Source organism: Gymnodraco acuticeps, unplaced genomic scaffold (assembly GCF_902827175.1).
Source record: "Gymnodraco acuticeps unplaced genomic scaffold, fGymAcu1.1, whole genome shotgun sequence".
Lineage (NCBI taxonomy): Eukaryota > Metazoa > Chordata > Actinopteri > Perciformes > Bathydraconidae > Gymnodraco > Gymnodraco acuticeps.
The window spans coordinates 760,289-904,467 of record NW_022990461.1 but is presented as its reverse complement, the minus strand read 5'-3'; the positions used below and the strand labels follow the sequence as shown (position 1 = coordinate 904,467).

Here is a 144,179-nt window from a genome sequence, read left to right as displayed (position 1 = left end):
GAATACTTTTCACAATCTATTCGGGAAGATAAGATCAACCAAAAGTACCACACTCTTAGATTAGTCAGTCATGTTATCGCCATTATAGTAGTCTTATCACACAATTAAATACTTAATTGTCATGTTTCTTCACAATAATTATGTTTATAACATCCCTGGTTTGTCTTTTGACACATAGAGATAGTGTGTGCAGGTTATGAAACAATGCTGCAGGGTATAGCCAAAGTTATGGCTTAATTAGGAACTTTATTAGCCTCTTGACTGAAAACACATGAGGAGGTAACTTCAAATAGGGTTTTATTGGACAACAACTTAATGCTAAATTTCTCCCAGACATAATAATTGGTTATGGATGTCTAATCAAGAGGAACTACTAGTGCAACTATGGACAGTTTCAATTTAAATGAATTCCAAATGGCTTTAAGTGATCAATTTTGGGCATGAGCTCCATAATCTCTTACAAAACCCATCTAACCTCACCAATCTGATTCAGGTAATGGTAAACACGATGAATAGATGTTGGCATCATTGTCCTGAAAGAGGAGAGCTCTCGGTGATGCTAACTGAAGAGGAATGGTGACCAGTGATTGCTGTCTGTATTGGATTGTGCAGTGGTCTGTGCTACTCTGTGCATCTGATCATCAGATCAAGGGGTGCTGGGGAACTCCAGTTCGAAACTCCAGTTCGAAACCCGCTCCTGCCGCCACTGCGTCAGGCCGTTGTGTCCTTGGGCAAGACACTTCACCCGGATTTGCTCCTGTGGGTATTGTCCACAGTACATGTATGATATCAATGTGTACTTGTAAAAGCGCCTCGATGACTTCGAGGCGTGAAGATGGATGGTGTGGCGCAGTGCGCTGTGCAATGATCATCAGATCAAGGGTTGAAACCCACCGCTGCTGCGTCTGTAAAGCCGTTGTGTCCTTGGGCAAGACACTTCACCTGAACTTGCTCCTGTGGGTATTGTCCACCGTGACCATTGCATGTATAAAAAATATGTGTAATGTGTATTTGTAAAGCGCTTTGAGCATCTGGAAAAGCGCTATAATAAATGTAAGGAATAATTATTAATTATTATTATTATAGGATGACTAACTCTAAGGCAAAGCCAGTCTGAGCACTCATGGTAGCCACCTCCATCTATTGTTTTGGTTTTCTTTAATGAGAAGCGGCAAATCAGTTGCATAACAGGGTCACAGGTGGCAAAAGAAAGCCAGGTGGAGTGGAGGCCACAGCTGAAACAAGTACATTGGGACCTTAACATTGGCATGTTAACCAATACCTACTCAAATCTGCTGTACCTGAATGTTAATGGCGTGTCTTGTTATAACCTAAATTGGAGTTATTTCAGATGCAGCTCATGCTGTTTTGCCAATAAGAGTTAACTCATCGGGGATCCTGTATTGGCAAATATTGCTCTTACAATCTTGCTAAAGCGTAAGACTTAGATTAAATGATTTAAACTAGGATGGATTTGCCACTTACACGCTGGTATAATAGAAATAAGAGAAAGACATAAGGAAGAGTGAATGTAGAAGTCTTCCTGTTTGAACAGCCTCACTCTGAAAACACTGCTTTTGTTTAAACACGTAACTTACCTAGACTTTGGAACTTCATTAGCATTTTCTGACCTACAAATGAGTTGGGGTTCATTTTGTATTGATGTTATAGCTGAATGACTGTATACAGGCAGAAGGTTTATTCTGTGGGAAGGGAAATAAACAATCTGCTTCAAGCCAAGGAAGTCAGCAGACAGAGATCGTAATCTCTGTTTTAATCTTTATGGGAGGAGAACATCATGTCAACACCAAGGAAAACAAACTGTATTAGAGCCATGACCTGCAAAATAAATTATTTAATACATCATGTTATGTTTAAATTTACTACAGTATATTTGTATACGCTCAATAATGTGTAAAACTGCAGGGATGAGATTTCGACATACAGTATGAGGGTGTGTATGCATATGTTGGTGTGTCGGTCATGTGCATACAGTACAGTACGTATAACTTAAAGAATGGAGAACTCATCACTGTACTTTGGGGACGCTTCTTTTGTATTAGCTCAAGGGGACGGCCCACAGACAATAGAGCAGTGAGTTTATCTGAATACCTTGCATTTTTATAAGGTTATGACAATCCATTTATTTATCATTTTGACATCTGGAATCCATTCAGTTATTGCAGGGAGAAACAGGGAGAGCGCTACAACGGGGCAAAGCCCTCACCCCTCTCACTCACTTTCTCTCTTTTTTACAGTCCTATCTAGTCATAGTTCTGTTCCTCTGGGCTGCCTCGGTGTCGGTCTGTTGCGTCCAAGGGGCTCAGTTCTAAAATGCACACAAATTGGATAATAAAACTCAAGCAGAGGAGACAATAAATAAATGACGATGTGCAAAGGAAGAACATTCCCTGCTGTAAGCCTGTGTGTGCAGTGTGTACAGTATGTGGCTATGGGCAGAAGTCAGTTAAGTATGTGTTTTCCTAGTTGTACTTGACTTGATGAAGTGGTGGCACAGTTGAGTTATGAGAACAGTTGACATCAGAGAAATAATGACATTTAAAAAGTTGGAAATATAAACTTCATATGCTTTCTTTTTTTTTTCTTCCTGTACCCTACCTTTCAGCTTCAACGTAATTTGCATTTGTCAAGGTCACAAACCTCTGTCCTTCCTCTCCCTCTCCCACAATCCTCTTTTTTTCAATTTCTCCTTAGCTCCGTTTCAGTTGCCCCTCCCTTTCCCATAACCCTGTGCTGCTTCCTGGGACCTCAGCATGACCCCCTCTACATTACTACATTGCTTAGACTTTTCTCTCTTTAGGCCTGCATCCTTGTGTTGTGTGTCTGTTTGAGTCAAACTGAAAACAACAGTGATCATATTGCAGGAAATGTCAGTTATTTATTCTCTCTGCTGAAATGTTTGGAGTGTGAAAGTTTTGAGTTATGCTATTTCGGAATCTGTGGCTGTGCAATAAAGAAAGTGTTAGAGGATAGGTTGTGTAGATGTTGTCTAAGCAAATGTGATTTTCTTGGCCTGACTGTACAATGATATGCCTATTTGGGACTTAGCATGCCTCTGAGTTAAGAGTGTTTATGTCTTTCGGCCTTCTCAAATTGAGGTTGTATGGTGTGGCTTGTGGACATTGTACTGTATATTTGTGAAATATCCTTCCAACTCCTTTCTGTCTCCTCTTCATTATTTTTACAGAAGGGACACAGTTTTACGACTTCTCCTCTTCTGTTGTGTGTCCAGCCGGTGGAGTGGGTTCAGCTAATATAATTAAAATGCCACAATAGACTGGCATGTTTTACTACTGGAGCAGTTCCTACTGGGCGAGGTAGACATAGTGTACTCACTAACCTCTCTGCTTGCGTATTGGCACGGCATCAAACTCATACGTAGCAGGAGAGGAGGATGAGAAATTGAGGGACAGACATGCTGAGGAGGGGAAAAGGAAGTGTGGATGTGAAAACAATGGATAGAAATAGAGAAGAACTGATAGATGGATGAAGGAAGGCAAGAAATAAGGGATGTAGGTCAGTGGCAGCAGGAGCAGTGGCTTTAGGTGAGCCCTCTGTCTTCAGGCTTACTGTAATTGCCTCTATGTTTGAAGTCCTCACCGTTGCGTGTCTGGGTGCCAGCCAATAGTGATCTGTGTGGTCTGCGTGTGTTTGAGAGGGTTGTGTTTGCCTCTCATTTCTGTATCTCAGTTTGACACAAATTTCTGACACACCACACCAGCAAACACAGGACAATACCCTAAAGAATGTGTCTTCCTCGATGCCAGCAATTGCGCACACAAACACAACACCGGCCAAAATATGACTTGTAAAACAAAACGGTCAACGATGCGTCCTTTAGGACGAACCCAGTATTCAAGAGGCAATTTTATCTTGTGTCATAAAATTGCTCTTGGAAGACACCTCCGCTATGAAATGAAGTGCTTGTTGTTTCTCAGAACGAGCTATGTGTTGCTTATCATGGTGTCGCAATACTGGAACAGTTTCTGCCTGATTCAACAATCTGGTTCCTAATGGACTTTGTATTTCAATTTCAGCTTTTAAACATAACATTAAAAGACAGTTACAGTATAAACACTTTACGGCACCTAACCAGTTGCATAACAGGCTAGCTAAAGAAAGTCATACAGTTGAGGTGGTAACGTGTGAGTAGACTTTAAACAAATAAATCATACCATATCAGTTACACACACTTACTCACTGATGTAGTTCAGTGCACATTTTAACACTCTTCAAAGGAAGAGAAAATACACTTGCAAACCTCTGCTTTGATCCAAACATGCAGCTTGTACTGTAGCCGTGGTGACACAGGATTATTGCCTTTATAGACCATCACACTATTTCTGTTTGCCACAGACAGCTCACACTCCATACACAACACATTCACACACTGAACACACATCAACACTCACACAACATGATCACATCTGACTAACAGAGCTGGACCTCTCTCTGCTCAACTATTTTTAGGGACATTGTTATCCTTTTTCCTCTGGGAAACTTTATAAATGTCAAGATTGTGATTGTGCAAGATTTTGTCTGAATTTGAACTGACATTTGTGTAATGCAATATATACCTGTAAGTCTGTATTTAGGGCCAATAGCGTGCGTTGGCAAACTTCCCTGTAGAGTTTTAGTGTGAATGTGTGTACCAGTTTAGGTTTGCAGTGTGTGGTATTTACCATCAGAGTGAGATTCTGAACAAGAGGTCTGGTTTGAATCCAACTTTTAGCCTTACTCCAGGTTTGTTGTCTAACCCAAATGATGTGTAAGTGAGTTTAAAATGAAAATGAATGACAGGCCCGGGAGGAGAGAGGGAAAGCTAACAAAACCATCTCTGTACAAACAACAAAAAGTACAGAACACTACTGTGGAGAGGGTGTTGTGTGTGTGGCTCTGATCTGTGCTCAGTGTGTGTATGTGGTAACCTGAAACCACAGGGAAAACGTTCCTAGAATTCCGGGTGGGTTTGGTGTCGTGGCTCGCTCACTGGAGCCCCCCGAGTGGTGCTGGGAATGCGGCCTCCGCACGGAAGAGCTTGAGAATGAAGGGAAAGTACCCGTGTGTGTGTTTGAGCCGAACAGCTAAGCATCTCAACACCAACAAGTAATGGAATAGTTTGTTTCTTAAAGTGTTGGTGATCTGACAGAGCATAAATATACATTTTAAAAGGCATTTGATTGTTACATAGAGACACAAACATTATCTTTATTGATGGCAACAACCTGTTTAATATAACGCATCCACCCATGTCTATAGGAAAAAACGGTGTCTTTAATTAAACAATAAAACAAATAGATATAACACATACTGTAAATGTTAATATTTCTCTAAACTTTCACCAGCACTATAACTATATAATCCTTTTAGATCCCAAGTCTGGCACAATTACAAGTGCTTTGTAATTCATTAGAACAGGATAGGACTTCAGAACATTAAATGCCAGGAAGGAAATTATCTTGTAAAAAGTTATACTGTCAGTGGCTCTGCACTCTAGGGACAGATTTGCTCAGCTGAGGTCCAACCCTCTTAACACAAACCCAGACTTCTCAGATTCAGCTTACTGACTGATTTATGATGATATGTCCACTTTCCAACCTGTGGCTGATTGACAGATAAGCCTGATCATGACAAACATGATAGTAATGACTGGGACTTTTGCCAAGAAAGCCATTTTGACCATGTGTTTGTCAATGCCACCATCTGTCCGACTTCATTTGGATAATAGCTGCCCAACCTTTGCCCTCCTTCCCTCTGCCTGCAGCACACTCACTCTTCACTCCTTGACCTTAACAGAAGTTTGCACAACATTGCGGTATATAATCCTATATATGTTATTCTGGTGTCAAGCAGCTGTACTTAGAGCTGCCTCCATATCTCTCTATCTACAATATGCTCTCATATGTCAATCTTACTGAGTGCCTGGGGATCATTTCTGCTTGTGGGAGAGTGCATGTGGGGGGTATGCAGATATTCTGATTGCATTTAAGCTTAACAAATGTCCTGCGTGATTGTCTGAGTGAGCTGTGTGTGCGCATGTGTTCTTGGATGGGTGTGAGTTGTGCTCCCGCATGCCCTTTGCAGCAGCAGAGAGTCTGATCCCTGACCTCTTCACTCAACACCCTCGCAAGCCCTCTCCTCTCTCTATGCGGGTATGTCTGAGTATGTGGATGCCTGTGTATGTTTGTTACTGTGAGTCAAATGTACTTTATGTTTGAGTTGAAACTGGACTGTTTGCACTGAGTACTTTCTGCTTACACAGGTGCTGTATACAGTGCTGTCCAGATGTGTCATTATGCCTCCTTCTCCCTGTGTTTGACCATGTTTATGATACCCTTCATACACACTGAGCCATTCTATAGTTGCAACACCAGCCTGAACATAAAGAAAATATGTAAGTACATAAAATCACGACATATGATATGATATATTTAGCTTTATCCACGGTGAACCCCTTGACTGGTTGTTAGTTTACACTGGAGCTGTCAACCTTAAGCACTAGATCACGCCATGCTGGCCCGGATCAGACAGACAGACAAACAGGTGGTCGTACCACACCAGAGGATCATGGTCCACTCCACCCGTCTGTGCTCTGGGGCATAGTTTACTCCCCTGGCTCTGCCCCTGCCTGCCCTTGTCTGCCTTCCACACACCAACTGCCCCTCCACCTCCCCACAGACCTCTAACCTCAGTTATTCATGCCCTCCTCGGCATGTGGCTGGAAGGGGGGGATATATTCATCGTTATAGGTCTTGTAACTTGTTCCTTCCTCTCTTTCTGTTTGTATAATTCCCTCCTCCATTCACATGTTTCACAATGCTCTGACGTTGATGGTTCCTGTGTCAGTTATCCATTTTCATGAGCAGATTTGTACCTGGGAGCAGTTTTGCTCTGTCTCTCCCCTTTTTCTCTAATTTTAACATATGTCTTTCATCCCTTTGTAACAAATACATACACACTATCCTTCAAATCAGTAAGTTGTCTGGTGAAATTGAAATTGTTTAAAAAGTGGCTAATGCTGCCACCTACTGGGGAATCACTGTAAATAAGGGATCCTGACATAACGTCACTATTGGACGAGTTGGGAGTGAGAATGTGTTGCTTAATCAATTTATTTAATTATCTATTTGCACAAGAAGAAATAAGGTTTCAAAATGTATTGGAGAAATAAGTGCACTACAGTTAAATACATGCAATACAGTTGTATGCACTCTATTTCATGACTGGATGTAGATGGACATTTTATAATTTTTCTTGGCCTGTTAGAGCTATAATTGTTGAAGACATATTCTGGGTTAGGGTTAGTTCTAGTTAGTTAATTCTGAAAACAATATAAGCTATATTAGTACTGAACAATATGTAGTATATATATATATATATATATATATATGTGTACTAAATCTTTTCATGATAGCAAAATACATCACCATATTACAGACACGTTTAAATAATAGAACTGTGTGTTCTAAATAAATGCAAGCCATGGGTTCACTGTCAGACACAATCATTGCCAACTGTCAGAACAAGATCATGTTAAAGATCAACCCGTGCAGTTAGATCTGTGAATTCAAACAGAAAAGGCTTTTTATGCATCTTTGTTAGAATGAGTAGAAATTGCATGTGAGTTTGAGAAGCCCTGTGCTAAAGAGTGAAATAGTTGTCTTTGTCGGGAACAGATGCTGGTCTGTATGTCATTTGTGGGTTTGGCGGAGGCGGACATGACTTGTTCTTGTTCCTCCAATCTAATGGAGCTTCGTGGTCTTTTCCCAGAAGTCTGTGTGGTCTGTTGAGTCAGCCTGCAGCACGTCTGCTGGTCCTTCAGAACAGGCGACACGGAGAGGTGGGGAACAGTTACACCCAGTGACAGACACAGTCGGGACAGTTAGGCCTGGGAATGTCCTCAAAGCAAATTTAGGGCCAATTACAGCTGTAATCCATGTAACTGCCACCTATTATTATAGCATACATTACATATAAACCTGTAAGCGCTACACTGTATGTTTTTGTCTGTCTGTAGCACTAGAGACCCACAAATTAAAGCTCTTCATTTTGTAATTTGTTCTACTTTGTTGTAACCAAGTATTCTGGATGATTTGTAGTTTTGGCGGATCATCGTGGGTTGTGGCTCTCCCTCACTTCCTAAGAGGAAAATGCATTTAATTATAATAACATTAAAGTTGTATATTACAATTTGAGTGGTTTGAACTTCATGTCTTGGTGTATTGTGGGCTCAACCTACCATCAAAGTCACAATACACTTCACACAAAGGACTTTGCCACCTCTTGGAAAAGGACACGTCTAATTTGTGTTGCAGTGATCAACAGTTTCTGCAGTTTTAAAACATGTTCAGCAGAGCAATCGTCTTCACTGTATGATGAGGTTGGAAATTGCATTGTTTTGTGACAAAATATTAGCCGCTGTCTGACTACATCAGTGTTTTAAAAATATATGCTTTAAGTTGAGGTGAAAGGCATTCAGTTAAGTGTAACTCAAATTGCCCACCCTTAGCTATTTAAATTGCACAAATTGTGCTTAAAAATGTCGAAAACCCAAGAATGAGAAATGTTAAGAAATGTTGTTTAAAGCATATCATTCTGAAGTCATTTTCAGACGTATTTCATTCTTGAAATTCATGCTCAGAATGGCCCTATGCTATTGACTCGCCTTACACACAATTGGCCACACGGGGGCAGTGTGGAATCATATTTTTCTCCCCTGTGAAACCGATAACTAAGTCTGAAGGTACTGTCCTTGCAGTATAACAACATCTAGTCAAATTACAGTCATTTATATTTTGTATAAATGCTCACAAATCATTATGTCAGTGTTTGGAAGGAGAACTAAGTACAGAGAGTACATGTTGGATCTGGTGTCGAGAGTCGGAGAGTAGGGCTGCTCAATTAATCGTATTTTAATCGCAATTACGATTTTGGCATGCAACAATTATGAAATATATATATTTTTTTTTTATTGGTTTTTCAGTTGAATTATACTTAAAGTTCAGGGTAATCAACTGTTAAAAACATACTGTTCCAATTTTTTTTTTCAATAAATGGATGTTTTCAAAGTAAATGGATAATCATTTGTAATCATCGTGATATCAATTATTGACCCAAATAATCGAGATTATGATTTTTGCCATAATCGAGCCGCCCTATCGGAGAGTATACATTACACTGTGATGGAACTTCTGATTTGCTAATGTCAGGTTTTGTTTACACAGCCAAAGAGATGAGAAGTACGGGAGCTTGTGTGTGTGTGAGGTTGTGTGTGTGTGTGTGTGTGTGTGTGTGTGTGTGTGTTGTGTGTGTGTGTGTGTGTGTGTGTGTGTGTGGTGTGTGTGTGTGTCTGTCTGACAGAGGATGTGAGGAAGAAAGTGGTTCTAAGAGCAGTATGTTGGCAAGAGAGAGTCACTTACACCAAATTAATTCAGCTCTTTGCAGTTGCTGTGATAGTTAGATACATCGATACTTGTTCATTAGCTCTGAGGAGCTTGGCTGTGTGTAAGCCTCTAATGGGCTAATGATGAGTCAAACTAGATATCGTAGATGTCACCTAGCCTGCAGACGGAATTAGAAATGGAAGGGTAGAATAGCCCTTATGATGAGTATTGAACGCATCTTGTCTGTGATTACCTGTGTATGCCCATGCTAGGTTAATTACTACACCTAGTCATAGATAATTGTCCCAACTCAGTTTTTCTCCATTTAACCTCATTGCACTCCCTCTTGATCAGTCTCTATTCCAGTTCTCTAACTATCCTCAGCATTGGCCCAGGTCAAAGTGACCTAGAGAGCATACCATGTCAGGGCCAGACTTGGGTTCAGCCCACAAGACAGAGTGCTTTTTTAATTAGTCTACAGCTGGGCTTGTTTGCTACCACAAACAGCATCCAAATGAAAGATGTAAGTCTTGATATATCCAGGAAGTGTAAACTTGGCCAACTGTGCACACAACCAAACCTGCTAAAACGCGCTAAATGAAAAGACTGTTTCCCTTTGGAAAGTTTCCTTTTTTTGTGTAAATATTTGGCATTTAGAATTTTGGAAATGCCAATTCCCGAGCCAGTTTCTAGCCGTGGGACACATCTCTACCATAACTGTTTACAGGCTCAAAGCGCACCAAGGTCAGCTTTCAACTCCATCGACCCAATGATCTGACAAAACAAATCCAGTCAACAGCTACCACACTACCATGCTAATTACTCAAACAAACAAAGTGAGATGGAAACTTTCAGACCATCATATGGAGCTCTGGTCACTGAAAAAAGGAAATGTGCATGTGACAAAGGAAAGGACATTTAACGAGAGTGATATCATTCTCAGTGAAAGAGATATGTGTTGGCTGTTATGGGTAAATTAACAACAGGAAACATGAGAAATATTGATTGGATACTTGACATGACCCAATAAAAGCCGTAAAAGTAAATTTCATAGCATTTAAAAAAAGGACATAGAAAACAAACATGCAGCATGAAGGGAGCCATTCATAAGCGCAGTAACACATTTTATTGCACTGTAGAGGACAGGGTTTCAGTGCGTAATAGCCATGAGTAATTTGAGCCGTTGGACCTTCAACCATATAGCTGTTACAGTGCAACCACTCAATAAACCAGCCTGGTCTTGGTAAAATCACCCTGGGACCTCTTAAGAAGTGGCAATGCAGTTCAGACCAACATAGTGGTGTGTAATTCCATCCCAACCACACAGCCATAAACAGCCATATTTCACTGGTCCACACGCCACTAAGACAGATATTCAGCCGGCTCAGCACAGGTGTCGTGCCTCAGGTGAAGTCCGAGACAAAAACTGTAAAGATTCATTAATGTAAACGTCCAGGACAAAAATGTTTCATCTTGGCTGAAATGACAAAACCCTCCAGTTATTGTAACTGGAGTTAGAAACAGCCTGTGGACTGTTTGTGTTTGAGTATGGAGCCCAAACATTAATAATAAAAGGATATGTCTTCTGCTCTTACCGCAATTACTGTAGGTCAGTGGTTCCCAACTGGACAGAACCAACATGGAGGTCTCCAAATAATTAACAGTATATAGAGAGTAAATAAACAAATGCTACCCTTAATTAATGGATTCTTATTCTGATCTGTTTCTTGTTTTTGTGAATTTCTTTGAAGTAAAAATCACTTTTGTTGAACTGTTCCTAACTGCCACATGTATTTAGAGCTATGAAAAGGCATTGCATGTGCATTGCTCTGTTTTAAGGGGTCACATATCCAAAAAGCTAGGAACTAATGCTTTAAGTATCAAACTTCACTTTAAGTTAAAATAAAATCTTCGCATTGGCTTTCCCACCTAAGGACACACTTTGATGAACTTAAAATGGAATGATTGTCGGCTAAACAAGTTTAAAGAGTCCCATCATCTTATGATTAGTCATGCAGACATTTGCCAAACGTGGGGAGAAGCTAGTATGAAATCATCAAAACCGTTTCAGATGAACTTCAAAACAAGAGTGATGAGATTGCTGGGTTCAACAGCTGATTGTTTTTGATCTTGTTTGGAGTTGCTGTGCCTGTGCAGCTCTTTATATGTCTGACCCTTCCTGACTCATAACCTGATACAGAAGCTTGCCAGGCTGTAAAGAAGCATGACAGAGGGCCCACTGGGCTACAGGATAGGTCTGCAGCATCCTTTACTCTGCACTCAAAGAGAGTAGCTGGGAACTTCACACCATTTTCCCAAGTCATCTTAAGTTATGTGCCTGAATCTGCAGTCAAAAGTGTTTACGTTATGCAGTGGAAGACATAAATCAACCAGAACAGTTACAGATAGGTAGACTGGCCTTTTTCAAGTTTTTCTAGCAGTGGAACCTTGGATAACTTTTTATCAAAGTCATCCTTGTTATCCACAGTATCATAGTGATTCACAGTGTTACTGGGACAATACTGGCCATATAACTTTTTATTTTCCAAATCTTCAAGCTTCCAGCTGGAACTAGGTAGAGTTGAGGTCATAACATAGGAGGGGACAGATAAAGAGAGGAAAAGCTCAGAGCTGTAGTGAATAAAGAATGGGTAAACTTAAGCCAAGACTGTGTGCCATGAGTACTACTGATACAGTACATCCAAGTGACTGCAGCTGGTGGCGTTCATGTGTTACGTGTTCATGTGGGCACCGGCTGGGTTACAAATTACAGCAGTCAGAAGAAAGACAAAGAAAGCAGGATGTAAGGTGGTGTGTGGTACTGGGCAGAGAAATCAAGAGGAAGAAAGAGATGACGTGAACCGAAGACATGGCCTTTGATAGTTTGTTTAAGAACGCAAAATACAAGATGGAGGGAAAAAAGAAAGGCACAGAGAGAAAGCACAATGTTTGAACTTGCCTGCCCTGCAGATGCCCTCTCCTGATTTGCTCGCTGTTTCTCTTTGCACATGTTATGATCTGAGTATTTCCTCTCTAATAAAGTTGTCTTTGAAGCCGAGCAAGCTTCAGTACACTGCCGTGTGGATGACTTCTATCAGAACAGCCAGTGCTTAATTTTGTAAATATTTATTTTGCTTTTAATATTTTTTAATGCTTTTTTTTTTTTACTGTGTTTATCATCAGGAACCTACGATAGAATCAGACCTACCACATGGATTTGTAGGAAGTCTTAGTGTGCTGTGTAGTTCTCATTGCATAGAGGACACAGGATTGCAAAACATTTGCACATGTTCATGTTTACTGTCCGAGCAACAGCATGTGCACACATGTCATGTTGATTAAATGTTTGCGAAGTGGCTTTTGACCAGTTGCCTGTTCATGAGCTTAGTGTTATTACAGTAAATGGCTGCTAATGGCAAACAGTGGAGTGTGAGAACAGCCTGGCCTTTCAGAACAAAACCTTCTGTTGAGAGTTTTTCAACATGTCCAAGCCCTGCTCGTAAAGTTAGCTGGCTACAAACATCTTGTCAACCCCTCCCTCACTCTCACTGCTGGTATCACCCGTGACTCCAGGTCCTCTAGTTCCTGGAAAAAAAGTTGTTATTCTATATTTCACAATGTCCAAAAACAGTGCTAAATGTTAGGTTAAGTAATATGTTTTCATCTTATGTCACTATCAGCAACAGACAAGTCAAGAATAGTTATTAGAATATATATAAAATATATATATGTTCTATCAATGTAGGTAATACAGTATGTGATATAACTATCGCAGGTTAGACTCTTTGGCTACTCTATTAGTGTGTGAAACCAAAGAGCTACAGCACCCTTTTGTTGTCTACATTGCATATTGCAACAAAAATGTTTTGATAATTGTGTTGGAACAGATTAAAAAGTTCAAAAGCGTCATGGTGAAACTACTTGATTGTAAAATGATCTATGTGAGAAGCAGCAAAAACAGAAAAAAAAACTGATTTCCCAATAACCTCCAAGCGTAAAAGACGACATCTTTAAAAACGTTGGCTTCATGGTTTGAACCAAGGTGTATTAATCACAGGACTCAAAACATGTTTAACCTTGTATATCCCCACCAGCCGTGGGGGTGGGGAGAGGCTTTATTAATCATGATGAACAAACAATTTGCTGTTTACCCTCAAAGCAATACTACCAGATCTAATTCAATACCCTTCTCAGCTGATTTAGTACCACCCACAGCCACAGAAATACACACACTCATTGAGATGAAAGCGATCTCCTCTCAATCATTACTCATTGACACCTCTCCCTTCCTCAGCTTGCTTTGAGTTTGCCTGATGTTTGTTTCAGAAGAGTCATTTATTTAAATCATTTTACATGTGGAAATGTGACAAAGATACAATCAAGTTTCATGATTAATAGTTAGGACATGCAGATTACGTTTTTGTCCAATTAATCAAATATAAATATTTTATATTGTACAGAGACACACTTTTGCCTCTGTAGCACGATTGTGTAAGGATGTAGAACTTACAGTACTGTCTCTAAGGGTTTATTGTATGTTGCCGCCTCATAATGTCACTAACATTCAGGGTCTTTAAGGATAAATTAGGCCCCGATAGTTCAGTAATAACATGGTGCCAATGAGAAATGACATTAGTGTTTGTCAGAGTGATCTTAATAGCTTTAGGGATAATACTGGTCTTACAGTATATTTTTACATAATTTAGGGACATTATTGCCAGGGTTCTTGCAGATAATTGAAAAGTCCTAAAAGGCATTGAATTAATGAATATAAATATAAGGCCATTTGTATTGAAATGTCTTAAATCTGCCTTTAATAGCCTGAAACAATGCTCAAACATGAGAAGTATAATTTTATGAATCTTTTCAGTGTAAGATTGTTCTCAAATTTCATGGCAATAAAAAGTCATTTAAAAGTCTTAACTCTAACTTTGCCCAAGGCTGTAGGAACCCCTGATCATATATTGATGCACTTCATTTGTGCATCGATGTTATAAACTTCAGTATTTTATGAAATGTCCCGCTTTTGATGCTTATTGATTCAAATTACAGAAGCAAAGATGCAGATAAACACTGTACTTACAATTCCTTGCACAAAATGTCAAGCTCCAAGCAGGCCTTGTAATCTTATTTTGCTTTTTAATCCTGGTGTGAATTTTAAAGTGTATTGTAAAAAACGGCCTCAGAGAACATCCATTTATCTTGTCATCAGGATTCTGGCAAAGATCTCTGCAGACAGCTTGTGGTATGAATTCAGTTAGAACATTTACAATGCAACTGGCCTACGTGCTGCATGTTTATTTTATAGTGTCTATTTGTCATCTCTAGTTATCCTTGTAATGTATATTAAACCTTGGGAGGTTAAAAACAGCCTGGAACAGGTTGAGTAGAATAAGAAATATTCAGTCTAGTTTCTATAGGGACATGTGTCTGTCCTTAGAGCGTTGAGGGATGTGTGGGTAAATGCTAAGATGCACTATTACTGTAGTTAAAGAGAATCAGACACATAATGTACATATATACACAAAATATCTGGCTAATTGAATCCCTGGTGATTGTTGTGGGTTCTTTAAAGCTCCCAGCCAGACCTCAGTGATCCATCAACAACTAAGCACAGATGAAAGACGACCAGAATGTACGCGCCCTCAATTCAACCGCGGCCAACCTTCTTTCAAATCAAATCAAGTTTTATTTATATAGCACATTTAAAAGCGATTTTTGGTCGAGTACATGTAATAAAAACACATTACTACAATCACAATAAAAGACAATAATTGACAACAGAAATATAAAAAACAAAAACACAGGTAATAGTCAGGTGTCATACTCCGCTCTGACTAGATGGCCAGAGAGAAGAAGTGTGTCTTTAGTGTTGATTTAAAACCCCCTAGGGTCTGGGCCAACCCCACATGGAGGGGCAGAGTGTTCCAGAGCCTAGGGCCAGCAGCTGCGAAGGCTCGGTGCCCTCGGGTTTTGAGCCTGGTCTTGGGCACTATCAGCAGCAGCTGATCAGCCGACCTTAAAGCTCTGGCTGGGGTGTAGCGCTGGAGGAGTTTGGCTATATAGGCAGGTGCCAGCCCATTTAGGGCTTTGAAAACAAATAAAAGGATTTTAAAATCAATTCTGAACCGAATTGGAAGCCAGTGTAGTGAGGCCAGAATTGGGGTGATGTGGTCACATCCTTGACATGTTGTTATGCATGATATAGCCTAGCTTTGTTTACGCTGAAATGTTCAGGATGTAACATGCACTTTGTTTCTGTTACCTTCCTGTACACATTGACGATGAATATTTGATTTATGTTTTCTGCCTTACAACCCATGAGCATTCCTACAGGCCTTCAGAAAGATCAAGACAGTTCAGTTTGGGGTCAGCATCTGGGAGTGGAGGTCACAGCGAGTCTGTGCTCCAGGTGGAGAATAAAGAATAAGACGAGAACAGACAAAGCTGCCTTGAGGACATTGCATCAATTGGGCATTCACAGGGGAATTAATCAATCGAAAGGAGTCAGAGAGCCATGAGTCAGAAGACGTACATGTGTAGGTAGTCAGTTTGAATGTTTATTAATGCTGAATGTTTGAGACCCACTGAGAAAAAACACTGAGTGTGGTTATTTATTTATTAGACAGACAACAGAGATATATCATTAGCGTGCTGCAGTCTTTTTTGCATTTGTGTACAAGCTTCTGCTCACATTCACACTCCAGTGGCGGTTCTAGAGCAATTTTACTGGGGGGGCTGGGGCCAGTAATTTCATGAATTGATATTTCTTTTTGTAAGATTATTTGTTTTAGTCAATTTAAGTTACAGTCCTTTGTTCCAGTAGTTTTTTTCATTCAGAGTATTTGTTTTAGTAACTTCAAGTGACAATTGAATTACAAAACATAAAGAGTATTTGCTTTTATATAAGGTAATGCACAGTTTAATCTCCACTGTACATCCGGGTCTCTGATTTCATTTAGTTCCAATAAATCGTAATACTGTAACCTTTTTTTTGGAGGGGGGCCACGGTCCCTGGTCAGTGTTACGGGGGCACTGGCCCCTGTCACACTCTAATTCATTGGAACATAAGGCTATGAGGACTATTTTGAAACACGTTATTGCCATTGGCAGGATTGTTATCGTAACATCTGATGTCTGCTCCAGATCCTTCCAGAAAAGTACAGCATTGATTGTCTGTCTATAAGGCCATGTGGGCTCTGGGATGTCTAGCTGTGTCAGATGTCACTTCCCCTACATGATATCAAACATACACTGCAATGAAACGGTCCAGGCCTAACATACTGCCAAACTCGCCCTGACACTTCCCTTTCATTAGCATCCCATCTGATGAGCTCATTTCCGCGCCAACACTGTTATCCCAAGCCAAGCCTGGAGACAGACACGCATATGCTCCCTAACATACAGGCACACACTTTCAACCACTGCTTAGGGAGCCATTTGATCCGTCTATTTATCATTTATGTCAGAGGGGGGAAGTGGAAAGTCCAAAAGCTATTGATTGTTTTCATCTCGACAAGAGCAGATTCAGAGTCACTGGCAATGAAGTGCTTCAATTGTTGTCAAAGCAGCCAGTAGTTCGCTTGTGAGTGAAGCTGGAGGTGGGGGTGGTGGAATCCACTTTGCAAATACACTGAAAAAAAAACAAGCAATTGAAGGAGGAAAAGGATATAAACAAGAAGGGGAAGTAAAGTAATGCGGAGGGTTAAGCGAGAAATGTTTGCATTTTTATGGGCTCAATCTTTAAAGCGCTGTTTCAGCAAGTTGAGAGAGCGTAGACCTCATTGATACTTTGCTTAGATCACAGGCCGGAGATTCTCAAGTTCAGCACTTTTATGATTGCTTCCCTTCATATACACATGCATATATACAAGTGTGTGCATGCCAGCCACATACAAATACACGCACACACCCATAAACACATCCATATAAAAACACCATCACACATAATCACTTTATCAGCCTTGTACTGCCTGTGGTAGCATCAATTGATTTGCTGCCAGTACACATCATTCTTCTCCAATTCTGTTAAATCCCCCATGCATGGGAGATTAGCATCATAAGATCCTGAAATTAATTGTAATAGTAGTTTATTTAGGGTGGGTGAACAAATAACACTTTATGTATCTAGGCCAGGGCAAAGCTTTAATGTTATGTTTATCTGACACTCATTATTTGGGGTTTAGGGCTTTAGGTAGTAATATGATTGATCACCGATAAAAAATGGACGAAGTTAATACATTTCACAGGCTGATGGTGTTTAAATTCAGGGAGTTTCAGTATTTCAGATGAGCCTGGAGCCAGAGCGCTATGAGATAATGTGTATCTCTATAGCAGTATTAATGTAAAAAAAAAAGAGTTAAACAGCCTCTCTGTAATATTAATGTACTCTCTCAGTAAAGCATGGATGAACTTTTTAATTCTAGAGTGTCTCAATATTTCTCTTTGACAGGCTGTTGTCCCGTCATTTCCCTTAAATTAGAAACAGGACGTTTTTCTGATGTTCTTAGTCATGAGACATGAGTCACTCTTTTACCATTCAAGAGTTGTCATTGTAAACATACCGGTTGCTATGATGAGTGTCTTATTGTAGGTTATAAACACAACAGGTCTTTAACCTTTCTTCAACTTAATCTGTTTAATTATTTTTTTGACTCATTTCCAGTTAACCTGCTAGTCACTCTATTTAATGAGTAACTGTTGATAAATGGTGTTACTCTTCAACAACCTTAAACAGAGCGAACAGTATGAAGAAGAAATTAATAAAATAACCAAATTAATTAATGCTGTACTAAACACAGAGGTAGATCTGCCGCCACTGTATCCTCAAATGCCCGTTCAAAACAATAAACAGCGATGTAATCCATTCCACGGCTCTACACGACTAGAAATGTTGAATCAATTCGTTCTGGAGCCTTAACTGTGCTTTGATGTGTCATGAATCATGATACTTGGTTATTTCAGCCAAAACTACTTTTATGTATATTATACTCAAATAAAACACTTCCCTTTTACATCAGGCAGCTGCGAGGAGTTTTAGCCTTCCTGACATCAGCTCAACAACAGTTCCGACAAAATCAACAGCTCTAATCCCTGCCGAGCTGCGGGCCCACGGAGCATGCCAGGGATTAAAGAGTCCAGCTCACCACGTCTCTCTATTTCATTTTTACATGGCTGTGCCTGGTCTTATTTTCATTTCAATATTTTAATCACAGAAGAACAGCAAAGCCGCATTAAGTGACTTTTAACCACATTTGATGCAATAATTATTGCATAATGGGGCTTTTTTATGTTTTTGTGCAAAATTCTTTGGGCTTGGCCAAATGAGGCCCTAATGGTTTTTAGTTTATGTTGTAGAAATGCTGCGGTACAGCTGGCAGACTTCCGAATGCTGACATTAAGGACATCATAATGAACTCAACTGTAAACAAAACAGAAACATTGGTTTGGTCTTTCGTTCATTTGACGGGGAAATAAAATAAACATCTCAGCTTATTTTTTAAGCATAACTGAGTGAAGTCCAAGATTTATTTTCCACTGTAATCTTTCATAAAGTGTATTTACACATTCATACAAACAACATCAAATAAACCTAAAAGAATATATGCAGTGCAATACGTAAACAAGCCGAATTAAGATAAATAACGAACATGGCTGGTGTCTTGTTGAGCTACCACTTATATTCAGTCTGACTACAACTAACTTTCTCTTTCTTTTTTATTATAGCTATACTGGAAGAGTTGTAGGAAACGGTCTGCACGCCCAGAGGCAAAACCCAGAGGTCAAAGTTCGCAGCCCGAACCCTACACTGGCTGAGGTCAAGGAGAGGTTAGAGCTCTTCAACCAGGTAAGATGATCAGCATGAAGAAATCTCTCATCAGTTATAAAGTCATAGCATTCACCTAAACAAATGTGTTTCTTCTTCCATATGTCACAAATAATATCTGAATGCTAAAGGGCTCACTGCAATTACTACACATGTACAAACAAGTAGAGATCATGTGTTACTGATTAGCCTTATAGACCCTGTTCCCTGTTGCCTTGTTTAAAGTGGATAGCAAGATTCAGTAAAATGCAGGCATCAAAAGTCATTACAGGTTCAGATGGTTAATAATAATGGCCGTTTTAAGTGTATATTTGCAAAAGAACAATTGTTCTCTATTATTAAAATGGTCTTCACACTGAAACAGGTCAATAGTTGTCAGTAGTCCGAAATGCTTGTGTCTATGTAACGATCTAATATCACTTTATCATATCAAATATAGGCTCATTTATGCTACACACAAATACAAAAACAACAGTCATTAACTGTACAGGCTTAGTTGTATAGAGCAGTTAAGCAATAATCATTTTAATAACAATAAAATGTTTCTTTGTTTTTAACATATTGGAGAAACATCTCTTGATATGAGTCAACTATGGGATTATGTAACCAACGACTCTACAAACTGAATTGAATGAATTGTTGTCTAATTAAAACGCCACAGACAATATAACCCTTGAAGTTCTAAAATGTCCTTGCCATTTTTCTCAGATCTAAAGACTTGTTTTGAGCGCAGAGGCAGATATCAAAGACGAATGAAAAGGATAAAGGGAGAAATGGAGACAGTGACAAAGAAAAAGTGAATTACTGTGGAAAGCAAAAAAAAGAAAGATAAGAGGCGGGAGCAAAAGGAATGAGTGACAGATAGGCAGAGATGACACAGGCAGCTTCAAAGTGACACTGTTTGTCATGTAGATGTGGTTTAGGGCTGAAAAGGCCCAAGAAGAAAAGGGCCATTTCACAAAGTCCCTAGAGGCCATTTGAGGAGACAAACGGACTAGGATTTGGTTCCACTCTGCCTGCCTGCCCTTTGTAGCCCTGAAAATAATGTTCACATATAGAAGACCAGCCATCTATCACTCTCTATCTCTATATCACTCTTTCTTCCCCTGTTTTTACCCTTTCAGCACTTTTTTGCCTGTCGAAGATTATAGTACAAATAGCAAACTTCTCTGCAATCTGTCATCTTTCTCTGTTAATCTGTTTCTGCTTTCACTACTCTGCCAATTCTTTATCGTTTTCTGCAAACATCCCCTTTCCTTCATCTCACATCCATACATTTATTTTCCTTCTCGGTTCACTTATATCTTGTATCTCATATATCTCTTAGCCTGCCTGTCCACCTGTCTGCCACAGACAGCTTAAGATCATTTCTATCCCACCACAACATCCCATTGTTCACGGTGGCTGTCAAGTACCCTGTTGTCATGGTAACTTTGCAGAGTTGAGCGGGTGTCCTGTTGACAGTGTTGAAAAGTGCACCTTGAATCCAGACCAGGCGGCAGGGCTCGGCTGAGCTTTATGTTTGTGCCAGATAAGAGCAAGGGATCACAGAGTGTTAAACTGCATAATGTCACAGGCTTTCCAAGGTACATCCAGAATAGTGAAACAACCACTAAAATATATTTCACCATGTTGGTGCTCACACACTTGCATAAACACAAGGAACTTAACATAGTTAAAGTATATGCATATTAAAGGTCACCTATTATGCAAAATCCACTTTTTCATGTCTTTTATACATAAACATGTGTCCCCTCTGTGTAAAGAGATTCTGAAAGTTTCAGGAAAAAAGATTCTCTCACTTTTTGTCCTGATCCATTTATATAAAAACCTATACAAATATCAACTACTGTATTTTATGTATATTTTACACAATTACTTTATACTGTCTTTGTCTTTTTAACCCGCTTGTTATTGTGCACCTCTCATGAAATAACTGGCCCCAGCCCCCCCAGTAAAATTGCTATAGAACCGCCACTGGAGTGTGAATGTGAGCAGAAGCTTGTACACGAATGCAAAAAAGACTGCAGCACGCTAATGATTTTTGGCTTGTGTAACCATTAACCAAGGTAACCCCCCCCCCCCCCCCCTTATCACCTGAATCTCCTCCTAGAGCACCTGTGTGTTCTTTTTAACCAAACATATGTCCAAGGGGCGTGGGGAGTGGCTCCTTAGCATCAGAAGTTGCAAGACATTAACTTAAAGTCTATTTAATGTCTATACATTTACACTTCTATTTTCTGACTCCCACCTGTGCATATTAATAATCCTTGTTGCTATCCAACGGGATTCATGTAGATGAAAGTGGCCTTGATTATAATTAGTTCCTCTGCCAACAGCTGTAATAGGCTAATATCATTTCAGGTTTAAAAGCCTATGACATGCTTAAAGGCACCCTAATTTTATCACAGCACAACCCCACATTTATTTCCCACCTCGCTGTTCTTTGAACTACATTTTAACTGACTAGTGATTAAAGTAAAAATGACATTCTCTCTCTTAAAATAGCAGATCATCACCATCCAGTCCAAACTGCCTTAAAACAAGAAGAGACCAGACAAATATCAGCATAATGATATCACCTGTCTGCTTTTTCCAGCACACAAGGTCGCCACTTGTCCCCCGCTCCCTTTACCCTTGCTGCAGAGCCCTCAACAGATGTTTAGAGACATGGCCATTTAATAAGAATCTTCCAGGTGGGCGAGTCACAAAACAAGATCCTATTCAGATTGATTTTGGCAAGCCCATCTGGATCCATCTCCAAAGTACAAACTCCACTGGACACCTTGGTGCCTTTTAGGCTGTTAAATGGAGTTCAATCATGAGTACGTTTTTTTATACTTGAAAAGCATTGTTAAGTTATACTGTTTGCTTTTGTTTTGCCTTTGTAGTTTGACACTGAATCAGCTCATTGATTGTGGACCAGCCTGTGTGAAACTTATATTAGCTTAAACAAATATAGACAAATGGATGACAAAGCACTAGCGATTAGCAGACACTGTGTGGATGGTTTAGAGTTCTTTTTAGCTTTATAAACCACAAGTCCTCAGTGATCAATCCCTCAGCGTTAGAATGCTGCACCTCTGTTCTCTCTGAGTCTTTAGAAATATAATTAAGGGTAGTTTAGGGGAGCTGAGAGTACGGAGCATTGCCAGCAAATACACAAAGTCGTGGCTGTCTATTTGGAGCACAGAAATCTCATCTGCCATTTTGGTAACAGTCAAGTGCTTGGCATCGACCAGCAACACCTGCAAACTTTTTGTTGATATTTAACAAAATGATAAAGTATTACTGATTAAATCTTTGAATGAGTGTAATTCTTCAAACATCTGATCAGAAGTTATTTAACAGAAGGACATTACCAAAGCCTGGTTGTCTCACACAGCGTATAAAAACCTGACCCTGACAAAAAACAACAACAAACAAAAAGCTTTTACAGAAAGTAAAATGATACATTTGATTAGATGTCTCCCATTGAATAATTTAACACACTTTTCAACAGCTGTTAGATTTGATTATTTGTTTTTGTCCTTGTAAAAAACACTTTTAGTTTCAGACATTGACAGTGAGGATTATTGAGAAGGTAGTCCTTTAAAGTCGTGAATACTGTAACAAAGTATGTATTTAGAGTAAAACATTTTGAATGTTTCGTACCAGTGATGGAAGTTAAATTATTCATTGCTGTATTTGTGTTGTTTCATCCCTTCTGCTAGTTTGGGTTGTTATTTTAACTGAAAGTAATATCCTTCAAAATAGACACACTGGACTGACTTTAAATTGCATGTTTATTCTCCTTTTTTATTTAAAAGGTATTACAGGGTTTTCAATGAATTCCTAATCTGAGCTCTTCCAAGTGTGAATAACCTCCATTTCGGGGATTAGTGAGGTTAAGACGTGTGTATTTTCACCTAGTAGAGAATAGTAGACCCGGAGCACTGTGGCACTAAGAGCATTGGGAAACTGCTGCTGATGTATCACACACTCTGACCCCTCATCTACCACGGCATTCTCCTCTTAAAGCAGTGTGTTGGTATTCATTATAATATTTGAGTCACACACAAACCCACAACAGTTCCAAGGTGGAAGATAACAGAGAAAACCTACAGTACACACTCAACATAACTCCATGTACAATCCAATACATAAATGCTGGAAATAACTCTCAAATGCACACAGGACAAGTCAAATCTCTTGACCTCCTATAAAATGCTCCATTAAGTGAGTAGGCCCAAGTTATTGTTCTCCCCTGTGTATCTCTGAATATCCTCTTTCCCACTCTCTTGCTGTCTGCCCGTAAATATTGCTAATGCGGACAATAAATGTTTCAAAGTAGATTCTTGCTTCTCGGCCATGAGTCCAGCTGTTTTTGGGCGGGGATCTTTTTCACAATGGTCTATCTGTTTCCATGCGAGCACTCAGGGCCAGGTCATTTGTCAGTTTGTCAATTTGCACTTGGTTAAATGCAACATTAGTGGCGACACACTGTGTGGGGAAAAAAACACATTTTCACACTTTATTCCTGTATTTAGTATTTGGCGGATACGCAGATGGTAGAAATGGTGAAAGCTGCGGTGGATGGAGAGTTGGAAAGACTCCAGCGTTAAAGTCCAGCAAAGACAGGCCAGTTGTGTGTGTGATTGATGAGATCGACTTCTGCTTTGCTGCCTGGTTTGGCCAGTGGCCCGGCAAGGTTCCACATCAGAGAGACCTTACCACACACTCTGCATCTGAGGATCCAGTCGATCCTCAGATATATCTGCAGGGACTCAGAATGAATGAACGAGTTAGGAAGTTTAGTAATTAGCAAGTTTGTGCATCCTCTCAAGAAGACCCTTAACATTATCAAAGACACACTTGTTATTTAACTCCTTGAAAGCATCTAATAATGAAAAAACTATGTATTTATTTTCCACTTCAATATGCCTTCACAGTATAATATATTGTAGGTGTTATGCCTTTAGCAGTCTGTAAGTGTGTGAGCTTGAAAGAGTTACTGGAGTCGAGGGATGAAGAAAGCTCGGGCTGAGCTGGCGGCCCGTCACAGGGAGGGGAGAGATTCTTTCCACTTGAAGAAGATGATGGAGCTGGCCTTCACAGGAGCTCTGCTGCTCCTTGCTGCTCCTTGCTGCTGCTGCTCCTTGCTGCTGCAGCTGCTGCTGCTGCTGCTGCTGCGGCTGCTGCTGCTGTGGCAACGCTACAGCAACAAGTCTCGCTGCCCAGGGCTCTCCGTTAGCTTGGCAACCAAACTTCGTGAACCCAGACTCTAATCTAGGCAGAACATGTTACCATCATAATTAGATGCAAGGCGAATATAAATCCAGTGAACTCAACTGTAACAGTTTTTCCACTTTGGGACATATACTCTCCCTATGTGTTTCAGTTCCATGCAGACAGTGATTCTTCTCATGTGGAGAAAGTACGTGACCCATTTCTGTTATTGGCACAAGTTTATGAAAATCCCTCTTTCCAATGTGACGTGGTGTGCATTTGTTAAAAATAAGTAAAACACAGTGTTCCAAAGATTATCTGTAGGACGGATTATAGGCTCATGTGTCTTCACATATTTAGTAAATATTAGTTAAGCAAGGAGGGGGATTATGTTTTTAGTTTTTTCCCTTGAAAACAGTTTCATATCCTATGGCTGATGGTACATGAAACTGTTTTCAACAAGCAAGGTGGACTCAGGGGAGTGTCTAATTAATCATTGAATGAAGTCTTACCACAATTGTAAACCCTACGTCTTGGACTTGCACATCTCTGCAACGTTTTCATCTTAACATGAAGTCTGCACCGGCTCAGTGCAGGCTTGCTTCTCAACTGCTTTTCAAGGGTGTAACTGCAGCCTGAAGCGATGTTTGTTCGTGTTTTTTGCATTTCTTTTGGCATTACACACATAAACATGAGGTTGATATTGAATAAATAGGGACTGAATAAATATATTTATCTCCTTTCGCAACCTACAGTAGGCGGGGAATGTCTCTCTCTCTACACCACCGCCCAGCACTTTTGAGCCCTCCACCAGAGGCATCGGGTTGATGGAAAAATATACCAGGACTACTGGACTGGGGTTTGAGGCTTACCTACTGTAGGCTTGCAAATCTGGAAAGGAATCATTGCTAATTCTTGGCAGAAACTAGATTGCAAACTGAAGCATTAGTTAATCAATTGCTTCCCTTAACGGCCTGTTAAAGGAGTTAGGAGTTAGTTATTTTAATATTTAATTATGGTATATAAAAACAGTCAATACAACAGATTTCTAGAAAATCTAGTATCCCCCCAACAAGTATTGGTCCTTGAGCATGCAAAGATAAATATCAGTTTGATGGGTCCAGTAGTATGTACAAACGACTAACTGTGAACAGACAGAAAGAAGAAACACAGTGACCAAACAAACACCCACCTCCCCAGAGTTTATTTGGGGCAGGGGGCTCTGTAAACCTTTTGTGATGCGGCCTTATGTAGCCCAACATGGATAGAAAGCAGCAGAATCCTTCAAACCTGTTGACCCCCACATCGTTCACTGAAAATACTTTTCAGCAGCTAGGTAGCTGTTGGAACATGTTTCCAGAAAACCACTGATGTCATTCAAACGGTCATACGTTTTTTTAACATTTCCATGATTTGCCAAACAAAAGCCAAAGTTGATTCACTCGTTCACACGTTACACAAACACAATCTGTCCCAGTCAGATTCTGACAGGAGCAGGGTGTGACAGCCCAATGCTATAGCGGTTCGTCGTGATTGACTCATGAGGGTTACACGAGGTCATTGCCAAAAAGTGTCAACAACTGTTAGCAAGAACATCGACTTGTACTAGCTTGCAGCGCAGGGGCGTGGGGCTCTGTCTTTGTTTAAAAAATGTTCAACAACCAGAATTACTCAGAACTCTTGGGAAATGTCATTTTTTATTTTCACAAGTAGAAGCAGTTTTTCAGATTTCACAACATTTGGCGGAAAGTTAGATAATTGGCCTACGAAGAACTGATTTGTTTTGGTTGCAGAAAAGACAACCATGTGGCCTGTTCAAAAATAAAAACGATCCTGTTCGATAAACTAGTTGGTCTGTTCTCCTACTCTAAATGATGTCCAACATGCATTGTGCAATTGCAAACAAACTTAGCCATTTTGTTATTTTACTCTGAGCGTTCTGGCAAACTTTTACATAAACATATGATTATTACAAGTAGCAGAGTGAAACCTGAGTCTGGCTTACATTCTTTTTCAAGAAGTTGAATTTGGTCCTAGCATACAGTACTGCATATTAATAGTTTTTTTTATTTGCTTGAGCTGTTTTCTAGGATAACTGTATGAGGTCAGCAGATTTTTGTTTGCTTGGTGGTATTGAGAGTTAAACCTTATCTTTTCATTGCCTTAAAAGCGATATAGATTTCACATCTAAAAGTCAACGAGACAAAATATGTGCTGTAAGCTTTGGAATAAAGGTTTTTCTGGCTTCAACTTTAACCATGGAAAAAGACAACAGTAGAAAAGTACTTGGCTCACTTTTTTTACATCTTTGATTTTCACATTTATTTTTGAATGAATTTCATTTTCCTTGTTGTTAATGGCAAGGGAGGCTATTGCTGTAGTCTAGACTCTGACATCTACCACTGGTGTCCAGTCCAAAACATTATTTATCTTCCAGTCAAAGTCTATCAAACAATTGAGAACTGTTGGAAATGGTTTGGCCACAACATGCGCCATTAATCCACTCAAACAATACCTATCTATTCCAGAAGTTAACTTTGTTTGCAGCCTGTATGTATACCGACACAATTACACATTAAGTACATGCTTAATCTGTTGCTCAGTTGATATTTGCTTTTACACATAATCATTATAAGCCTTCACAGTATATGACAGAATGGACATCATTTGAATTAAAAAAGTTGGATGGACTTCTGCAGACATTACACAGATTTGCCACCGTCATTTTTTCCTTGAGTCTCCTCCGGGTTTTCCTATTCCTCTCCTTCTCTCTGTCCACATATGGAGTTTTCACCACAATTGCCCTCAATGAAGTGATTCAGTTTCAACGTTTCAGTGAAGAAAAATAACACATGTCTCGATGTGGGCATACAAAGGTTCTGATTTATAATCCTGTTCCACTAGTTTGACAGCAGCATGCACATAATACACCGAAACAGACACACACACACTCTCTCTTTCAGCCTTTTCTATATTCCAAACTTCCTCAGGAGGTAAGGAAGGAATTCAGCCCCTGATGCTCTTATACCTGCCCCATCATCCTCTGTCTGAGGAATGCTTTAGAAGAGAAAGAAAGAGGAAAATGAGTTGGCAGGGTGAGAGAAGAAATTATATTCTAAGCATTACCTCATTTGTCTTTAGATGCCAGAGTAATTTCGAAGCAAGCCTCGAGCATAAAAACTTATTTTGTTGTCATCATCTCCCCGTTAGCCCCTTCACCTGTTTGCACGACTCTCTCACTATAACTATTACTCCCATTTTTCTCTGTTTATTTCCCGCCGTCTTTCTTTCTTGTCAGTGTGTCATTATCTGTTTGTTTTACTTGGCACATGCGTTGCAAATATTAGAATTTGAAGGCAAGTTGCAACACTCTTGATTCAGGGCTAATACTGTTCGTTCTGAATTAAAATCTCTGAAGGCAAGGCACTTTATACTCTGGTGTCCATACATGTAATCATGTGACCTTGAAATATTTACAACAAAAATGTTTAAATTAGCCAAATTGTCAAACGTTTGAGTCCGACCATTATCAGACACACTTTAGATCAGTGCTTCTCAACATTTTTTCAGTAATGTACCCGCTTTGAAACATTTTCTCAGCCGAGTACCCCCTGACCGACCCGGGACATTTTTTATAAAAAAAGCCTATATACATAATTACAATATAGTGATGTTCCATCAGTGTGTGATTTATTAACTCCTTCATGCATGCATTACAACAAACTATGGACTTTTTCATCTTTGTGCATGAAAAAAATGAGTTTTTCAATTGAAGTAATATATATGACAAAAAAAAAAAAAAAAAAAACAATGAACAAAATGATATATTATGAAACTATAAAATACAATACACACATTTGACATGTTTATATGAGAACCCCCTTGGTGGTTCTAGAAATATTTTATATAAAATTGTGTTTTCTATGTCACTTATTGTACTAAGATTATTTTTGTAATCATGCATGGTATTTTTTTTTTTAAATCTCACGTACCCCCTGCAGTACCCCAACGTACCCCTAGGGGAAATCAGTTTGGAAGAGGTAGACGTGACAGTCTGATCGACTGTCGAATGTTTTTACCAAAAGCATGTCTTTCTTTCTCTTTTCTTTCTATCAATAGACTCATCTGAATCTAACACAGCAGCCTCGTGAAAGTCATTGTGTTATATGTCAGAGAGAGAAGGCAATTTAAATAGTACAGCCACTTTCTTCAGTGTACCATGTGTGATAGATCATGAGTACACATTTTTGAAAGTTTCTTAGGCTTTTGACTACAATAATAGACCATACTGTGTTGTCTCAAATTCACTCTCTTGTTCATGTAAGTGTCCTGAGTCCTTTTATGCTAGAACATATTGTTTTCAGTTATAATATTATGTTTATCTAAAATGAACTTGCACATCTTATAGCAGCATATAATGTGTGTTCTGCTTCTACTGTACTCCACAGGATACTGCTTAAAACACTCATTCAAACTCAGCAATTGTCAATCACAAAGTAGATAGAGGGAGAGAAAACTCACTGCATATTATTAATTCAACACTCTTTGTTACTCATATTGGAACATGGCGTATCTCTCTTCCTGTAGTTACTAGGACAAATTATATATTTACTTCTTCACTATGCTGCTGGAATACGACAATTAAGGTGACATTTCAACAGAAAGAAGTGACACGAAGAGTTTCTGTTCTGCCGTTCCGACATTGTCAAAACAAGCCAACAAACTGCATTGGACGGCAGCCAATCAACAATTCTTAAGCAGCCTGACGGTGGTTTCCACAGTGACGACGCCTTAATTGATTTAGTCTCTAATTAAAAGTCTTTAAGGGCCAAGCAGCATTGTGTTAAACGTCCCCTGAACGGAACGGTTATTAGCTTAACACCCAAATGGTTATCTTAAGGATGTCGGTACAAACATTGTGCTGTTCAGCAGAGCATTTCCACCTTAGAATGTGCACTGCATTTATGTAAGTTCTTTACTGTTCATTCTTTATTCAAATACTATATCTCGGGAACACCTGAAGGGATTTCTTTTTTATTTGGCACAAATATCCACTGTACTGAAAGATGAACTGTTTAATATTTGAAAAAAGGTCCAAGGTCAAGGTTTCTGTGACTTCACATTTGCACATTTCTCATAAATGTGATATTTCAGTAACGTCATGAGGGAGTTTCCTTAAGATTGGCAAAGACATTGACTTGCACTCAAGGATTAACTGATAACAATCAGGTGGTCAAAGGTCAGTGCGACCTCACATATATCCAATACTCATGAACAAGATATCTCAGGAACTAGGGCTGCACGGTATTGAAAAAAACTGACATCGCGATTTTTTCCACCCCTGCGGTATATATTGCGGTTTTTTAAACCCCAAACCCCAAAGTCCCGGCGGGTACTTTACTTTTTTTTTTCACGACAGTGTCTCAGGGGATCGTAATATTTAAGAACCTATTAATGTGTTATACGAGATTAACGGAAATAATCTCAGCTAACTGACGATACAAACCATTTTTACCAAAACAAAACACAAGTCTCATAAGAAGCATCTAAATGACCCTTGAGCGAAAAATGCTAACGCACTTTGGCACAGAACTCAAGATAAAAGTACCCTTATTATTGCTTTTCGTAGCTGCACTTACAAGATATCCGATTAAAGCTGAGGTTCCACAGATTATTTAGGTATATAGTATCATCACTGAGTGATCTGAACTCGGACAGGGGAAGCAAACACAGACATCACAACACGTACCTTTACGTAGCTTCTAGGGGAGATGTCTCACCATAATGCCATTGAACACGTCTTTTGATCAGATTGACAGCTACGGTGAGACTATCTCCCGTAAAAGGTACGTGTTGTGATGTCTGTGTTTGCTTCCCCTGTTACGAGATCGGATCGCTTAGATACTATACTTAAATAATCTGTGGAGTCTCAGCTTTAATCGGATATATTGTATGTGCAGTTTCGATAAGTAATAAGGGTATCTTTATTTTTGAATTATTTGCTAAAGTGCGTTAGCATTTTTAAAAAAAAATGAATATAACCGCACGTCTCTGCGGTGTGAATACCGCGCATGCGCATACCGCGGTTATCGCCATGACACGGTATATCGTTCAGCCCTATCAGGAACCCATAGAGGGGATTTCCTCAACTTTATAAGCATCAACTTAATTTAAGGATAAACTGAAAAAAAATGTGTCAAAGATAATTCAACTTAAAACTCAAGCACTCATCAATATTTCACACAAATATTAAATAGTATAAGGTTATTGAGCAATGATAATTTGGACAGCAAAACTGTAACAAGACTGGTTGGTTAGCCAAAACACACAACAGTGATGCGTGATCTTATTTTTCACATCAAGCAATGTACTTATTCCTGTAATGCGAAGCAGTAGAATAATGTCATTAAAGTGGTACTACAATTCCCAGTAGCACACAGCTAAAGCAGAAAATATGATTTTTAGTGTGCTTCCTGCAGCCAATGCATCGCCTAAGCAAAGTTTCACATTTCAGCCTCAAATCAGGCAGGACACATAAAGTGCCTGTCAACAAGATGTAATGTGAGCCAATCTATAACTATAAAATGCAATACTGGAACCAGCATGTAATGTGGTTCACCTTGTTTCAAAGTAATCCTCTTGTACATTACTGACCATCTATGAAAACTAAGCCATCCAGCTTTTCTCTATTGCTTTCATTTTTTGCGGTGAGCATAAATGATATGTTTTAGCTGCTTCCACTAAAGATCCCACTCCAGTTTCATGGAGCCTGGCGGTCTGTTATGGTTTCACATGACTCATTTCACTTGTAGCCCTCATTTCACTCACTCAGGCCTGAGTGAGAGGGGGGGACGCATTAACATTAAGTACAAATGTAATGCACGGCAGATGTAATGAATTAAAATATCGTGTCCCCTTCCACTCTCCCTTGCAGTCAATGTTAATCCATAATCTGGTAAATATTGCAGAAAGCAAACATATATTATTACTCATAATGATGTTCACACTGAAACAGGGTAACTGTTGACATTTATACAGGAATTTGTGTGAGGGTTACTCATTATTTTCCTCATTAATTCTTCCTGCTAGTTTAAGGCCTTGACTTTCTGTTCATCTATTCTTAAGTTTTACATAAATGATGTAGCGGGGTAGGAAGGTTTAAAGTGAAATATCTCATCAACAACTGAATGAATTGCTATGAAACTTTGTACAATATTCTTGGTTCCCAGAGGATCCATTTTGATGGATTTAGTATTAGGTAACTGGCAGGGTAAAGTCTGTTTGACGTTTGGTCAGAATTAATTGGACATTTGCGTTCTCAAATACAGCTCTTCTGGGTAATCTCTAGATCAATTCAGGGTTGCAGTGCATGTGTCAGAGGACCTTAGTCTTGTTTCATTATTATACCCTACATTGAGCTTTGCATTGTCAGTTGACTTATAGTTATCAGAATGTTGTCTTTACATGTTTCTTTTGGGGTGTTGAAGGCTCAGTAGACAACTGGTTAAAGGTCACCTTTGCTGTCAGGTGTGTTGAGTGACACACAAGAGTCTGGTGTTAATGGCAAGGTTATTAGTCACCTTCATCACCACAAACACCCCCCCATTCCTCCTACCACCTCTGAACATGTCTCTAATGGTTGATCCTCCATATGAAGGTCAGCTGTGAACCGAGATTGAGCCTGCTCATGAATTTGTATTAGTGTCCATGTGTGCATTTATGCATATGCAACCCTTAAGGATGGTCCAAAACAAAAAGAGATAATTATGTGTGTCTATAGTTCGTCATGTTCAACAAATATTGTATTCACGCCACTTACTAACTCCTTATACTCCAAAGGATCATTTGTTGTGGTGTCAGGAGAGCTTCTTGTTAGACATGGTGTGATGGAACAGAGACCACCTTGATGATGGTTGACAGCAGGAAGGTTGTTATTAGTTGGCCCCATGCTGGAAGGGGGGGAACATCATAAGGAGCGGTGTTTTATACTCCAGTCAGGGAAAGGAACTGTGTCCTCCTAGTACCATGTGAGATGGTTTCTATAGGTCGACATGTTGATTACAGTTAGATAAAGTACAAATACAGATGATGTTTCTAATGACCATATTAGATGACTAGTGTAACTATTTAAAGAACAAATATATATAACAGAAAAACATGGTGTAAGAGTAAATTGAGCTCTATCCAAATAGAAATACATGTTGCTGTATAAAGGAAATAGCACAAAGCTAAAAAAAAAAAAGGTTTTGTTTTTCAAGGCTTTTTCTCTACAATGCTCCTCTTCATTTTTATTGTAATGAAATGTAACACGCCAGCTTCCCAGACAGGTTCCTTACTCTACAACACCCACACCACTATTTGATTATCCCAGGATTCTATATATCATCTGTTGGGCCCTTGCTAACATTTACAGGTATTGACACGTCGGAGCAGAACAAGGGGGCGCGGGGACATGAATATTTTAGTGGGAAAAACTGCTGCTAGTAAGTGATAAACTTTGTATTATTGTTTGTTGTCCAGGAGACCCAGGAGAAGTTTCCTAAACTGGGCCAGATGGAGGCCTGGGATGAGTTGGGCAGTGGGGAAACAGAAGAGGGCAGCACCACAGACTGTGACGATGAAGATGGCTGTCAGGCCTCAGGAGACGGTCAAGAACATACTTGTAAGTAATATATGTCCATGACTGCGTGCACAAAGACTCACACAAGCCATTTTGTCCTGTGACGTTCTTTGAATATGTGTGACAATTTTGGCGTCTGTATTTACAAATAGAAGTAGGCACAACCAGACTTTGGAGCTTAACTTTAACTTTTACTGTGCTCTACCTTCAATCGCCTGATTTAGCCAAGGAGAAATCAAGACATTATAATTCCTCATTTTTCTTTTGCTCTATAAGCTTTAGACTCTTTTCCACAATGCTCTCTTTCATTCATCTTATATATGTATATGGCAAGGGATATTCACTTTAAAACACATTTCACACTCTGTCTTCCTCGCCTATTGTGTCTCCTTGATGCTACAATTTGGTGGGGAGGAGGTTTCCTCAAAATCTGCGAAAAAAAGCCGGTTTGGTTTAATATCCACACACACACACACACACACACACACACACACACACACACACACACACACACACACACACACACACACACACACACACACACAGAGAACTACAAATACAAACACGCACACACAATGTAGTGAGGAGGTGTTGGGGCTTTTGTTAGCTTTGATTAGAATCATTTGATCTCCTGCAGTACCTTCTTGCTAACCATCCCTAAGTATCATGTTGTTTCTCGCCTACAAAGTTAAACAAAGGAGTTGTTTTGAAGCTTTTTCTTACAACCATTGAGGAGTAAAAAGGAACATGGAGGGGAAAATACTCTCTTAAACAAGTACACTGAGATGCACACAAGCAAGTTTTACACTTACTTGTTAACTTGTCTTACTATGTTACACTCATAGTTGCCTTATGATGGTTTTCACATTATTATAGACACATCATTATAGATGCCAAAATGAGCACAACAGATCCTTGAAAAAGATAAAACAGACATTCATTCAGTCATTACACAAACAATCAATTGATCTCTTTTAAATAACTTTAGTCACAGCAAAATCACATTTTGCCACATCATTAAAATTGCATGTTGGCACATTTGACACTACTGACACTAATGACATTATCATTTGGCCTTTACATTTTCAACACTCAAATGAACATTTTACAAGTTCTAATCCTGTGTTAAAGTTGCAATCCTCATGATTTTAATCCTTGTTGATAAAGAATCTGTAGGGCGCTTCATGTGTTCAGAATTCTGTGCTTTTTTTGTATTGGTGTGTATTGCGGCAATAGTGACTCAAAAACATGTACCGTAACAAACACAGAAAAATACTTCATATGTGGTTCCTACAGTGTGTATCCACTATAGCAAAACTTAACACATAATTTTATCAAGGACACACCCAGTTTGTAAAACTGAAAATATAAATATTGCAAACTCTTGGGGCATAGGCTCAATCATCATTGTATTAAATCCTTCAAAGATAGATGATAGGTAACTTAAGTAAAACTCCCGTTCTGAGGCGGTGGGTCACAGTGGGATGTTGGGAGGCATAGCGTCTTCTGCAGCTCCCTTCTTCTGTTTCTGTCAATAGCTCTGGATGGTATTGGCTGGTGTGCTGTCAAAACTACGGCCTAGTTTTACCAAAGGATAGCGAGAAGGGTATCCACACCACAATGCAGCTTATATACCAATCAATAGCCATTACATTGCGAGTTAAACACAGCTCTGAACAGGTCCTCTCTGCTTTGCTCCTTGTTGTTGATGTGGATAAAACATGCCAGCCTTTCAGCAGTATTCCAACAGCAGGGGATAATCAATCAAAACCACTGTCAGACATGTACAGGACAAAACCCTTTAGTCTCTGCTCAAAGTAGAAATCAATATCCTGGTGAGTCCTGTTGCCTGCACAGATGTTCCTAAGCCTTTAAAATAATATGTGTCATCCAGATACAAAATCATGGTTCTTGAAAAGATGGGATTTGCTTATTGGTAACTATAACAAATTACAGCAACGGTCTTGTTTTAGACAACAGGCAGTCACAACACTTATCCTGTGATGCATGAACAGCTCATATCTGTAATTTTCACCAGCCTGCCTATTGGACTTGGGTGTATTGTTATGCAATTTCCAAAGCTTTGAAGTGGATAGCGACTGTTGTTCTTCAGTTACTGTTGTACTCACACGTGTCAAGCTCTTTGAAATTACAAGCTTGGGGGAAAAAAATATTTTTTACATGTTTATTTACAACAATTTTGAAAGAAGAGCTCACCATCAGGCCTTTTTTTGACATTGCCGTTCTTGGCATTTTTATGTGTTTTCATGACATCTGCCCACCCACTGAAGTGATGTTCAAAATGGATGACATTCCAATGCACATTCAATGGCAATTATATGATATCAAAGGGAATAATATAATTCCGTCATCATAATTTTCACTAACAACATTTGATCATGTTCGGTTGCTTTTAACCGCTTAGAGTATTTATTAAACTGTAGGTTAAATAAAATGTATTATTTGTATTATTATTATTTAATGACTTTACAAATATTAGACAAACTGTTACATAAATACATCAACTTTAACACGTTTCAAAGGACTAAATTAGTTTTTCTGATGATGAAAATAATGATAGTGTTATAGGAGGCACATCTTAGCTTCCATCTATCTGCAGACTTGTTTACCCCTATGTAGCTCTGGCAGAGCTCCCGAGGTCCGTGTTAAAAGGGTACATGACCGCCCGCTATTATGCTGAGAGATAATTCATTACCAAGCTAATGAAGTGCGCTAATCTGCAGAGAACAGACTCACTGTCTCTGTCATCACTCAGATGTGATGGAATTCCTGCAAGTCTCACTAAGGTGATATACCTATAGCTTCCTTCATACTGAATGCATGTTTCAAGATTCAAGATTCCAGGCTTTTATTGTCATTTGTACACAGCTACAGTGTAGTATGACAATGAAAATGGTTGGTCAAAGGCTCCTCCAACAGTGCAACACAATAAAACAGACATAAAAAGGCAGAGTTGGAGAGGAGCAAAAGACACAGCAGCCATCATCACCGGTGCCATTTTTTTGTGTGTAATTATTATTAAAACTTTATTACAGACTCAGGGTCCAGATAAAAGACAAGACATTACATATAATAAATTACATACACAGCATAAAAAGAATTCATAGTTTAAGAATAATTTAAATCAGTGTCCTACAAAGAGACAACTATACCAATGTCTCCACAGCTGCGATTGGTAGCGTGTAGTACTAAACCTTATGTTCGATAAGGCCAAGAGGATTTCATTATCAGAGTCATTAAGCCGGCAAATACATTTATACATAAGATTTCTTAAAACAGCTTGTAGAGTATTGACTCCTGCAGCCACAAACATTTCACTTGCACTAGACCATCGAGGTCTCTTCAGCAATATTCTCATGGCATCATTATAAGCTACTTGAAGTTTCCGTAAACTTGCTTTTCTGTAGTTTGACCACAAATGTGCCGTATAGAGCGGTGTGCAATATGCTCTGAACAGAGACATCTTCACTCCATCTGTACATGCACCAAACTTACGTAAGAGAATGTTTGCTTGTGCATACATCATGCGGCATTGCCTATAAATATCTTCATCATCTGTCATTTGTTCTGTAATAAAGTGTCCAAGATATTTTAATTTATTACAGACACTAAGATTAATATCAGACAATTTAAAATCAGGAAATTTCAGACATTTATCCTCTTTGGTTCTAAAGATCATGACAGAACTCTTACTGGTGTTGTATTTGATGTCATGCTCCACACCATACACAGAACAAACAGCAAGAAGCTGCTGAAGACCAGCGCTAGATGGACTCAGCACAACAAGATCATCTGCATACATAATATGGTTCACTAGAGTACTACCAATCATGCATCCAGTATTACAGGCTTTCAGTCGCTCGGACAGATCATCAATATAGAGGTTAAAAATAACTGGGGACATAATTCCACCTTGTCTGACACCATTGCTAACCCCAAATGGGGCTGAGACCCTATTGCCCCATTTGACTTGCATAGTCTGGTGGCCATACCAGTAGACCAGAATTCTCACAATGTATTTGGGCACCCCTCTTTGACTCAGTTTAACAAATAACTTCCTATGATTAACACGATCAAAGGCTTTAGAAGCATCAATGAAACACATAAGAACTGAGGAGTTATTACCTCTATATTTGTTGACAATTTCCTTTAAGGCGTATATATACAAGTCAGTGCCATGTTTAGCCTTAAAGCCATGGTTATCTGTTGAGTTAATAAAGTCATCTAATCTGTCCAGCAGAATTCTTTCTAGGACTTTTGACAGTATGCTGGCTAGTGCTATGGGCCTATAGTTGTCTAGGCTTCCCACTTTACCAGCTTTGTCCTTAATAACTGGCACCAACAGAACAGACAACATTGAGTCTGGTAACAAGCCATGACTCATAAAGGCAGTAAAGCAGATAGAAAGAAGAGGAGCTATCTTTACACTAGCATATTTAAGATGTTCAGCAGAAATATGATCTACACCACTGGCTTTGTTGTCCGACAGCTTGTTTATAGCTTGGCACACCTCATGTGGCATTATCACCATTGACTCATTGTTATCAATATCATCTACCCTATACAGTTCACTTTGGACACAGTTGAATAAGGTACTATAATGCTGTCGCCATAACTCCACAATGTTGTCTGTTCCAGATGTTCTGTCAACAGTGCATGGTAGAGATATTTTGCATTTATTATTAGCCCTCACTTCTTTCCAAAAATCCATAACATTGTTACTTAGCAGCTTCTTAGCCATGGAATCGGCCCTCATGGCTTGCTCATTTTTACAGATGAAGCGAATAGCATACTTGTATCTTGCATTAGTAAGCTTCTTGTACTCAAATACAGACCCTAAGAATGCAGATGCTTCTACAAGTGGGCAACTATGAAAACACAGCACAATGTTAATATTTGAAACTGTAAGGAAGGCTTAGTAAATTATTGATGGACAAAAAACCTAAAAGACAAGAGTGGGAAAGTATAAATATTTGTACATACTTCAATTAGCTATATGCTTCTAAAAGAAAGTGCAGTCTGATTGCAGGATGTCATGCCAGTTTGATCTTTATTATGATCCTGCTCCTCTTGCCTGGAGACATGGTGTACTTTGTGTGCCAACTAAATAAGGCCTAGTCATGTACCAACTGCCGTAATCACAGCCATGAACAGGTTAATGAATCAGTTAATCTTTAATGAACCATATCATCTCTCTGCCCTGCAGCTACTTACTGTATGAGAGCATTTTCTGTGGTACATTTTGTGGCGTGACTCTGGCTTATTAACTGTATTAGCCGGGGAACACTTAAGGCTGATCCTTCCAAAGGAGCTATTCATTTGTTGCTAGCTCATTAACGTATTAATCTCTGACAGAACCACAGTGGCACATTAGACCACTATCTCTCCATTAGGGAGAGGGAGCAGACTCCAAATGTCTGTGCATCAAAAGGTAGAACAGTACTTCATTTGTCTGTCTGCTTCTGTGAGTTGAGCTGTCTTCTCTCTGGCAGAGTAGGCGCAGTCTTTCTCTTCTGGCCTTTTGTGCAAATCTGGAATAACAGATGGAGCAGAAGCGATGTTATTTTTTAGGATATTGAAAGTGAATATAGAGTGAAAGTTTGCATTTCACTTTGATTCAATATTAGCTGGAGTTTAGGCTATAACGTGGGAGATTTAAAAGCATCCCCACTGCTGGAACCTCTGTATTGTATTCCTGTATGGTAGTGCTGCTGTTGAGGTAATCTGCCTGACAAAGGTGTGAGAAGCCAAAAAAACAAAATGAGGAGAAAGCAGGTTATCCGTCTCAGAGGGGAAGGAGAAGTAAATGCATCTATAAACACTTCCTGTGATTGAGGACGGAGGGATGTGCTGTGAAGAAGTGTGAAGCGCAGAGCCATGATATTACAATTCTCTTTTGGTAACAATTGCAATCTTTCAGAAACACTAGTGAGATCATCAAATAAGTGATACACCCCGGCATTGCTCACACACTCTGCACTTCAGTGGCTAAACCTCTCTATTAAAATGAAGCCATTGACAATGATCATTTTGCATTTGCCATCTTAAATTGACAAGATGGAAAGACCTAATAGTGAATCAGTGTGCTTCTGTTATTCTTGAGCAGAAGGAAAACTAAAACAACTGTACTTGTCTCTTCTTGCACACCTCAAGGAAACAGCTAGATGTGTTTTTGTGTTTGTGTGTGTGTCTGTGTGTGCACGTGCGTGCGTTCATCGTGTGAACCTGACCCCTAGGGAAGTAAACTCTAAGCAATATTTCAATCAACACCTGCTAGTTAATTTGTCCTTTAAAAAAAGTGTAATGTAAGTTGTTAATAGTGGTTAACTAGGGGTGTGCACACCTACTCACACACACACACACACACACATTCAAAGACATTGAGAGGTGGGTCGGTCTGGCATGAGAAGGCTCCAATCAGCAGATTTTGAATCTAAAGCTGAAGGGCACCGGAACGAAATCTGGGCTCCCAATCAATCAATGTTCAGTTTACATGTAGCTATCCACAGTTGTATAACACATTTTATAGATCTTGTTTCTACCATTCCAACGTTCAAAACACTGCATACAGGAATACGTATTGATGAACCTGACCTTGATACAACTTTCATATATCTGCCTGTTTTTGGTTTGTTGGTGTGATTGTACCTGAATGTCAAAAGCACTGAGAGAACTATTCTCCAAAGCCGAAAAGGCCATAAAGGTGTGCGGCAGCTGTTCACCCTGGCAGAGGAAGCACATTCCTGAAATGGACGGCTGCTTGGGCAGGATATGGCCAACCTACACCGGTGTTAGCGGGATTACACTGGACCTGCCCCAAGCCCACTACAGCCTGCTGTTGCCCTGGACACATTACACCTGCCTTTCATGTTAGAAAACTCCTAAAATTGAAAAAAAGAGTGGAGATTAAGGGTGATGTCATGCAAGTTCAGGTCTGAGAGAGGACACCAGGTCATAGCTAAAGGTCAAAGGAAATGGTTTGAGACAGTTACAACACTGGAGGGGTAATACCATGTTGCTTACCATACGATGTGTGGCTGCTGAACCAGATGTGACATAGAACTACAGCTAATTTGAGAATAAAATGTTAACAGATTCAGAGAATGCGATTGCGACATACAAACCTATGATCGAATCTACCGTGAGAGACGGGGGTTAGAAGGGTGGGTGGGGGATTTGGTGCTTGTGTACTCTACCAGGTTGGGTAGACCCAATCCCAACCCCTTGATCTTCCCATCCCAGGTCCTGGACTGAGCCGGGGCCCTTTGGGAGTGGCGTGCGTAGAGGCCGCCTGGCCAGCAGATGTATTGGCTGTGTCCCGTTGCGGATATTACCAGAAGGACTGCCATTTCCCCTTTGCCTTTCATCTGGAGCTCAAGGGGCTGATAGAGAGCACCCCAGGGCAGAGTAGGGTTGGAAAAGAAGGAACAAGAGGATCAGAGAAGGCTTTGCTATGCAGGAAGATGGTCTGGTTAACGGATGGATGTGGGAGGAGTCATACTTTCACTCAAATATGCAGAGTCATCTATTTGTTCTATCTGACATTATATATGTATTGAATATGCACCAATAAATTACATTTGTAGGCAACTAAAACAACCTCAATTTTGAACAGTCCTTTTTTATACAGTCTTCCTCATTTCTTTTCAGGGATCTACTTGTTCTTCCTAGCTAGCTTGCCCTGTGGTTTTTATGGCACTTTGAGAGCAAATGTGCTTGAATGGCTCCCTAGGCAAGCGGTCATCAGAGGAGAATGGTTCTCATTAGCCAGCATCATCATTTCCTTTTTAAGTATCAGTGAGGCCTTTTATGATTGAACCTCTCCAGCACACCTTTGGATGTTTGGAAACACCAAAGATCTCTGGTATGGCAACAGGTTATAAAGTAAAGGAAGTGGTAGGAGTTACTACCTCGGAAGTTAGTAAAAATTATACATGGACTTCAGTATTTTGTATGGTTGCTATGAAGTTTACCAGCCCAGGAACAAGGAATGTTAGTGACTCAGGGCTCTGATACGGTAGCCACATAAAAGTCTTGACTACAGTACCACAGAAGGAGCTGTTATTCACCAATATAACAAGAAATCGTTACACAATTTGCAGGTTTCCAAGCAGTAAATGGCATTTTAAAGATGGTGTCCAGACTCATAAAGTGTTTTTTATTGAAAGCTACAAATTCAATGGATATTACTTGAATTTTATTGTGTGCAGAATACCTTTGCATACCACCCTTTCACCCCGGCCCCCAGTCAGGCTAGGACCAAACCTTTAGGCTGCCAAATGGTCAAGATTTAATCAGAACTCAGTGAATTTTTTTAAATTTTTTTTTTCTGGATATACTGGATACACACTAAAAGCCACAGATAAGGTGACTTAGTGATGGAACTTGTTTATTTGGGCTGCTTTATTAATGTCCATACCTGGACTTCTCTGCTTGGGGTTGTGATGGTGATTGGAGGGGGGGGGGGGCATGTTGTGTGAATGTTCCCCCTGTCTTGCCTGGAGCCTACTCCTGGCTGCTAGCACAGAAACTGACATTCCTGCTGTAACACAAAACTGAGCAAATAAAGGCAGACATTCCACTGATATTGAAAAATACAGTAGAAGGATAAGCAGAGATGAGTCTGATCCTCTTTGTCTCAGATCAGCCTGGTATGCAGGGGGAAATACAGACTAGGCGAGGGAAGAAGGAATGAAAGCAAGAAAACGACTCTGGGTTGGATTTTCCCACTGAGGCAGCTCCTTCTATCTTAAACTCAAACTTTTGTTTTAAAGAACAACCACGATCAGAGTATCTGTTTCAGATAGCAGAAGTGCATTAGCATTGCATGAGTGGTCAGATAATGGAGGTTGGTAGCAATGAGCCAATTTTTGTATTGACTATCTGTTGTGCTGGTCTATGTGCGGCTTATATGTGCTTGCATCAAAGGGCTGCACATGCAAGACAAGTCACTTCATTAAAAGCGTGTGCTATTGACCAGCAGTGAGAGCGACAAAGCCCTTCTCCCTTGTCCATAATTGATGTGGCAATTAAAGCTGAACCTGGAACAGCCTGTCGGGCCCCAGGGTTGCGAGGGGGCTGACCTCTCACTGCTTCAGCTGATTACTGATCAGACAAGAAGGCACACTGACAGTGTAGTTAGTGCACAGTTCAGAGTAATTTGATTCTTAAACTGCAGTCAGTTATGCAACCAAGAGTTTACATCAAAGTATTCGACTCACCCCCACAAAATCAAACATTTATATCATCACAACTTCTTTTTTCTATCCAAGACACATTTCTGACTTTGAAGTTAAAAGGCAAGTATCACTTGGATATCACTTTAAATCATTGGAGGCTAGTCACGTGCCGCAACACAAGACTGTATCCTGTTCTCTACCTTTGACTTTTCTGCCAACAAAGTGCCAGTATCACAGTATACCAGCGTATAAAGGTGAAGGGTATCATACATGTATTGTATTTCATTTAATATACAATATTTATGCTAATATGTAAACTGACAAGCTCTAGCTGTATAACCTAGTTGCATCCTTTTTTATCCCGTTTATAATTGTGTTTATTGTTGTGTTTTCTTTCCTTTAAGGGTCATTGTACAGTATCTGATAATACTAATATTTGTCTTTAATTTGTATTCTCTGAGACGCTTATAATATTATAGTGATCTCATACCATTACAACCTTATAGTGGATACAGCACTACTCCTTGGTGACAATGAGCAGGTTAAAAACACTGCTTTCTGTTCTTAAGGCCCTTTGAGCCCTAAGTGTCACTTGAACATCAACAGCTTCTCAAGGGTTGACTGTCATTGAGTGCTCAGTACTCAAGGAAAAACAACACACACAATTATAGAGAGAAACAATGTGAGAAATTGTCAGCATGAGACTTGAGACTTCTGCACTGCTTGGATGATTTCAATAGGCAGCAGGGAGGGATCCATGTGTGAAATGTTATGTCGGGAGACACACACGATGACAGCATCTCTTGACTGCACTTCCTCTTGACTATAATGGATGGCGATGAGGTGTGAGCATGCATGTGTGCGAGAGCAAAGGAGCAAAAGAATATGAATGTGAGTTTATCTCTGCATCCTTCACGCTTGTTTGTCTACAAGGACAACCTGACACCTGCCAATGCAATGAGGCATCTGCCATTGAGTGCATGCAGGTGTTGGTGTGTGTGAGTGTGAGTGATATCATCCAAAATCAGTGTTCTAGGGGAGACTATGGTGTGACTTTTATATGTGTGTGGGGTTGTACTGGGCCTTCAGCTTCTCTCTTGCATAAAGGGAACTTTCTCCTCAGGATGCCCCTCCATCTTGAGAATGTGTCACATTGACTGGTGGAGGTCACTGTCCTCCCAGGGCCTCTTTTGCCTATTTGTTTCTGTGTGTATGTGTTTGTGTATAGGGGAGTAAATCTTAATCTTGCCAAGGAGCTTAATAGTCTAGTGTAGCCAAGAATCGCGCTGGGCAGATTCCATTGCACTGATCCCTGCTCTGGAGTTGCCATGCTGCCGTGCCCGTTGCTAGGTTAGCTGGAGTAAGACGTGTTCTCCACTGGTGCCCCTGTATGTTTGCCCCTTTAGCCCCTTGAGTGGCCTTCAAGCCCTATACACTGTACTGTAGGTTGCCTGTGAACCAGAGGGACGGTTCCCAGAGAAGTGAGTGCGTGTGTGTAACTTAGAATACAGAGTTGGTAGATTAGTTTGACGGGGCAAGGAGCCCCTGCCTGACATGGCACCACATAGTGGGTGAGACAAAAACAGCGCAAAGATGGATGGCTAGTAATGAACTGTGTGAATACATCTTCCCCTTCTCTCCACCCTCTAACCTTATCCCTCTTTGTGAGAAAGTGTGTGTGAAAAGAGATAAGGAAAGATGCAAGTGCTAGGGAAGGTGAGTGTGTATGTGTGTGTGTGAGACAGTAAAACAAACCTTTAAAAACATAGTGATCCACAGAGTGTTAGCATTCTCCAGCTGAACCTAACAACGCCAAGACAGCCGTGATCCATGGCCACCAGGAGCAGCATCACTCTTTTATCGGTGTCTAAAGGTCTAATCGGAGGCAGACTAATAGCTTTGTGTAATAGTAATGCTAGCTTTACCCAAGAGAGAAAAGAGAATACCTCTTAGTGTGTGGAAATCTTCATGCATTCAAGTATATTGTTATGTGAACATGATGCTAAAGTTGCAATCAAGTAATATGAGTCTTGAGAACTGAATAGATGTTTGTTTTTAAGTCCTCTATCTGTCTGTATTGTTTAACGTCATTTTGTTGAACCCCAAATGAGGGCCAGCACAGAGCTTATCTACACACTTTGTCCCAAGTGTATGAAATAACTCGGGTAATATCTACAATCATTAAACTATATTGAAATGTGTTCCTATGATAAAATGGGGTTGTGGAACACTGTGCTGTATATGTTTCAATTTGTTCTCATCACTTAGGTAACAGAGAGCCTTTAACTATCAAGGGATAAATGGCAGGTAGCAAATATCTAGCAACGCTTACACATCAGGTTGGATCAGAGGAGAATACCCTGTCCTTGCAAATGACAGAGACTAATGGTACAAATCATTTTACTGCATTCAAGAAACGATGAGCTGGTGCCCACGCTTCAACGACATATAGACAATTGCATAAAGACCTTTTTTTTTCCCAGCAAATATGGATTGATTTGGCAACTTAACAGTGTCGTTATTCATCTGCTTGGCCTAGCTGTCACAGGAGAGGAAAAGATGCTCATTCTCAAGTCTTAAATGTATGCTGGACACACACAGATGATAAAGATGGGTGACATGCCAATCGCATATTGTCTCACTTCTAAATGTAGACACAATGTCTGTCATTATATGGGCATAGACCATGATGATGTGTACATATTTGAGCCCTACGCGCATGCTTACATTTCTGTCTGCCTGTGTGAGTGTTAAAATAAAACATGTGTCAAAGGTTTTCCCACTTAATGAAACATTGCTGTGAGGCAGGTCCAGTGGCCTTGTCAAAACGCAAGCCCATGAGCAGCTTTACACCCCCCCTGTGTCCGTCTCACATCAAGCGCTGAAGACCCTGAAGGTCAAGGAAGAGAGAGGGGAAGGTGGTGAGAATGAGAGTGAGGAAGAACAAGTTACTGACCTCCTCCACGCTCCCTCAATGTGCCATAAATCAAACATCCACCTTCTGACCGTCTCCATAACTGTTCAAAGCAGACTGGGTGGTGAAAACTGACACAGGGGCTAAAAGCAAATGATAAACAACTGTTCTATTTGCATGTAGGTGGTTCAGTTACTCTAGACAACAGTAGGTTAGAGTGTAATTAGACTGAGATGTAACAACACAAGCAAGGGCAGATTCAGAGAAATAGAAAGAAAACGAACACAGTTGAATTGAAGAGAACGTATATTTAGGTCTGTCATGGTTATAAGTCAGTGTTGAGCCTTGAAAGAACGTCCTTGTTATCTTGTTAGAATATAGTGTGACAACTTGCTAATCCCCAGTATACAGTAGCGCCATTCCTTGCTGGATTACAGCTTGGCAGCTTGTGTTCGGTCCCAGGAAACACAAACACAGCCATGCACAACACACATGGACCTAAAGCAACTCATTGGATGTGTCCCTCAATAAACTCATTGCCCTGTTACCTGCTGCCATCCCAAATAGAGTGTATTCGTGTGGTTATATGCGTTGTGTGAATTTGTCCGGTCCGTGTCTGTATTCCCGTCTACAGTAGGTATGACGTGCTGAGTATAAGGGAGATGACATCTTATCAGTTGAAGACAGAGGAATTATTGTTTGAGAACCGTTTGCATAGGTTTCAGGGGTTAATCTGTGTGGCAGCAGTGGCTTTGTGCTTGCTAACCCATTGAAACACAAAATAGTTAAGAGCAGGAATGAGAGAAGGACGGAGACGAAGAGAGAGGGAGGACTAGCAGCAATAAACTGACATGTTTGCCCAAAGAACCATCATGCAAATGTCTGTCCCTCAATTTTTCCAAAGAATGATGGCCAAGGGGTTTGTTATTCCTCCCACTCACCTTCCAACCCTTATTCCTCCCTTCCTCTCTCCCTCCCCCCCCTTTCCATCCCTCCTTCCTCTTGGCTAAAGCCTGAGGTCCACCTCTTCTTCAGTGCCGTGGCCAGGCTTGTTAGAAGCAGCTGTTGTTGCTCCTTGGCCAGAGGGAAATGGAGGCTCTTCCAAACACACAATCTACCCATCTGGAGGAGCATTAGTGACTGAGGACTCTATGAATCATTTCTCACACACTTAGCCAATGAAAAGGTCAGCAAGGTGGCAGAAGACAGAACACCCCTCTTTAACAAGCTATAGGTTGGGATTCAGCTGTGTTCCTTACTTGCACTGTATGTGTATGAAGGTACCACAGTCATTATATATCAGTGTTGGATGTTCAGATGTGTGACATGATCCCCCATCCTCTTCCTCGCCATGGCCATGTCTCTAATGAGAAATTAAAGCTAGCACAACCCACAATGTATTATATTATAGGATCCACATACACATATTGACACATATGTACACACTTCTTCCCCTTAGCACTCAAATTCTGTTGGTTTCCATCACCATGTTTTCTTCTGCCACTGTTTGTTGTCTATTATAAAGCTTTTTACCAATCAAATCACATTTGTCTTGTACTGCTGGGGAAAATATGTCATTGACTGTTGTTATATTGGAAGAAGCATCTCTACGTGCCATCGCATCGCATCGGGATGATTTATACCATCTGTCTTGATACGAGTGACGATGGATCATCATACTCGTACTGAAAAGCCAAACTGACTGTTTCCCTCTTCCAACCCTCTCCGTCATCTCTCCCTCCTTCCCTCCCTCTGTTTGTCGCTCTTTCTTGTTCTCCCTTTTCTTTCCTCCATCATATTTGGGGGATTTACACATGAGCCAGCTTATGAAGCCCAGCTTATCTGCTAACATTGTCTCATTATGACAACAACATGACATTCCTTTATCCTCCTGTCCTCATGGTTTTTCATTTAATTGTACTTTTAGTTTTTGCTTGCTTTTAGGAACATAACTAACATACAATACTGCTTTTACCAAGTTTGTACTGCTTCTGCTCTTCCGTTGTATAACTGTATTTGTAAATATTATCATGACATTTCCACACTATTGCAGTATAGTTGTTTTTGCTAGACAATTTTTCTCACATGAAAAAGCCAGGCATATGTGAAGTCATGAATATGTATTGTATATAATACACTATACACATTATTAGGACCTAATAGCTGGGGAAGAAACTTAAATCGGTTAAAACTTCATTTGAAACAGACTGGAAATCTAAAAGGTTTCCTCACATTTTGAGATCCTTTTCATTGTAAATGTGACAAAAGCAATGTTGAAAAATGTGGAAAAAATGCTTAAAAGAAATGTATTAGATAAATATGACACATTGCGTTACTGCATAACATAAAATGTCAGTATATAAAATATTAACTATGTCTTATATTCTACTGCGCCTGTAAATGGCAGAGCTGTGTCTTGAAGCACTTAAACTGTCTATTTCACAACAGATGTTGATCTGTTTTTTAGAATCAAACCACTCACGGTTTTGCAACAATGTCCTCTTTAAATAGTGTCTAATTCTATTTATAAGAGATTTATAAGAGATTTACACTCATTCTGAGTGTAAACAATATGTCAAACTGATTCACCGGTGTTACTGAAGCATTGATCCATCCATCACATTTTGGACACCTCTTTGGGTCCAAGAAGTATTCCTCATCCATGTCCTGAATGTCGTTGTGAGGGTTTGTTGAGTCGTCTGTGAGCTTTGTTTGATTTATGAACACAAAGGCATTTTAATACAAACAAGCCATGAGGTAAATTACAATATCTCATTTGTTCTCTTTTATGCCCCTCGCAGCTGGTGGCCTTCTAGGCAATCACCTGGTTTGGCTTTACCTTAAAACAGACCATGTTAGATGATTAGTTTTATTTCATAGTTCAAATATCACAAGGCTTTCCAACACCATGCATTCCAAAGTGCCAGTGCTTTTTTCTATGCCGTTATTCTTTGTTTTGGCATGGACCTGCTCCATTAATTAGCCAGTTGGTTAGCCTGCAGTGGAGTAGTGTTAGTGGTGCGTTGGCCCTTCCAAATGCTGTTTACTGAAATCTCCCCGATGAGATGCAGCCCATTTCCATTAACACAATAACAGCAATCTGATTTAGAATAAATGATGTCTTTGTCTATTGTCTACTGGAACAACAAAAACCATTGGCACGGAAAACACTCCCCTCGCTCTCCAGAGCCCTGCCTATCCCTACTCACAAATACATACACATGCATGCTTACAGACCCATAGGGCACAGTAGGGATGGGTTGATGTGCTACAAAAGAATGCATTCTTAGATGCCAAGTGTGAAAGGAAAACAGAAATACGGAAATACGCTTTGTATTTTCTATGTCTGTAAAGATTTAGTTAGGTGTTCAAAGGTAGTGTGTGGGTGGGTGCCACATTTTTGCCATTTTATATGGATGCAATATCTGATAACTTATCACACACCTGACTGTCAATTTAGTAGTACCCACACTTGAAGCTGAAACAGTATCAGTTTTACACACTGCTGGGAATCATTGCAAACTTGGCCTATTTTTCTAACAGTGACAGCATAAAGACACATTTTGAGATTAGAATTTGGTATGGCTGAGGTATTCTTCTTTTCTTCGGCCATGGCTCTACTTGTTTCTTTCAGAATCTATGGGTATGAGCCTTCCCTAATTTCACCCCATCCTTCTTTGAGAGCTCACACAAAGCTTGCAGAGCTCCTAGCACAGCACATGTGCACACAGAAAATTGATGGCACTTGTAAGGTCTTATTGATGCAGGTTAACTTAATTGGTAACTGGAAGTGCGGGGTGCACTTTACTGCGCTGAACGTGATAATCTGTCTAATGGTGAACATATCTGGGCTGAGTTTGGAATGCATAAAGTAGAGCGGGAAGAAGGATGATTAATAAGCAGAGAGAATCATTTCCTTTTGATTTTAGAGACATCAACAATCTGTCGCAAACACAAACGGAAGAAAGTAGGTGGTTTAGAGGCAGGGCGATGATGAAGTTTGTCAATGGAAAATAATTCATTGATTCACGAGAACAGTCCTCTTGAAGAAAAGCTGGTATTTCACCAATGTAGACAGAAAAAGTGGTTTGTGTAACTTTATGTGTGTCTTGGGGATTGGAATTGTTATCGTTTCTTAATATCTGCTTTACCCTCACCACCTTAATTTATCTCTGATTGGCCGTAATGACGCAGTTAAGGTTGTTCATCATCTGCTGCTGGATATTAGACACATGGTCAACCCTCCATCATGATATGTGTGTGGAGATGACAGTTCTTAATTTTCTGTCACATGGGGCAGAAAAAACAGTGGCACCGTTTTATCACTGAGACGAAAGGATTTAAAAATGTGTTGGTAGCTGAATAGTAACACAGTGGCTGTAAAACATCTTTTGAAATATTGAAAGCACTCTTCAAATAATTTATTGGCGCTTTCAACTGAAACACAGCTGTGCTTCTTCTGATGTACATATGAACTCACTTTAACTGTAACAGACATAACCATTCATCATTTTTATGTGATTGTTTGTTGTCCCTTGGAATGAGACAAGGGGATTAGAATGGATGATGAAAAGCCCCATATATACAATTCTACAAGCCTAAAGGACTCTGAACATTATAGCAGATTAGCATGATTACAGTGATGAGCTAAACCATTTATCTCTGTTTTGTTTCTCTCTCACCTTTTCTCTATGTTTCTGTCTGTTACAGCACATACAGCCTCAAGTGGAGGGAAGCCCTTGGGGAGACAGCCTGGAGGTGAAAGCCCACGCGAGAACCCTTCCAAGCCCCCCTCGGTGAAGGTGATAGGGGGCTCAGCGACTTCCAGCTGGGCACAGCTCTGGAGCCTCGCACTGCTCTTTGCTGCACTTTGCCTGCAATGGACCCTGTTCTGATTCCAGCATCTTCTGTGAATCCCCCACCGACCCCTGCCTCCTCTAGGATCAACATACATGCACAGAGACACTCATATCATATACATATCACGCATATCCTTTCTCCTGCCATTGATGGGTGGTTATAACGGAAAATCGGCAAAGAAGACAAGCTGTGGAAGAGAAGAGGACATGTGCATGAACTTGTTGTCCTTCAGCAACACTGATGTTGGTGAAGCTTATCTCATGCACGCTGATCTTCTAAAATTAGTCGGGCTGCTTCTAGGCTGTTTTGGGGGCTGGACGTTTATGTTTACAGACATCAATACAGCCCCATCACTCACATATCACACCTTTTGTTGTCAGAATGGGTCAGACTTAAAAACGCTTACACATATAGACTCACATTCACATTTCACATATACAAATATAGCTGGCTTATTTTCCTGCTGTTGGTTTTTGCTTATCCTTCGGAGCTAAAAACACCATCACGGCCACTGCACCATCTGCCAGCCAGGCAGAAGAATTCATTTGAAAACTCCACTCATTTTCTTTTGGAGGATTAAGGAATGCATGATAGATTGATAGATCAATCCCATGGGTGCCTGGCCCAGAACAGCAGATGTGTTATACTCTAATGACTGTGTACCTTGGTGGGGATTAGAATGTAATGAGTTCACAGGTAGAGCACGGGCACACTTGCACGGCTGAACACATTGTGCAGACAAACTAGGTGTGTATAGTATGTAACTGTATATAGGTGGAAAGATTTGAAAAGTGTATGAGGTACTGATTCAACAAAAAGCTCTTAACTGATCGAGCTAATTGGGTTTTTTCCCTTAGCTATGAATGGACTGTGCTTGTCTGCTTCATACTACGTATAAAATAATGCAAATAAACCTAAAGAGATCTCATTTATGTAAGAAATAAAGCAGGAATGCACATCATTTTCGAACTCAAGCCAACTACAGAAATGGACACATTTTGGATGTTTGAACAAAGCTTGTACATTGTTGATTTTACTAATGTTTATTGTGCATCCAGTTTTGTGTGTTTGCTTGTTGAATTGCACATTAATGCATGAATGACCTATCAAGTTATCAAAATTGTTATGGTAGGATCAGGGCCTTATTTGGGGAAGCATCGGAAAATCATATATCGTTTTTATTCCAGTATATCTCACTGATGGTGCGAAGTCAGGTTTTATCTTCCTCTCTTAAAGGTCAATTTGTCCCATGCAGATTTAAATACAATTTAACACACACAAAAAGAGAAATGTGGGTGTATCTGTTGCCCAGTATAATCACTAAACAGAAGCAATAGTGCACAATGGCTAACACTATACTATGGTATATCCATTGTATCTTTATCTGGATTTATCTTACACTTATAATAAATAAGCTCTGTTGTCTCGTCACTCACTCTTAAGCAGACTATTCCTTGGAATTCCAACAGAATAAAAGCAAATCTTATTTTGTTTTTTAAATGATTCCTCATGGGGATGGAGCAAAAGGGAAGTTCAACAAAAGACTCTGTGACTGCTAGAATGGCTTCCTCTGTGTATCTGTTTTCGCTCTGTGTAGATGAGGATGCTTAATGTAATGTACACTTAAGTACCTGAATGAATAGTGTGAATGAGTTTGAATGTACGGTCAATGCTATGCAGATACAGTATTATACCTGATAATCCCTAAAAGCTATATGGATACAGTATCTAAGGTAAACAGGTCTACACACTTACAAGGGTCTATGTGCAGTGAAATACCTCCTCTATTAACTTGCCTGTTTTGTAAACAGCTCTCCCTCTCCCTACTGAAAAGTAACTCACCATTGACTCTGCCTAAAAGTAGAAGACCCGCTTAACTACTCACATATACATGCAATATACATTACTTTGCAGCTATGTAAGGTTTTAGCAATTTAAATGTGTCACATCTTATGTTCTGTAACCACATTTGTTTAGGTCATACTGTATGAGTTCCTCCATGTATGTTTTGTTAATGACTGTCGTTCAATGCACCCACAGTTCACTTACAGCCCTTTACCCTCGCATGTGTATAAATGTATATATTTTAAGTCACTTGCCATTTGTTTTGTGTCTCATTGTGTTTTTTTTTGTATCGGTATGATACAGTGTACCTGAGCTCTATTAAAAGTGCTCTGCAATGTGTTGGTACCTGCTTTAAAGAGTATCAGTCACTTTAGGCATTGATTAGCTCCCTAAATCAGAGTTCTAATAAATTGAAAATATGTTCATTAATGTGGACCTACACACATGGTACTTGTTCCTGATTATTCCTCTTAGGACTGTGTGGGCTTGAACAGACTGTGTTGCAGTAGGTGTGCAGGCTCTAAAATATGTTATGCTCACAGCACTAATGCCTCTTCCCTCAAAAGGGAATATTAAACAGTGAGGTTTCCACATTATGCACACACAGTGATACTTTCTGAACCTATTAAAGGAAACATTTTACTTGGGCTGCTCAATTAATCATATTTTAATCGCAATTACGATTATGGCTTGCAACGATTACGAAAACAACGTAATCGAAATAAAACGATTATTTTTTTATTATTACTTTTTTTTTTTGTTGGTTTTTCAGTTGAAGTATACTTAAAGTTCAGAGTAATCAACTGTTAAAAACATACTGTTCCATTTTTTTTTCTCCAATAAATTGATGTTTTCAAAGTAAATGGATAATCGTTTTTAATAATCGTGATATAAATTATTGACCCAAATAATCGAGCTTATGTTTTTTGCCATAATCGAGCAGCCCTAGTATATAGTACACTATATTCAATAATTGCCTGGCTAAAGCGTAACAAATGGTGTCTTGTTTGAGACACAAGACTCCAGAAAGTAGAGAGCTTAAGATGAAAGTGTATTTTTAGACTGTTCTCTTTGCATCTAGTCGTTATGCTAAGCTAAGCTAATCGCCTACATGTCTGAGCTGCATAGTTAGTAGTATTAATCTATTCTTCTCCCAAAGAGGATATATCCTGCAATGTTGAACTATACTTCAAACCAATAAGACTATACTACAGTGGATTGCTTCATGTCCCTGAAAACACATCAGTGTTTCATTGACCATACTGGACTGAGTTATGAGGGCGTGGGCAGTGCAAGCAGTCATAGTCTGACCTTCTCTATTTGCATCCAGGAAGCCTCTTGCTAAACATATCGGTCCATGTTTGCACCAGGAATAGTGCAGAGGGGACTGTAGAAGTCATCAAATGGTTTGCTGCTGGAAAGGAGAGTCAGTGGTGATGACAGCGGTGTCGACAGTGACAGTTTGCCCGCTCAGCTGATGTGTGGCTGACTTGTTGGCTGCTCCTGTAGGGGAAAGTTTGCCTATTCATGGCCTGTAATTGCCTTAAATTAGTCAGTGCTGTCAGCTGCAGAGTTATCATAACTGTTAGCCTGTCTTAGCTACTGTAGGACACATATAAACAGACAGTGAGCCTGAAGGGAGCCATGTTTGTGGTGAGACTCCCAAACTGCTAAAATGCCCAAAATGAAATTCAAATAGAGTGAAATTATGGCTTATATCAGGTGTACCTCATGTTTAATACATTATGTTAGCCTTACCAGAAAAAGCCAGATACATTCTAAAGAATTACAATGGGATCTCAAAGGCATTCAGTACAATGGGACTCAAGCAAAAATATTTCTGTGTAATGTTTATAATTGGTGTTCAGGGTAACCATGGTCTTTTTTTCTCCACAGTGGTTATAAAAGCATTTGTTGGCAATGTATCAGGCGACAGTGGCCCTCCAAGTCTCACCACTCCTCCCCCCTGTTATAGCCATCAGCCTGGGAGCACATAACTAATAACACTTTCCTGGCTAAAGCACACACTGTCCATAAGCTCCTTCGCACTCTCTTTGTCGCTCTCTCACACACACATACACTTTCATGAACACAAAAATCATCACACCGGTGATCTCATTCACACACCCTGTCCCACAGTTGTACACTTCCAATCGCACGCAGTCTGTATTTGATCCTTGGAGTCTATTTCATGCTTGTTGCTGAGTGTCTGGCTGGCTGCTGACGAGAGCAAAGAGAATGTCCAGTCCGAGGATATCGTGACTTGTCTTTGCCTGGCTGTAATTGGACTGCATTGTCCCTGCCTGACAAAACCAAAGCCTTTTGGTATCCTTTAATAACCTCCGCTGACTGATGCAGAAAGCCATGGATGGCTTTTAAATATGGACAATAATGGGAGCAATCTCAGACACTGAAACAGAGTTATTCTGCAAATTACTTTTAACTACGCTTTCTGTTAGCCTCGTAAAGACAGTGTGAAGGGTAAATGGGTATGGATGATTCAGTGTATCGTACTGTAGGTACAGACATACTCACACATTGCAAGGAGCAGTGGTCAGTGAGTGTAACTGAGAGTTTCGGGGACCTGAGGTCACAGCTGCTCAGCTGTCTGTCTGGGCTATTTTTAACGGTAGCACACATCAGCGCTTCTGTCCCACTGGCTCGGCCAAGTCCACACGCCCTCACACACATACAGAAACCATTAGTTCCTTATTAAAGAGTACATTTAATACTAATTCACACTTTCAGGGATGAGCTACCGATAAATCAGGAACCTTAAGATGCATTACTGCTTTTTATTAATGTAGCTGAAATTAACCTGATAGCATGGTGGGAGCAGTGGAGCACCCCCCAGCCCAACTCTCCCCAGATTATTTTACCTATACAGACGGGGCATCAGAGTGACAAGCTTGAACTAATAGGAGGGAGGAACTTCAAATAGCTTTTCAAAATGAACAATTGTGCGAGGTAGAAGGGGAAACGAAGGGGGACCTGCCACTTCTGTTAACCACAGCTCTCCATCTTGAGTTTCAAGTCGTCAACTGTATCAATTTCCCCTCTGCGCAGAGCTCTCTATGCCCTCACAACAGGATTACACAAGCTGCCTCTGCCAATTTTCCCTCTGTCACCCCTTCTGCACACGCCAATTAGCATAATGCTCAATGAGCTCTTGAGCTGACTAATTGAGTCCAATTAAACACATTTTGGACATGACAGACCATCAAGTGGAACCATAGCATCACTGACAGAGATCAAATCTCTGACAGCGACACAAGAACTTTAACTTGATTCCTCCTACCCACTGATTGGCCTCACCTGTCAGTTCTGTTTCCCATCGTGCACTGTGTTCCTGGCAGAGGGCAGGTAAACAGTGTTACAAGGTTTTGCCCTTCTGTCAGCTACCATGCCGCTGTTGTCATTTTCTGTCCGGGATACAATGTCCAAGTTTGTTGCTGCCTGAAAACTGAAATAAAACACCAATACGACTGTACAAAACATTCATGCATACCCAGACAGTTGAATATTGCACAAGTCATCCTTCAGCTCCCTCTGGCAAGCCATTCTGGATGTGTATGAACAGCATCAAATATGAACGCAATAATGCAGAACAGCCATTCAGCTGTGCAATAATCTAAGATTCCACAAGAATCCCAATTTATTCTGCCTGTTATGAAAGAAAAATAGAGGCATATATGAACCTCTATATCCACTGCCAGAGGACTGGGCGTCTGGCATGGACCCTTTTCTAACCACTATGTAAAGACCCACGGGCGTGGAGGTTCTCTGAACTTTGCTGCCCACTACTCAATGTCAAATTCGCCCAAGGGAAGGTGGGTGGGGGGTCAGGTAGGGCTCTGCTCACATGTTCCTGACCTGACATTGTTTATAGAACATCACTGTGTTTTCATTTGTCTGATGCTTATACTAGGAATCCACACTTATGTTGATTCTTGGCAGAAGAAGACACACCATCATTTCTGTGGCGCCATCTCACTTAAAATCGTAGTAACACTACATTTTATGCAAAGGGTGTCACTGTTAAATATGTTTAGCTTGAGCCAAAAAATATGAAAATAAGACCCTTTAGAACCTGCATGTAAAATTATAGCTGTCAAAGGCAGTTTAAAGAGGGGATATACTGTATGTAATCCAGATGTCTTAAAAACCATGAAATTAAGCCCAGTTGTGGACAACCCGGTATCACGGTGAGACGTGAACATGTGACGCTTTACCATTGCTGGGAGACGTGAAGATGTCACGGTTTCGTCTTTTCAAAACGTGAAAAGCGTGACAGCTACACGGTATTGTTAACCCATGTTAACCAGTGGAGAAATAACCGGAAATACCAAGCAAATGCTACCCCGACGTAATGATTTATTTTGTAATAGTCACACTCGATTACAGCAATTTTCTTGTTGCCCCAGCTGGTCGACACCTCTTTTAGCATAAACAAAGGCTACATTAATGTATTAAATCGATGTTAATCCATGCGTGTGGATGTGGAATTAACGGACGTGACGTTGTGCGATTGAGTTGCCAAGCAACAGCTTCGGTTCATGTTAATTTACAAACTATTCAACTACAACCGTAGTTATATTTAAAAACATGTTAGAAGGCCTCACGAAATACTTTAATGCACATTAAAATGTAAATGTGAAGGAATGTGTGTATAACAAAATACATCGGTCATTAAACGAAACCGGAAACAGACGTAGGCAAGATCCTCAGCTCGATGATTGGATGGTTATCCGTAATGCATGCTGGGATTTGGTGTTTATGTGATGTGAAATCTGAAAACGTTTTTTAAAAATACAATAATACTTTATTCCGAGTGTGCTTGCTTTACTCTTTGAAAGTCATCACATAACGGCATTGTAATACACGGTTCGGCTGCATTAAATATTACATATCTGCCGTAGTTCTCTATTTATAGAGCCCTGCTGAGAAGACTTCTGGACAAACAGGAGAACTGCCGCCAAAACTGAATACGTGACGTTGATCATAAATATATAAGCAATTATACAACATCTTACATTTCTTTTCACACAATGCGTCTCCTTGCAGTATCAACACTAATTCGGCTGACTTTTATATTTGATCAAATTGGTAGATAGGCTGTATTTAAACCATAACCGTGCAGAGCTGATAGAAAGGGACACCTGGTGGTCAAAGCACGTTATTGAATTTTATTATTTTATTATTAGATATTAATAGGATCTCTATAAAGTATATTCATTAATCGTTATTCTCTACTAATAGTTCATTAAAGACTGTATATAATGACTAGTTTGAACATCCCTTTCAAGATTTTATAAGCTAAGGTTTATTGACATATCATATTATACAACACAACTACTGTGTAGTTATGCAATGAATGAAAAGCTTGGGTCGCAGGTTCCTCAACAGTGCATTACAAGACATCTATCAATATGTGTTTATACTCCACCATTAAACTGTCATTCTGCACATTTCTTATACTATCTACATACATCTTATAAGAGTATAATACATATGTATAATATCAGTTTAATAATAAACAAATAATAAACAAATAAGTGCTTAAACATAGTTAACATTGCAGGAAAGCAATATATTAGACGTTAAGTACTTTGTCAGGCTTAATATTTATCTGTAGATACAAATGTCACTGTGTGTGCTGTGTGCTCTGCATGTGTGACCATTAAAGAATCAGAATCAGAATACCTTTATTAGTTCCACAGAGGGGAAATGTGCAGCGTTACAGCAGGAAAGAGCCACAGACAGCTTAGTGTTGCATATCTTACATGCGTTTAAAAAAGTACTAAGTTAGAATAAAATAAACAATATGCTAAAAAAGTACTAAGTTATAATATATTAAACAATATGCTAAAAAAAGATAAAAAGTTACATAATTTTCAAAAATACAGATCAAAAACAAAACGGCATATATATTGATTTAGTGGCCAGGTATAAATTACACAGTTATTAATGGCATATATATATTGCACATATTGCACAAAGTTGGTTTGTATTTAGCAGCAAGGGGTGTTATAGTCTGTGTTGTGGTGTGTGTAGGAGGGTCTACAAGGGGCAGTGCTGGTTGTAAAGTCTGACCGCTGCAGGAAGGAAGGACCTGCGGTTTCAAGAGGGTTTCATCCCTCCATATTCTTCTTAAAGCTTTTTTCTTATTCAAAATAAGACCTTAACCTAAAGTACTCTTTAATGTTTAAATTAAGCCTTATTAGTTTGTCTGTTTTGCACATCCTCCTATTAATATCTAATAATTAAATAATACAATTCAATAACGTGCTTTGACCACCAGGTGTCCCTTTCTATCAGCTCTGCACGGTTATGGTGTAAATACAGCCTATCTACCAATTGGATCAAATATAAAAGTCAGCCGAATTAGTGTTGATACTGCAAGGAGACGTATTGTGTGAAAAATAAATGTAAGATGTTGTTTAATTGCTTATATATTTATGATCCACGTCACGTTTTCAGTGCCTCATGTTTGTCTAGAAGTCTTCTCATCAGGGCTCTATAAATAGAGAATTACGGCAGATATGTAATATTTAATGCAGCCGAACCGTGTATTACAATGCCGTTATGTGATGACTTTCAAAGAGTAAAGCAAGCACACTCGGAATAAAGTATTATTGTATTTTTTAAAAACGTTTTCAGATTTCACATCACATAAACACCAAATCCCAGCATGCATTGCGGATAACCATCCAATCATCGAGCTGAGGATCTTGCCTACGTCTGTTTCCGGTTTCGTTTAATGACCGATGTATTTTGTTATACACACATTCCTTCACATTTACATTTTAATGTGCATTAAAGTATTTCGTGAGGCCTTCTAACATGTTTTTAAATATAACTACGGTTGTAGTTGAATAGTTTGTAAATTAACATGAACCGAAGCTGTTGCTTGGCAACTCAATCACACAACGTCACGTCCGTTAATTCCACATCCACACGCATGGATTAACATCGATTTAATACATTAATGTAGCCTTTGTTTATGCTAAAAGAGGTGTCGACCAGCTGGGGCAACAAGAACATTGCTGTAATCGAGTGTGACTATTAAAAAATAAATCATTACGTCGGGGTAGCATTTGCTTGGTATTTCCGGTTATTTCTCCACTGGTTAACATGGGTTAACAATACCGTGTAGCTGTCACGCTTTTCACGTTTTGAAAAGACGAAACCGTGACATCTTCACGTCTCCCAGCAATGGTAAAGCGTCACATGTTCACGTCTCACCGTGATACCGGGTTGGTTGTGGAAGACACCTACAGTAGATATCTTTTTACTTGCAGATAAGCATGAAAAGCTAACTGATGCCGACTGTGGAAATAACAATATGTATTTTTCCAAAAGGAGTCTGAAATCATACTCCCTTTGGAAATATATTTAATGCTGCAAAGAAAATAATTCCACTGGTTTATGATTTTACTGTATGTTTTACATTTTACATAAAAAAGACAAAAGACAACAATTATTTCCTGGCCCATGAAAGAAACAGAAGTGCTGGGTGAGGTTGGGTTGACATTAGAATGTATTGCGTCTTGATAAGGCTACGCAGAGGGGCCTGACCATTAGTCACCATGAAAGTCTGCATGTTAGCAATACAGATTAACTATGTCACCGCATGACAAAGGCCAGCCAGAGAGAAATGTGGCCCTGCAAGTATGAGCCCCCATTCCAATTACACTGGTGGGGTCCGCATTGGTGTGTGTATGCAAGGTGTGAAACGTGATTGAGGAGTTGAAGGAGGAGATTGTGTGTGTGTGTGTGTGTGTGTGTGTGTGTGTGTGTGTGTGTGCGTGTGTGTGTGTGTGCATGTGTGTGTGTGTGTGTGTGTGTGTGGTGTGTGTGTGTGTGTGTGTGTGTGTGTGTGTGTGTGTGTGTGTGTGTGTGTGTGTGTGTGTGTGTGTGTGGGTGGGTGGGTGGGTGGGTGTGTGTGTGTCACATGTTCAAGGCTGGCCAGCATCTCATGTTGAATTCTCTGTCGGGCTCGCTCTGTTTGGCATGCTACAGGCAGCTTCCTTCCTCATGTCCCAGAGATGGATGAGCACTGGTGTGAATGTTCCACAGCTCCCTTGGGTGCCATTCTACCTTTCCAACTCTCTCTCTGTCTCTTTCTATCTCTATCAGGCTGGAACAGAGTTCAATTTTTTTACTGTATGATTATATGTAACAGTTTTATTTTATATTTTTCTTTTGCTTTAGGAGGATTCCTGCATTTGTCCTCAGAATGCCTGATATATCAGTGAGTTTTATTAGCCACATTGTATGCCACATTTGGAGCATGAATGTTAACTCGATAACATGTTGGTGTATAGTGTAGGAGCAAACACAATAGTGGTGGCATAAAGCCCACCTCTGCTCCGCGCCGTCCTTTAGATGAGCCTGGTCAGATTGATAAAAGAGGGAGTTCAACACACCGGCATAAAAGTTATAACAATAATCTCATTTTAATGGTAAAAAACACCAATACAAGTTTACAGAGTACTCCGGACTCCCAGTTCTACTGCTGTGCGATACAGGTATCGGGACCAGCCAGTCAGAAACAGGGGGCATTTTGCATGACTACACAACAGTATATATGGATATATTTTTGAGGACAGCCACTTCTTATTTTCCACCGGACCCAACTCCTTTAATTTCCCAGGGAAGGTTTCACACAAACTATTCTTTTAAAACAATCAAACATTGTACACAGATATATTGGTGCTTGGGATTATTCCCAGCAAGGACCTTGGAAAAAGAACATGTGAGTGTGTTAGTGAGGGAAAGTGTATGTGTGTGTGTGTGCATGTTGATAAGCAGAGGCGTATGTGTGTGTGTGTTGCTGATATCTGGGTTAAGGAGTTTATGTGTGTGTGCTGCATGGAGACAGGAGGTGTATGTGCGTGTGTCAGGGTCTCTGGGTCATGGAGTGTAAGTAAGAAGGTTTAGATATATAGGATTACTTTAAACAGTCCCAAATAATACATGTTCACTTCAATACAGTTCAAGATAATACCTGTTTACTTTAATACAGTTTAGAACAATATCTGGGTGCTTTAATCCCTTTTTTTTATCTCTCCTTCAGAGATCAATTTATACACAGCATTTGAAACATAACCTACTGTGTAACCTACATACCTACACAACTCGATAACATGTTGGTGTATAGCTATGGCTAAACTGGAGTGAGCATGTTGGCCATATGTGTGTGACCCAGGATGAATGAGTGTGCTGCATGGTCGACAACAGCATAATTGATTAGCTCTAATTAAAGATTCAGAGATTCCTGCTGCTGTCCCGTTCTGCCGATCATGAGAGAGGGGAAATCAATGTCTCAGGGCCACTAGCCCTTAACCCTAATTCATATAACACATACTCTACCTTCCTCATACCACAGGGGATTTGGATTACATTAATGACACTGAAAACACATAGGCTGACTTGATTACTGTTTGGCCAACAAAAGTTTGCTGCATTTTTACTGTTGACCTATCACGGTACGAACTGAAAAAGCGATGGCTTTACCCAGGCTTATCTTGTGTATTCTCAGGTATATCTACCAAGGCTAATATGCTTTGAACTTTGGGAATGGGGTGAGAATTGACAGTGTAGGTCATTACTCAGATCTCTAAATTTGAGATTTAAGCATATATGCCATGTTAATTAGTTAATATAGTTTGCTTGTTCAATCTTTCTTAGCTTCCTGCACTATGCCTTCTTTATTCAGACATCTCATACAGTACATAGCTAATATCATAAGGACATTCACATTTTCACTACAATCTTGCAGATCCTATAATGTGCTTTATTGTATTTTATACAAAATCAATTAAGTATTTTCTACGAAATCAATGAGGTTTTTTATTTTATAAATGTTTGGAGCAACCTAAACAAAATACATATACAACTAATTGAATAAGTAGACGGGGCAAATGTAATGTCATTTGTTTTTGGTATACAGAAAAGCCTTAATCTGTCAGTGTCACATGTAATCAACTATACTGCCTAGTTATGGGTTTTTGGCAGTGTTTAACGTCATTTCCGGTGTCTGTACAAAGATGACTCCCGTGCGTGCAGGTGGACCACACACCCTCCACGGACCAAATCAAGCAGTTTAATGAATGCAGTCTAACGAGTGGCTACTGTTACCTTTAAAAGCGCTAACAAATTAAATCTATTATTATTACTGTTGGCATGCCTGCCAAGACCATGACAACTGTGCAGTTTCATTTATCCTTTTCCCGAATGCTAGCCGCACCTGTTATCCCTGCACCAAGCTAGCATGTGGGCTAACTGCTGGTCTCTCCTCAAAACAGACCAGACTGATGCCAGTCATCCATCAAACTCCTGGTAAAACAGCAACAATGCTGACCCCTAAGTGTCAAAGTAACAGTGTTAAGTTAAAGGAAAAATAACTGTAGTGATTGACGGAATGTTTTATTGTAATCCAGTTACATTAGCAATGCGTTTCTCTAGTATTTCTTACTGTTTATCGGGTTTTCCTAGCTTTGGCACTTCTTCATAGCAGGCTCTTTGAGTTGTAATTGCAGGACAATCCCAGGTGCAATGAATAACATGAATCACTGTATGTCTGTATTCTGACTGGAAGTAGTTCCAGGGCCCTAACATTGTGAATGATAAGATAATATGGACCTTTATTGATCTCTGTAGGGAAATTCAGGAGTTAATGCAGCAACAGAGTAAGAGTGAAATACAGGACAGTACAGATAAGAGTTCACTTGGATAATACAATTAAAAATACAATTATAATTTGTAAGTAACAGTTTATCACAAGAATACTGCTCACTGTTATGTCTTATTGGGACATATCAGTGCATGGAGCCCTTGCTAATGTTATAAATTACATATTTGTTTGCTTTCTGTCTGAATGTCGGGTTAAAAACGTTATCAAGGAGCAGTAATAGTATATGAATCTTGCAGATTTTCACAAAACAGCAATAGCACTAAGGTGCTATGCTGATATCATGTGGAAGTCAATGTTGGATACAATTGGTTTGACTTGACCAGATAGATGTATGTATTAGAGAGAAAAAGTAAACAAAGATTTAAATCAGCAATTCATTCAAAACAGAAATAAAAATAAATAAATTGATTCATGAGAATGTTATTTTATTATCTGTTTTGGATCAACTTGTCCAGGTGTTGCTCCTCTCTTAAAATGTTTCATTGAAAATGTCTTCCCGTTACAAATTATTTGTATTGAAGGATTACTGTCCTTTCCTTTATGAAGATCGCATGGAAAAAAGCTTCTCACCATAGGCATCATGAAAAACATGCTTGACTGATTTGGACAAAGTTGAATGCTAAGCACACCCTTGCTTCATTTTCTGCTATTCATGATGTACAAGCAAAGAGGATTTTTTATCAATGAGCACACAGCATATTTCCACTTTGGGTTGGATGAAAAGTACAAACAGAATTATAGCTTCATTTGAAATCCAACCAAAGACAGACTGTTTCCCAGCCGACAGATTTACAGGCTAGATTTGTTGTACAATCCAGTTTACAATGCCATATGAAGTGAGTGCTGAGAGAGCCATCCGTCTAAGTGGCAATTCCTCAAGTGGCTTCTCTCAGAAAAGGGCAAAGGCTTCAGACAAAACCATGCCAGTACAAAAGCTGGGCAGCTTTCAAAAGTGGGTTGTTTAAATTAGAAAAATAACTGCCTGTAAAAGCTGAGAGTTTATATAAGTTGTAAGAATTAGAGATCACACAGTCACTTGCTGGGTCAGCACTGATGCATTACACTTTCTATGCAGTTTCTCTCGTTAAATCCAAATTGAAGAAGTGTGAGGAGGAATAATGTGATGAAGTGCTTCTATACAGGGGAGGGCTGAGGAATGCTGAAGGAATGTGTGGATAGTCTAAAGTGGCATTGGAAAAATAATGAAGCACTCCTCATAGGGGGCTGGGAACCACACAGAGACGGGGCCTCCCACTGTTTCCAAGGTCCACGTGGAGGGAGATGCTGCCAATCTGGAGGAATTCTGCCATAGCAGCAGCAGTGGCGGCTCTAGACCAATTTGACTGGGGGGGCCAGGCTGGGGCCAGTTATTTTCTGAGAGGGGCACAATAAATGCAGGACGAAAAAGACAAAGACAGTATGAAGTAATTGCGCATAAGAAAACAATGCAATACAGTTATTGGTATAGGAGCTATTGGTACACATATTTATTTCAGATACTTACCAATTTTTACAAATAACAAATAACGTTCATTTTCCGTCAGCCAAGAAAATCTTTAATCATAAACTTTTCATTTTCAGGGGGGCCACAGGGGGGTCCAACGTCAGTATTACGGCCCCCCTTAGAACCGCCCCTGCATAGCAGCACATCGAACCCGAAGAGAGTTGAGGTTAGTTGACTCTGGATCATTTGCATGCATCAAAACATTTAGAAGAGTTTTGGTCAGTTCGAGTGTTTTGACTTATAACATCAAGGTCAATGTCAAGGTGGCTCTCAGGAAAATATTATCCACCCGCCTTAATATTTTTAAAGCAAAGGACGTGGAACATGATTATTATTTTGGTATAGCTAGCTTATCATAAGAAGCCATCTGAGTCTTTCAGTTTTGCCATGAGTTTTTATGGCAAGAAACAGATGAGTAGAGTTGTTATATTTATGCTCTAAGGCATAATGATATAAAGAGGTGATGACATAGATATACATGAACAGCATGCAGACAAATTAATTAATTGGATGAAGTTGGTGCAGGAATGAGATGCCACTACTACTATATAAGACAAAAAGAGATGGAGTAAAGGTCAGTGTTTGATTCGGCGCAGTCCTAGATATCAGTGACTCCATAGACTACTGTAAACAAATACATATTAAACCACTGCATTCAGTGGTCATTGTTCAGATTTAAGTGAAGTCTCTATTAAATGTAATGCACTCCACCCCGCTCCATCCCATGGTAAATGTGGAGGAATGTTTTTGTATTGGATATCATAATATATTGTAGGATGTACCACAGATTTTTCTCTTCCTCTGTCCATGCTTGCAGAAGGTTGGAATGTACGCAGACTACTTCACAGAAAAAGTGCCAGGATGCCCACAGAGACATACAAAAGCACAACGCAACACACTGCAGGGGGCATTTCTCATCAACGCTAGCGCCTGCCTGCAACTACCCCAAGAATTCAAGGATCGCTTCTACTCTGAACATACAATCCCTCCTTGTTTCCTTTCCCCAACTCACTTCTCTGTCTTTCTCCCCATGTCATCCATCATCATATTCTCTCCCTCCTTATCTTGCCTCATAGGCTCACACTCACCTCTTCCTCCTATAGTTTCCTTCACCATTTCTCATTTTTCTCAACAATAGTGTCTGTCTATCCTGTGCACTTACTATCAAAATATCGCCTTTTTCTTTCATCCGTCTCTGGGAACTGTGGAGGGCTCTGTGTGTGGAGATATGCAGATCTACTGTTTGTGGAGGCTGTGTTTGCACAGACCGACGCAGAGTAAATGTGATTAATGGAAGATGTAACATTGCAAACAGGCAAGAAGAGAAGGCTGGCGATAAAGCAACTCAAGTGTTATGCATGGATGTGTTTAAACAGGTAATAAAAGCATGGTCATATCTCCTCATTAACCCAAGAGGAAGAAACAAGTGGCAGAAAAGCAAAGAGAGAAAATAGAAACAAGACGACTAAAGAAAAGAGACAATGAACCCGGAGAGTAATGTGTAAACACTCTAGGGTTCGGTCAATGTGCTGAACTCAGGCTAATGGTTCACATAGAAACCCAGAAAAAAGGCAGAATCGATGCTATCTGTTAGAGCCCAGGATGAGGCTGGTTTGAAAGAGAGGACACAATGATCTCCCTCTAAGGGCTGATTACATCTGTTGAAACAGCACTCTGATATTTACATAGAAACCCTGCTGAGGCCCGGCAGTGGGCCCTGTACCGACCAACCTGCTGCTCCCTCACTGCATCACTGGGTGTGTTTGCGCATAACTTGTACAAGATCTGGATGTACTTTTTACATTAATGTCTTCATAAGTAGAAATGTACTCATGGGCAAGACTACTTGTGCTGTTCAATGCCATTTTCTGTTCTTCGTATTATTTGATAGTATGAGATCATAAAGGCTTGTTAGCATCTCATTTTGCAATCCTTCCCAAACTCAATTTAAAACTGACCTGAGACCAAGGTGCAACTATATTGCCAACATCTAGATTGTACAGAGTATTCTTAATGCACAGAATATGAAATAAGTGGATATACACTGAAGTCTCTGGAATGACAAGTGAATTGGTGCAATCAGCAATTTCTCGGCCATTGCTAATTAAAATCCTGAAATCCTGCTGAGTTTGTGTTGTGAATATTTTCATTTGTAGAATTCTTAAGACTATACTGCTGATAAAAGTTACAACTTATGTACAACTTCTAATGCCTTCAAAGCACATAAGCATCATAATTATTGTGCTCAATGGTTTTTCTTTTGTAGAGAGAGAGACACACACACACTCACACACTTTATGCTACTTTACAGGGCGTTAATTACATGATAAGTGTACTGTACTGTAAGTGAGGCAGTATGAAGGTTAAGGAGTAAGCAACCCACACTGTTAGCAGAATTTACATTTAAATGTTGCCGTTTGTCCTGAACTTCCTGGTGCCTAAAGCTCTTACTATGTTTCTGTATACAAATATTTCCCTACTGTAGTGACCAAGTTGGAGCAGAAAGAGCATTCCTGAGAGCAGTGTTTTAGATAAAGCTATGCTTGGCTAATTTAATTAACACTACTACTAAATATATGAAGAGAGTAGATTAGCTACTTGCTATTAAGTTTGAAAAGAGTTAACTGAGCTTATCCTGTTCTGCTGATTACATATTAAAAATACCAATCGTAAGTGTGTACTTAAAGGTTAGTTGTAATGATTGTAGAACAGTTAGAGGGAATGGCATGTTTTCTAACCAATCTATTTTTCCCAATCTGCCTACATGTAAAACATCTGTAGTATTTCTGTAGCAGAGCAGTGTCATTATCACTAGAAAACATCATAACGCCATGAAAAAGCTTGCCACATGATTGCTGCATTTGTACACTAAACTGTCAGTTTGTACGGTCTCTCACCCCTCTCTCTTTCTGCCTCCCCTTTTTCTCTCTCTCCCGTCTCCCTAACTTCCCCCAGCATCCTGCTCCTCATTAGAAATCCTTTCATGGTCAAAGCCAATAAAACTTCAATGGGAGGCAGCCTGAAGAAAACATGGCTGTTCTATGGCTTTACAGAGCGTTAATTACATGATCTCCGCACCAGACAGTGGAGGGCCAATCAGTTTCTCCAAAAGCACTGCCGACCTATGGCCACATGTGTGACACAGTCAGACACATAAACTCACATTACACACACACACAGCACAGAGTGCACAGACACACATACACATCAAGGTCATAAATACACAAACAGTATATAATACCAACAGACATATCACACACACACACACACACACTTTGAGGCCACTACAGGCTTATTAACCTCTGGCCACATGTGTCGAACTCTGCCGGTGTTCCCCCACAGCAACAGGAAAAGTGAAGCAAGTGGTTTCTGTCTGCTGTGAGGCATAATTACACAATTTCAAACTTTAGCAGAGTAGTGCCATATTTGCCCAATCACAAATGTGCAGGATGCAAATAAGTGAGACACTTGACCCAGCCGGACGAAGTTACAATTCATGCCTACTCATTTCAGAGTGTAATGACGGGAATCGAGTAGCCATTTGTCAGTTAGTGATATGTGAGATGCTGCCGCTTTGTTTGGGCTTATCCAGTCATAAGGAACAGACTAATTATAGTGCAACATTTCCTAATGTATTCATAAACAATGTCTGCCTTCATAAAAAGAATGATTGCGAGGCAGGAAATGACTGTTCTTGCCATGTGGCTCACTCCTCCTGTCTTTTCTCCTTTCTGTCATTGCTTCTTACTTTTGTTTGTCTATCTGTCGTGTGACGGCTTGGTTATTTCAGGCTGCAGTGTTTTTCTATGTGTCACTGCGATAATGTGCGGGGGCATCTTCTTTCACAAACAATCCTTAAAAAGCATCTCCCTCAGGAGGTACACCATCAAACAGTGTCTGATTCAATTTCACAGTGAGATGACTAAAAAGAGCCTTTTCGGCGAGAGAACTGGATGTCTCTTTATTGCTAAACAAAACTATTATCCAGGATGTAAGAACTGCCCAAAGGGTCTGTTTTGGGGTTTTTAATGTCACAAGAAAATATGTTACACTTGTCATCTAAATGGCTATTGGTGCTCATGCATAGGATGAACATTGCACTCATGAAACAAGTGCAATCATTACAACATAACACCTTTTAAACTCAACTGTTGACTCAAAAGAGTCCCTAACTGAACTCTGAACTTTTTCCGCTCTCATACAAAAAAAGGATACACAAATATTAGTCAGGGACATATTGCTGCCATAGGCCATGAAAAGGCGCTGGCTTACTGGATCCGGAAACCGGGAGTTGCTGATCCTATAAGAAGTAATGAATAAACTGAAACATTCAAAGTATAAATGCAGCCTGCTTTAAAGCATTTCCTTTTGAAAGATAGAAAAGCCTTTCCCCAAACAAAGCCAAATAGGGCAACACCCTACAGGAAAATCAGCAAGACACTGTAGGTTGGAAACAGAATAAAAAAAGTGGAAGACATGCTTGTGAACATATAAAGGTGAGCATATTTCACAGTATACGGACAGAAGCTCAGATAATGAAGGCATTCAGCAGGTGTCAGGTAAACCCCCTTGCACCGGGCGAGTAGTGACTTGTCTAATTACACCTTGAGGAGTGATGGCATATGTGTGCAGGCAGTGCGGAGTGGAGGAGAGGAAAGCATGTTGGCCTGCTATGGGGGGGTTGGTGCCTGGGGTCGAGGGCGCGCCCACGGTTCACCTGTGACACCTGGCTGGTGGAGATCAAGCTGAAAGGACACAGAGAGCACATTCTTCTAATGAGAACAAGACCACGTTATAAATACAATAAATAAACACACACACGGTGTGTTAGACTGATACTAAGTGGGAATGACGGATGCTTTTTCCAAAATGTAATAATACTAATATTTAGATGAGACAGAATGAAATGAGGGAGGAGCGCGAAACCTCGTGCACGATCACATTCACTTTTCTCTCTCTCTCTCTCTCTCTCTCTCTCTCTCTCTCTCTCTCTCTCTCATCTCTCTCCTCTCTCTATCACTCTCTCTCTCTCTCTCTCTATCTCTCTCTCTCTCTCTCTATCTCTCTCTATCTCTCTCTCTCTCTCTCGCCCTCTCGCCTCCTCCTTATTCCACACAGTGGCAGCGCTGGCATAGCATCGTTGAGAATACCCTGAGCCGGGAACGATCTGCGGTAACTGCCAGTGCGCACCTCCTCACTCTCAGATCCCTGCGGGCCGTCATATAGTCGGTAGGCGTGTGGCGACAGAACCCGGCTGCACAGCGTCAGTGCAAAACACTGCTATTTTCTGCCACGACCTAAATAATTTCAGCTGTAAACGCGTAACCTAATTATTTCATCTCCTGCTTCTCCCTCTCTAGGTGAGCTAACAAAACAAACAGTGGATATACAACACAGGAGATCTGAACTCTTCCTGGGCACAGCTGGAGAATTGTTTTGGGGAAAATAACTAAGCTGCTGTCCTGTCCACATTGCTCCCCCAGGAGTGTGTGGAGACGGGACCTCTGCGCGGTGAAGAGTCGCTCCTGTGCCGTACAGACGCACTATAAGATCAGGAGGGATTTAGAAAGGAAGGTGGAGGATATTTTACGCACAGCAGCAATCAGTAGCCTTGTGTGACACGCGGCTTCCTACTGCGAGTCCCCTGCTCCGTTTAGGACTCAACACAGTCGCTTCGGATTTGCACTTGACTAAGTCCACACACAGCAGTCGGCTGGGATGGATTCCTTCATCATAGCGGCACTGGCGGTGTGCTCTCTAACGGCACCAGCCTATGGGGACAAAGGGACCAGCAAAGCCCGGAGTTGTTCGGATATCAGGCAGTTTTATAGCGGGAAAGGATTCACTCTGGATGGGGTCCCTCAGTCTGAAATATCAGGTAAGTTCCCTCTGTGCGCACTCATACTGTGGATGTGGAATACATGTTTTATTTACCCCAAACACACTTTCAGGATCATATACCGGTCGATTAACAATGCAACATTTTGCCAATAAATGTTCACTACACTGTGAAGCCCCATACAGTTGCTATGAACTCATTGCCACTGAGAACCATAATCCCTCCGCAAGTCCCCTTAGGAATGTTAGTCTATTTTGGGGCCAAAGTCGCACCTGCAGTCTCAGTATTTGTTGTATAAGTGTTCATCCGACCTACCCTGTAAACATTTATAATTCTGAAAATGAATGATAAATGTTGCATACAATATTGTTTTTAAAAATCACTGCAGGAAATTGTAACCTCCAAATGTGCCTTGTTAAGTTGTTAATCACACGCTAACAATTAAGTGTTTTGTTGTAAGAGTGAGCAAACCCAGGTTCTATCTTTTTACCTTTAATACCTTTTGGCACACACTTTTCAAGTCACATGCTGAAGCAGGTGAGCTCTAGCTCTTGGCTATTTCTCAGGATGAAACACTGCTTTGAAAAGACATTAAGACAGTAATGTCACAGACAATCTGGGTGTTTGATCCCTCATCAGAAATATGTAAAAGTCCCTCAAATTCACTCACACTTGACATTTTGAGAAACACAGATGCAGAACCAGAGACTGTTTTTCAGTTCTCATTTCTCAGTTTCCATACACTAATCTGCTACTGACGCTTCTTAATCTTCCTTTTAAGCCGCCTGGTCTCTGTGCGTTGAATTCTATGAATTGCCAGTCACTTGACCATGTGCTGTAACCATGCAAATAAGATGGTGCTCACTGTGTCATTCATGGGCTGATGTCAGACAGTCACAAGCCCCTCTGCAGTTCAGATGATTACATGTGTGCCTCCTCTGGAATTCAGTGCAACACTTTTACACACATGAACACACACACACACACACACTTTACTGAAATGTCAGGTTCTATGGTTACAGTATCGTTACGTACATGCATGGACAAGACTCAAGACTGTGACTGTGTGCTTACACAACCACTTTCCATGTGCACAGATTTAAAGGGAAGAAAATCTATTTTGAACTTGCTTACTTTTTAATTGCATTGTCCTAAAACTGTCAAAACAGTGACTGTGAAGAAAGTAATGACTATAAAGTACAACATTAATATTTGAAGTTATCTATAGCCTTTTAGCAGCAAGAAATGAATGTTAATGTGTGCAATGATTCTTACTGTAACCCAGCCACAGGCCCTCTCAATCTGATAACATACCCTTCCTCGGAAAGCCCCTTTAGACTGCGTCAGTCACCTTCTCTATTTTGTCCAATTCATTTTCCACAGATTGCTACACTACTGACAGTAGATAAACTCCTCTCCTCTGTGAAGACCGAAATGTTTGTCCATTAGCACAGGCCGTATAGCACAGAAGAGTGACTTTCTGCAGTAATCACCTAAAGGTCACACTCTCAGGATGATCCTAAAGTAGAAACTGCTCTATTTTCTGAAAGCATATCACACAGCACAGCACGTTTGCTGGAGCATTGTGTCGTGACCGAAATAGCATGTCAATGCTGTGGGCTTCGCTTTTCACCCTATAGATTGTAGTTGTTTATCACGCAGGTTTCTAGAGCTGACACTGAGATGCATACATGGAGAATCAAGTGTGTGCTTATGAGGAAGATGATATCTGATGAAAGGATATACAGTAGAGCATGCCTGGTGATTGCACTTGTAGAATAGGAGATTATAGGATTTGAGGGTGGGGCGGTAATGTGATGAAGCTGTTAGCTCATGTCATCACACCATACATCATAAGGTAGTAAGGGCCAAGTAGTAACTGGACACTTCTAATTTAATTGATTGACCATACTGAATAAATCATTTGGCAGAATTAACGCCAGCACCGGTCCCTTTGAAACCCTTTTCTTCCAAATGTCTGTAATCCATAATGCTTTAAAGATAAAATCTGTCTTGTCATGACACCACCTATTCTTCTTGTTTCAATCAATGATGTGGAGCTTACTTAAGTCTGGGGTCAATGCATTGCATTCCTAGTAAGAGTGAAAATAAGGGAGTGAGACAGAGACTGAGTGCCGGGGAGAGATAGAGACCTGAGAGCGAATAAGAGAGATGTATAGGTGGATACATGTTAGACAGAAAGAGAGATAGAGGGAAATGCAGATTTGGCTTTGACAATATTTCTCCCTGTGTCCCTGTCTCTTGGCTCTCGAGCATAAATAACCACTCATCGGCTCCAGTCTGACATATTAAACACCTCAGTAAAATATGAAAGATTTCATTCCAATGCCTTCTCATCATGAGCCACATGAACGTTTTGTGTGATCCCTGACATTTGAAGAAGGATATTTCCTGCTGTGACACCAGAGCTTGATCAACTTAATGTATTGGCGGTGCCTGACTCAAGGTCACATGCTGAGAACATCTCCTCCATTCAGTCTGGGAGGACAATGAGGGACGACTGCAGCCTGACTCTAAAAATCAAGTCCAGTGGCAGCACATTAAAATCCTTGTCAATGCTGCGCTACATGTTATGAGGTACAATTCCTTGGCACACCAAGTTGAGAATATACTTCTGAATTGAACATTTGATTACATTTTTAGATTAACAAAATATGTTATATCAAACACGAAAGCGTATGCAAACACATCTCAACAAGTTAGGACCTTTTGAAAAGTTAAAGCTAGCTTTTTTATTTAAATCTTAACAGTTTGTGTTTTAAAAATATACTTTTAACTTTTATACCACTGTTGGAATGAGTAGCCTTGATGAAAGATAATAAAGGAGAGGAAGAGAACTGCTCCCAACACCCCCCACCACCTCACAGTCCTTGTTTGATTATGCTCAGTCAGCGGTGAAAGAAGATTCCTAGATATTGTTTTCACACCGATGCACCTCATATAACAACGTGGATGGTCCCCTGTTCTTAAGTCATTTGCCCTAGAATAAAGCCATGCGGAAGAAAGCTATTGAGTTAAGGGTGAGCTGTTTGTTATTGTGTTAAATCTGTGTTTACTGGACCATAGGAACAGTATCCATTGAGCAGAAATGAAAAGTGATGGTTTGAAACTAATCATAATAAGTGTGATAAGTTTAACTCTCCCCAATGTGATCAGTATTGGAAACATATTTTTGTTGGTATTTACCACAAAATGGATGATTGATTTTTACGAGGCTCATCTGTCCCCTCCCTGCACTAGCCCCTCCCTGTCCCACCCCATCATTACAGTCGTGATGACTTATCTTTTTGTCTTTCAGGGGATGACATTCTTCATCCCTCTGTTTCTCTCTCTCTCTTCGGCTCTCGAGGAGAGAGGCGCCAGGCACTCTTTGAAAGCAGCTGGCAGCCAATGAGATGTCCAATGACATATAAGCCTTTTACAAAAAGACAAGCTGCATGAGACATCTGCAGAAAGGCTGGTAACATTTTGGTATGGCATCGGCTTTTCCCAGGCTGTATTTGTGTTGTTGTTGATTGCTTGTTGCTACAGGCTGATAGTGAGTTGCTCAGTGCTCTTAAGTGTCATCTCTAACCAGTGTTTGGCTAATGATACACTGGGATCGCTGCTCACCAGGCTCGCTAGGAACGGTTTGCTGACTAAAGACTGGCTTGTGGCTGGGATATGGGCTGATCAGTATGGTAGCCAACAGCGAAAAAGTATGGGAATGTTTTGAACTCAGTGGCTTGACTGTGAATTTTCCTTGATATGTATAATGGCAGCATTGTAGCTAAAACAGAGCATGAGTTTTCACACACAGCGTAGGAAATCTCCCCAGGCAACTCTCTTACCTCTTTGACTGTGTAATGATAAGATAATGGCTGCTATGTGTGTTTTCTGCCCCCTACAACCCTTACCAGCCAGTTGTTGAATGGAGGAGCCCACTGCCTGAATAAAATGGAGCTGGACAGCCAGGGAGACGCTGCAAAACCAACAACAAAACAGCTAATATATGAAAGAGATCACATTAATAAACATTTGTATCAGGGATGCACCAATCTAAAACTGATATTGGGATCTGGTATTGGTGCCAATGTGGACTATCTATTTCATTTTATGTTTACTTCAGATTTTCACATGCACGTACTGTATACCACTTCATGCATCGGCGATAGACCGCATAGCTGAAGCTGAAGGAGCTAACAACAAACATGTTTTCTGTCTTCATGTATTATTTCCTACAAATGTTTTTGGGCTAGAAAGCCAGTGTTTTCAGTGTCTGGAAAATATAACACAGTCAACTTAAACAAGCACCTTCATGAGCATCATGCCACAGAGTTTGACACATTTGAACTATTATTTACAAAGTTGTCGCTGCAAAATGTATTATTTTACTAAAAGTCAATCGTTTCGTTAATTCATATCTGTATTTGTTTGTTACATCCAATTTACCAAAAGTTATGAAAGCAATGTTTAATTCAAGCCTGGTGTTGCCTTAAACATAAAAGAATGATCCCAGTAACTTCCATAATGAGGCATACATAGTGTTCTTTAAACACTTTGTCTATTCCCAAGCCCAGGTAAGCAATTTGGATCGGTGCATCCCAACTTTTTAATTTACCCCCATTGGTATACAAGCACCCAATGAATCCGTGAATCTGCATAGTCTAGGATTGTACGTTAGGACAGCAAAAAATAGGTTCACGGTGTTCTCACTCAACTAATGCATTGCTCCATTAACAGTGTTACTGAGCTAAGATGTTAGTTTTCTGCCTCTGTAGTCAGATAATGAGCCTTACAGCAGCTTTTGTTTGCAGAAATAAATTACAAATTGTTTCACAAAACACATTCAGTTGTTAAAGGCCCTGTCACACTGTCCCGAAATTGACTCCCGATGGACACACGAATATGGAATTGTGAATTTCGCACGAAGATGACCCCGAACCACACACGAAGGCAACATTTACATTACATTTAAGACATACAACTGCAATGAAAGTACCAAAAACAATTATGTTACAGTACTATGATACTGTACTGATATCTTCAGACTTTGTTCTTTACTTTATCCGTCGTTATATGTAGAAAATATTACGTTTTCTCCGTAATGTTGTTTCCATAACAACAACAACTTCCTGTCAACTGTCCTTCAAAATAATATATGATATCCTTTTTAGTTTCACAGAACACAAATTGGGTTATTTACATAATATATTTACATGATTTTGTTGTGCAACCCGATGGACACACGATAAAGGAAATGTTCAAATTCGGCTCTGATCGTAGCAACATCGGGCCATTCGTGAGGGCATCTTAAGCCATCGTATGACCGCCGGTGGAGTTTCTCAGGCTCCGGCAGCAACTTAGTGAGCGGCAACTTCGTAAGGCACTCGTGAGGGCATCTTGTCAAATCGTGTCATCTTCGTGTTATCATCGGTGCCATCGGGCATTCGCCCTCACTCTGATCGGGGCGAATGCCCGATGCCACCGATGATAACACGATGCCCTCACGATGGCCTTACGAAGGGCACAATTGACACACGAATTCAACACGAAAATGAACCTCCGCAAGGTCCTTCGGCAATTTTTTGGCATGCCAAAGATTTTGCCACCGCTCACGAAGTTGCTGCCGGAGCCTGAGAAACTCCACCGGCGGTCATACGATGGCTTAAGATGCCCTCACGAATGGCCCGATGTTGCTACGATCACAGCCGAATTTGAACATTTCCTTTATCGTGTGTCCATCGGGTTGTTTTATTGCACAACAAAATCATGTAAATATATTATGTAAATAACCCAATTTGTGTTCTGTGAAACTAAAAAGGATATCATATATTATTTTGAAGGACAGTTGACAGGAAGTTGTTGTTGTTATGGAAACATCATTACGGAGAAAACGTAATATTTGCTACATATAACGACGGATAAAGTAAAGAACAAAGTCTGAAGATATCAGTACACAGGGGCGGATCTACCGGGGTGGCATGGGGTGGCAACTGCCACCCTAAACAATAGCCTTGCCACCCCAGCTGCCACCCCAGTTGGCATCTTTGTTTTGAAAGAAAAGTTGTGGCTCATCGGACATTTATGAGAGAAAGTCTCTAATGTCCCAGTGCAAGTGAATGCAGCACAAGATGCACGTCATGTAACCCCTCCCCCGGTCCTGGCGCGAGAGTGGAAATATGATTGGTGGCGAATTCACTTGAACGTGGGAACGGCGCAAAACGAGAAGCCTTTCGGACCCAAGTACTGAAGGAATGAGGTAGTTGCGGTCTACAATGACAGAGAAGAGAATGTCAAGTTTGGCTGTACTCAGCATTGAATCAAAACGCACTACAGCTGTTGATCTTAATAAGTTTGTGAGGCGTTTTGCTGAACAAAATAGTAATCGCCGCATTAGACAATAGACAATAGACATGCCAACTTGATGCTCTGCTCACGGATGACTCGATGAGAATAACAAACTGTTAAGATGATGACCTTGTATGCGTGTATATATATTTTTCTTTGAGGGGGTCTGCCCCCAAAAAACAGTTTTAAGTCATGAGAAAGTAAAATAAGACGGTGTGTAAAACTACACTGCCCAGCCAACAGAAAGTAACCACTTTGATTTAACTAGGCCAGTAGGTAGGACCTTCCACTGGATAATAACTGCAGCGATGTATATGTTTTAGCTGAATACACGTTTTTTAACCCTAATTGATGCAGTTAGTCACTTCTTTAATGTTTGTTCTTTCTGATGTAAAGTCAAGGTTGTAACTGTATATCAATAATGATATAATTACTTGTTTTTCAAATTTGAAGGAGGGTGAGCAAGCATCTTGATGAACATTCATCATTAACTCCTCCAAAAAATATAGTTTATTCAATAATAAATGAATATGTGAATCATAACAGTTCTTCACTATATCTGTAAAGCGTCTTTGAGCACCTGTAAAAACGCTAACAAATTAAATCTATTATTATTATTATTTATTAACAGTGATTGACAGCTGATAGGAATAATATGATTGTTAATAGTATCATATTCATTCAGACAAACATCGATGAGACAGTTAATTAATGTACTTATTGCAGCAGTCTGCATAGATTGGTACCCCTGCTGGTCTAAGAGTGAAACAAACTCATTCAGTTATTGTTCAGTTAAAATTCATTAAATTACGTCTGCCACCTTGTAAGGCTTTACTGATGTGCCACAATAATATCACCTATGTGATTGAGTTAAAATATTAATATTGTGGCTTTCCAAGTTAACATTGATTGTAGGAGTGTAACGGTTCACAAACATTTCGGTTCGGTACGTACCTCGGTTTTTAGGTCACGGTTCGGTTCGGTACGTTTTCGGTACAGCAGAAAAAATTATCACAAAACATTAAATATTTTTTTTATTATTATTAAACTGTGACTAATGTATTCAAATAAATACAAAATATAGTAAAATAAACATTAAGGTGCAGCATTTCGATGAACTGAAATAATCTGTATTTGAACTGTACTAGTACCTAAGCAGCCAGCTTGACATTAGGACTTGCTTGTCATTGTATTTTCATGTTGTTTAAAGAAAGATGAACTTGTCCATATTGCTTGCTGAAAGGGCAGATCTGCTGGCACTAACAATGTCTCCTGCTGTGGAGAACACCCTCTCTCTAGGGACAGTGGCAGCAGATACAGCCAGGTAGCGCTTTGCTAACATGGCAACATAAGGATATTTGGCGTTTGTAATAGCTTTGGCTCGGTCTGAACTCTTTGCGAGTGGTGGAGGCTTACATGCTAGCGGGAGTTGGGTTTGCACTTCAGTCTTTTTTCTTTTGGTACCGGTAATATTCACATTCGAGTGATGCCTTTTCAAATGAGTGTGATGTATTGCCACCCGCGTAACCAATGTTAGTTGAACAATGCCGACAAACAGCTTTGGTTCGGTCCACCTGTCTTTGTCCGTCATCCTTGTACGTAACTGCGAAACCAAAATGTTCCCAAACCGGAGACCTCAATGATGCCGGAGGATTTTCGAGCTCAACTTTATCTGCGTTCGCCATTTCGCCAGTTCCTCAAATTACTGACTACATTTGAACGCATTCCTGTGACCAGCTCTCATAGTATGCCTCTCGTCCAATGAAATGACTTGGTCGCTCTATGATATAGATTACTTCCAGAAAGTTGTTCATGTTCTCAATTTTTTACGTTTAACGCTATATTCGTTCGGTACACACGTGTACCGAACCGAAGGGCCCGTACCGAATAATTTCAGTACGGGTACGTGTACCGTTACACCCCTAATTGATTGATATGATTGCGATTTAAATCAGCATATACTTCTGTCAGGGGATGCCACCCCTCAAAATCTCCTGCCACCCTCTTGCCACCCCATGAATATTTGTCTAGATCCGCCCCTGTCAGTACAGTATCATAGTACTGTAACACAATTGTTTTTGGTACTTTCATTGCAGTTGTATGTCTTAAATGTAATGTAAATGTTGCCTTCGTGTGTGGTTCGGGGCCATCATCGTGCGAAATTTACAATTCCATATTCGTGTGTCCATCGGGTGTCAATTTCGGGACAGTGTGACAGGGCCTTTAAGGCATTTCCATTCTGCGTGGATGATTGAATGCATATTCAGCAAAACAGTCAAAACAACATTTCCTACTGTATTTCCACTGACAAAACAAATGACTAAACACATACTGTAAAGCCAGCAATGTTATGGATTCCCTTTTGAAATGGCTCTAGACAGACAAAGGGACAAATCAAACTTAGTAGCCCAGTAAATAGTAAACACTGTGTGTGTGTTGAGATAGGCTTACAGTGTTGTCACTATGGCAGTTCTGGACAGAATTCTTATCTCCAACCTATTAATATCCCCACTGATGTGATGTTCTTATTCTTCATATGGTGGATAACTAATTGCTCACGCTGAATTACATATTGCCATCTTGTGAATGGAACTCATTAACCGACTCTGAGATAAGAGGGCCAAAGCTTATTTGAAGGTTAATGTCAGCATAAAGCCCTGTGTATTTGTCGCTCTTCCTCTATGGGCAGATTAAAGCAGAAGCAACAGTTGTTTCTGTATCGCAGTGTGCAGGCACATAACTCTGCTGCAGTTTAAAGGGTATGAATCCCTGCATCTGGGCGCCTTTCTGTGCCTGTTTCATTGTGTGTTTGTTAGCGTGCGTGTCTCTTTGTGTACGAGTATTTGCCTACCATCTGAATATGCTGGAGTTGTTAAAATGCTGAAGTCAGTAAGAAGCCTCTTGGAGCATTAAGCCATAATGGGCTGCAGGGAGCATGAAACAAACCACAGTGTGTTTGATGTTCACCATACAGTAGAAAGAGAGAGAGGGAGAGCGAGAGAGCCGATAGACTGCTGACTGTGACTTGGCCTGCCCTGGTCTGCTTGATTTTGCTAGTCCCTGCTCCGCCCAATGACGACCTATATGTAGGAAAAAACAACACAAAGAAAAAGAGGAGAAACGATGGAGTTAAAAATGATTTAAAGCAAATAGTTTCTTTAAACAGTGTGTTTTCGTTACCTTTATGTAATCGCTTAATTCTCGGGGCCTGTTAGAATTAACATGAACATCTGGAGGACAGTCTGTCCAAACATGTTTTGCTGCTCTGATCTCTGCAAAGTCTGTGAACTAGGACGGAAAACAACTTTGTATAGAGATTCTACATTTAGCAGTCTATGAATTAGTTGTCTGATCTAAATGTTTTTTGGGCAGACTATTTAGGGTCAGAATATTTTTTACCAAATAATTACTTTTTGTACAATAAGCTGACAAACACTTTACTATTTCCTTTTCTATTTCCTATGAACTATTTAAGTAAAACTAAAGCAGTCTACCTCAGAGTGTAAGAGGTTAGAGATAGCTTTTTAGAATATAATGCACTACCTAATCAGTATCAGCTTCCTCTTTGATGACCAGCATGCACTTCAGCTGCTGCCATCCTCTCTTTTCTCTGTTCTCGCACTCCTCGTGTCTTTTCTTCCCTGTCACTTGTCTAATGTGAGAGTAGGAGTTCACACATACAGACACACACACATACACACACACACACACACACACACACACACACACACACACACACACACACACACACACACACACACACACACACACAAACACACATGCTCAAACAGATGATAGCATAGGCCCGTCTTTTTATGTCACCACCGGGGTTTGCAGTGTCATTGCAACAGGCTTGTGTGTGTGTGTGTGTGTGTGTGTGTGTGTGTGTGTGTGTTGTTCCTCTGAGGGCTGCAGTGTGTAGTGAATGACTCCTCTTTTGTCTTGAGAGGAATTGGTTGTGTCAAAAGGAGAGTTATTCCCTTGTCACAGCAAGCGCCGTGTGTGTGTGTGTGTGTGTGTGTGTGTGTGTGTGTGTGTGTGTGTGTGTGTGTGTGTGTGTGTGTGTGTGTGTGTGTGTGTGTGGCAGATGTGTGGATGGACTCCACATGACTTCTAAAGCCACACTGAGAATGTTATTGAAGCACTTACTCTCCATTTGCCTTCCAAGTGTGTGTGTGTGTGCATACTTGCTGCCATTTGTTGTTGTGCCCTTTCTTCAGTTATGTAAATGAACACGTGTGTCATGGCAAGATGTTGTGGCTCATGTCCCCTGCAGCAGTGCTTTCTGTAGACTAGGTGGGTATTTGAAGTGACAAGGAACTGGCTTTAGCTCTCAGCGTGGCTTCGCTTCTGCTCCAGCTACCTCTCTTCTTACTCTCGTCGCGCTGCTTGACAGATGATACAGACTCAAACCGGGACAGCCACTATACCATATTAAGCGAGGGAACGCAGTACGAATTTTACAGGGTGACACACCCATGCCAACACACACATACACGCTGTCTGCAGCTGTGGACCGGAGTGTTTGTTGGGAAATCCTGTGGCTATGGCACTATGGCAACACATTCAGCAGGGACACAGGGATAGACATCCACATATGGGGTTTGATAATCTTTAGATTTGACTGATTCTGCCAAAAAAATTATAATACAAAATCAGGCTCTAGACGAGTATTTAAAAACACACAAACTATTCATATTTTATCAGATTAAAAGACCAACAGTCCAAAATACCTAAACTCAAATATATCTGATTTACAATGATATTAGGCAGACAAAATCAAACACATTTTCTTTTTAAATCGCCCTTATTCAAGATATTTATTCATTAATTTTTGCTTGTCAAATACTTTTTAAGTATATGTCAAAGAAGTTGTGGATTTAATGATATATTAATCGTGTAAATAAATAATGGACAAAGTTTGTTTTCACTTGATGTGCTAGTATCAGCTGTTCCTGGGGCATTCTGACTTGGATATACTTTGTCATGTCCTTGTTTGAAATTATCTCCGTGCAGCGACTATATATATATCTGGTTTAACACTATTTTGTGAAGCCCAGACACACTTTTGATCACCTCCCCCGTTTCTGGCCCAGTTCTCCATACCCAACCAATATAATTTCCAAAATAGATGGATATTCTCTGATGGGGACAGCCTATCTCTCAAACATACAAAATGAGGAAATAGGAATTGAACAGATAAGAGATTGGGCTAGTATATAAAGAGATTGGAATAAATGATCAAATCAGTGAGGAGTCGTCTAACTGTTGAATGCCTGAAATGTGTCCAGCACCTCGCTGCTCAGATGCCTGGCACACACAATACAGATTTAATAAAGATAGGAGACACAGGCGCAGTCGTACACATATCCCTCAACCGCACACTTCCCTTTGATAAGCAATCATTCCTGTTCTGCTCTGTTCAACTGTGGCCCTTTCTTCCAGTCATAGGTTTTCTTTATTAAAAACACTACAGCTGACATGCAGCAGTAGAACTCCAAGTTATCAAGATTTTGTTAGCATGTGTGTTTCTTTGTGCGTCCAGACTTGTGAATCTCTTCTTTGTTTACCTTCCCTTCCCTGAGGTGTCGACATTATTCCCTGCAATCTCTTCCTAACTAGGAGCATGTTTCTATACTTGGGATTCAGAACAGTTGCTACTTTCTCCACATCTCTCGCACATCTGCCTCCGTCTGACTGATCCTGTTCCCTCTTTGGCTTTTTAAATTGGTCATTTTGGAGGATTTTGTTTATAGCTGCTCCAGGCAAATGGCTCCACACAATAGTTATTTTTGCTTTATTGTTACTTGGCGTACATCATTTCCTGAAGGTTTTCTCTTATCGAGATAAACTGTTCACACAGTTTCCATTATCGGAATTATTTTCTCCTCTCTTTCTCTCTCCCTTAGCCGTTTTTTGCCTTTGAGTCATTCTTCCCCTATCTACTCCTGCAGAGGAAGTTGTAAATTAATTTATTTTTCATGTGAAATGTACTGCATGCTTACAGATGCTCTCCAAAAAACATTGCTTGTTTGTTTCTGGTACTTGTCTGGGATTTTATGACTGGATATTTTTCTGATCTAATTTTACCAGGCATTTTATAGCCTAAGCATTAAAGCTGTATGTTTCTTGAACACAATCCAAAAATATGAGAGTATCTTCATTGTTTACACACGTGTGCAACATTGATAACATAAATCATTTCTTAAAAAGTGGATTTTATAAGCAGCTGATTTAAAGATGATATTAAATCCTGTTAGTTTTCTTATAAAGTGTTCCTGTGGGAGTCCGTTTTCTCACACTAACTTTAACCGTCCCCCCACTTCCTTTGCTCCGAGTTCGAATGTAATTACAGTGAAATCTGTATGCTGTTTTATTGGCTTCCTTGAGGCTTAGCTAGCACAGTTTTCCATGCTTTAGTGCGCTGTGATCCTGCAGCATCTCTCCCTCTCCATCCGGTGCATTTTCGGTATCTCCACTGTATAATTGACTTTAACTGCAGAGATTCCTGGTCCCCCATAACATTAGTTCTTCTAGAATACCCAGATGGGTTGTCCTAACTGTGCATTGCAGCCTCTTTATATCTCCAACTCCCAGTTTGTGGTGAAGCAGCTTTCTTTATTTCTCTGATTCCACTCCAACTTTCATCTCTTATTAGATGTTCTGCTTTCTAAGCACATTTTTCTGTGATTAGATAGTTATGGTTTTATGTGACATAATTTCCTTAACTTCATTTGTGGCTAATGAAAGCCCTGTGTACTTCATGGTGGTTTGCTTACTTGGCTTGACCACAGTCGGCTATTTAGATCTGTAGATTCACTTTCTGAAGATGGAGGAACGGGAATGACCAGAGGATTACGTGAAGGCCTTATGAGAAGAGGGACGCAGTCAAATGCTCATAATTACAGTGGGAATATGTCATTACTGTCAATTGTCATCCTATTTGCTGTAACAGGATTAGTTTTCATTACCTAAATCTATTTTATTTTTTCTTCTTTCCTTTCTCCTCTCTCTATTAGAAGCCTCTTTCACTTATCCTAGTCTGTTTCACTTTTTCAGAGAAACCCCCTAAAACCATCTATAGATATCACCTCTGTGTGTCCGAGCATCATGTCTCCCACAAACACTGTCATTTGAACCATTATTATCAATGGCTGTTCCACATTCTTTATTTCTGTCTATGAATAACGTATTCATATCAGTTTGTATTCCATTGTACAAGAGCTCAGGGATTTTCCTACTGTACACATGAACCTTTCCCCTTCTCTCCTTTGTCCCAGGAGGGGATGGCACGCAGTGAGCTAATGAACTTGAAATGACAATGACTTATTTAGCTTGCATTTCTTCCGCTCAGCCGTGACAGAGGGCATTCCAGTTGTGCCCGCTCTTCATCGTTTCATTTGTTTCCTTATTTGTTATCCCGTTGCACCCTCACTATTTTCATCTCTTTTTCGTCCCCTGTAGAGTCTTCTCTCATAAATATTTTACATCTTCCAAATGAACTCTGTCAACCCAGGCTTAGCGCATGGCTGGCTGCTTTGTGTGTTTCTAATGCGTATAATGTGTTTATGTATAGTCTGTGTGTTTGAGTGTGTGTACATGTATTTGACTGTGAAAATGTTTTAGTGTGTGAGTTTCTTGCTGTTATACTCTAATGCACGACTGTGTTCCTGCCTGCTCATAAGACGTGTTTAATCACTTTTATATTTAACTGTAATTCCACGGGACAAGTTGACTAAGAACATGTTATTTACAGAAACGACCTATTGGCTTGTGCAGGATTACATATAGTACAAGTAGTTTGGTACATACAGTAATGGATGCATAATTGCATATATTGGAAGCTCACTGAGCAGTCGTGCCAATAAAGCCCCTTTGCTACAGTATAATTAAAAGGAATTTGATTTAAACAGTTGGATGCTAAGTGCCTCGGTGAAGGTCAGTTTTATAATAGATGGTGAGGAAACATGGAAGCTTTTATCGTGAACCTTCTCCACCTCGACTTATTTCAGACCAAATGTTGCCTTCAGGATCACTCAGCTCACTCAACCCAACACAGAGCAGAACTGCAGGATGGTCAACCCATTGTTTTAAGGCAGTGCTTGTCTTTAGCCCTTATACATTTTTAAATGTGTCTGAGAAAGGTAAGTGCAGCATCTAGCAAGCACTGGCTTTCAACTGGAGTGCTTGACTCAACACAGTTTTGTTGCATAAAAAAACTGTCTGTTGTTCAATGTTACGGTTTTTATCCACTGATTTTAGTGATAATATGTATACTGTATAATGATTGTCACGGTAAGCCCAGTCAGAGATAGTGTGGTATTGCTCGTCTCAGTGTGCGTCTTTGGGCCAGGTTTAAACTAAAAGCCTTCTCTTTAAATCTTTCATGCTCTCGCTACCTTCCTGCCGAGGGACAGAGATGATGCGTTAAGCTTATAAAGTAATAGTAACTTTCATCCACTTTCTGTTTCATCCTATTGTTCTTTGTTTTCATGTGTCTCGCTTTATCTGTATTTCACCTTAGCCCACTTATTTTGACCTGTACAACAAGCGATGCATTAAAAGGGACATATCATCATAAACGTACTTGTTCACTGCTTGTGTTCACACAGTTGGGTATTCAGAGTTCCTGCCAACCCTCAAACTGCGAAATAAGACAGTAACCCAGTTTTTAGTGGGCTAAGAACAGGCACCAAGCTTCACAAACGGATTGAAATTGTCTTTCGCCAGTTTACCTCGTAGCCAATCAGAGCAAACTGGGTTTTCAAATGGGCAGCTTTAAGAGACAGGTGTTAAAAAGGACCTTTTCTGATAGAGGTTGAATACAGTTGTTTTCATACGGACAGTATGAGAACATTAGAGCATGTAAATATGTTGTAGTGGAACCCAAAACACAAGTTTGAACCTGACAATGAGCATAATTTGTCCCCTTTGAATTTTTTCGCTCCTGCATCAATGTTTGCATGACTGTGTTAATATCTGCTGACATGCTTGTCCTCTGATAAACAGTTACGCACTTTTACAGTATGTGACTTAATCCCTTCCTCGAGCTCCTAAGCACTACTGGGGCTTTCTGTTCCACCATTTGTCTCCTGTGTGTCCTTGCTCCCTGCACCCTGCTTTCCCAGCAAACCCCCAGTAGTCTCAGTTCCAGCCGTGGGGCCCGGGGCATCACTCAGTCAAATTGAATCACAAATCCTTTGGGCAGAGGAGACTGTGTGGCTCTGGATGAATGGCCCGCGTTTGTCTTGTGATGTCTGCTGATGAATGGCCATGGTCTGGAGGACAGAATGGACTGAACCAAGGAAAGCTGGTCTGGTGTGGTTCCCTTCTCAGGGGGATTTGTAGTGTAGAATATTCTCCTACAACAGAAATGTGTGTATTACCAAAAAGTAATGATCTTTGTAAAGCTTTTAGTTATACATACAACTTGTGATTAGTGAAAACAGATAAGGAAATTAAAGTTTGTTTTTCAGGTAAAAAATTAGGTCCATGAAAGGGAACAACAACCATGGTTCTGATAAATGTATCCCTCTTTGCAATATGGTGACTCAGAAAGAGTAGCGTTAAGGTTTGATGTTTCATATTTCAGTGTTTTGTCAAGAGAATGTTGCGCTCACTGGGATGAACTCTCAATGCATCAGCCCTCCTCTTCTTTTAACTCCCATCTGTCTCTCAGTTACTGAGATATAAGTTTGAGAGTTGATACTTTTCTGCCTTTCTCCAGTCTTATATCCCATCTTACTGTTTTCCCTCAACCTCTCTTCATCTCTCCAGCTTTTCTTCACCTTCTCTCAGGCCTTCTGTGTCCCTTCACATCTCTCTTGGCTTAGTTCCCGTGATTAAGCACAGCTGTTGCGCTCATCGCACAGCCCCTCTTTTTTTCACATTGTTATATAAATTGGCTGGCTGTCTGTTTCTCAGGCCCTGGCCCTGTTGATTTTGGTTGACGTCAGTAACCCTGTATTATTGATGTTGTTTATGCCCTGGACACAGAGCTGATTCTGCGGTCTCCGCTGAATGCTCTGACTCAACTAGTACATACATGTATGAGTGTGCATGTTTATTCGAGTGTGCACCAATGAAGCGTGCTCGTTAAATGAAAATCAATCACAAAAAGTCCAAACACATCCCTCCCTACAATTTCTTATAGCTGACGTGATTGTTATCTTTTTAATTATTAGCAGCCAATTGAGATCAAACTCTTCTTAATGGTAGTGTCTTCTGGATGGATGAGAGGGAGATTATTACATGTGACCAACACTGGAGCATAGTGTAGGTGAATCACTCTGTGAGGCAGAGATGTGAACCTGCAGGGGCCCCGGGCAGACTGGGCTGTGACATTGAGGTGATGGGAACTTAAATCATTCGCCATTGTCTATCTGTTGCAAGCTGGGAAGTACTGCTGCCCAGCTGAAGGGTGATATGACCTCGGAAAACAGGACAGTATGCTGTGGAACACACACACACACACACACACACACACACACACACACACACACACACACACACACATGCACATGCACTAGTTGGCCCTCAGGTTTCCATTCTGTCCACTCACTGATCATACCATATGCTTGAAACACTGCAGGCCTGATACAACCAATTAAATTACTTTTCAGAAAACATGTTGATATGAAGGCATAATTATTTGGATGTTTTGGCTGCTTCCTGAGACTGATTACATTTAAGTCAATATGGGTTACTTAAAGTATTTTTGTTGCGTGGCACTGTAAACACGATATGGTGTTTTAAACTCTGATAAATATGTCTGACATTCGACAATGAAATTGTGTCCATTTTGTATTCTATCTGGCATGTATAACAGTTTGGTGACTGTTATAGTCGTCAGGATTTGTCTTAAGTACCAGTATAACTTGACTGGATGCTTAATGTATCTCAGACAACCCTCCAAGGACATTGCTCCATTGTGATAGGAAAGCACTTCAGTCCTTCTGATGAGATGTGTTCACTGTCAAGCTGAAATATCCCACCCCATCCCACCACTTCCACCATGTTGTTACCATTTCTAAAAGCACTTTGCTCTCTTACTCTTCCCTCCAACCGGCATGGGAAGTTATTCTAACTGGCGGCCTACCAGCTCTTCTGTAGCTAAATGAAATGCAGCAGTTCTAAGAAGAGGCTGTTCCCACATCACCCATTTTGCAAATTGTAGCAAGGCCTCCTTCTCTCCCGGGAACACAGTGCCTTATGCACCATTACTGCTATAAATACTCTTTTCCATAAGCCATGCACTTCCATTGGTATGTGATTATAATTTAATTTCCACCTACTGTCATGGGGGTCATGAGAGTGGAAGTGGAGTCTTGCTGCTTCAGATAATTGTAGACGGACAGTCGTACTTTTGTCCCAGGTGTCTTATTTTTCCAAAATGAAATGCAAATGGGTCAGTTTGTTTACCATTACAATACAGCATCCCTGAGCTCTAAGTGTTTTATCCACAATTGTGTTTCACTAATTGCCCCCTGAGCGGAAGTTGTTTTTGTCCAATTCTCTGCTTAAATTAATACAACATTCTTCTCTATTTCTTTATTTGGTTATATTAAAAGAACATTAAGATACACAATTACATTACTTTTAGGACTTAGTAAAGCTTCACCTTTTATTTGAATAATCCCTTGCATTTAACTTTTCCTTCCTTTTTTAACTGTTTTCATCCTGGTAGGAATTAATGATAATAATCAAAAACCAGGGAGTATTGGCTAATATTTATATATCATTAACCAAACCTCATGTTGTATTCATTTAGCTGCCTCTCCGTGATGTTCTCATCCTAATAAGTCCTCAATATATGAACTCTATCATATTCCTTGAAAAGATTGGCACATTTAGTCAGCATTATTTAAGGCACCATCAATTAAAAAGCCAGCACTAGGGTGAAATGGTGTTTATCTCTGTTGATGTTAGTCAGGAAGTAGAGTATCCTCCTGAAAATCTCTCCTTCTCGCTAGCTGAGGTGGCAAATGGCAGATAAACCAAGACAAAAAATAAGAAATTCAAGAAAACCTTAGCTCTACGTTGGCCATAGACTGTTTACTCACAGATCAGATCCCTATCTTATCTAACTGAGTTCCCTGGAGTTAGCACACTCAGCCTGTCCACAAACACAACTCTGCTCTCCCACCATCCCCTGAATTCCTGGCGTCTGAACCCGTGAACCTTTAATTTGTTTTGTTGGTTGGGGAAGAAGGAAATGAATGAATGCACTTCAGGCCTGCATGTGTGCCTTTGTGTGTCCTTGTGGAGATGCTTCAGAGGCTTGTCTGTCTTCTTTTCAGAATGATATTGTCCCTGCCTTGTTAAGCAAACAGAATCTGTGGCAGATTGTATTGTACCTCAAGGTGTTTCAGTGTTCTGTATGTAGTGACTGTATGTGTGTGTGGAAAAACATGGAGGATGTACCTGCTTTTATTAGCAGGTCTGTCCTTGTAGTTAAACCCGCCTGTTGCACTTGGTCGTGCACTGCGGCAGTATTTGGTGATACAGACATCTGCCCTGGCAGTTAACTGGCGACTACCCCTGTAGTTATTATCGTACTCTGTAAAGGGAACCTATCGTGCTGTCTGGAGAGAGCCGCATTAATAAGGCAAGGCAAGGCAAGGCAAGTTTATTTATATAGCACTTTTCAACACATGGCAATTCAAAGTGCTTTACAAAAAATGAAAGACATTCAGAAAAGGGCATTTAAAATCAGTCATTAAAAAGAAAAGCTAATAAAATAAACATTAAAAGAAAAAATACATGGATAAAAGTTACAGTGCAGTTTAAGATATGAATAGTTCAATTAAAAGCAGCGACAAAAAGAAAAGTCTTCAGCCTGGATTTAAAAGTAGTCAGAGTTGCAGCGGACCTGCAGGTTTCTGGGAGTTTGTTCCAGATATTTGGAGCATAATAACTGAACGCTGCAATAAGACTCTGGCAAGTTCATGTTCCTTCCTCTGAAGTAAAAGGACATTGTCTTTCTTTCTTTTTACCTTTTCTCTTTCACCCAGTTTTTTTATTTTCTGTGATTCTTAGTAGTCTGTAAGTTCATACGGTCTCTGCTCCTTTCTTTTTAATCTTGCCCTATATCTCCCAAAGCAGGCTTCGATGTTCAGTGTCTTTACTCTAAGGCTGCTCTGGTGCAAAAGAAACACACCATCCCCCTTGTATTTAATAAAAACACTGTAGGTGAAAATAAACCCGTGGTCAGCTGTTTCCATTACATTACACTTAATTCATCCGATCATTTTATCCAAAGCAATAAGTGCTATCAACCATGAAGATACAAACTCAAAACGAAAAGAGAATTGCGCAAATACATTAGCTTTCAATATTTAAGACTGATGCTTAGTCTTCAAATATCAAACAATAACCAAACATTGGTAAATGCTACAAACAAAAGAAAGCGTGCGTTGCATCTTTCTGAGTTAGGTGAGGTTCTCTTTGCTTTTTTTCTTTTAGCATGAATGTTATGACTTGCGATTAACGATAACAAGACCAAGGAGAGAGGTGATTATGAGAAAATGCCATTTCCAAGCTCACTTCATTATATTTTACCTCCAGTGACAGGGGGTGATTAAAAACAACCTAGCATACATTACACCAAGTTACTGTAGATATATACATTACCCTAAGTCACATTTTAAAGCACAAAAAGACAGATATACTGAACAAGGTTGTTTTAACCCCGAAATCTATCACAGTAAATGGCAACTAAAGCTTGTGTGTCTGTAACCATTATAGCATTTCTTTGGTTCCTGTAAAAGTTTTCACAATTTTTCCATGAAAAACATCTACTATAGTCGGCCTGCATTTGGAAAAATGTTTAAAGTTGAACAATTCGATAGATTTAAACCATTTCGCGAATTAAAAATTAAAATGAGTTTTTAGAAAAACATGTCAACAATATGAGTTTCAGAAAATAGAGCTGTCTGAGATCTCTAGTCAGGGCGTGTAGCTTTGAAGCTTACTAGACAATAACTTGTTGGAACATGCATAAACACACACACACACAAAACACCTGTTGTATAACTACACAAAGGTCAGCATGTAACGGATGAAAGGAGACTTCTGACTTATGACGTCTGTTTGTGCAAATATTTGCCACTTTTCATGTTTTTCTTTTCCGTTTTTAACTTTAGGAGGGAAAATACCCATGAAGATCAAATGAGGCATGATCTGACATGTCTGCTTTGGCATGCCTCTGTGGTGGCTGAAAGATTTGAAGTTAATTAAAAGTCCTCTTTTGTCCGTTGACTGATGCCAGTGCAGCGGTATCTGGGTGGTGTGACGGGCGTGGGTGGAGGGGACGGGCTGGCCCACACAATGGGGGGCTTTGTAGGTGGCTATGATGTAGAGAGGAGGCTACATGATGTCAGGCAAGTGCTGGCTTCATTCCATATATTCAAGTCCAATGTTCCTCCCCTGGATGAGGAGGAGCGGGAAGAGCAGGTGGTGGAGATCTATCCTGCAGGAGGAGCTGCAGTACAATGGCCTGCATTCCTTTCAAAAAATATGGTGGAGTACAATTTGGCAAGTAAGTTGTTCAAAGACTGTTATATGTCAGAGGTCCTCGTACACTTTGCAGCTGCATTAAAGATGAAATCATTCAACTGAGAAAGTATTTTGCTCAAATACAATACATTTGCCATTTTAACCAAAAAACCACAGAGCACATAACATATATTTTAGCATCTTTGCTCTTTATAACTACCTCTTTCATTTCTCCAGCATCATAGTATGTTGTTCTAAGAGTGAGATGAGAAGACTGATACCAATATCATACCTACATTCTCACTATGAAGCTACTACCAAAAGTCAGTTAGCATTTATAACCATGCAGAGTAGAAACGGTAGGAAGTTGATTAGCCTTGTAAAAAGTATATCTGCCTTACAGACAACTATGAATATAAGTCTATGGGAAAAAGTATTTTTTGGCCCTATGTTCTCACTTGACAGATCATTATGGCTGCTCTGTCAAACTTCTCCTGTGGACTTGTGCGTACCTGTGAAGTTGCTGTGCCATTTTAATCCTTTGGTGGTTTAAATAACAAGATCTAACAGTATAAAATAGTTTAGAGTGCCTAGTTACCTTTGAACATATACAGACTAGCTGTTTTTGTGTCCTTTCTTTGCAATAGGCTGGGCTACCTAGAAGCTTTATATTTTCTTCACAGATATGAAAGTGATATCAATCTTCTAACTCTCTGCCAAAAAGAAAATAAGTCAAAAGGTGAAATATTCTTTTAAAATGAAACTGTTAAAACACAGATTTCCAGAAGTGTTGACTTATAGGTTCACATTACAATACAGATGGCAGTTGTGTAAATTCAGATGGTCAGGTCACCTTGTCCTATTAGCCTGGTGGTTGTGCAATTATGCTGCTGACTCTAAGCCAGCCTGGGCCTGTTTTGGACCGCCGTGGGACCGCAGATAAGACCCAGAGTTGCAGGGGAGTGGTATGGATAACCACAGAGATTCCTTCAGTCCTTCTCACTGTCTTATTGTCTCTTACTGTTTCTCTTTCTCTCTTCCTGCCCCAATACTGTGGCTGTCAATTCTCAATTTCTCCTTCTACTCTCAACTTCTCCTCGTCCCTCCCAGGCTAGAGGGATAACCATCTACCCTTTCAGCAAAAGCCACTGCCCTATCTGTCTCCCTGTGGCCTCCCTCTCAGCTCTCAGCTCTCTCTCTCTGTCTCCTCTGCCTTCATCTTGCTCTGGCAGGATAACCATCTCGCCTTTCAGCACAGACCAGCTCTTTCTAATGACTGTTTCCAGTGAAGAAGGACAGTGGAGAAGCTTTGTCCCACTCACTTTGGTGCATTTCAGCAGCTTAAGGGAAAGTCTACACCATGTTTTAATATTTGGACAGCACCACACGGAAGCACATTTAATTGAATGTGTTGGCAAGATAAGATAAGATTACTTGCTTGTTGAAATGTAATGTCAGCCGGCATAGTTCCCTATGATGCTTTTTAAAAAGGCATCAGGGCAAGTTCAACAATTATAAACCAATGGGATTAAACTTAATTTTAATTTTTTACTTCAAGATTCAAATGTCACTGGTCCTAGCACAATGGTAATTAGCAATGCAGCTGCTAGTGCATTGGAGCTATAAGCGCATCATAGCTTTGTTTATGCCTCCATGCCAGCAACAGCAGAGGCCCTCGGTAAAATGAGGAAGTGATGACATTTTGGAAAGATATGGGTGTCAACTGCAACTTGACCAGTTGTCATGCATTAGGCATACAACGTTGAAGTGGTAATTACATTTTCTATTTTCTATTCTACCATATGTTACGCTGCACTTGGGAATGTTTTCATGACTGATAACAAGAATGAGGATTCACATTTTAAAAACAATTGAAAGTTGGAGGCCTTTACAAAGAGCAAACTTTAGAAAAAGAGGTGTTTGAGAAACTCGGGTGTTTGTAAAACTGATAAAAGACTAACAAAATGTTTGAGTAAAAGAAACTGATAGGAGTAAGACAGTGTTTAAAAATCTATTTCTAAAGCAAAGCCAGGCAAGAGACCAAGAAATCATGACAAGTGACGGGAACACCTCTGAAACTTTGAAGTCAACAGGCTCATGAGCTCTGAGAGGGAAAACATGAATAGAGTTTATGACAGAGGGAGAGAGTGAAGGAATGAGAGCAGAGGAAGGCAAGGAGCAAAGAACTGCTGCTCAGTTCAGGAGAGCAGATTTGACAAGCATTTAGGTTCTTTTTTTCAAAGAAACCATGAAAAGCCCTCTTTCAGGCCTGGACTGAAAGGGGATTAGACAGAGGCATAGCGAGTGAAAGAAACTAACATTCCTTCACACATCTTGTGCATTTACCTGTCAAAGCGCTGCAATAAAGGTGCTCCCAATTGGGCGATATGCCAAGAGTTTGAATTCTAAAGGCATAAAGCGCTGTCTGTGAAACTCTAAACATCAACGTTACTATGCATCTTTGTGAAGAAAAATGAATTTAGATTTGAGACGAATTACACAAATAGTTTTCTCTAATGTGTACACACATCTTACATTTCCAGCTGTATTCCCTTAACAATTTAAATGTAAATCATAGCATATATTTTCCTCTTCCTCTGACTGACTCCCGTCCTATTCTGACCTTTCAGCATCAGTGGTTCATCATCAGTCCCTAGCCTTTCTGGATTTAATATCCCTTGCAGCTATGGTGAAGAGTCATTTGCTGTGGTTCTCCCTGATCTTTCTTTGAAGAATGCTTGGACTGTGCTGTGAGAAACATAAATCCTCAAACTGCAAATAATCTGTCCACTGTCCATGTCAGTAGAGAGGGAACTAATGATTTTTTACATCATTAAGCTTTTTCCGGCGCTTCAGGGTTCATTGTGACCACTCAGCCTTGGACTGTCACGCTATCAGTGCTAACCCATGACAAATTCAGTAGCATTTGGAGTTTTGGCCATCAACAGTGGAATGTGTGAAAGTCTTTTTTGTTGTTTTTTATACGCCAGTTTGATAGAGATCAAGTGATTTAGTCTGACCTTGTCAAAATGGACCTTCATAAAGGAAAGGACTTCATTGTTGGTTCCAGTCTAAGATTATTACACCACCGAGAAAGTATTTGTAAGGCCATCAAGGCCAGCCAGCACAGACACTTCTGTGCGAGCCATGCAGCTAGTTCACATTTCACACATTTTCTCTTTTACTTTGTGATACTATACAGTAAAGAATTAATCATTTTTGGTTAAAACATTTTTATTTTCAAATGTCTACATTTATCTGCATACATCGCCTTATATTGTTTTCAGCAAGCCTAGCTTTTTTGCATAAACATTCACAATAACACGCAATTATTCAATATTAGAATAACAATAGCCTCCAATTAAGTCTACAGTGCAAGCAAGTGGCAGTCAAATGTTTTTGCGTTAGCTAGATTTAGACAATTTATAAAAAAGCTTTAAGCTATTAACGTAATCGCTTCAATGTAAGACTACACGGACCACCCCTCTTCTTTAAACGCCAAGGTTAAGATCCAATGCAAGTACTGTATGTTGTAACGGTCAGAACTTAAATTGGCATCTTACCGATGTACCCTAAAAAATAATGATTGGTAATGGTTTTAAGACAAAGGTTTGGATATACTGATTGCTGTATGTACTGTGTTTACAATATAGAAAATAATTAGAGGCTTTGTATGTAAAAAAAAGATTCTTATCTCCTCTATATTTGTTGGCCTATAGCCTTTTAAAACAACTTGTTCACTGCAACAAACTGTTAGCTCAACTTCTTTCCACACACAAAGGGAGGCCCCACCTACTTGTTTAAATATTGACAATACAAAGGAATTTATTTAATTAAAGAAGAAATAACTCAATTTATCTGATGAATAATTCTCAGATTGAGGTTTTTAAATCATGCGATATTACGACAGACATTCTTAGCTTCATTGGAAAAACCTCAATGATTGTTAAAAAAATAGACATGTGGTAAAGTCCAAGTAATGTGTTATGTTGCAGCTATGTAACATTAACTTAAAGAGTAGCCAAAATCATTTTAAATTTGTTGAATGATGTTATTTTTCAATGTAGGCACAATCACATGCCCACAAATATGATGCTTTGCTTTTGTGTCTAAACTAAATTAAACACGAACTTTACTCGATATTGCACCACTAACATCCTGGAAATGACTAAGCTTCCCATAAAGCCCCTTTTCCCCGAAAGATCCCAGACACAGCTGGGGGTTGTGGTTCTTCAGTCATTATTTGTAATGGTCAAGGCCCATGCTGTTTTGCATCAGGCAGCAGAAGTGTGTGACATCAGCGATGGTGGCCTACATAGAACAATGATTTGGTGGCCTGGTTTCTGAAATGAGCTACTGTGGCGAATGGTGCTCTGTGATGTTTCATGGAGTGTCATTGTGGTTTTTCTGAGAGAACAAGCCGGTTGCAGGCAATGAGAAAAACAGAAACCACAGATGTAATAGTGCTGACATTCTCTAAGCATCTTTATCTGCATCTTGACAGTGTTATGTGTGCCTATCTTCTCCATCAGTCTTTGTTTGTTGTCTGCCTACCTGCCAGCCTACAGTATATAGAAAATGTATTCCACTGTGTTGTCTTGCTGCCCATTAACCATGTTACTTTCATGTTTGTGTTTGCTTGCCTTTTGGTCTCTCGGCCTGGCTGTCAGTTAGCCGTGTCTCTCTGTCTGTTGTCAAGACATTTCACTGACTCACAGTGACTAAGTGAGGCCTGAAGTGCTAGCCTGTTCTGACCTGACTTCCAAATAGACAGCTTGGCACGCAAACCATGCACACACGCACAACTACACCAAAACAGGGCTTTCCTTGTACAACGGTAGTTCCCATGTCAACCCGTTTGAGATCTGGCTTTTTAATGTGACTAACTGGTTGTGGGAACTATGAGCAATCATTGATGAGACTAATCGTTGAAGCCCACAGCCATAATGTATGTGACTGTCAGTTAATAGGAACACACACACTGAAATACACAGCTGTGCCCATTTGGTTCACAGATTAAAGTGCTGTGGTGGTGCCGTGTTGATTGATCAGACCTCAGCAATATTGTTTATTGTAATGCTTAAGTGAAGGGAGTGTGCATACAGTAGAAACAAATTGACTAAATAAGCAGTTAGTTGTGCAATTTATTTCCCATCAAACCAATAATGCCACCAGATGACAGGTGATGATACTATTTATCACTTCTTTAAATGTAGACAAATCATAAAATAATAGTCGAAGAGAAACTCCCCCGAGGTAAAGACCGTTGTCTATCCCCAGCAATAAATAAAACTTGCCAGTGTTGGAGGATCTGGGCATGTGTGGATCTGTTCTTTGGAATCACAGATTCCCTGGCCAGATTCCCAGCCAGAGGCGAAGGAAGGAAAGGGGGGAGAGTGTGAGGGAGGAGAGATGAGTGAACTAAGGGATGGACTGAGAGACTTGTCTGTGCTTTGATCTGATGATGACTGAGGCAGAGAGCATCAGGCACATGTTCTCCAAGCACTGATCTAATATACGATCATTTAGTACTGATCTGACTCATTATGGAGGATTAAAGAAGATCGGATTGAGGATTTGACAACCTTTCGAAGTGTTTGAAAACCGTTGGATGGGAGTGGCAGGGGTGTGTGCGTGTGATTTAAGACATGATGATTGATGACTTTCTGTGAGGGGCCTTTGTACTATGGCATCAGAAAGAGAAGAGACCAATTAAAGGGTACATGCAAGACTCCATCATATGTGCCATTTATGCTTTATTTGTATTCAAAGGATTTTAACAGACTGTTCATTCTTTCTTCAGAGTGGAAGCTGGAAGTGTCAATCTTAGCTGACAGCGTCTGAATGTTGGAGGTCTAAGTGGTTTAGTTATTATTTGTATAATTATTATTGAGTAACCAGTATTGCCTATGCATACAGAAGTCATCACAGACAGTACATTTAAGTTCAGTTTTGGTTGGATGCACACTTTAATAATGTGAGACAAAATGTGATTTTGCACAAAATGCACCGTTCACCATATTGTGCAATTTTAAGAACTTGACGTGTGAGAAAGAGTGTGAGAACAAAGACTTGCGCTTTAGGGAGTCAAGGTTACAGCTGTGTCTGCAGATCCCTTGTTTGAGAAGATCATCTGATTCATAATTTATCAACTGGCAGAAAACTGTTAGATCTACAATGTATAACCAGTTGTTAAGTCATCTGGCAGATTGTTGTATATTTGATGTTTAAGGCTTCAAAGAGACTTGCATGCTTTTGTTTCAGAACAATATTGAACAAGTTGGTGGTGGTTTCTAGCTGCTTATCAGAAAATGTTGAGACATTACATGATTTGGTAGCTACAGTAGTAGTGCGGATTTTGCATTCTTTTGATAGGGTTGATTGCATGTACATTTACCTGCATTTTTGTTGTAGTATTATACCTTTTAAAATGTTTGGTTAATGTTCATTGTGGTTCTGTTTTGTGTCTACAAGTCGTGAGGGGATTTGTTTGCTCACTGTTTCACCACGTAGTCACAAACTACGTCTGCTGCTTTTTGATGATTTGCATAGAAAGAAAGTGCAAAGCAACAGCTGCTCAATGTTCATGAGAGCAATACGTGGACTAAAGATTTTGATAAACAGGCTGTAAAACCAAAACCTATAAAACACTCGTTTAGATAACAGCTGCTTTAATTTATAATAAAACAACTTAAAGGTCACAAGATCCTTTGATTACTCATACTTTCCTTCTCAACCTTCCTTACTCTTCCCATTGTTTGTTTGCTCTCTAAGTGTGTCTTTGCTTCCAAAAATGTTTGAATCTCCTACTTTTTCTTTTCATATTGCCCCAGTTCTTTTATATGCTTACCTTCCCATTTTCTCCTACGTACATCTCTCACAGCTGCATCACCCACCAGCCTCCCTCTGTGTGTGTGTGTGTGTGTGTGTGTGTGTGTGTGTGTGTGTGTGTGTGTGTGTGTGTGTGTGTGTGTGTGTGTGTGTGTGTGTGTGTGTGTGTGTGTGTGTGTGTGTGTGTCAGTCCTGGCTGAATGTGTTTCCAGCTTGTGTTTCTTTGACAGAACCTGACAACAGCAGGTCAGCCTCTATCTGTCAGCCTCTCCACCTCTTAGCAGAACAGAGCAGAGGGGAACTGCTGTGTTTGTTCTTTGACCACCAGGAGACAGCTCGGCCACAAAGGGAAGCTTGCATATTTATAGGAGCCAAGCCATGAACTCTCCCTCCCACATGCACAAAGGAACAAATGTACTATACTGTACCAACTCTCCTTCTGCTTTGTCTGTGTCCCCCATAACACGTGCAATTAAATGTGGTAGAAATGTACATGTTAACATCCTTAAATATCCATACATTGTTTTTATAAAAATGTTCACCTGGCAATGTGCATACTCAGACTATTATGCACCCACATTAATTAATAGAGCATAAACACAATAATATAAAAGTGGTTTCTCTTTGACATATTCTATCATTTCTAAAAGGAACCTATGTTTGATAATAACTGGAGAGCTGTTTCAAACCAATGCCAATGGTCAGCAGCAATCAAGCTGGAGAGATAAACATTCAACAGCAAATGGCAATTATTCAAACTCTACAAGAAGTGACAATGGTCCTCTCTGATGTCTATATATTCCATGTTATCTTTGCTACGGTGTTGCACATATCTTGAACTGCTGTTATGATCTCTGTAAGATCGCGGAAAAGGTAGGACCCAAATGCAGACTACAAAAACGGAAAAAGGTTTATAAACAAAAAGCGAGCTTTATTTAAAAGCTGATAACAAAACATGGCACGGGAAAACAATAACACAACAACTGACCGTGAAAAACATGGAGAAAGACCGGAGAGAAAACCATGAAACGTGACGTGAAGGGAGGACAAACAAACAATGAACCGACAGGGAAACACAGGAAAAGACAAGACTAAATACAGGGAGGGGTAATCAAGGAACAAGAAACAGCTGGGTAAAGGAGGGAGAAACACAAGGGCAACAGGTGAACACAATCAGACAGACACACCAGGGAAACTAACGACAGGGAGGAAAACACAGGGAGAAGGACCAGACAAGAAACAAGGAGGAAAACACAGGGAGAGGGACCAGACAAGAAACAAGGAGGAAAACACAGGGAGAGGGACCAGACAAGAAACAAGGAGGAAAACACAGGGAGAAGGACCAGACAAGAAACAAGGAGGAAAACACAGGGAGAGGGACCAGACAAGAAACAAGGAGGAAAACACAGGGAGAGGGACCAGACAAGAAACAAGGAGGAAAACACAGGGAGAGGGACCAGACAAGACACAAGGAGGAAAACACAGGGAGAGGGACCAGACAAGAAACAAGGAGGAAAACACAGGGAGAGGGACCAGACAAGAAACAAGGAGGAAAACATGAGACAGGGAGAGCAGAACAGCAAAAATAACCCCACAACTAGACATACAAAACTAAAAACATGACATAACATAACAATCGTGACAACTGCCCTCTGTGAAAAGACGGATTGTTTCATTCTGGGAAACGGTGAATACCAAAAAGTCTCAAAGATGTTTGAAGCCCTGAATGTTGCAGGTTTATTTTGTGAAAAGACCTTCTGTTTTTCCTTCTTCATCCTCCCTCATCTCGAAGAGTTTTTGTCAAGCTTTGAGACTTCATTGCGTGCAGTTTCACAGAAGGTGTCAGGGTGCATCATGTGACAGGATATTCAGTCCGATGTGTGTCATCTGTTGACACTTCCTGTCAAAGTCCTTTGCTTTATCATTTGTGGAAAATAATCACCCACACACACGCACTCTAAAACAACACACCACACACAGAAATGAGGTCCGCTTTCTGCAGCCTGTCTTTACTTACTTTCATTTTAAGATGGCCTACGCTGTATGTCTAAGAGACACAGAAAAACCCAAGTTAAGAAAAACTCAAGTCAAGGCTTGTCTGTAACCGCCAGGAGAAGGGTGGGTTACAGGGTGTAACTGGGAGAGTGTGTTTCTGTACAGTATATTGTTGGTGTGTTATTCTTGCTGAGTAAATTACATTCTCCTGCATTCCAGGTCAGTCTGACTTAATCTCAGTCAACACACAGGTGAAAAGATTGGTGGGAATGGATAAAGAGTGGAGATGACATGGTTTTGCAAGTTGGCATGCTGCTTAAAGCTTCAACACCACATCAGCCTCTTTGACAGCCAAGTGACTGTACCAGCTTATTGAACAGAACTAGCATTTAAAGCAGCTGGTGCTCACAATCTTTGTTACTCATTGGGTACTTGGAATAACGTGTGGGCCTGTACATGTGTGTGTGAAAAGGAAAGACAAAAAGGCAACAATAAGCTATTACAGTCATGTGCATTTGCATGTGGTAGTCACTCTTGGTTTGTTTCATCAGAGTGGGCAGTCCGGCATGTTTCGCAGGGCTACAGCAACATAATTACAAAAGCTGTTGTAATCCTTCTTGTTTCTTAAAATGAAATCTCCCATAAGAGGGCTGCAACAAAATTGGGATCACAGAGGCTCTTTCTGACCCAGTGACACAGTTGAAGCTTAAAGTTGTGCACTGGTCTTCAACTTAACTGTGGGCCTTCACGTGAGCTGTCAATTACAATTTCAGTTCAGGTTGTCTTCTCTGTGAAATTGCAATTACTAATCCATTTTTATATGTAAAGTATGACACCATCACTGTTTTCCTCCAGTCTGATGTTCCAGCATCTGGTATACATCTGTTACTATGAGAGACGATATACACAGGGTCACAATCCATAATGATTTTATTCACTTCCATGTCCCACTGCCTCACACTGAAACTATTGAATGTTTTACTTTGAAATTACATTGCCAGTACAAAACAATTCAACTGAATTAATTAGGAAAAACATGTATACATAAAATCAAATTTAAGTCCCAAACGAATGCAAACACAATTACAAAAAAACTATTCTTGAACTGAATAGAAAAGCTCCAATGTTGCCTATCCAAATATTTAATCTAGTGTCAGCTTGATATCAGTATTGGACCGTTGCATTCCTAAAAAGGGCAACCGAAAACAGTGAATAGGGCCTTAGCATGAGCATACAAAAAACTAGGTGGTCTTGAAACATGCAGGTAGTATCCTGTGTTATCTCCTCTCCTTTGTTCTATTCTTCTTCCCTACTCCTCTTCATTTCGCTCTGGCCTCTTTGTTAACATTGGCTGACCACAGAGTTAATCACAGCCAGAGCCATTTAACTCTAATCAAGTAATATACTCCCAACGGCCCACATCATTAAACGATCACATTATTTCTTTAGCCATTCCTCTTCCCAAATTGTAGCTGGTCAAACTTTTCCCAACCAATTAACACAAGTCTGTTTCAAGTCAACTGAGTATGACATTTGACAGCAGTATTCAGGGGTAAGATAGATTAGTAGTACATATAAAAAAAGAGAAGTAAAGATACTAAGTGTAGGCTTGAAGAAAGCAGCTCATGGATCAGCTGGCCTCATAGTTATGCGTTATTAATGTGTTGTGTGGTCGCCACCTCGTCTGGCTCGAGGAAGCTATTTATGTGACTTTCTGCTTGGCTCACATTACCAGACTGTTGAGCATCTAGGCGGGTCTAGGTTAAAGCCTGGGTCGCCCATAGGTCGTTCTGTGCGTGTGAAAGTTAGGAGCACAAAGAAAAGTAGACTAACAGCAAAGAGGAATGCAGGCTTGTGGCTGTTAAACAGAGACCATGGTGTTGCCTGTATTAAGCATTTGTTTCTCGATGTGTGTACAGTTGGTGGGTGAGACATGTGAGGCTCTTTTGCCAAATATCCCTGTCATTTTTCATCTGTTTAACCCTAATCTGCTGCTCAAGTGTGGGTGTGGGTGAATGCGCATGTGTGTGATTCCTGGTGTCCATGGGTGTTTTCCTTGGCACTGGCAATAATCCACCTAGCTGTGGACACACACACACACACTCTCACCAATGATGGATTAGGCTGCTAATCTCTTAGATCCCACAGCATTTGTGCACATGAATGCATGCGCGCAAAAACACACACACACACACTTTACTGTGCACTGCGGTTTGAAACAGTGTCAGTTACGCAATGGCAACCATAACCAGGAGCCATCAGTAATGTGTGTCAGCATATCAGTGTGGTCGCAGTCATGCCATTTTGTCGAATGTGCTTCAGAAGAAAAGTATGGAGATTTACCAACTGTTCACATGTAATGCGTCCTAAATTGCTACATGCATACTTCTTCAAAGCTTTAGTGCCAGCAGTGTCAGACTGTAAACAAACTGAACCTCAGACTAGTTAGGTTCAGTTCACTGTAAAGTCTAGTATCTTGTTAATATACCAATGGGTGAAACATATTTGATTGTATTTAGACCTTGACTAAACGACATTATGTTGTTCATATATGCTTACTGATCCAGCCCCAACAATGAAGTGCAGCTCATATGTAGCAAATTGTGAAGATTATTCTAGTAATATGACACTACTTCATCTAGAATGGGGTTTGAGGCAACTTCACAACTTTATGCTGTGCTAATTATGTGCATAATCAAAAAAATCATTAAATGAGAAGGTGCTATTAGGGACAATACATGATGTGAATTCTCAGTTAAACCGAGGCCTACTGTGCTCAGGCTGATTAGTGGCTTGATTATTGAGCTATTTAGTGTAGTTGCAGTGATATCCAGCAGAATCAACCACCTCCTGTTTAAAACCTCCTATTATTGGCGATCTGTCCCCAAATGTCTAATCTAAAAAGAGTCTGCACATGATGGTAAGTCCAGTTTATGTTTATGTCCAGATGGTCTATACTTATGGGCATTTTTTTATTCTTACCAGCTTACATACCTCTCTGTATGACATTAAAGCCCCTGTCACACTGTCCCGAAATTGACACCCGATGGACACACGATAAAGGAAATGTTCAAATTCGGCTGTGATTGTAGCAAAATCGGGCCATTCGTGAGGGCATCTTAAGCCATCGTATGACCGCCGGTGGAGTTTCTCAGGCTCCGGCAGCAACTTCGTGAGCGGCAACTTCGTAAGGCACTCGTCAGGGCATCTTGTCAAGTCGTGTCATCTTCGTGTTATCATCGGTGCATTCGCCCTCACTCTGATCGGGGCGAATGCCCGATGGCACCGATGATAACAAGATGCCCTAACGATGGCCTTACGAAGGGCAAAATTGACACACGAATTCAACACGAAAATGAACCTTCTCAAGGTCCTTCTGCTATTTTTTGGCATGCCAAAGATTTTGCCACCGCTCACAAAGTTGCTGCCGGAGCCTGAGAAACTCCACCGGCGGTCATACGAAGGCTTAAGATGCCCTCACGAATGGCCCGATGATTTCCTTTATCGTGTGTCCATCGGGTTGTTTTATTGCACAACAAAATCATGTAAACATTATGTAAATAACCCAATTTGTGTTCTGTGAAACTGAAAAGGATATAATATATTATTTTGAAGGCGAGTTGACAGGGAGTTGTTGTTGCTATGGAAACATCATGACGGAGAAAACGTAATATCTTCTACATATAAAGACGGAGAAAGTAAAGAACAAAGTCTCAAAATATCAGTACAGTATCATAGTACTTTAACATAATTGTTTGTGTTACTTTCGTTGCAGTTGTATGTCTTAAATGTAATGTAAATGTTGCCTTCGTGTGGGGTTCGGGGCCATCTTCGTGCGAAATTCACAATTCAATATTCGTGTGTCCATCGGGTGTACATTTCGGGACAGTGTGACGGGCTTTAGGGAAAGCATGCAGGCTTCACGCTAGAGGCGGATCAGATCAAGCCTTTTTTTTAGGCACTAGTATTAACAGCAGTGGCATTAGTTGTCATAGTAAAATGTATTATATTTATTCTGTGTTTAAAAGCACAAAATAGCATCAGCAAAATATATTAATATGGTCAAATGTTCTACCGTACAAAAGTGAAGGACAAGGTTTTAAATAAACTTTAAACAACTAGAGGCATGCTCAAAATCCTCCAGGAACATGCTCAATATTCAAACTCTAAATTGTCCAGCTCAAATTGGCACGATGCATTTCGACATAACACATGCACCGGTTGGCATATTCTGAATTGGTGGAACTAAAGTAATGTCAACACTTTTCTAAATAGCCAAAACGAAGTGCTACAATTGCTGAACATTATGTTCTCAGACACCAGTGTTTTTATTATCTTTTCTGGTATCCAAGGGGGAAAAAAGGAAAATAGCACTTTGTCACACAGTGATTATGACATAATTGAAAAAGACCAGCATTTTGACTCGACTCCTGTTTTGTTCACAGACTACCAGACAAATGACAGAGACACTTTGGCTTTGAGTCATTCTTAATTTCCTGTTGCCCTGTTTTCTCTTTGTGTTTCCCACCATCTCTAAAAGCCGCTGACTGTCAGTCTCTCCCATGCTTTATAACAGTGAGCACGACCTTATTCTGCCTTCCCAGATTGCTGTTTAATAGGGGCCTTCCTCTCTGGTGAACAGAGATAAGCTAATGGTTAGGGAATTGCTCACCATTTAGTACAGTGTCTGTCAAAAGAAAAGGGAAATACGTGATGAAGGACTGTTATGGGGTGAATAGTTTCCCTAAGTCTGCCTTCACACACACAGATTAACTATCGGGTGGGTGGTTGGCTTGCTGTATGCATGTGTAATTTTAGGAGAAATCAGATAATTGGCTTGCTTTGTGCTGATTGGCCTCGCATAATTTGACTGATTAATGCAGAACACCTACTCCGTGAATTTTAAGATAGATCTAATTAATGTGAGTTTTTTGTTATTCTCTGTGCACCAACTGCACAATCAGTTAAACATATTTAATTCATCTTCTTTTCTGGGACATGAACTGTATTGTTATTATGACCATAGTTTATCGTGCATTCTTTGACGTTTATTCAGACTGAGGGAGCAATTCTGGAACAGGAAATGGCAAGAGCAGACTGGAAATTGGTTAATGCAAGAGAAAAGTGGTCTTGTGGTATGCATTGAAAACATGTTTTTTTTATAGCTATCTCTAAGTACAGAAAATGGGATGTGGCTGGTATTGTAAGCTCCGAAAATTGACGGTCTCAAAATCATTAACATTAGCTGCCCTCCCTCTCTGTTGGGGCCCTTTAGATGCTTCTATTGGAGCCTCTCACTGAAACAGCCCTTCTCCAGATTGAGCTGTCCTCCTCTGCTGATTACTCTAGTATCCTCTGGCTATGAGACTTGAAGTGCGTGTGCGAGTGTACGTGCGCGAGAAAGAGAGTGGATGAAAGTGTGTGAGTGTAAAAGCAAGAGCCGTGACTGGTTGTTAAGGATACATTTTCCTCTTCCACTCTGGCTAACTGTCACTCTCACCCAAATATCGAAACACACACACACACACACACAGCTTGCTCCACTTAAATGGAAGAGACTGCCCTGCTTGTAACATTAGCCGACTGTTAGGTTAGCCAACTGGAAACATAATGCTCTGTTACAGGTGACCTTTCCTGGACCTTGTGTGTGTGTGTGTAAAGCTGCACATGTGTGTGGCCCCTAATTTTGAGAGTATATGAAAATGCTTCACTATGTTTTTTACGCATAAAACAAAGCAATCCTCTAGAGACTGTGTGCCTGGCTGCATCTGGAAGCCTCACACCTCCAAATATCCATTTGTGTGTGTCAAGTGTGTGTATTGGGCTTCTCAGTGAGTATTGTCCTTTTGCAGATGTCTTTTGAATGGCAGGCAGCTATCAGATTGCACTGGAAGAAATGGCCACAGGCCCGTAATACACATACACTCAAACCAGTCCAGGCATTTAAACGGCCGTCACAGGGGCTGACAGATTGCAGCGGACCCCTGATTGCGCTGTATGCTATTCCTCCATCGAGCTTCTCTCTCACTCTCCCAATCCTCCCTCTCTTTTTCTTCTCAATTCTGGACTTCACTTCATCCCCCTTTCAATACATTTTATTTGTTCATACCGACACACACAAATCAAACAGACTAACATACGTGTGTCCTTCTCCAGGTCCAAACTCTCTCTCTTTCTGTTGGTGTGTGGATGTGAGTCACACCATGACCAGTGATAGAGTGCTGAGAGAAGCTCAATGTCACCTTCTCCTCCTATCTAGGCAGCCTGTCCTTCACTTTAGTGTTCGAAGAAGAAAATTGCCTTTAATTGCTCCACTTTAGAGTTGGCCTGGATGATGCTCTTAAAGGGCAGATACAGAAACTTGGTTGACACATAATCAGTGAAGTGCATGGATTCTCGTCATACCTTCATTGACTGTAAAAAAAAACTGCTTAGATTGCAGTCTGGATAGGGGGGGGGGGGGGGTTGCAGCGATAACCTCAGCCCACGTCTACAGTAAATGAAGCTTAGGTGAACACAGAAATCCCCAACATTAACCATGAAAAGGATGTGCCAATAGACACAGGGGCATGCTTATAAGAGTTGTGAGTGAATGTGTGCACGTCCGTTTGTGTGGACATTTTAGTGAACCCATGTGCAGTAATGGACTGAAGAAATCCATGCAAGAGGATTTCAAAGGTCCGACAAGCAGGGAAGAGAAGAAAGGCAAAGGAATGTCTGGCAGGTAGATGCCTGTCACAGCAGGGCCTTTGGGTGGGAAGGTAGACATTCAGTTAGGTGCCTCTTCCATGGAGGGAGTGGGAAGGGAAATGATACAACAGTGTGCAGTCTGCCTACAGTATAAATACTGCTAAACATTAAGTGAAGTCAGTGGCACAATAATATCAAATAACAAGGGAGATGACACATTGTCACTAACACATTTTTATCACCTAATTTCTAACTGTAAATCTAGCACTCCTGAGCCAGACATTAAACAGCAATCTTTCTGCCTACATGTGTCCACGTCTTTGGTGATTGTATGTGCATTCTGAAAGAAATAAGTGGTATCATCAAATGCAGTTAGTTAACTGAACTCGAAAACACTTTTCTTTTTACGACTCTGGCAAAAAAGGGTCACAGGCGTAAGGTGACACAACAATAACTTGCTCGTTGTCTTCAAAATGTATATATATATATATAACTATGTTTTTTAATTATCCTACATATTAACATCAGCATATAGAAGCACATAGTTATTACCTCTACGCCTGATGAAGACCACTGAGCTCAAAGGATGCGATCCTATCTGCATACTTGCCAAGTTTTTTTGTAATGTTTTTGTCTGCGCACCGTTGTGTATGTCATTGTAACAGAAGATTTAAACTATTCTTATGTTTGATAAGAAAGGAGCAGTCTATCTTAATTGTATTTAGAAGTACAACAGAATAGTTTAGTATCTATTATTTCCTTTTCCCACCAAAATCCTCTCACTGTGATTTGTGTGCCATATTCTACATAAATCAGAGCCTTTTTGTTAATCATTGTGTGCTTGTGTGTGTACACTGTGGGTTCATAATAGGTGTGTGTGAATGCTTGTGTATGGATATTAATAGTGGGGAGGAATCTTTAAAAGTGTCGTACCACATATTATGCTCCCTTCTACTACAAATCACCCACATGATTTGTGTTCGCCGTGGGCTTAGCTGCGTTGATTTGGAAGATGTTATTTCTGTCTTACAAACGTTCTTCTCATTTCCGCTGCAGCTCGACTGCTGTTTTAACCAATTTTGACAGCTCTTGTTTGAATTCTCTCATATGGTATTTGGTTATGTGTATGTGAACATCACACACTGAGCCAGAGATCCTTTCTACTCCTCGTCTCGTTAACTGAGTTTGTGTATCTAGTATGTGGGTCTGTGTTTGTGTACGCACGTGTTTGCAAATGCATGCAAAGGAATGCGTGTCAGAAGTGCTCATTAAAATTGTATGGGAGCTGTTGCCGTACTCCTGCTCCACTGCTCCCATTTCCACAGAGTTCTCCACGTCTCGCCAGGTAATCAGGCGGGCGAACACACCTCCACTGCCAGCAAACGGGGTTTAAGGCCATAAAATCAGCCACTGCCAATTTAAACTGTCATGTACACTGTTGAGTATTTTATACAGCAGCAGTATAAGAACTATTAATCTCAGTTTTGTTGAGCGCTGACTGAATTGATGGAAGCTCTTGATGCTAATGCCATGTTTGTTCTCCCTCTGCTTTTCTTCAACCCCCTTCTCCAATTTTCCTTGACAATTCCCTTCACCCCTTCCCCATCTTTTCTCCTTCTTCCACCTTACCTCTTTCTAGGGGAGCACCTGCGCATCTGTCCCCAGGGTTACACCTGCTGCACCAGTGACATGGAGGACACCTTGGCCATGCTGAGCCGCAGGGAGATGGAGGGACTTCTTAAAGATGCTGGCCGGTCCTTACAGACCTCCCTCAATGGACAGTACAAGGCCTTCGATGGTGAGTTTGTGTATTCACAATACGTGTATGAGGGAATTACATGAGAGAAAAACAATAATCAGCTCATCCCACTTGAACATTTGACACATACAAGGACCCAGTTTTGAGTGTTTTTGTGTCAGTTTTGATGGTATTACCAGTATCGGAGTTTTTATTACACATGCCCAGCCAACACAAAATTGCAGACAAACACATACACTGAATATAAGTGTAAGAGATAAGTAAAACTCATCGTGTTGTACACTTTTCAGAATGATGAAGAGCATTGATCTACTCACATGCTTCACAGAGGAAGTTGGTGATTCCTTGCAGTGGTGTTGACAGAATGCCAAGTTGTTATTGCTATTATTAAAACTTTGAATCCAATTCGCATCCAAAGAAAATGTGATCCATTTCATCAAATGTGCTTGCCTATTCCATGCTAGGATTGGATATTATTTGAATTCCATCATCTGAATTAAATAAGGCTTCATACACTAAACAACTACTACAAATGTCTGGCTTTAACTCTTAGATCCCATGACATATTACAGTTCCCAACTCAAATCATTCAAGTAAAAAAGGTTCATGTCATAATTGCTGTGATGAGGAATACATTATAGCAAGAGTCTGAATCACTGAGTCTACTCTGCACCATAGCAAAATGTTGTTTAAGCTCTTAATAATGTGGAATAAAATCAGTACTTAATTGCAACACTCCAAGTGTGAGAGAAGAAATGAGAGAGAAAGAGAGGGATTTTCAATCTTAGGAAATTGACGCACCAAGGCAATTATTTGTGTCTAATGACCTGCTCCAGTTAATAGAAGGGTATTTCTGTGCTCCACTTGTTCCCCTCGGCCAGTCAGCGACAATGGATCCGTCAGCCGAAGCTCTGAGTTTGGCTAGTTAGCCTGACCTTTTCAGATCACAGTGATTAGTGGCAGAGTGACATTTCTTTACTCCTATTCCATCGCTCTGTGTCCTTCTTCCTCATAGTCCCTCCTTTTCATACAGGGACTCTCGGCTGTGCCAAAGAGAAACCGTCACGCTGCCAAGTGCACAAACACGCACACACATTTCCAGGACATACAAATTATCTCAAATAAGATTATGTAATCCTACATTTCTTGAGCTTTCCCATTCTTTAGGGAAACACCTCATTTAGCAAAGCATGCCAGTAAACAACACAGACTACAGACACACACATTCAAGCAGCACTCAGCCCCGACCTTTAAACATTCTTACCATGCGCATCCAAAACCTTGTACTTACATACACAGACACACGTCACACACTTGCTAAGTGTGTTGCCTCATAACAAAGTCATTTTGAGCTTGTTTGTGTGTTTGCCAGATGTGTTCTTATACATTTCCCTAAGTCTTCTCTTCTCTCCAAAATGCAGAATCTTGCTGCGGTCAACTTTATATTTTTTCTTCCCTGTTTTCCATGTCCCCTTATCTCATTCCATTAGGCATCAGATGGGGTTTTTGGAGCTGACAGAGGAGGATAGAAAGTATGTGTGTTGAGACCTTAAGGTCTAAAAACCATCTGTTGTTGACTGCGTTCACTGAAGTCGGGACCTTAACGATAGACTGGGGTTAATTGTACCATAATATGTTACATTTGCTGCCACATGAACAGCACCATTTGGAAAAATCCAGCCATTCTTAGATAAAGCATCCGGTTGTTATTGTTAGCTGGTGAAAAGTGCAACATTGCGATGAGTTACCTCTGTTTCAGGCTTTGATAAACATCTACACTTTTAGCATTTCAGAAGTTCATTGGTGTTTGGATCTTGGGAAAATATAAGTAATATATTTGGTTGAAAATAGGTGAGAATTAGCTCATCCCTGACTAATTACAGAGTTTTTTATTCATTTTGCTGAAGGAGAGCACAGTGACATTGTACCATTCTGCCAGTGCCTGCACATCTGGCTGTGTTTAGCAGGGTGTGGGCTAGCTAGCGCCATGTGGCTAAGTGTAGGGTGTTACTGTTCCAGCCCAGGCAGGCTAGGCCTTTTTAGGTCCAGGGATTTTGGAAGAAGCCCCAACCAAGCCACAGATTAGAGGACCAGCGTGCTCACATACAGCTGGCTCTCTGCCTGCAGTGTGTACACTGAATGCTATATGTGAGCATGCAAATGCTTGTTCATATTCATGTATTCGTTTGTAAGCTTCAGATTTAATGTGAGAATTATATTGGTCTTTGTCTACATTATGTGTGTTTGTGGTTTGCACTTACTACTCGACACTTTTTCACGGTCATGTATACTGTGTAGAGAGGTACAAACTAAATAATATATTGTTTCAAGCTAAGACGCAGCGTATAATGCAGATTAAGAACAAAGGAGGTGAAGGAGAGGACCAAGTGAAGATGAGACAGATGGAAGGGAAAAGATGAAGAGAAAAGGGGACAAGTCGTCAGAGCAAGGACGAGGGAAAGAGATAAACAGGTGGAAATTGAGAGTGGTAGCTAGAGAGAGAGAGAGAGGGAAAGGGATACACAGAGAAAGAGAGATGTCGGGTATATCTGAAAGTGAGAGGGAAAAGGTCAGAGAGGACACAGAGAGTGATGGCACCAAAGGGAGCTCTGTGTTAGATGGCCACCAGGTGTGTTAGACAGACGGAAGCTTAAACCTGGCAGGTGGTGTTTGGCCTAATGGTGCCATCTCTAGCATCTGGATTCACTGTGTGTGTGTTTGTGTGTGTGTGGTGTGTTCACTTGTACTACTGCCTCATATAGCTGCATCTAAAAGCATACATTTTTGAATTTATACAAACGGTTCTTGTTTAAACTTCATAATAAGATTTAAAAATCTTCAAAATGCTGCTAAGAATTGCAAACTCCTGTCCTGAACCCACTGCTTACAAAACGTGAGGTCTTCCAACACCATGCCTTGATAAAAAAAAAGGTCAAATTTGGAAGTGGGTAAGACTTTTTGTGGCTAGAAATGAGATAAGTGAATCCATGCTTTTTCTTGATTTTCTCAGTCTTTTGATGTTAGAAAACAAGTTAAAAGAACATTTAGCTGAGCCGGACTTCTTGTTTTAACTCTGTTCATGGCTAGTGCTATGTTTCCAGAGATAAGGCTTAGTCAATTAACTGAAACTATTTTAAACAATTGATTCATCATGAAATGTGTTACTCACGTAAAAAGCCAAATGTTCTCAGATGAATATTTTAGGGACTTTTTAGAGATAACATGGTTTATGAGTCAGTCTTTTGTTTTGACAAGATAGATGACATGTTAGATACAAAGAGTTACGGTTGCAGAAACGTGACTCATTACTCGCTTGTCTTGAATCATCATTACACATATTGCACACACACACACACACACACACACACACACACACACACACACACACACACACACACACACACACACACACACACACACACACACACACACACAGACATACAGACATACAGAGACACACACACACACATTCTTGCACAAGCACACAGTATTCATAAGCAGCCAAATGCTTATTGGCCAGTATGTTCCAGCCCATTAAAGTTCAAGGCAGATCAGTGGTCATAGAGCTTAATCTGATTTGAAGAGTACTGGCTGGCTGACATGCTTATGGGTAGACTCATTTCTAGATGACCAAGCAGGACACGCTTATTTATTCATTTAAGTAGCGCTCTGAACATCTCCCAGCTGGACTGTAATTCCATCTCTTCCCATGGAGATTGACTGAGGGGAGTAATCTACGTGAATGACATCAAGTACTCTCTATTGCATCCTATCAGTTTCAGGAAACAGGCCCTAACCTTGGATCATAAGGCCAGGTCTGTCTTGCCATCACACGATAACTAGCAGCAGCCTGCTGAATTTCTTTTCAGATAATAGTCTGCCAGCTCACTGAGACCTCTGAAAAAACACACTGTAATCCCAATAAGAACAACTTGGGTCATAGGCAAGTGCAAATACATGCATTTATAGGTCAAAACTGTAATACATTTAAGTATATGACTATATTTCAATACCCTTTTACCACACTTAGTTACGGTGTTGATTTATTTTCACGTCTAAAGCACGCAACCAATGCTTACTTGGATTGGACACTGGTGGCACACTCCACATCTGTGTTGAAATATTCCTTCAATTAAGCCACAGATTTAATTCACTACCACCTCTGGCCGCCTGCCTTCTAATGTCCTGCTTTCAGGGTCACCTCTGATGACATCATGAAAGACAAGGACATCTGCTCCCATTGTGGTGCTTGATTGGCTCATTTCATCTGCATGCAAATCACGTCGGCGGGAACCTGGAGTACACTGGCCTAATTATGCCAAACGCATAACTCAATAGGAGCGATGGCGCCTTAGAAGGATGAAATGAAAGACAGAGAAAACAAGATTGAGAGAAAAAGGAAGGCAGTCTTTGAGAGGATGGTATCGGGGCAAGCAGTGGAAAGTTAGATGAGTTTGAGGGAAAAACAGAACCAAATGATATTGAGGGTAAGGAATGGCATGGGGTTTGGGAGGTAACAAGCATGGGAAAACCGATGCAAAATAGAACCAGATGGATAGAAGAAGAAACAGACATGGGTAAATGGTGCATAAAGGGAAAGTCAGAAGAGGGAAAGAGAGGAAGTGGAATAAAAGCTTCCACAGAGAGCCTGTTGATAAATGACATGCATTATGTGGCATGTCGGCTTGTTTAATATAAGGGACATTTTAATAGCATCTAAATGCTGGCTAAGGCGGGCTTGCAGAGCTCCTGGGGCTCAGTTTGTGTGTGATAAGTGTCGTTATTGATGGAGAGTCAGACTGACACATAAACAGTCTAATGGCTCCCATTTCGTCCTTTATGCATGCAATGCGCCCAGGACAGAATTCTTTGTTTGTGCCTATTATTTGTATTCTTTCATTGCCCCTCGCACAAGTAAGGAATTAAGAATGAAAAGCAGAGGATCCTACTTGTGGTTGGGGGTCTGTTCTGGAAAGGGAAAGTAAATGAAAATGCATAAGGTGGGATACAGACTAGAGTAGAGACTAGTCTTGCTGTGCCTGAAATATTACAGCTCTCCGTTTCTCACTCTGACCGTTTGCTTGGCTGTTTGCTACCTAACAGTCCATCTCAGTGCTTTATACAAATATTTTTGTCAAATTAAGGAGGGAAATAGTTTGGCTCACTGAAAGGTTGATTTGCATTGCGTTTTATGCATCAGTCAATCATCCATCAGTCTTATTGCCAATAACCAAACACTATACATTTTTGATTTTTGATTATAATTTCTTAACCAGGAGGCTTACTATGAAAGTAGATTTTCATGCTTGAAGACAAGTCTAGCTGTATTTTCTGCCATTGTTATTGTTGCCTTGTTACTGATGGGAAATGTCATGCACTGTCAAATGCCTCTTTAATGCCTAATGTACTTCCAACCGAGCGTATATTTGTGAGTGAACCTGATAAATATGATGACTTTCAGCTTACAGGTAGCGACATGACAAAGTCAAACGGCTGGAACTCATGCCGTGAGTCACATTAATGTTGCACAATTCCTTCTTGTGCAAACGCCTAATATTCCCAGGCATGATTTGGATATTGCCCAAAACTCATGGCAGCCTTCAGCAAATCAACATGTTTTTGTTTTTCAACACAGATCAGACCCAGATGCAGCTTAGTTTTTACATCATTAGAATAACACATTTAGAGCAGTGTGTAGAACTGTATGCTTTCTGAGTTTTATTTTTTAATGCACCAATAGCACCTGATCTTCTCCTCCTCTCCTCTCCTCTTGGCATATGCTTCATCTTCTCTGTGTCTGTCTGCCTCTCTCCTCCCTGCCAAAGAACCATCCAGCTAATATTATCATTCAGCACTTGCCAAATGGACAAATAGAATTAGGGCTGTCAAATATGAAAGAGATATACAATGGCTGCTTTGCGGCTCTGTTTCCCTGTCATACTCCCTTATTTTTTCACTGATCTTCCTTTTCTTTTCAATCTCCCATGTCAGTATTTGGCTCACAGTTAATCTGTCATGTTTCTCAGTCAGTGTATTTATTTATGGCCAGTTACTGTACAGTATGTGAGCATTTATATGAATCTACATTATACTTATGCGTTAAGCATCAACATCAGTGAGTATCTACTTTACTTTATTCCATTTACATGTGTGTCTAGTATAATTATTCTATAAAAAAAACTAGTGATTAGAATGAAAATAGCTTTTCCAAGAATTTGGATTCGTTGCAACCTTTTTTTTTTATTCTTCAGCATTGTCCGTTGTGCTTTAAAACATTCCCTGCACTTGCAAGACAGTTAACTGCCAATTGTAGGAAACTGAAACCAAAATGAGTTTTCACTGGAGAGTTAGGTGAGAAAAAACAAGTCGTTAAAGATTCAGCGATTCTTGTCAGGCTGTGATTACTTTATCACCAACCGGTTTTTGATTAGATCATTCAATCAAGCTGCTGTGAGTTCTACATTTATTAGGCAGTGGCAAATGTTTCGAGATGTGTTAAGCCTCTGTATGAGAACCCTGAAGGTGAATTATCCTTGAGTGAGTAGCACACGCCTCGGTCAGTTAATACCTGTGTGAGAAAGTAACTTGGGATCAGTCCAAGCCCTCAGTGAGAGTGATTGGCAGTTGGAGGAACATCAATGGTTCCTCGGTGTTACACTGAATCTCTTGTCAATACCACAACTTGACACGGCAGACAGAATGAGGAGGGGGAGGACTGATGTAAGAGAGAAACCAGAGAGACAGAGGGCACGTGGAGTTAGAGGCTACTTGTCTGGTGTTAAGCACTTCATGGATTTAGATAAGACCAAGAGGCTGTAGAAGAAGAAAAACTACTTCAGACCAGCTTTGGAAACAGTTGGATATGTAAGTGTAGGAATAGAGTTTAAAAAAAGGCTCTGACATGTCAAGGTGGCCTGCATGTGAAGCTCAATGTGATTACAAATGAAATCATTAACTCCTGTCTCACCGCAGGAAGAAAGTCATTAAGACGCACATGCTTGACTTAGCTTATTCTGTGTGTGTGTGTGTGTGTGTGTGTGTGTGTGTGTGTGTGTGTGTGTGTGTGTGTGTGTGTGTGTGTGTGTGTGTGTGTGTGTGTGTGTGTGTGTGTGAGTTAGAACTGTCCCATGAACCAAGAAACATCAGTAATACAGCTAAGCTAACGGGTTTAAGTATTATAATGATATCAAAAAAGGATACTCTCCAGTAGTGCTAATAAAGACATTATTGCAAATCCTGTGCAAAATAACTTTTAAAAATAATAAACCTATTACACATACCATTTTGAATTATAGCCAAGGCCTACAATTAAGTAACCCCCTTATGTATTTCTTAATGATACAAATTACAGGGCAAGATACAGTAGCTAGGAAAGTAGCAATTATTAGTCCTCATCACTAACTGACATCACTCGCTGAAGGGTAAGTTGATATTTCAAATCCATATATCAAGTGTTCCTACACAGAAACTGGGAGAAAGTGTCTCAACAATTGCTTGTGCGGTCTTGTCCCCTATACACCCAATGTGCTGGGATATAAGCAATTAGTCGCCCTCTCACATCACTCCTTCCCTGGAGAGCAGACGCTGGGGGATTGAAGGTGGAGGTTAGGCTTTATGGCATGATAGAAGATTGAGGGAGAGAGTAAAAGGAAGGGGGGGGGGGGCTGAGGGAGGTGGTGAGCTTATATGTAGGCGACGCAAACAGATGAAGAATGAGAAAGGTCATCTCCACACACAAAGGCACATGCCCACACACATGCACGGGGGGGGTTGGTGTCATACTAATGATGATCATTATTCACTTACGCTGAAGGGCAGAGGAGAACCGGACAGCATGATACCATTTAACAAGTTCTGCCCTCCACATGTGTTGATCCCAGGGCACTTAAAAAACATGCCCCAACTACATAAAGGCTGCAAACAGAAATGAGGATAATTTATTTAATGGAGAAAATAACTTCACCCCCATCACCTGAAAACTATTTCCACTGAAACCCATTTAGCTTAGCCAGACTTAAGGCCATTTTTTACAGTATGGCTGAATTGTAATGGGGATTAAAAGCAAAGCTGTACCTGTCGCAGCAGCTCCCATCCGTCTGCCTGCCACTGTGTACCCTGTGTAGTGTGTGTTTGTGATCCTTGTCTGTCTGTGTGTACACATGAATGTGCTGTGCTGTCACTTCAAAGTTCTCTGTGTACATGTGTGTGCATGTGCTTTTGTGCTGACTCCTTTAAGTATGTTTTTGCGTGCTGGCATGCACAGACACGTGTCCTTGTGTGCAGACGCAGCTCTCCTGGTACTTTGAGGCTGATCCAGAGCTGTGTGTCCAGATAGTTTGAGTGACAGGAGGTCAGGGAGCAGGGGGATGATGAGCCATCCAGCTAGGAAGTCTTGCTACTAAACCAACACGGTGCATACTGCTGCTGCCTGTCAGAAGCAATGATCTCTCCAAGCAGGATGATCTAAAAAATGATTTATTTCACACACAAAGATGTACGCGTCACACTATTCATTAAATTGTCTGTCGCCCTGCTCACTAAGGTTTAGAGCTGTAATGAGGAGCTTGCTAGAAAGTGTTATCAGCCTTTTTTTGCCTTTTAAAAATAGACTTGTTATTCTTTCCCCTTATTTATTTATAAATAATATATCACAAAATGTTAACCTGGTACCCCCAACTTTTTTGTCATCCAATTATATTTGTTTTGTACAATACAATAAAATGGCCACGTACAGTATCATTAAAATACACATTTAAATGTGAAAGCTGAAAATGTTATTTGCTTATCGTCTATTACACCAATGAGGAAGAGCAGGTTCAGGTTTTCATCGCAATACAGCAAAAGCCCAAAATCCAAAGCCAACATTTAAATTCCATACATTAGGTTCTTAGAGATATCAGTCTTCTATAACCTTTTTGCAACCTTTAGGAGCACACATGTATGCCCAGAGTTCATTGTAAGTTGTGTGCAACAAAAAGAATGTAACTGACAGCATTACTTTAACTCCCGTTTACAAATAATGTACACTGACATTATTCTGGGCGTAACCCCAACTAAGGAAAATGTGAAAGGGCAGCTGGTCATGGCACGGAACAAGAGAGTGTAGAGCTTTCCAAACCAAAACATAGTTGGATTTGGCTTGAGTGTCCCTTGATGTTTCCAAAATGACTTGGGTACATTTTTCAGATATACTGTAACACTTTGGAATCATTCACTAAGCGTAGGTTGGACATCAAATGATGCTGAACCAAGAGTATGAAATTATGTATGTAGCGGTTATATTCTAGTGGAATTACCAATAAATCATTGGAGAACATTTGTGTTAACATTCAGAACAGAATACATGTTTCCAAATGAAGAGCTCTAGAGAGAGTGGACCTTTTAGCTCAGAGTCTGAAAAGAAAGCACAGTCAAACAGGCCGGCTGGTGTTCCTTAATGAGTGGGAAAACAGAACAGAGATACAGTATCCAAGGCCAGTGCTTAGATAATGCCACGCAGATGGGTCAAGATGAGCTTAGCATATTCAAATGTTATCTAACTCCAAGTGCTTTGATTGTCTTGAGGCCCTTCACATGTGGGAGTGTCGGAGTTTTGCTTCTTTATAGTTTGGCTAGGTTGTTTCATATGTTGTCCTCAGGGAAACTGTAAGGAGAAGGGTGTGTTTTTATTTTGTTTATGCTGAAGTGTCTGTGTATGTTTGGCGGGTTATGATGTTTATTAAAACAGCTTCGTTAGAGGAATAAGCTAACTCCGGGCGGGGTGTCCCCTGTGGAGGCCACAGAACTCCCCTTTCTTCATCTCCTCCCGATGTGGGCTAGTGGCAGGCAAAGATAATTCATCTACAAAATAAACCCAGCTGCAGATTACAGCTTCCCATCTTCATGCCGCACAAACTCACATGTACAGGAACAGATAAACACACACACTTTCGCATCAGGTTTGAACCCATTGTGTGTGTGTGGGGATGCAAAGCAAATGTTGGCCTTGAATGGATGGATGGTTCGGGAACAATGTTGTTGTGCTGAACCTTCTGCTGCCGTACACTTGGCAGAGCAGGGGCCTCATTTATAAACATTGTTTACACACAAGACGGATGTAAAAATGTTTATGCCACTGGCCACAGAAGACTCGATATGCATTGCAGTGAGTCATTGGTTTTAGCAACACCTGCCCATTCTAAAGCTACATTTAATTTGACGGTTTAACCTTAGGGTTTCTAAAGTGTTCTGTTTTTGAGGCTGTAATTATTTGAAGAATTGTATCTGATTGCATTGCATGTAGAGGTCTATGTTACATCTTGTCTTCCCCTCAAGAATGTAGATGGTCTGTATGAAACCTTTTCTGCAACATTGTATAGTATAGCGTAGTGACTCTCCTTTATCTATAAATCCTCACTTGGAGCATGTATACATCGCACCCTGAAGCACTGTCAATTCTCTGACATTCCCTTGAGGTAAACTCTCACATTCTTCAGCTATACAAGTGGGCAAGTGTCGTTATAAAGCAGTGAAAGTCAAATCATGTATTTCTTGGTATAGTAGTTACTGTATCTGGGAGTAGTACAGACAGCTTTATGGATTTGAGAGGCCAACACATCTTCTTATAGAAGAAGCAACTTACTTTATATTGATCAGTACACACTAGATGTATGGTGGGTGAGAAAGATGTTGTGAGGATATGGAGGCGAAACAACGCCACAGAACAAAATAGTACACTAGAGTGTGATTGCTAACACTGTAAATATGAGATATTATGTGTTTAAAAACATTACCTTTCCTTATTTGTTTTTAGGTTACTTCCTGGAGTTGCTGAACCGCTCTGCGATTAGTCTACAGGAGAATTTCCATCAAACCTTTGGCTTATTATACTACCAGAATGCCCAGATCTTCTCTGAACTGTACACGGATTTGAGAAACTACTACCGAGGCTCCAACGTCAACCTTGAAGAGGTGCTCAATGAATTCTGGGCCCGGCTGCTGGAGAAGCTCTTCTACCAGGAGAACAAGCAATATTTCATAAGTACGTCCAGATTTTTCGTAGAACACTAAATAAAAACAAGAGCAAATGCATGGATTAATTCACATTCATTTTCAGAAAGAAGAGTAGTGATACAAAGTATGTATATACGATAAATCGCAGAAACTATGAAGTGGCTTTGACACTGTCAAGGATATCATCCTAATTATTAATCTATTAAAGATTTGACATTGCTTTATATTCTATAAAGGCATAATATTTCGATGTGTTCTCAACTTAGATAAAGATCTTTAAAAAATGTGTATGCTGATTGCAGGTGAGGACTACCTGGAGTGTGTGTCCAAGCAGATAGAGACATTACGGCCCTTCGGAGAAACCCCCCGTGTGATGAAGACGATGGTCACACGCACATTTGTGGCAACACGGTCCTTTGTTCAGGGGCTGGCGGTCGGCGGGGAGGTTGTGCGCAAAGTGTCCCAGGTAAAACCTCTCTTCCCACAATGCAAATGTTTTCTCTCTTATTTTCTTTTCATTCCATTGGCATCTCCTTTAACCAATATCAATGATTAGTCTCATTGCTTACATTATAGTCCCATTTTTACATGCTGGATAGTTTTATTGTTTTTTCATGGAAGCAACTTACTGCTTCACATTACTTTTTACTGGTGTCTAATCTGCTGCAAGGCCAATGTTCTCTCACTACATTTTCATTGGTATTCTTGTGTTAAGGGGTCTGTATTCATCTCTCCTTGGTCAACACTATTTATCCTCTTTGATGTGAACACCCAAACACACACACAGGCCTGTTTTTACCAGTCTGTGCGCATAGCATAAAGCTGTGGCAGATCAATGTTGGTGGAAACGAGAGGCTCCATAAAGTATGGCCCCCGGCTCAGACAATCAGCCCCTGCAACAACAGTTAATGTCAGCTCCACGTTGAAAAATGTCTCCCCAGGCCACAGGGAGGGTTAATATCTCCCTAGAGAAATAGTCCCCTCTGTGTATAAGACAAGAGTAAGGTTATGATCAGAGCAAGACTGAGAAATAATTTCAGCTCCTGAGTGGGAGGTGGCCAGTAGTGATGCACCGGTGAAAAATGCCTCCTGTCAGACAATGGACAAGGAAGGTGTTGAGAGCAGTGGCCCCATGATAAATATATGTGTCCTCCGAGACAGATGCTGAGCCAGAAATTAATATTACTGTACAATTATTTAGTTGATGAAATATTACCTGGTCAGGCTTTGTGTAAGAATGAAAAGTACTCGGGCAAGAGAAAAAAGGACATGCCTAAAAGGTTGATCGGCTACATGACTGCAAGGCCACACATTTAGTTGCATGTTAAAGAAAAAATCGATATGATTCTTCTCCCTTTCACTCTGACGTTCAGGCTACATCTGTGGGTGACAAAATACTATATTGTTTGCCAGCATCAGAGAGGGACAGTCTGGCCTCCATTATCTCACTTTGGCCCAGGGAATAGGTACACAAAAGGAACTGATGATGCCTCATTTAATCAAATCAAATCAGGTTTTATTTATATAGCACATTACAAAAACTATTTTCGGTCGAGCCAAAGTGATGTACATGCAAATAATAAATAACACATTACTACAATCGCAAACAGAAGACAATAAATTACAACAGCAAATATTAAAATCAAACACAGGGAAATGTCGTGAGTCGTGCTCCGCTCTGACTAGAAGGCCAGGGAGAAGAAGTGAGTTTTTAGTGTTGATTTAAAAAAAAAAACTAGGTTCTGGGCCGACCTCACATGGAGGGGCAGAGTGTTCCAGAGCCTAGGGCCAGCTGCTTCGAAGGCTCGTCGATGCCCTCGGGTTTTGAGCCTGGTCTTGGGCACTACCAGCAGCAGCTGGTCAGCCGACCTTAATGCTCTGGCTGGGTTGTAGCGACGGAGGAGTTCTGCTATATAGGCCGGAGCCAGTTAAGTGTCTTCTCTAAGGAAAGCCAAGCTAACCACAGTGCAATAAAATCAGAAAAGCTATTTACTAGCTTCATGCTATGCCACTTGCTAAACACAGCTAGTCTGGCATAGCAGGTAGCTAGTGAATAACGAGACACAGACAGTGACAGCGACAAGTAAAATTGATAGACCTGGGGCTAAGGGAAGCATGAAACAAGTGTAATTATTGCTTAGCTTAAAATCGAGCAAGCACACAAGGGAGTAAGGATCAGAATTACCATGGGCAGCATGTTGTTTTGTAATTGCTGTTCATGATTTTCTGTCACTTGGGTTTACCCTAGAATGGCCAGAGTAGCTTATGTTCCCTGCAGAGCTCTGCCCACAAGACTCTGAACTGATAAGCATCTGCCTTAGACAAACATGCATATACACACTAAAGCACACAAGTGCTTAATGACACAGAAACACACATACACACCTCATCATTCCATCATTCCTCTCTAACTGCGATGCTCATTTCCCCTGTGTGGCTATTCATTAATACACATTTCCTAACTGATGCCATTGTTTTGGTGCTGAGAGACAATGAGTGATGTGTTCATTAAACAAGGCCACTTGGGAAAACGTGTTAAGAATGATCACAGCTCTTATAAAATTACAAAATGTCATCCCAAGGCTAATACAGGGGATGGAGCCACTCTGCATAAGGTCGTGGACTGCCTTGTGCCTTATTTGCACACATTGAAGGTCTTAAAAGGGAGGGCAAGTGCACATGTATTGAGAGCATTGTCACAATGGACACACTTGGTCAATCTCTGTTAATGGGACCTTCCAAGCGAGATCCACTGAGCTGTGGGAGCAGACACAATGTCTAATTTGTCTTTAAGTCATTCAAGTCGAGGCCTGTTTGGTACAACTTGACTGCAAAAAGTACAGACTGCAACCAACTGTTCACTTTCAAATTCATAATTTGTGTGTCAGTCTGTGTTGCTCCGCTCCCCGGGAAACAATCAGCACTGTGCTGTACTTAAGCAGATTGAAACAGTCCTGTGCTGTGATGGGAACAAATGAGAGAGAGGAACATCGAGAGGGGAAAAAAGACTGTGACAAACTCCAGCACTCCCTATCTTTCTGCTCACTTAATCCTTTTTTCTCCTTGCTTGACCATTACATTGTACATAAACATTATAGTTGATATTTTACCATGGATGTGCCCTGCGTTGTCCTTTTATCATGATTAGCTTGGTATACTAATTTGGACCTTATCTTTCCCCTGTAATTCTATCTTCGATTGATTGGGCCCTGATGAGACAGCCGCTCCTATTTATAGCTATGTACAGTAGTGCCTGTTAAAGGGCCCAGTGACTGGAGATGTTTGCCACACACTGCTCAGATAAGTATTACACTGTTTAAGTGTAGCTGCAGAGAATAAAATCCTCTCTGTGTATATGTGTGCTTCATATGCTTTCTAGCAAATATTTGTGTTTTCCACCAACTCAGATCACATGCATCCTTGCTATGTTTGAGTTGGATTAGACATGACAAATAGGAACTATTGTGAAACTAGATGAACAATAATACAGCTAGAGGGGATACAGCAAGAGCCTGAGATGCAGTAAGAACTGAATCCTTTTTTGAAAGATGTTTTTTATGAGACAGAAAAAGTAAGATGCAGTCTCTCTTTTTTCTTGTACCGTATTAATTCCTCCCTTGCTTCACTCCGGGCGGCACCAGTTACTGTGTGCCCTAACTTTTTCTGGACTGTTTTATTCCCTCGAGTATGGGAGTGGAGGAAGTAGGCCACGCGCCACATGGCTCACTCTGGAGGCAAGGAGTGTGGATTGTTCTGCTCTGTAACACAGGGGGGAGAGGTCCCTCATATATCCTTACTAATTACAGAAGGGAGAAGAGAAGTAGAGAGATGGGGAGAGAGAGGCAGGAGAGACTCGGGGCGTGATTGCCACAAGCAAGAAGGGACTGACAGGTGTGGGGAGCATGCTGTGAAGGTGAAGCAAGCACAAGGGTATGGATATTAAAATGTAACAGTCTCGTCAAAGAGCTACATGAGCAAACATCAAAGAGTGTTTCAAACCTAAAACTTTCTTTTGATATCTCTTGATAGGCCAGTATGGAGATGAGTCAAATCAGTGTGTGTGAGTCTGCGTGTGTTTGTGTGTGTGTGTGTGCGTCTGTGTGTATTGTATCAAGTAACATCTCTTTAGAGCATGTTTAGAAATGTTGCTTGATTAAAAAAAAGTTACTTTAATTGGAAGATTTTCTCCTTCTATCCCTTTTCTATGTCTGTCAATTGGTTTAACAACTTCGTTGTTAATTCACTCCTGGTAATGGATATTTTAATAACAATAATTTCTCAGTAACGGAACAATAATCAAATGATTTATTGATAGTAGAAATAATCCTTGGTTGCAGCTCATGAGTCTTATTACTGTTTCTAATTTGACGGCCCCTCCTTCATCACGCCCAGTGCACCACAGCTCCAAGGTTACGGAGGAAGTTGTCAACATCAACCTCCAATTAGCGCTGCGGAGGAGTTACACACTGTTTTGTGTCTGTTGTGCCCGGCCTGGGACTCCTAGCATTAATACTGTATGGATGATGTAACAGAAACAAGATTAATGACTGTCTCTGCTTAATAATTATTTCATTAACATCGCCCTGGGTTATTTTTTACTCCCCTGCCAACGCCCTTTCTTGAATAGTGTAGCTTTTTGAACAGCCCCCTATTCCTCTCGCTTTCAGTCTTTTTCTCTACTCATCCCTGCACACTCCCTTCCCTCACTTTTCTCTCACCGAAGAAACATTCGTCTGACTCATCCCTGGCCAATGAGGGGTAGGGTAAGGATGGGGGGAGGAGAGGAGAGGAGGGCAGGAGTGAGGATCTGAGTCATGTCTCATATGAGACATATGAGATTAAGCCTTGGAATGTGCTGGGGTTATTGCTTTTCTGTCACTTATTTCACTTTAAACTGTCCTCCTCGTGCAATTGGCAATAATTATCTAATTTTATTGATCTCTTTTTCCAAAAGAGATGCAATTACCAATTATGGCTTGTTTTTATTTTTTCTCTAATGTGGTTGAAGATTTATTATCTATAATGGAGTTGAAACTGTGTCAAAAAATACTGTGGAATAGTCGATGAGAAAAGCCACGCAAAAAACAATAACACAGAACACAATGGAGGTTGTTTAAAACTTTACAACCACATTTTCAACATTAGAATTGTGAGAAACACAATATGCTGCATTTGTTAGTGCTGATTATATTTATCAGGGGATACGGCTATTGTCCATAGTCTGAGAACATTTTTATGTCCAATGATATAGTAAACTGCTGACATGCCGGCAGAATGTTCAAAGTTTCTATGATTTGTTTTCCCACCTGATTCCTATTGTTGTCCTATTCCCACTGTATATTTGTTAAAATCTGGATTGAACTGTGTCTTTGCTGTTAGAATAGCTGTTTCCAGGAAAAGCATCAGGCTGGCCCAGATGCCAGCTAAGAGGAGCTTTGTATGCGTAGCTGGGCTCATTCCATCTCTCTCTCTCTCTCTCTCTCTCTCTCCTCTCTCTCTCTCTCTCTCTCTCTCTCTCTCTCTCTCTCTCTCTCTCTCTCTCTCTCTCTCTCTCTCTCTCTCTCTCTCTCTCTCTCTCTCTCTCTCTCTCTCTCTCTCTCTCTCTCTCTCTCTCTCTCTCTCTCTCTCTATATACACACACACACACACACACACTTCCTGAGGTTTTGTATGCATAGCTGTACTCTCTTGCGAACAGAGCTTACTGGTATTAACCCAGTTTCACTTTTCACGCACCAAGGCCCTTTCCTAGGGGAACAGCCTTGTGGGATAGAGAGGGAGGAATGGAAAAAGCAGGAAGGATGGATTGAGGGACTGAGAATACTTGTATGAATGTCAGAGCCTTTTCATCGCATGTGAAACAAAAAGCGAATTCTCCCAAAGTGGTTTCCAAGGAAACTGTGCTGAATGAAAGTCTGGTGCAATCTGAAAAAAGGTCACCATGGGAGGTGACCTCCGACGGTTCTGTGACTGTCATTGTCTGGCTAAAGACATTTTCATCTACTTATTTTATTAAAAATGAACACTTAGGTATAGCATATTGAATTATCTTGTTCTGTAGTGGCAGTGATTTTATAAGAGAACATCAAATATACCTTTTGAACAACTGCTGCTGTCATTTTTATCTTTAACGGTCTCCTATTATACAGTTTTTTATCAATATATTATAGTTCTCAGTTATATACAAAACATGTCTCTGAAGTGGTTGGCTCGAAATACCAACAAAATCATGCATTGTAGTATCCCATCAACCCCTCTGTTTCAGCCCTGTTTCAAAAGCGCTGATTCTGTGTCTGTTACTTTAGATGAAAATAAGGAGCCACTCCCCACGCCCCTCTGCGAGATATTTGGTTAAAAAGAACACAAAGATGCTCTAGGAGGAGATTCAGGTGATAAGGTGGGGGGGGGGGTTACCTTGATTGGTTATTGGCTAATGGTTACACAACCCAAAAAAACGTTATGTTATCATAAAATGGCCAAAATCTGATCAGCTCATTTTCAGACAGGTTTTTATAGAAATGGATCAGGACAAAAAGTGAGGGAAACTTTTTTCCTGAAACTTTCAGAATCTCTTTACACATAGAGGACACATGTTTATGTATAAAAGACATGAAAAAGTGGATTTTGCATAATAGGTGACCTTTAAGACTATTATATCATATTTGCTTAAATCATAAAACAGTAACTTTTCATCCAGGTGGTGTAAGTTTATTTTTGTCTTTGCCCTACCAGGTGCAGCTGAGCCAGGAGTGCATGCGGGCCATGATGACGATGACGTACTGTCCCCACTGCCGCGGCATGGCCTCCGCCAGACCTTGTGCCAGCTACTGCAGCAATGTCATGAAGGGCTGTCTTGCCAACCAGGCGGACCTCAACACCGAGTGGAGGCATCTGGCAGGTAGGGAGCAGACAGCCATTTACACATGCATCCAATCAGCCATATGGTTCCTCATTGTTTCACACATGATGCTACTTTCTGCAATGAAAACCAGTGTGCCACACATGAATCGTTTCAACCCTTCTTCACGCTAACTGTACCTCCCGTCTCCGTAGAAACAATGATGCAGGTGGCTGGTCGCTTTGATGGTCCATCTGGTGTGGATAACGTGGTCCTCTCCATCCCCACTCGTATATCAGAAGCGATGTTTACCATGATGGATAACATAGAGCCCATCAACAACAAGGTATAGGAGCAAACATTGGTACATGCACATGAAGCTGAATTAACTATACAAACTGTTTATGTGTTTTTTACCAACATAATGCTATAGTCATACTGTAGCAGAATGCAAATGATATTCAAATGATATTTTAAAAGGCCAAACACAAGTTTCTGCAAACTGCAGAACATGTACAGTAGCAATATGGGAACCTCCATCAGCAACCTGCTATATAGCTTCATGGATTATACTGTCACAATGAAAGTTATTTGTTGCATAAACACACAAAAGATATCTGCAAAAAGTTTCATTTTTATATTTGTATTTCTGTTTCTATTAGAGTTTTGTCTGTGCTCTTTGCAGTGGGTGTGATGTCACGCACAGGATTTAGCAATGCTGTAAACAAAATGATATGGCAGATGTCATTGTTTGCCAGTAACAAGGCTTCTGTCAATCAAATCTGTTCAAAGCACAACCACATAGTCCTGCAGAAGCAGATTTGCTGACTCTTGATTATTCAGTCATAAATATTTCATGTTACACAGGAATAATATTCAGAACCACTTGGTAAAGCGCTAAAAGTAGTGGTAAGTTAAAGAAACTTGGTGTAAAATATACCCTTACTTGTCAGTTTAGTATCCCCTATGCTATGTTGCCCCTATATTCATTTGTGAAGTTAACACCTGTCCCACCACCACATTATTGCTGTTTCGATGCTACACCTCCTACATTTAAAATAAAAGGATGAGTCATGACACAGCCTGCCAGCCAAGTGTTTACTTTACAGTTGAATGGTTTCATGTGATCCTGCACTGGCAGCAATTGAAATCTGGCTCAGTTGTTTGAAGGCGGAAAACATGGTATATTTTGAGTGGAAGACAAAGCTTCCTCTGTGCCGATTTGCTGTCAAAGAGTCCAGCTGTTTGAGGTGAGCCATAGCATAGCAGACTGCCTCTGAACCGGTTTGAGTTGGAAATCATCTCACAACTTCAGCTTCAGCTCTAGTGGAAAGTCTGCGTTTATTCCACAGAAGTCATTCATGTTGAGTATTATGGTTGTCACAGTGTTGGACAGATTATCTCCAATTTACATAATCTGTTGACATCAAAAGCCATATGTTGTGTTATGTACTTACTACAAATGGAAGCATATCTAATACAGCTGTAAAAAACTGCAGCGTGGATACAGCGTGTGTTTCAGGTCTGTCTGTCGTGTAACGGAGTCAATGCCATGTTTTATGTCCATTATTCTATCTGCTGTGAACCACACAACACCAATGAGTTATGCTGACAGACATGACTGGAAGCTTAAAACAGGATTATTTTATAGTTATGTGTGAAGGTTCAAAGGCTTGAGGCTCCTCTAAGCAGGCCAGATTGGATGACAGATTGACTGCAGTCTTACTTTATTCCCTGGACTCCATTTATAAAATGTAAGCCCCATAAGGGGAATAGTGCTTTCTGAGCTTTGAATCAATCTGCTGGAGCGATCCTGTGATTGACTCTTGGGATGTGGCAAATAATCAGCGCCACTTGTCGCTGTTGGCTTTTAAATGTATAGATTTATGTGTAGTTACTACTTAGTATATTTATACATAAGTTGGTGTCAAACTAAATGCTTTGGTGATACAGTATGAGTATGGGTTTATTGGATTCTATTCAAAAGCCTGGTTTCAGAGGCATCACATTTCATTCTTGTTAACACCAACCCCAATAAAAATCCAGGATATGAACCACATGGTAGGGAAGTAAAGTTTATTGAGAGAGTCTGGTGGCGTACAGTTCATGTTACTAGTTCAAAAGGTTTAAGAGGATAAAGCGTAGCTCTGTTTTGGTTCTTACAGTGATTTAAAAGCTGAATAAACTTCATAAACATTTTCAAAACAAAACTGATTAAATATCCTCATTTCACCCTTTTGCTAACTTTTCCCCCTCTTGTGTGTCCCTCTACATTTCCGTCTTGTCTTTACTTCACTGTCTCCTGCCTCAGTTGTTCCAGGCCTGTGGCAACCTCAGAGAAGGAGGAACCAGCAGCACAGGAGCTGACGACATCGTGAAGAAAGGAAAGGTTACAGTGGAGGATAGGTTGGGAACCAGCACTAATCAAATGGAAAAACTGGTGAGTATTTACCCGAAAAAATCGGTGTCCTTTTTATTGCTTTCTGATGGCCTAATCCAGCCTATTCACAGTGATGGTTTATGACATAAGAACCATTGCTCATCATGGCCAATCAAACCCTTTTTTTTGTTCATTTCACCTTTACACAGTAACTATGGGGTGATTAGATGGGACTGAATGCTTGAATGGATGAATGATTCAGATGACTGAGAGCACTGAAACTGGTTATTGAGGGAGAAGGAATGTATTTATCTGTTGAGTGTACCTTAATGCTGTGATTTTGTATAAAAGTTCACAAATGTGCTGTTGTCAACTCTGCCTCAGGTGTCTGATGTAACCATGAGACTGAGGGAAATGCAGCCGTACTGGGTTTCTCTCCCAAGTGTTCTCTGCAGTGACAGAGTGGCCACAGGAACAGGGGCCGAGGATAAATGTTGGAACGGCATGAGCCGTGCCAGGTAAGGCTTATAAACCATACTGTATGAAGAAAATATGATACGGCAAAACAAGAATTGATATCTTTAAAAAATGATGGTCAGTGAGTTATATTAAGATTCACGTCCCATACAGTTGTCATGAAAGTAGGAATTAGCTTTAGAGACCAAAACCAATGTAAACATGCCTATTTCTGCAAGGGGCTCTATTGGGATGGAGCAACTCTCAAGTGGCAATTCGATGAAGTGCAGTTTTTTGGCACTTTGGCGTTGGGTTGTTTTTACAGAAACCAATGTTCTCTTTTGTATGACCAGTAGCTTATGATAGCTAATAGCAGGTTTTCAACCAGATTTTTACAGAATAGAATAGTACATGCCACCACTGTTAGGCTTATCAACTAATAAGGATATTTTAAAGCAACTGACTCAACAGAATCCTCAAAAATGAAGGGAACTTAAGGTGTTTTTATCCTGCCATTGACAAATTGACAGTACTGACTGTTCAGCAAGTTACATATTCACTAATTAACTGTGGTTTAAAAAAAAAATCATGTTTGCCAGGTACTTTCCCGAAGTGATGGGCGATGGCTTGGCCAGCCAGATCAACAACCCTGAAGTGGAAATCGACATCACGAAACCAGACATGACAATACGACAACAGATAATGCAGCTGAAGATCATGACGCACCGCCTGAAGAATGCTCTGAACGGCCAGGATGTGGACTTTCAGGACACTAGTGAGTAGTTTTACCATCACAGCCCACAAGGTTCCGAAGAACACTTCACAAGAAACTGCATCCCAGAAAACTCCCTAATGATTAGAAACTTTGTAACTAGGTCTAGATTAAGGGAAGTGACTCTGTTTCTATTAATCTGATCTTCTATCTTGGCTTGTATAAACTCTAGCAAAATGGCAACAATCAGTGTGGAACTAAGATGAAGGCATAAATATGCCTGGCCTAAATCAAAGTGCCTTTTTAAATTATTGAAGTCATATTTTGTACCACATACAGTTAGATGCTGGTGAAATCCTCATCCTTTTTCTTGGCTTTCCCCATGGCTCATATTTATTCATATGGAAGCTGATCAAATAGTGTATGTGCAAAGTATGTTTAAAATGCATGAGTATAAGGCAGTGGTCTTACTATGTTTATTCTATGAAAATCATAAATCATTTTAAAATTGTTTGCATATTGTACCATAAAACTAATTTCCTGACCTTCTGTCTGTAGGTGATGACGTCAGCGGATCAGGAAGTGGCGTGTGCGCTGATGACGTGTGCGCCCGTAGCCCGCGCCTTATTATCCCTGTTACCCATCGACCCGTGGACTACCTTCCAGAAAACAAGAAGGTGAAAGCCTCCGCCAACCAGAACCTCCCCGGGATCCCCATCTATCTTCTTTCACTGCTCATGTTGCTGCTCCGGCGATAATTGACGGGGGAATCTACAAACTGGGACTGAGTTTGGGACATGGAGGTTGGAGAGAGTCGGAAAGGGGAGGGAGGAGATGTTGAGGGTTAGTTACTTTGCCAAAACTAAAAAAGGTATAAATATTAAACACAAAAAATCACTTGGACGAACTTCCTTTTGGTTTTAAATTAGAACAAAATGGAATTACGAGTATTCATGAATGGTTTTAGTTCTGCTCTCTTCTTTAATTTCTTGCTATATTACCACACCACTAGAGCTGGTCTTTTCGCATCTTCTTATGTTTTGTTTCTGGTGTTGGGTTTCTCTGAGATTATATCTGTAGACATGTGTGTAAGACTATGTTGCTAACAGTATGTTGGTGTTGACACCACAGGGAGAGGGAGAATGGGGCTTTACAGTGGCGCTCAGATACATATATTTGTTATTCCACTCCTTCAAAACAGCACTTGTGTTCATTAGAATTATTTATTTATTAATAACTCACAAATGACCCCAACATGGATGTATCACTCCCAAATGTTTATCGCAAACGAACACAAACATAATTGAATGACAATATTGATGGTTTTTAGTGGGAGATAATCTGGACAGCACGACCCAGCAGACCTCGTAATACATTAAGCCTCACATCATTATTACACTTACACACACACACTGGCAGAACGAGGATGTGAGCACTCCTCGTCAGCACTTTTTGCCATTTCATCATGTAAGCTGTAATAATAGCTGTGATCACATTCACAACGACATGATCGTCTAATGTGGGAGTAACGTGACCCATGCACCATCCATCCATCCACTCAACCCCTACATTCCCCCTGCTGGGGCAGATCTCCCTCTCTCTCCAGACCCTGCTAGCTGTGTAGGATCAACTGGAGAGTCTCGTGTAAGCAAAACACAATCTGTGCTGGGCCAGGTCTCAGATGACAGCAGCTTCCCACTATAGAGCACTGTAGAGTATGTGGAATGGGGGAGTCGGTTTAAGATTGCCGTCACAGCAAATGATTGACAGTTCATGATGTGGGAAACGTGAAGCAGAGCAGAAATGTACAGAAGCAGAAACACTGCTGTCATGTAGACTTTTTTTTTTGTACTATTCTTTTGTTGTGCACAGCAGAGCAAAAATATAATATGCATAATTGTGTGTGCTCTCTGCCAAGGCCCAGTGCTCCTTTGATTAGCATCATAATCGCAATGTCTTGCTTTTTTTGTCTAATTTCAGCAAGAATCCATAATCAGTCTTTTAAATCCTTCAACTATTTGTATGGCAGACACAACAGTGTACATATTTTTGATTTGTTTTTTGTTTTTTCTATAAGAAAATAGCCAATTAGGTATCAAGATTTTATAACAGCCAGATCATTGTATGCTACGATTCGTATTTCATTCATCATCTGTCAAAGCTTATACATATCTGCCTTCCATTTCCTTGCAATGTTTTTCTATATCAGTGCCTCTTTATTCCCACCCCCTTCTCCCTCTACCCTTCTCCCTGCTCATCGGTTATAATGACCTGTAAAGCGTTCCTCATGCTTCTACATGGTGGCAAGGCAATAAGACAATGACACAGTGCTTCATTACGTGTCAAACTTACTAGGAATGTTGTGGGAACACACAGTGTGCAACTTTTCCTGATGAGAAGCTTGCTGGGGAGGAAAAACATACCACATTTGAATTCAAAGCAATGTCAAAGCTCTCATTTAAGAACGCTGTGTGGAGGATGATGGGATGATAGTTGCATGTGTGTATGTGTGTGGATGTGTGCACTTCTTTTTTATTGATAAAGCAAAAGAGGGACAGACGATAGAGCCTTTATAAATCTTGTTTGGATGGCACAGAAATAAAATGTATTGACATTTATTGGATTCACGTCACTGAATAGTGCATTTAAACTGACAGATACGGGATATTGAAATAGCTAATTTCTTAAATAATGTGATTTTCAAACAATCTGGATTAATTATATCTTTGCTTGTCAGTATCATGTGTGACAAATACAGTTATCTTGTCGGAAAGAAACTGGCACATATTTTAAATTACATCATGGCTTCATTTGTACACTGGAACAATCCACCATGATATGTCATGAATAAAAAATATAACAAATTGGTTAACTGCAGATTTAATTAAGTTGTTGGGAGATCAGTCAAGATTTAAGAAGCACATCTGTTAGATACTTGGTTTATTACTGCTCTGGAATTGGGTGAGGCTGTTGTCATAACTATTGATCATATTTACTTTTTAGATATGCTTAGTTAATGAATGCAATGTTTGCTGTGTGTATGCCTGTGTGTCCTTCCTGTTTGTCCCTGGTTAAATAAATCTGCCTGTGACTGCCATTGACACTTTGTCTAGTGTTGGGGTCCCTATTTTGACTCAAAAAGAGAGGTACAATAGTATTGGATGATCCAGTGGGGGGGAAATATACATTTTGAACAAAGAACAATTAGTAATATCACCACATGGTACTTCTTGTTGTGACCCTTGAGAAAAATCTGAATATGTATGTGAAAGTCCACATGAAACCCTGTAAAGAATGAGAAATGACTCCAACTGTGATGGTGACATTCCAATTCAAAGACGACTTGCGACTCACAACTTCAGTTTCAATGGCTGCCTCACAATGTCATCGGCTGAAATTTGCACAACCCCTCCCTCTCTCCTCTTCCTCCTTTTGATCTCATTAATTTGTTGCTCAAAGTCCCCCTCCCTTTTATAAAACCTGCACTTTTATGAGGCCAATAAATGGCATTGTCTGCACAAAGACATCACAAGATGGTCGATCAATACGCAAGTCAACACCTTCCAGAAACGACTATTGATTGAGGATGTGTGTATGCAGATAGACATGGCCCAGCAAGACATCTCCTGTTCAACTATAATGAACCAGTGTAAAACCAAAGCCCCTGTGTGTGAGAGGAAGCAGGAGAAAGGTCCTTAGTGCTGATCTCAAATCAGCTTGTGCACCTTAATCCTGCCCTCATTCATTAAGGGGGAAAAATGCAAAGCCGGATATGCCACCATTTAAAGACAGCTTTATTTTACACTGAGTTGAATACAAGAGGGATTTCTTAAAGGTGCCAATTTATGATGAAAAAAAGTACTTTTAATTCTTGTTTATATGTACTTTGGTTTTGTTGTTATCAGAAATCTATGGAGAATGTGTGCTTATGGTGAAGATAGATGCCAGAAAGAGGTTAAAAAATACAAATGTCTCATTTGCTGTTGTATCTGAAATCTTGTGTCAATTATATACATTGTAAGATTTTCAACATGCCTGTGTCCTGTGTCTTTAATGGTGGGTGTAGTCTGTGATAGATACGAAATGGAGAAAAATATATTTTGCTTTAGATTTATATCTGGAAGGTCTTAAAATGGTTTACAGTGTGTTCTCAAACCCCTTAACTTACACAACATTCAAATCTATTGTATTTACCTTTCTTAAGTGTTTGGTCTTCTTCAAATTGTGCATACCCTCTGACCAAATCATGTCCCAGAATGCACCGGGGCACACTGCCACCTAAAAAGGGCCAATGCACTCCAGTGATGATGTCAGAGATGACAGCTGTTGTCGAGCATTGCCACACCGGAAAAAAACAGCCACATGTTGAGAACACACTAAGTGCTTTGTCTTGTTTTGGTGTATAGACAATGGAACGATCACCCCCCTCAGGATGGTTTTAACAAGATGTACTTGACCATGATCCTATGGGAGACTAAAATGCCACGCTTCACATACAGAGCTGCTGTGTACAAAGTGCTTCCAGTATGTGAACACCAGCTAAATACTTTGTGGTTCTAGTGTGGAGCTGCAATGTTTCCATGTCTGTCATGAGGTTACAAATTATGGGAATGAAAAATGCCTTGAGAAAAACTTAAAATGCAGTTGGGTCAGGGCAGCAATGTTTATTGAAGATTATGAATATTAAAGTATGTCAAAATAAATCAAGTGCCACCCTATCTGCCTCTAAACACTGCTAAAATACACAGGATCTGTCCTTGTAGGTCGACCTTCTTTACAGCAGAGGCTGTTTGATGTCACAACATAGGAATTCAGAGTGTGTCTGAAGACATTTAACAATCCCAGCTCTCAAATTGTTTTTAAAATCAATCTCACACTTAATATAGTTCTACTCAGTGATAGGGCACATTGTTCTCCCTATGGAGGGACAATTATATTATTCAATTTCACTGGAATTATAAATCATCTCTCTGCAGTCCCCTTCCCTCAGCATCTGTGCACACATACAAGAGACACATTACTATTGCCAACTATTGATTGTGTCTGAAGCTTTTCACCTTCTCCCTTGCTCACAGCACACACAGCTGCACACATGCACCCAAGTTTATTCTCAGCCTTTTGGCTTTCAGCTTGCCCTTTGGTTCACAGCGCTTTTATGACTGACTGCTTCACAACCATTACACACACGGTCTCCATTTTTGAAATATCAGCTCAACAGGGCAAAACACTTGTCAATAAAATCTCCTCAGCTCAGTACACCCTGAAGTGCCTTTTCCTTTAGGCTGCACCGTGCCTTATACGGTACCATGCTACCAGATTTGTGAACTTAATATCTTATGAACCCTTTTAATTTATATCATTTTCAGAGATGTTATAAATATAGGGTTATGATCTTTCCCATAAAATGTTGAATCCATTTTAGTGTGAGAGAAAAATAATTGGGCTGCTGTACTATTTCAAATAAATGTTATACTGGAGTAGTGAAGAACATTAGCTTTCTCTCTTTGACAGCAGGTCCAATGTATTTTAATTTGGATAACACAAAGAAAGAATTCAGGTTTCCACAACAAAGTGTAAAATATTGAAAGGGAGAGTGTGGAAGTTCAGTTGAAATACTTAGAGGCTGTTTTCGATCCAACAACCCCTACATGGCTGCAAATGTGCTCAGACATATTCTCTCAACTTTTTTTCCTCACCCTTTGATCTGCCTTGTAATTTAACTAAAGCCTCCTGCTTGCTCTCTGATTTATTTTCTCAGCTATCTCTAGAACCGAGCTGTCTGAGTTGTTATATAATTTTCCATCAGTACTTACATTTGAGATCAAGGGCTTCACATCATTGCCTCTGTCAGATCAGATGACTGAATATCAGATGAGTCAAACTACATAAAACCTCACACAGATGCAGTTCCTGGTGAAACAGTACAAATGCACATACTGCCACCCAGTGGAGAAAGGCTTTTGTAACACTTTAAGGACAATTTGATTGCTCAAAATACAAGTTAGGATGAAAGTTCTTAATAACATAACAAATATGACTGTAAGGACAAAGTTGACAAAACTGCTTTAAATGTATTAATGACACATTTCTAACCAATTCTACTAACATACTAAGCCAACAAATATAATAAACTACGTAAACTGCTATAGCCCCAATGTGGATTTGACTGTGTGGCAAAAACCAAAATGTATGGGATATGATGTTGTTCTTATGCGTTCATTATATTGTAAAAAACAAAGTTGACAAAACTTTCAATGCATGAAAGACAACAGCTGCAATTTATAACCAATTCTAAGCCAACAGTTACAATAAACTAAGTAAATGGACTGTACTTATATAAGACCCCTCAAAGCGCTTTACATACTACATGTCGTTCATCCATTCATACAGAGCAGTGTATGTTACTCCAGGAACTAACATGCATACACATTCACACACCGTTGGCCATGCCATCGGGAGCAACTCAGGGTTAAGTATCTTGCCCAAGGATACATCGACATGTTGACTGCATGGGCTGGGATCGAACCCACAACCTTCTGGTTGAAAGACGACCGCACTCCCTCACAGCCACAGTCGCCTAAGTAAGCTACTATAGCCACCATAGATGAATGAGATGTGTTGTTGTACATATTTGTTCATCATTGTTAAGTATAACTAACAGTAATGCAGCTCAAACGTTGTGTATGTTTACCATAGACGTGTACACATAGTGGCCAAAGAGTTATGCCACTTGCTACCCTGAGCAGTGTCAGTCAAGGTGTGTTTAGTGATGCTGGGTTTAATAAGTGTTTTTAAATGAAGCATGGAACGTTTTATTTTAATATTCAACTGCCACACTCAAAATGTTTTGTCAGCTGTATATGATAATTTAAATTTGTTTCTAGCAAAAATGTTTAACTGTGTTTAATTTTTTTTTTAAGTTTGCCACTGTTAAAAATAAATGGTTTCAAAATAAATATTGTGCTTAAACTATGACACAAAGCACTCTTTAAGAAAATGCACAATATATTTAATCTGTGTGTTTGTAGTCAAGATAATCCATAACATTTCCTGTTTTTCCTCAAACATAAATTACTTGTACAAAAACATGAGTTTAGAAAATATCCAACACAAAATCAGATGATATTGTATGAACAATTCTGGATAATCAACTGTATTGTTGTGGCCATTTCTCACAGAGAACACACAATTAATTGACATAAAACAGATAGGTTTTTTCACTCAGTTTATGTAATCCAGGGGTGTCCAAACTTTTTTCAACGTGAGGCGTTCAAAAAAATCAATCAAATGTAGGTAAATGATGCTTGTGAGTGTTGGCAGCTCATCCCATAAAACAGAAGCCTCAGATTGATTATAATAAGGAGAAATAGGAAAGGGTGTATTTCAAGCTTGTTATGTAAATAAGTCATTGGGCTCTTTTCTTATCAACTAAGATATGTTAGAAAACCTTTCCAACTTGAATTGACTGAATGTATTTGAAAAGTGGTCTTATTTACACATGAATATACTGTGTAATATATGTTTACATTTATATATTTAAGAAGTACATTATAAGACAAGCACATGTTTCATTAGTGGGCCATATTCCATTATACTTTTTGAATTAGCTGAGGGCCGATTCAAAATGGTCAGCGGGCCGCATTTGGCCCCCAGGCCGTAGTTTGGACACCCCTGATGTAATCCCTTAACCATGGATTTATGGAGAACTATGGACTATCACCACTAGAGGTCATTGTTATTTCATCAGATTCACAAGGATGAGATACAGTAGTGAGTCAAATGCAAAGCTAATTCATCAAATGTTCACAGTTACCGGGTGATATGGCTTAATCAAGCACTAAGAAGTGGGTTCATGGATTCTAAACTCAGTGTCTGGAAAGGCTGGCATGAATACAACTGAACAGAGAGAGCATACAAACACACTCACACAGTTCAGATCCAGAGCACATGTCATGAAATAAAGGTAACCCATGGTACTGGCAGTAGAATCATGGGAGGTATTTCTCAAGTGATCATTTCAAAGTGTCATTTTTAATTAACTTTTCAGAACATTATCCACCTTTCAAAATCTGCCCAAATGTTGTCCTTTCATAACCACACAGCAGAGTGCACTGCAGGCCTCTGGTAAACAGCAGGGGTTTTTCAGTTATTAAACTCCATTCACTATGTGGCGGTAATGCAAATATCAGGGTTCAGACCGCCAACGAAAATGACGAAGAAAAAGAAAACCCAGCTGCCTGCCAAACAAGGATACAGCGTGGTGCAAGTGTGAAACAATAGAAGAAGGTACATATCTTTACAGTATTGGTACCTAACCCCACACAGGCGGGCATTGTTGGACAACCGCAGTGAAGATAGTTTTAGGTTGAATAATTCACATCAGTGGGCTATATTCTTTCTCAGTTTTCACACAATGTCGGCATTCAGAGGTTAGCTCACACCTGAGCACTTGCTCTTGACCACAGGCTCTAACTTGTATTTAGGGACCGTCAATAAATCACCATTTGAAGAAAAGTTAACCAAATTCTCTTTTAAATACATTGTGCAAACTTGCTCATCAAGTATAATAGATTTGTGGCACACCTTTTTTGTTCAGAAATGTATTCGACGGAAATATAATTTCATTTCTTTTTCAATAGATTCCAATTAAATACTCAAATTCAGCAGTTTTTATTGAGAAGTCTATTTCTTCAATAGCTTAGGTGTATAGTGACCCGTGGGCGTAGGAAGCATCCTGGATGTGGGGGGGACATTTTTAATGGGGGGACCCCCACGAAGAAAAAAAAGAAAATGTCCTGTATTCTGGTGCATTTTAACAGTTTGATACTTTTATGTGGCTATACTAGCATGAGGAAAATGATGGGTACATTTTGTAATTTCATCCAGTAGTAAAGAAAGGAAACATATTTGATTATTAATTCAGAGCCGTCTTTGAATGAATAAAAAGCAGTTTAAATGCCCATTTTTTGCACATTTATATACAACAATAAATATTTGTGGAGAGTCATTTATATATAAATCGCAAAATACATTTGTGAATCCTTCTGTGAGCATTTATTAATATTGAGACTGATCTGACTCCATACAGATGTTAAGTTCACCTAGGAATGGTATCATTGACTTAAATGTTCAAATAAATGTTGCTCTTCTGTCTATATTGGTCATATGATGCCCCTTGACTGAAATGCTTCCTGTTCAATATCCCCACTGATTTCCTTAACATTCTGGGATGAGAGTCCACATCACAATTGACTCTAAACTGTCATTTCCCTTTCATCACTCACCTCAGCAACGGACCTCTCTCCACTGTCCCTGTGTTCTGCCTCTGACTCACTCTCAAGCACCTAGATGTCAAGAGAGGTGGTGAAGTGATCATTATTTATTGAGCAGTATACTCTTTCACATTTAATCATACCAAGTCATACTGAATGTAAATACAACTGACTCTAAAGTAAGTCCCAGTCTGTGACATTGGACATTTTGAAGACTCAAAGTCCCAAGCAGTAGAATATTAGCTAATGTGCACGGAAAATAAACAGTTAACTGAATACTGGGATGGAAATGGCCTATAAGCACTCAGTACAACATAAACACAGCACAAAAAGCTTCTGAATGATAAGAAGTATAATTAAAACATAATTTACATTAGCATTTTGAGAGAGAGTACCGAAGTTAAAGAACTCAGAAAATAATCTCTTATCGAACTGAGGCTCCAGTAAAACACACTGACTGCGTCTACATGGACATCAGTAAGCCGTTCATGAATAGCCTATTATCCCGGTTATGATCATATTGGGGATATGGTGTTTACATGAGCACAGAGAGATCGGGTTATTCATGTTCCCTCTTTACATGATAAATACTAGTGACCTGGCATTTCGATGCCTTTTCTCATCTAAACTATTAAGTAGGCTATTTGAATCTCTCTATCATGACATAAAGACAAAACTACCAGCTGAAGACTTACTTTCCTCTTCTTTGAAATGTTCTTATGTCCATGTTGTCTGGGGGAGAAAACATATCAAACCAAGAGATCGTCAGCTTTGATTTTCGCTGTATTAACCATTTCCTGAACATTTGGTGTGTGTGCTTTACCTCCGCTGCCGGCATCGCTTCATACAACAGATCTGGAGCCTCATTTATAAAGGGATATACGCTCAAAAGATGGCGTACGCCAGTTTCTACGCAATGTTTGCGATTTATAAAATACTAACTTGGCGGGAAAATGTGCGGTCCTCCACGCAAAGAGAAATATGTGGAAATAATACCATAAATAAAATGTTACCTCTCATTTATCATATATGAAGAATTCATTTTCAAACATTGATTAAAGCCCATCTTAAAATGATTAAACAAACGCCCGTTTGCGACTCCTCAATGCACACAAAAACATAACTTGGAGAAATAAATAAATACGGATATGTTATTTAAAACCACCTCGAATATGTTGTGTTAATGTTATGAAATGTTTTCTCATAAATGATGCGGTAAGCAGAAGGACAGAATTAAACTGACGCCGTTTTGCATTTCTATAGATACGAGCAGGGTTTTATATAGCCTACTATCATGTTTAATCGTGTTTTATGCCGTTTGCCAATACTTGATAAGTCGCTCGTAAAACACAGGAGGTATGGAAGCTAAGAAGAACACCATATGTGGTAAATTGTACAGCTAATATAACACAACACATTAGTTGTATTTCCTTTAACTGGTGGATATAGGGTTGCTGCGGGGAGGGGGGGGGGGGGGGGTTGAGATGCACAGGCTGCAGTGGAGACGCTGCGCACAGCTGATCGACAGCTGGAACACAAACCACCAAATACAAAAACATAATTCAGATCCAGTCGTTATGACTCCACACCGGGGGGATTCCCCGTTCACTTCTTACAGTTTCTCATCCAGGGGGTTTCTCCTGTCCCCGGTACAAACACACTGCCTGAGGAAGGCTATGTGTATTGTTTTCAACCCGGTATCACGGCAAGACGTGAACATGTGACGATTTACCATGCTGGGAGACGTGAAGATGTCACGGTTTCGTCCCCTTCAAACGTGACAGCTACACGGTATTGTTAAAGATCAAATGCAAAGCTTCCAAATATGCTACATTTTTATAGAAATGTTGTTTTTAAGACTGCCTGTATTTTTTTAAAAATTTAAATCGAGATAATACACCCAAAAAAAAGCTTTTTATTGATCCAAAACTCGACCCAAAGCCGTCTGAATTTGACATGTAATTCCCAGCAGCCTCCGCGCGCGTGACGTAATAGTGGCCAAACAGTCTCTGGACCAAATATCCCGACTCGGCAGTCTCGGTCACATGTTTTTCGAAAAGAAAACTGAATTAACATGGGTTATTGTTGAGCTTTTTGTTGTACGAACGGTGCGGGATCTGGGAGAGTTTTACATGCATTTCCCAAAGACCAAATCATCCGCAAAATTTTTATTTTTTTAGTGAATCGTGTTGGATGGCAACCGACAAAATGGAGCAAGTTGTATTCTGACCACTTCGCGTGTGATGCATACGACGTTGATCCTGCTATCATGAAGTCTGTTGGTGGAGAAGCATTAATAGCACGTCGGAGGCTGAAACCCGGAGCCGTCCCCTCCATATTTCAGCACAAGAAACCACTGAAAGAACGAAAGAGCCGGGCGATGCAGAAACGCCAAAGAATTGAGGTAAACAACTTTTGATTAGATTTCAAAGCGCACGGAGCACAGCAGATAACGCAGATAACGGAATTGCAGTTTTATTGCTTATAGAGGTGGGCACCGTTAGATTCTGTGTCTTTACGATCATAAACAATGTGTTGGATGTGGAGCTAGGATAAGTAATAAGGGCGCTAGGAGTGATAGGTTAGCATTTTTCGCTCGGGGCTAATTCACTGTTAGCATTGTAGTTTATCTGCAGCTCATTCATTGCTCCTCCACTCATAACGGAAAATGTCGAACGTCCTACAGTCGGTGAGGCAGACTTCTTCTCCCATCTCTTCCTTCACTTTCCCATAGTTGTGGCAGCACTTGTTTTCTCGGCTTGTAGGCATGGTCTGGCAGTTTCCACATCTACACCAATTCTCAGCACCCTCGGCCTCTTCCTCAGATGGCGAACTTGAATCATCGCCATCAGCACTTTCATCGGTGATATCAGGTGACGTTTCCTTGTATTTCCTCTTCGACATCAGAGGCTCGTATAGATATGGTTGGATGTCGACAACATACTCCAGATATTGGGTGGCCTCCGACTCAGAATCAGACATGATAGACGAAACTAAGTTGTACTATCGGCGGAAGCCGCTGCGAGCATTTTTCGCTCGGGGCTAATTCAGAGGCTCACTCAGAGCGCCTGGACTTTATTTTTCTAAACCTCTCTAAAAAGGTCAAATTTCACTTGTTTTGCATCAATCTTGATACAGGGTACTTCCATCCATCCATCCATCCATCTTCTTCCACTTATCCGTGGTCGGGTCGCGGGGGTAGCAGTTCCAGCAGAGAGCCCCAAACTTTCTTTTCCCTGGCGACATCAACCAGCTCTGACTGGGGGATCCCAAGGCGCTCCCAGGCCAGCGAAGATATATAATCCCTCCACCTGGTCCTAGGTCTACCCCTTGGTCTCTTCCCAGCTGGACGTGCCTGGAACACCTCCCTAGGGAGGTGCCCAGGTGGCATCCTAACTAGGTGCCCGAACCACCTCAACTGGCTCCTTTCGACGCGAAGGAGGAGCGGCTCAACTCCGAGTCCCTCCCTGATGACCGAACTTCTCACCTTATCCCTAAGGGAGACACCAGCCACCCTGCGGAGAAAACCCATCTCGGCCGCTTGTATCCGCAGGGTACTTATTATATATTATATGTTATAGTTTGGATTCCTAAAGCTTTTAGTCTATAGTCTACTCAGAATCAGACATGATAGACGAAACTAGTTGTACTATCGGCGGAAGCCGCTGTGATTGATAAGCCAGGTGGAAATATGTTTGGCACATCTGACGTCACGCGCCGCCATCTTGCGGAGAAGCGGCGGAGAAAATCAATCGTCGGACTTGGTGTTGGGGGTTGAACAAAATTAATATTGCGCATTGCCAGACTCATATTATCTCCGATTTTAATACTGCAATATCTTAGATAGTGTTGTAACTATATGATTTCGATTGTACTGGCAATTATACAAAAAGCTTTGCATTTGATCTTTAACCCATGTTAACCAGTGGAGAAATAACCGGAAATACCAAGCAAATGCTACCCCGACGTAATGATTTATTTTTTAATAGTCACACTCGATTACAGCAATTTTCTTGTTGCCCCAGCTGGTCGACACCTCTTTTAGCAGAAACAAAGGCTACATTAATGTATTAAATCGATGTTAATCCATGCGTGTGGATGTGGAAGCAACAGCTTCGCTTCATGCTAATTTACAAACTATTCAACTACAACCGTAGTTATATTTAAAAACATGTTAGAAGGCCTCACGAAATACTTTAATGCACATTAAAATGTAAATGTGAAGGAATGTGTGTATAACAAAATACATCGGTCATTAAACGAAACCGGAAACAGACGTAGGCAAGTTCCTCAGCTCGATGATTGGATGGTTATCTGCAATGCATGCTGGGATTTGGTGTTTATGTGATGTGAAATCTGAAAACGTTTTTTAAAAATACAATAATACTTTATTCCGAGTGTGCTTGCTTTACTCTTTGAAAGTCATCACATAACGGCATTGTAATACACGGTTCGGCTGCATTAAATATGACATATCTGCCGTAGTTCTCTATTTATAGAGCCCTGCTGAGAAGACTTCTGGACAAACAGGAGAACTGCCGCCAAAACTGAAGATGTGACGTGGATCATAAATATATAAGCAATTATACAACATCTTACATTTCTTTTCACACAATGCGTCTCCTTGCAGTATCAACACTAATTCGGCTGACTTTTATATGTGATCCAATTGGTAGATAGGCTGTATTTAAACCATAACCGTGCAGAGCTGATAGAAAGGGACACCTGGTGGTCAAAGCACGTTATTGAATTTTATTATTTTATTATTATATATTAATAGGATCTCTATAAAGTATATTCATTACTCGGTATTCTCTACTAATAGTTCATTAAAGACTGTATATAATGACTAGTTTGAACATCCCTTTCAAGATTTCAAGATTTTATAAGCTAAGGTTTATTGACATATCATATTATACACAACTACTGTGTAGTTATGCAATGAATGAAAAACTTGGGTCGCAGGTTCCTCAACAGTGCATTACAAGACATCTATCAATATGTGTGTATACTCCACCATTAAACTGTCATTCTGCACATTTCTTATACTATCTACATACATCTTATAAGAGTATAATACATATGTATAATATCAGTTTAATAATAAACAAATAAGTGCTTAAACATAGTTAACATTGCAGGAAAGCAATATATTAGACGTTAAGTACTTTGTCAGGCTTAATATTTATCTGTAGATACAAATGTCACTGTGTGTGCTGTGTGCTCTGCATGTGTGTGACCATTAAAGAATCAGAATACCTTTATTAGTTCCACAGAGGGGAAATGTGCAGCGTTACAGCAGGAAAGAGCCACAGACGTGTTGCATATCTTACATGTGTTAAAAAAGTACTAAGTTAGAATACAATAAACAATATGCTAAAAAAGTACTAAGTTATAATATAATAAACAATATGCTAAAAAAAAGATAAAAAGTTACATAATTTTCAAAAATACAGATCAAAAACAAAACGGCATATATATTGATTTA

At 40.3% G+C, this 144,179-nt stretch overlaps 2 protein-coding genes across 5 annotated transcripts in view; both read left to right on the top strand.

The window, feature by feature from the left end:
* The window catches only part of gpc5c (glypican 5c), a 95,650-nt gene extending 43,524 nt beyond the window's left edge, over positions 1-52,126 (top strand). For both annotated transcript variants that reach the window (XM_034226134.1, XM_034226133.1), the window contains 3 exons: positions 19,131-19,251; positions 32,959-33,100; positions 49,883-52,126. In XM_034226134.1, the coding sequence (XP_034082025.1) occupies positions 19,131-19,251; positions 32,959-33,100; positions 49,883-50,067 (448 nt within the window). In that variant the 3' untranslated portion in view covers positions 50,068-52,126. The remainder of the gene's footprint in view (positions 1-19,130; positions 19,252-32,958; positions 33,101-49,882) is intronic.
* Positions 52,127-69,170: 17,044 nt separating this feature from the next.
* Positions 69,171-133,451, top strand: gpc1b (glypican 1b). 3 transcript variants are annotated; one of them, XM_034226144.1, is made up of 11 exons: positions 69,171-69,309; positions 69,441-69,958; positions 107,922-108,080; positions 118,834-119,061; positions 119,336-119,499; positions 125,766-125,931; positions 126,087-126,217; positions 128,183-128,311; positions 128,636-128,769; positions 129,307-129,482; positions 129,978-133,451. In XM_034226144.1, the coding sequence occupies exons 2-11, from the start codon at positions 69,799-69,801 to the stop codon at positions 130,175-130,177; spliced, it is 1,647 nt and encodes a 548-aa protein (XP_034082035.1). In that variant the 5' UTR covers positions 69,171-69,309; positions 69,441-69,798; the 3' UTR covers positions 130,178-133,451. The 3 variants fall into 3 exon arrangements, with proteins under 3 accessions (XP_034082035.1, XP_034082034.1, XP_034082036.1); XM_034226145.1 differs by having other exon boundaries at positions 69,193-69,343; XM_034226143.1 differs by having other exon boundaries at positions 69,182-69,958.
* Positions 133,452-144,179: the final 10,728 nt, after the last annotated feature.

Coding starts and splice junctions, on each gene's coding strand:
- gpc1b (XM_034226144.1), top strand. CDS start 69,799: ATGGATTCCTTCATCATAGCGGCACTGGCGGTGTGCTCTCTAACGGCA. Junction 69,959..107,921: donor CCCTCAGTCTGAAATATCAG/GTAAGTTCCCTC, acceptor ACCTCTTTCTAG/GGGAGCACCTGCGCATCTGT. Junction 128,770..129,306: donor AACGGCATGAGCCGTGCCAG/GTAAGGCTTATA, acceptor CATGTTTGCCAG/GTACTTTCCCGAAGTGATGG.